This window comes from Hirundo rustica, chromosome 1 (assembly GCF_015227805.2).
Source record: "Hirundo rustica isolate bHirRus1 chromosome 1, bHirRus1.pri.v3, whole genome shotgun sequence".
Lineage (NCBI taxonomy): Eukaryota > Metazoa > Chordata > Aves > Passeriformes > Hirundinidae > Hirundo > Hirundo rustica.
The window spans coordinates 131,168,739-131,290,634 of record NC_053450.1 but is presented as its reverse complement, the minus strand read 5'-3'; the positions used below and the strand labels follow the sequence as shown (position 1 = coordinate 131,290,634).

General features: G+C 38.7%; 1 protein-coding gene across 3 annotated transcripts; it reads right to left on the bottom strand.

Moving 5' to 3' along the window:
- Positions 1 to 376: 376 nt before the first annotated feature.
- On the bottom strand, positions 377 to 103,307 carry SLC25A13 (solute carrier family 25 member 13). 3 transcript variants are annotated; one of them, XM_040067702.2, is made up of 20 exons: positions 103,200 to 103,273; positions 100,973 to 100,987; positions 97,232 to 97,246; positions 78,959 to 79,012; positions 74,215 to 74,357; positions 66,443 to 66,558; positions 49,621 to 49,760; positions 42,963 to 43,109; positions 41,271 to 41,409; positions 40,352 to 40,445; positions 40,091 to 40,175; positions 37,854 to 37,938; positions 37,245 to 37,403; positions 30,516 to 30,568; positions 29,491 to 29,571; positions 17,154 to 17,294; positions 6,531 to 6,669; positions 2,642 to 2,800; positions 2,471 to 2,561; positions 377 to 1,592 (listed from the first exon to the last, which is right to left on the bottom strand). In XM_040067702.2, exons 1-20 carry the CDS (start codon positions 103,209 to 103,211, stop codon positions 1,403 to 1,405), a joined length of 2,058 nt encoding a protein of 685 aa, XP_039923636.1. In that variant the 5' UTR covers positions 103,212 to 103,273; the 3' UTR covers positions 377 to 1,402. The 3 variants fall into 3 exon arrangements, with proteins under 3 accessions (XP_039923636.1, XP_039923646.1, XP_039923654.1); XM_040067712.2 differs by lacking the exon at positions 97,232 to 97,246 and having other exon boundaries at positions 103,200 to 103,281; XM_040067720.1 differs by lacking the exons at positions 97,232 to 97,246; positions 100,973 to 100,987 and having other exon boundaries at positions 103,200 to 103,307.
- Positions 103,308 to 121,896: the final 18,589 nt, after the last annotated feature.

Below are 121,896 nucleotides of genomic sequence, written 5' to 3'. Positions count from 1 at the left end.
ACTCCAAGGAGACAAGCAAGGCCAAATTCCTCATCTTAAGAGGCATCATAGAAGACACCCAACAGGACTTTCAAGTGACTAGGTGATCAGGCTGTTCATAACCACTAACCTCTCCCCAAAAGGAAAGATCAAAATATCAAAGCTTCAGTCATGGCTTCTGACTGAGGAAAAAGTTTCTCTTTTTTCCTCAGTGACACCTCCACCAACAGATGTCTTTTCCAGGCAGGGGAATTGTAGTAATTTGTTCTCAAGCTGCGGGTGTTTTTATAGCCTACAAGTGCAAATACTAGCTTCATCTTAAGCTGACTCTGTCACCAAAGTTGAACAAGACATTTGATGTGCTGCACTATTTCCATTACAGAATACCATGTGTGCATCTATTTGAGATATTTATTTCTATCTTCATAAATACAGAATTTTCTAAACACTGTGCAAGGCACCAAAAATTAAGTAAAATCTTTTATTTTAGATTATTTTAATCTCTTTTGACTCAATGAAGTAAATAAGAATCTGAAACCACCTATTTGCCAATTACAAGCCAGCAGTTAAGGCAGGTACCATTGATACAGTGCATGAATTTTCTATTGCAGTTATTTAAACAAGCAGCGTTTTACTATAGAAGTGCATATACAAACTGAATTCCAAACACCAGCAACCCAAGATAGGCACCTAGTTATGAAATTTCCTTGTATGTGTAGTAGAATGCCAGAAGTTCTGCCATAAAGTGCAAAGACTATGGACAATAACACTTTCTTTTGAGCATTTTGATACCAGTAACATAATACAACGGCTAAACATTTATAAATGTGGTTTCCATTACAAAAACATGTTCCACATAAAAGCTCCATAATACAATCCAGAAACACAACTTGTGCGTGTACAGATTTCAAAAGTTGAAGCTGTACTGGCATACTTAGGTACCGAGTATATATTTGCTGACCTCTACAGACACGCACCAAGTTTAAAACCAATTTACATGCACAGTCCAAATCATTCTGCTTTGAGCACCGTGATATCCACTGAGTTTTCCATTTGAGTGACGATGTTTGACATCTGCCCTGGTAATCTGCGACTGAGCATTGCCTGTAAAATGATCTGGTTCACAGCTCTCACCCAGCCCTCCCCAATACATGGAACCTAAAATTAGTGTCTTCCCAACACAAGCACATGTCAGATGTGGACAAATACATTCATGGTCCCAAACTTAAAACAACTGGTAAGAATTTCACAGTGATCTGGTTACGGAAGCACAAAGACAAATGATTCCATTTAAGATCAAAATTACCTTAAAACTCAAATGAAGCTAATCTTTTATATGATGAGAAGCTAAAGGAACAAAGTATTAACCAATTAGAAAAGTGGCTCTTTCCCAACTAATAACAAAAACCCTACAGCAATAAACTTAGGGTCCTACTGCTGCAGCAGCCTTTGAGGTAGGTGGCGATGGCTTAAATCGAGGTAGGTAAAGTCCAAACTTGTTTTCAATCCCTGCAAAAGTGGCAACTGCCAATTTATAACCACCAACATGATCAGGGTTAGGAGCAGGGAGCGTGATCCTAGATTTAGGAACTGTCTCTGATCCAGCTGGTTTTCTGCAAAATAATAAAAATAATAAATTAACTTCCATCAAAAAAAATCAGTATTCACAAAGATCTTCTCCATAAAGTAAATTTAATGAGACACCTGAGTGTACTTCCCTGTAAATAACTGAATTAAATGCTACAATGTAAGGAGAAATACCCCATTTTAAAACCTTCCAGAACAGTTAGGAGCCTTCATGTTGATTGAGTACGGTCAAATCCAGATAAAATTTGCAGTGTATTACTCAAAACTAGTGTGAGGTAGCAGGGGCTCATAAGTCTTTGCTACAGCAGACAACCAATCCGGGAACATAGCAGAGTTTAAGTAATTTTTGTGGTGGCTTTCAAACTGCTGTCCCCAAAGATCCATAGAGTCTGCAGCTGCTCTGGGATCAAATTAAGCAGCTACATGGACATCCACCTGTATTGTCAACAAAGGCAGGAGGCACAGCTAAAGCTCCAACAAACTGATTTTGACCTTGATGACAACTGTATACTTTGTTGGTTGTCAGATGCCCTGTCTAATCAGGGACACAGTTCCTCTACTAAATAATGAGGACTAATGCAGACTGTATCCTAACTGGCAGGCATCACATTTTTCCTGCATTTACATCCCCAGCCATTATTTAGCCTCCCACTGTCTCTGTTTACACTAACATAGGTCCCCTGCTTGAAACTGTGAGATAAAATGTGGTAATATCTTGCTATGAAACAGGTACTGGAATATCTTCCCAACCTCCACCAGTAAAGTGTGGTTGAAATAATATTTACAAAGCCTTTACAACATGTCCTAGCAAGCCCCTGGCTCTGATGTTCTGACGAGGACCAAGACCCAACAGAACCAAGGGTAACTTCAGGATCCCTGGTATATTCAGACATCACATACTTACACTCCTCCGAAGTCGACATAAAACCATCTCTGCAGGAGCTCGTAAGTCACCAGAGTTACACCAAACTGAGGAGAAGATCGAAATACGCGAGCTTGAAAGAAAAGAAGAGAGTTCCTAAGTGACAAATGTCACAATTAGAAATCACTTGGCAATCAAAGCTCTTTTACACACCTCCTGCTCCTTTCCAGAGAGCCTTCGGACCTTCTTCCCGCAGGATCTTGGCAAAACAGTCCACAACACCGCTGTAGGTGGTCTGTCCTGCTCGGGCTGCCACCTGTAGCCTTGTTTTGATCACATCTGCAGGGGTGACCAGAGAGGCTGCAGGCATACCTGCACAACACAAAAGTCATCAGGTGGATACCACTGGCTTGGCACATATACTACACACCTCGTTTATCTAGAAGGAAGCAGGTCTTCCCTCCTTACATCAGGAGAATCCAGCCGTATTTGATTTAGGCAGAACCTGGGAAGGAGAACAAGCAACAAGAGGCTGCTGTTGTGGACGTGGCTTAACCCAGAGAGAGCTTCTCCCAGAGAAACAACCATACCATGTGCTTCCTGCCAAGCTGGGAGGCACAGATTGGAGTTTCCAGTGCTGATCAGAAACTTGCCTAGTTAATAAGCACAAAGCTTTCGGGGGGAAGGTTGATATTTCCCTTTCCTTTTCATTCCTGTCTGTGGTTCCTGGCATCCTGGTGTACACAGTGCTAGAACAGGCTGTACACAGACACAAACACAGACACACAAACAGCCCTCACGCAGCAATGTCACCGAGAACCAGATAATGACATGCATGCTCAGCATCACTTGAGAGCTAAGGCTTACAAAAAGGGTCATTCTTCTCATTAGGAATGGCAGACTGCTCAGCTGCAAAGCCACAGCTGACATCCTCAGCAGAATATGTGGAGGAAGATTTAAATTTACTCTGGCAGATAAACTGAAAGTAAAAAATACCATATTACCAATGGGTGGAATTTCGAAAATCATTCCTATCCAAACTTGGGGCATGTTCAGAATTGAGGAAAAAAATGGCAAAAAAAAAGCGGCAAAGAAAAGCACCAAGACTGTACCCAGAAGACACTGTCTCTTATGGTTTTATTACTTTTCCATTCTGTATCTGTTCCAAACCAATTTGGTTAGATGTAGATGCATAAATCTCCTTTCCTTTTTTTTTTTTCCAGCTTAATAATTCTGTAACAATTTTTGTCCAAACCAACATGGTCTGGCCTCAAGCTCCAGAGCACCCTTCCTGCTGACTGCTCCAAGAGATCAAATCAGTGCATATCACCAAAAGTTTTCCTCCTACTCTCGTCTCCTCAAAGTAACTCACATACTGAGCGTGCACTCAGTGCAAACATGGGCTGTCTGGCAGGCAAGCACTAGGACCTGGTCAAGGTTTTTGAACTCCATTAACACTGAAACTCCTCTTAGTTTAGGCTTAACCACACCAGGGTATTGCTTGAGTCTTCAATTTAAAGCCTGACTTTTGTCCTTCAAAAGCCAACCAGTGTTTTCAAGAAAACCAAAGTACGAACTTAGAAACAATTCTTACTACACGTTGCCTTCCATCTCCTTATCACTCACTCCATGTTATTGAGGATATTTTGCACTTGAGATACTTAAAATCCTTTCTTTAGGAACTATGTGTACTGGACAAAAGCATTTACAGACAAATCAAAGTAACAGATTGCTGCCAAGAGAAGCTTACGATCAGTATGTGACAAATAGCCCAGCAGGAGCTGACAAGAATAAAAAAGAGCTAGGGGAGGAGAAGGAACTTCATGGAGGCAATAAGCAAATAGAGCAAATTAAGGAGAGATCCTGCAGATGATAGATATTAGAATCATCTCAGAATATGCTACGGCACAACAGGTTGAGACATCTGAAAACCAGAAGCAGATCAAGCTAGATGACACGTGTTGCCTGTGACCCCAACCGCAAAGGAAAGGACGATAATGTAAGCAGTACAAGCAACACCCACTGGCAAAGGACACGGGTGCACATCTGAGTATGGCTAGCCTGAATATCCCAGCACCATGGGCTGCGTGTGCAAAGGGGGAGTTTCCCACGTGCAGCCAGAGCTCATGCACACATCTGAAGTCTGATGACTAGGTGAGATGCCTGGCCAGAGAAGAGACATCAGCCCAGAGACTGAAGCCAGCTTTTCAGAAGTGGTAGGTGTTTTGTTTTTTCCCTTGACTTTCTTTTGACAAAACAGTGGACACATGCACCCTCATCAAGCTTTACGGGCACCCAATAAAACAAACTTGTTTTTGTAAACAGTATGATGAGTGTTGTATCTCTAACACTGTAATTTGCTCATGAGAGTTAACCTAGGATGGGATTCACAGGAAGCACTGGATAAAATTCACTTTATAGCTAGATTGGTGAGCCATATCAGCAACAATAAAGACTGCTTCTGTGCCTGAACTTCAAAGGGATGGTTATCTCAGTCTGCAATCACCTGACAATGGCTAGAAAGAGAAAAATAGGAAAATCTAAGAAATTACTTGGCTTAAAAATGCCATCTTATGTTTCAAGTCTGTAAATATGATCTAAAGTTCAAAAATTGTTTTGTTCCATTAAAATGGGTAAGAAATAAGCTGGCTGTAAAAGCTCCTGTTGGAGGGTTTGGAACCTGGCTTTTGGAATGGGGTGGGGGAGGGGAAAGGACAAGGGGGTTTTTAGCAGCAGTCATTGGAACACAGCTGGCTTTGCTAATGCCAGCTCAATCGCTTTAGACTATGAGCTACTGAATAGAGATGAATATGCTTCAACACAACAAACCAACTGATCTTGGCTGTTCTCTAAGACCAGATACTGGCTATAAAAGGGCCTTGCTCTCAGAGAGACACAGCCCTGCATATAATTTTGACCAAGAAGTTTTCTCAGGGAGAAGAAAGCTTAAAATCAAATAAGAAAATATTGCTAAACCACCTTTCTGTACTGGACTCACTCCATTCCATAATTCTACTCACCTGGCAGGCCACCAGCAGTCTGCCAGGGTCCATGCTGGAGGAGGAACTCGGCTGCAGCTTGGAGAGACCAAGCAGCCCTCGCTAAGCATGGTGGAAATAGCTGCTATTTGAGCCCTCCTGCTCGCTACACACTCCCTTAAAGGTCCTGTCGCACAAATTTGCAAGGCTATTTCTCTCATAGGGGGGAAACAAATGGACACTGCAGGAGCAGGACTCGCAGTCTGCCCCTCCAGCAGACCAAGTGGTGGTCCCCTTTCGGGGTAGAAGCTAGGTGCTGTGGAGGGACCAGCCATGCAGCAGAGGCAAGGACAAGCTGAAGCTTACAGAGCCTCTGTCTTTCCCTTAGGCTCTGGCACACTCAGGCTTAATTCATCTGTGAGAAGATAAGCATGTTTGGGCTCTTCTGTCTGCTATGCAGCAGACTAAAAGAACCAAGTGCTCAGAATCACACTCTGCACCTCTGTCATATCTGGGTATGTGAGGAATTAGCAACCTGTGGCACTGCAGCAATGTTTTCAAGACCTTCTGCTTTGTTTAATATTTCAAAAAATGATAAAGGTAAAATCCTCCAGAAGCCAAATACCTTCAATGGGATACTGAGAGTAGCAAATACTGTCATATTTTTGTCACCTGTTATATCATAGTGTTTGGAGAGCTGTACTTCTAGTGTGGCTTCTGGACCATAAATACCAAAATTCAAATTTCATTTGATCATAAAGGATTTTATGAATGCCATGGTTTTGTTTATAAATAATTTCAACAAAACATTACCTGCCAGTGAGACACAGCCAAAACTCGAACAATAATTTCACAAGGAATGATGATAAATGATAAAAGAACATTAACAAAAAAACTTTCTTTTCCATTTCTTTTGCTTCCTGAATATTATTATTATACCAGGAACTTATACTATCTTCAACTCACTCTACAGCATACTATCTTTGTTGTTTCTGCATAAGGCTGCAAAATACAATATTATTGCACATAGTCCTTTTGAGCATTTTTTGTTATCATTGTCACTGCCATAACTATTTTCTGACAGAGCAGCATAGAGCCATGAAGAAAGAAATCCGGGCACTTACCAGCTATTGATCCAGCCAAGAGTAGATTTCCAGGGCTAACCCTCCCATCTTCATTTGTAAATGAAGCTTTCAAATGAGCATAACAGGGGAAGTAAATGGCAGAGAAGGGGATGTCACGCAAAAAACATGCCTTAGCACCCTGTTTGAAAAAGAGAACAAGTTTTGAGAAGGAGCAGATTTACCATGATGGACCATGACTATCAGAGAACAGAGCAACGCTGTATTTTTTTCATTTTTGCTGCAAAGGGCTTATAGAAAAAGCAGTATCTCCCTCAAAATTTTGAGAGATTAATGTATTTCATCCTGCTGAGGAGTGTCTGTGTTGTTTCTTGGTTCAGTATTTTTTGTCAACATATATATCTTGTCTACTGGTTCTCCCTCACTCTGAGGTACTGTAGTTATGTGCTGGTAATGGAGAAAAAAACATGTGTTTGTGTAAACTCTGAAAATACCTTTGGAGGACTTTAAATAGTTGACCTTGTAGCCATGAACCTGTAAGAGGAGTTTAAGAAGATATTAAGCTTGAAACAGAGCTACAGGATAGGTCTGTCACCTCTCACTCTCACCCAATACTCCAGGGGTAACAGTGCCCATAAACAGTCCATACCTCTATACAGGCACTACAATTGATAATGCAACATATATTGAGGGACTAGGGGCATAACAGCAAGTCTTTTGCAGAACAGTAACAGCACGATTTACTTGTGAATTTTAAAGTTATCTGGGATACAGTTTGTTTCAATAACTTCCATCTTGTACTGTTAAATTTGCCTTGCTATCAATTTTTGGAAGTAGCACAATCAGCCAATGAAGCTACCAGCAATACAGCTGGTTTCAAATCTAGGAGGGAAACAAACAGGAAAGAAATTTTTTGGGGTAGTGGCAATCAATCAAATGTTTTTTAAGCAGTGGGAGAAGCAAAAAGGCCGCTAGGGAAGGTCAATCAAAATAAAATATCAAATAGTATCCATGCTCCAACAGCAAAAGGAATTTGCAGTCTGCTTTTCCTCAGAATGGAGATCCAGAGGACACCAGAGCCTGCCATGCCCAAGACCAGAAGGAAAGTACAAACAAGAGATGGCTTGGGAAAATGGGTAAAATCTTTCAAGCTTGAGAAAGAAATGGTTCATGGATAAGTCTAAGCCTCTTCTCTTTGAAGCAAGGGTGGAGACCTGGTGAAACTGCTTGAGGTTCATCCACAAACCCTCGGGGGGTGCCCTTGTTACTGTACTTCTCTTGTTCACAGACTACCAGCACATGGCTCAGTACCAAACATTTCACAGGGGACGTGTTAATATCCACATAATTTAATTAAATCTAATGATATGCCTGGACACATCTGTATGTAAGCATAGCTTGTACTATAACACCAGTTAAAATATAGCACTTATCCAAGTTGGATGCCGGTTATCAAAGACAAGAGAGCTGCAAGGTGTCATAAAAACCATAAAGTTGCCTTTCCACAGGGCAAGGCAGAGGAAGGCAGCAGGATGTGTGAAGAGATAACCAGGACCTGCAAGGTACTTCTCAGGAGACTCTAATAAGTGCGCTTTGCAGTCAGAGTATGCCTCTGAGAAAATAAAGATTTATCTAAAAAAGCCATTAGATCTTGTAGTCAGGCTTTTCTCTGTGTCACAGGCTCCGAACACAGGGAGCACAATAGTTTTTGCTCCAGGTCTCAGTGCTTCCCACCACACTTTCTCAGCTTATTTCTTGATATTTTCATACTGAGTACTGACCACTTCCCCTGAGACTCCCTTTGGAGGTTAATGACTTCTGCTGTTCAGACCCTCTGGCTTCTCACCCAGTTGGATGTCTGATTTACTCTGCCCATCACTGGTTCTTGTTATGCCTTTCTAGAGACACTAAGCAAAATGCCATAAAGGAACTCAAAAAGCACGAGTGCTGGTGCTGCTCTGCCCCTTATGCTCTACCTTGAGGACACAGAGAAGGTGAATATTTCGTATTCAACAGAGACAAAGATTCTGGACTCTCATGCACAACGGAAGCCTGTTTAACAATTTACCTTTAATCTTCAAATAGACAAGACTAGGGTTTTACCAACTTCTGCATGAAAAAACCCAACATTTTAAGGATCAAATGTCTGCACTGTATTTACTTCACGGAATAATTATGAAACTCACTCCTGAAACATTCACAGATTGACACGGTTTCTTCAAAGATTTATTTTTAGAACATGCTTTTCCTCAGAGCAAATCTCTTCACTGCCTTTGCCCTCAGGGCACATTACTTTTATTTTCTTTGCAATGTTGTCATTAAACACTGCACACATTTCTTCCTCTGCATTTTTCGCATACCCTGAAATATCCTGATATAGTTAAAATAACTTACAGAAATCAATAAAGTCCAAATGCAAGCAACTCCCCGTTCAACCTGAGCCGCTAATATTCCTCTCCTTTCATTAAAAGGCTCTTTTTCACGGGGCAGAAGCGCCATATCGTTAATATCACTAATAATATACATTCAGGTATGCAGAGAGGGAGGGATGTCCATCAATTTAGCTGGCTCAGTGTAAACAAAACCCGGATCAAAACTTGGATCCACTTTAATAATAACCAAGCTTGGCTCTGGTCCAGCATTGCAACAGTCTAAAGTTTCCCCCCATCGTTCCGTTTAAAGTCTGGGAAAGCACGCTTAAAAGCAGGCCTCATTTAACGTCAAGTTAATCACCCGCAACCAGCCCAGGCCAATTAGGAAGGCTTAGGGAGATTGGCCACAGTATCTTGAAAAGCAAAAGAAACATTTATTTTACTTCTCGCACCTTTTTGATGTGGACAACGTGCTGAAAGCCAAAGGGAGTTTTAATGAATCCCCGGCAAGCACTAAGGAGCATCCGCCCGAGTTTATTCTGGCAGCCAAGGTGCAGACCTGCCAGGCATGAAATTGTTGGGAGATCCTACGCACCAGGACATGCGCCTTCCTCGCACAACAGCCAGTAGGCTCCCATCTTCAATCTCTTTAATAACCTTAAAGCTCTTAATCTTGGATAGTATCTCACTGAAAAAACCAACGGAGGGAAAACAAAACAAAACAAAACAAAACAAAAAAAAACCTGCTTGTCAAAGATTTGGATAAATAAACCCAAGTCAGTGCTGGGGCAGGTTCTTTAGCATGCTAATTCCTGCTTATACCAGCTCTACCTGCAAATAAGGCTCTAAACAAACTATTTCTACTACAAGGGGAGGGTAATTATACTGACAAAGGCACCTCTGTGTCGGGTTGGGCAGAAGGAGCCGGCAGGTCTGGGAGACGCAGGCTTAGCCTAGTCTCCTGCAGTGAATGCACATTGTCTAGTGCAGGGGGAAAAATGCCAGACTGGGGGAACCTAGCAGCATTCAAGACAACAGTGGTGCACCTTGTCTGCGAGAGTTATTTAATGCTTCTGGCACCTGTACTTACAGCCACCCCCTCTTTTTCTCTTTTACAGGTTTAGAATTTATTTGGCATGTATAATTGTTATTTTGATCCTATAGCTACAAACAATAGGCAGCATGTCATTTCTTGATCATTTTGCATTCTTCTTGGGTTTTACTACAGACTTAACCCTTTGGAATCGAAGCCCTAACAGCACCTAACAGGTTTTGTAACAGTCAGTCAAATATTACTGGTATTTGCTTTCAAGGGCTGCTTTTGTTTCCCCGCCCCCCCCCTCTAAAATGACATTGCCTTAAAAGCTACTATAGGTTTTTATTTATACAAACCAAAATATGAAACTGAAACATCACGTTAGAGGAATAAAATGCCGATTTCAAATGCTCTACCAGCAATTTAAATTCAGTTTGAATTGAAAAAATAAGAAAAAAAATACAGCTGTTTTAGTTGGAACGGCATTTTATTTTTGTTAATTTCAAAGGAAATTTCTGAAAAGCAGGTTCTCACATATGAGAACAGTCACAAATAGGCACGGTGGAAGCAAAATGTAACTCAAAAGTTTTACTACTGTCTTTCATATGTTTATCATCCTGCTGTAAACCCTCAGCTTCATGACATGAAATAGTTCAGCTGTTATCAAAGGAACCAGGTGAGAGCTTGGTACACATCCTGTCACTTGAGATTACACTTTCCAGGTCAACACACCAGAAGCTTGTTTATGAAGCATTTGGGGGGAAGGGAAAGGAGGGGGAAAAGGAGACTTTTGGAAGCTTTTCTGACTAGTTTTGGAAATGAAAATGGTGTTGGCAATATCAGCCAAAGCACAAATTTGAGCTAAATGCCTCGTAGTAATTATAAAAATAAGCATTACCACAACCAATGTATCCCTTTCCTTGGAGAATCATTTGCCACTCTATTATTTTTACTGTCTTCTTGGGATACAGAATAACTTTGTTGTGCAAAATTACGGAGTGGTATTGTCTGTTATGCTGTAAAGCACTATTCAGAGTGATTATGTATAAGAGGAGTAACGTTTTATTAAACATTTTATGGCAGATATTATATGGATATGAGTTTCTGTGATGTATGAAATAAGTAGGTATACTCACAGTGTTTATTTACACGGACACTTTAAAGATGTCTTTCAAAACCACCAGAATTTAATTAAACTGACTTTAACGGGACTTTATTCATATTAAGGTGTAAGACAGGCAGAAGACAGAAAAATGTATTATCTAATCTTGGATAATTACTTCAGTGTGACTAGAAATTCAATAAAATCTATTAAAAATATTGAAAACCAGAAAAATATCCCTTCCCATTTCTGCCAACACAAATGACATTTTGCATTAGTTTAAGTGATATTTTCCCTGACTGTGATATATTGTCTCTATATTTTTAAGAATAGCTGTCATCTATAGAGCATCTGTAGCTAAAGAATTTACTAGTCACAAGCTTCCATACCCTGGTGCTTTCACACTAACTATTACTGGGACAAAGAACACAAATAGAGGAAATAAATTCCCTTTGCAAAAATGCTGTCATGTGCCTCCCCAAAGCAGCATCTGGATTTTGAGAAGTACAATGTTTTAAAGTACTTATTTACACAAGTAGTTCAGAATTTTAGACAAAGACAGAAAAAAATGTTTGCTTTCTAGCTGTAAAGAACTACAGGGGTTCAACCCAACAGTCAGCTTAACAAGCTGTGTGTGTTAAATACTTTTATTGCTGGAATTAACATGCATTTTATTTCTAAGCTGCCTATCATTACAGAATGGGTAATATCTGACCACCCAGTGAAGGCACAGGAGTCTAGGAGGAAGCACTGACTGTAAATTGTTGCACTTATTATGATCCCCGACCTACAGTTCTTTAGTTCTTTGGTGAGGAAGGAAGAGAAGGGGATACCAATTATATGACCCAGACCTCTATGTGCTCTGATAAGAATTTCCTCCCAAATAAAAACTTTTAAAGTTAAAAAAGTCCACCAAGGACAGTCTCCTCAAAGCATTAGGAAGGTTTATTCCCTGTGCAGAAGGTTGAGCAACCAAGTCAGATGACCAGCACAGGTGAACTCAGGATTGAGCTCAAATGCAGAAAATGAAAGGGAAGCAGAGTTGAGTTTGGGCTCCCCAGGACATACAGAACCACTGCTTGGGTGTGCAGCGATTGAGGCAGAAAAGCCAAGGATCATCTGGTAATCAAACTAGTAATGCATGTGAAGAGGGAGTAAAAAAGGTTTCTGTAAGCACATCAGCAGCAAAAGGGCAACTAAATAAATTGTGAAGCTGTTGCACAATGGGGGCAGGAAACCTAGTGACAAAGCACATGGAAAAAACAGAGAAATTACTTTTTTCTTAACTTTTTACTAGTAAAATCTGCCCCCAGGCCTCTCAGCTCCACAAGCTTACCAGAAAACTCTACATTATGGGCAGATAGAGCAAATGGAGCCATCTGTACGTGCACAATCCTGAGACAGAACAGATACCTCCAGTGGCACTGATACAGCAGCTGCCTGACGACATGGTGAGGTTGTTATTACCTTGAAAAGGTCAAGTCAGACAAGGAGGTTCTGGTAACTAGAACAAACATCACACCCATCTTGAAGAATAAGAAGGAAGATCTGGGAAACTACAAGACATCTGGGCACACCTCTGTTCCTGGGAGATTTATGGAGCAAATGTCCCTGGAAGCCAATTCCAAGCATATGAAGAAAGAGATACTGGGAACAACCAATTCAGATTTACAAATCACAGCTGACCAACCAGTTTGCCAGACCTGTGGATAAGAGGACAGCAATGGATGTTGTACACCTTGACTAAAAGCCTGGCTTTTGAGATGGTCTGTCATCATATCCCAGAGCTAAACCAGTAGAACATGAGCTGCACTCTCAGCAGATGATGCTGAATTAGGGAAATAGTGTGCTATAGTGAGAGGCTGCTGTTCAGAGACACCTGCATAGGATAGAGAGACAGGCTGAAAGCATCTTTGGACAAAAAATCTGGAGGATTCTGTGCCCAAATTGAGTATGGGTCAGCAATGCCTCTCTGAAGTGAAGTCAGCCAGCCACACACTGGGCCATAGGAACAAGAGCACAAGGGAGGTGATTCCTGTCCCAGTGCTGGTCCTCTCAGCACTACTGAGACCATATCTGGAGCCCTGTGTCCAGTTCTGGTCTCTCCCATACAAGAAAGATGTTTTCATGCTGGAGTGAGTCCAGTGCGGGGCCATCAAGCCAGCTGAGTAATCCATGGCATATGAAAGAGGAACTCACTGTGCTCAACTCTGACAAGAGCAGGCTAGGGAGAGACCTTACTGCTCATGTAAAGGAGAGTGCAGGGCAAGAAAACTGCTCTTGGAGGTGCACAGTAGAAGGATCAGAAGCTTGGACATGGCCAGCTCAATTAGGCGTAAGAAAAGAGGTCTGGGATTTTTTTCTTTTCTATGTTTGCTTTTAAACCATGAAGGTGGTCAAATACTTGGTCAGGTTGTCCAGGTAACCTGCAGGACTGGCTCTCAACAAAAATTATTCTCACATCGAGTAGAGAAAGCACAAAGCAGAAATCTCAGCACAGTACTACTGTGAATTGTTTCTGTCTGAAACACAGTAAAGTGTCACATTAACATGCCAATGAATAACCCAAAAGAATATTATTCTCACTTATACAGAGGGGCACCAAAACTATGCAATCCAGCTTCTCAGTGATCCTCAAAGGATATTCATTTGGACTAGAATGCGGGGATAATTATGATCATAATCAATACAAGCTGGATGCAAAAAGGGTTTACATAGCATTTCCTTTGTTAATTTGTTGACATGAGACATAAGATTTATCTGTCTGTGCCTTGGTTTTCTCTGTTAATGCAAGACAGGAGCACTGAAATTACCTATATCAGGGGAGTGTGGGCATTTTATTTTAAAATCCCCAAGAATTTCTTCATAGGTAGAAAATAATACAAAATATAAGAATTCAAGTAATAAGCAGTACATCTTGTTAAGACATGAAGGAATTTGCTTCATGAAGCTAAGGCTAACTCTTCACATCTTCTGGCTGCACTTGTAATTAATACATTCTTCCTTGCTGACTACTGTATGGGACTCTTACAGATTTTCACCTGAATTTCAGCATAAATGACTCATGGGAACTAAGCAGAACATGCCAGATGGATCGCTAGTGTAAGAACAGCTTTCAGGGATGACTTTTCTCTGAACTAGGAAAGGAGAATTTCCACTGCAATCCTTGCCATGTGGTAAATAAAACTTAAACCAAAAAAAGACATCAATTTATTTCAAATTAAAATACCTGAAATTAAAAGTCTAAAATTCTGCTTTCAATACTTGCAGAAGAAAGTCAATCAGTTAAGTCATGACTAAGACTGACAAATGTTTAAACAGCTGGAATACTTACATGAAGGCCCATTAAGCCTACAAAGAAACTTCAAGTTTCCCAAATAAAACTATTTTCTAGAATAACTATCTATTCTTGTTCTTCCACAGCAGTATGTATGGAGTCATAACTAGATCTTCTAAAATAAGTACATTAAGGGCTTGAGATACAAGTCTTGTGTCTTGAGACACGAAAGACAAAGCAAAAGCAAAGGCTTCAGATGCAAATGAGAGAGTTGTTAGAGTGAACACGAGAAGGGCTGAGACAGTCATAAAATCCTCATTCCTGTTTCATAGTTAAAGCTAATTTGACTTATTAAGAGTATGAACATTCCAAACATATCAAGCTATTTCAGTTCTCATTAGATTCATTATTATTTGATTCCACTTGGTCATTACTCACTAAATTAATTTAGAAACGCCACCAAAGAAGGCCGCACCTACCAAATCTAGTCTCAACTGAAATTCATTTAAAACCATTGATGTCTCTGGGTAACATTTACTGGGGCTGGTGACTGATGCAATGAGTTATGAAGATCTGCCTGGCCTCACAAACACTGCCGGTTCCAGCAGTAGCATTCAGGAGAGGGCTGCTTTTGCCTCCACCACTGCTGTTCCACAGGCACCTCAAGGCAGTTTAAACTTTTCCGGGACAGACTGGCTCCCCGTGCCACAGCCTCTCCTCCCTTCAACTGGGTACAACCATCCTGAAAAGCGACAGAGTGAGCTGGGCTGGCTTCAAAACAAACGAAGCCCTAAGGAGGAGGAGGAGGCTTTAAGGACCTTCTTGTCCCAGGTCGTTATGTGGCTGCACCAATGCTCTGAGTGGCACAAAGGAAAGGGGGCAGACAGGATTGCCATTTTCTTTTGGCTGCAGGGCCAAGTGTTTGGTAGAAAACAGCACAAACCTGCCCAATTACAGACCTAGCTGTGACTAAGGGTGCCACTGGACACAAGCCTTCTGACATGGTCTGTGCTCAGTGGGTGCCTGTCACTGCCAGGTTAAATTCTCTAGTTTTGTCAAATCAGTTTTTGTAGGCAATGAATCCTAATACAAAAGGACGTGAACACAGGAAGTGGGCTGGAGGGGTTGAGAGAGACAGAAACAGAGACAACAGCTGAGCAAAAACAAACCCAAACCCTCCTGTGGCTTTTTTTTTAATTCTTTTTTTTTTTAATTTTTTTTTCCGGAGGTAAATGGACTCAATAAACGAAGCACTGAAACTGTGTGTCTTGTGATTAAATAATTGTCCGTTTCAATGCAACACAGTGCTGTAATTAGCTCGTGTTCATGTGTAGTCCTGACTAATAACTTACTCTAGTGGATAGAAATAATTCATGATACAACCCAAAACATTAATGTCATTAAAAATGGAAAATTGTAGCAAATTCTGCTCAAACACCAAGAGCAGGTATTGAGGGAGGAAAAAAAAAAAAAAAAAAAAAAAAAAAAAGCTAGTTCATCACTGGTTCTCATTTTGTGTTTTCTTTTTGCTAGTCCAAGTAAAAGTCAGTAGCTGACCCCCATTCCCGCACAGCCTCAGGGAAGCAGACTCTTTACAAAATCCCTGTTTTCAGTTGCAAATGTTAATCTGATCAACACCTTAATGCCATTTACTAGGAGTTTACACAATAGCCTCAACTTCAGTAAAACACCTCAAAAATTAGCAAGTCAATTTAAAGGGAAAAACAACTCCTCATTAAATCCTATTCAGACCTGCAACTTCTCTCCAGGCCAAGACATACAGACACTCCCTCGTTGTAATGTTAACAGAACAATTTAGAAAGACTGGATGCTTAAAAAAAGCAGATGGGATTTAAATACTGGGCAGAAGGGCGGCTCATGTGGTGTCTTTTGGAGCATCTTCAATTTATGGTTGCACCGCTGTAAATGAGTAACAGAGGAATATTGCCTGCTTCACTGGAAATCCTGGGACAAATTAGAAGCATGCAAGTTTTCTCCAAGTTGTAGGCTGCAGAGTTTGAAGAAACATCACACGGTGCTCTGCAGTATATGGTATTCATTGCAGCTTTTATTTCAATACTTGAGTGTACTAGCTATCTCAAAATACTTCATGACCTTTCATATCCACCCATATCTAATCTCCTTCACCTAAAGGTAGAAGACATCATAATAGTATGTTAATCCTCTAAATTATTTGTAGCCTATATCCTATTAGATTCAACATTCAGAAGATGTTTTTATTCCTGCTGCCATCTTTAAACCTAACTTTATTTCTATGTATTTATGTATCTATGTGAAGACAGTAATATAGCAAGCAGAACTGTAGAGTCCGTAGCATATGCTCACAAAGGCAGCTTTTTGTGGTATTATTTGCAGAAATATTCTTCTAAAGAAGCAAGGGGAAGCTTGCTTTAGGAGTTTATTTTTATGCTGTGCTCCCACTGTCTCTATTTCTTCACTATTATTGTACTGCAATTAATTCCCATCGCCAAATGAATGATGACATCTGGGAAAGTTGCTGAATCAAACATAGAAGAGCAAAAGCAAAGTTCCAAAACTGTAAGCTCTGTATCATGTAGCAGATGAAAATAAGCTTATTTTTACAGCAGGCAGGATACCAGGAATCACAAACTAATACTCAATGAACCCTAAACCTGCTGAAGTGAGAAAAGCAATCTCAGTAAGATTTACAAAAACCATATGCTCAATAACATGAGACAGTTTCTTCCCTTAATCAAAAATGAAAAATCAAGATATAATATCACATAATAATTTTTCTTTTAAAAAGTAAAATTGTGTCCACCTATGAAAGTTTGTGAGAACAATGAAATTATATGTTCATTTGAGGCTTATTTTTAATATTTTTAAAAAAACATACCTTGTAAAGACCAAAGAAACCTAAGTCCCTTAATACACTGAGGGCACTAACTCGTGGACCAGTAGTAATTTCTCCAGCCACCTGCAATCGAATCTTGACAATTTCCAGTGGATTGGTAAAGATTACTTGAGAACCTCCAGCCTGAAATTAAAAGCAGAAATCAATATATTAACCTGCTACATTATTTGCAATGTTCATCATGTTACATTCAAGAGAAGACATTTTCAATCTTGCTGCATTCAGTTAAGCTATTAGTTGTCAAGAGTTTTAGTATTAGTGCACCTCACAAGGTAAGAAACCTACTCCCCCTTGAGATGAGTCGTCAGGAAAAACAGAGAGGAAGCAGGTCAGCCACTGCAGGACACTGCAGTACATCAGACAGACACCAACTCAATTCTTTTTGCAAGAACATGTTCAACAACGCCAAGTTATGCAATACGGACAAACCAAGAACACTATAACACAAGGAATGAAGGAAAAGGAAAAAATTAGTAACTAGTAAAGCGGCTGTGATGTGCAGTATATAGAAAGTGAAAACACATCGTTGAAGAGTAGAAATCTGGCAGAAACTTTTTCCAATTTTGACATGAGTTCATATAAAAAAGAACACATGGTTTCCAATAAACAGAATTGCAAGTTGATTGTGCTTTTTAAAATAACCCTCTGAACTACCAGTTTCAGTGCCATTAAATGCTGTCTGACCCAAGAGTCTGAGCTTTACATCATTACTTAGGTACCAGGTATTAAAGAAAAGAAAGTCTACAGACTGAAGGATTCAATTAATCAAGAACCGCTAAATGTTTTCAATGTGTCAGTCTCCATTTGTTGGGAAGACACCACTCAATCCATTTTGAAAGTCTGCTTTAAAACACAATGGTGGCAAGCATTTTGGACTCCCTCTGGTTCTCGTAAAGTTCATCTCATTCATCATATGAAACTGAGGGCATAACCCTTCTGCTACACTGACAGATCCTGAGCTAAAAATCTGCAATGAGAAAAAAAGGTAACGTGAAGGTTACCTAAGTGTATTAAAAAAATACTCATTCAAACTCCTTCTGGCTCAAATTCAACTGAAATGTCAACTCTAACTTCTGATAAGTATGTACTTCCATGGCTTGACAGCTGTGCTCTTCTCTATGTTCTGAAATCACATGAACTGTGCAAAGGGCAACCCTCGCCCTCCCTACAACAAAACAACTATTTTGATCTAGAAGGTAATGACTAAAATAAAATAAGCATTTAAAAGCACTTGCAGGTAGTGATGTCTAGTATGTAAACACCATGTGCACATATTTTTTAAATTATCCCAGTGTTAAAAGAATTAATTGTAGCTCAGATTAACTATCATTCAAAATAAAAAATATGCACAGTAATGTGGTTCAAATAATGTGCTGAAGAAATGGCAAATCACACGAACTACTCTTGTCTACCACTTGGAGTGAGCATACACAATGTGGTCAGAAATTAAAGTCTTTACATAACCCCCAAAATATCCCAAGTGTTTCCTATTTTGACCAGGAAAAGAATACTCTTGTGTAACTCAACTGGATTTGACTTTCAAATTGGCAAAATTTAATTTAACTGCTTTTACCAAACCAGAATCCTGGTTTTATATATACCTATTTATATATACCTATTCTTGTTGCCATCAAAAATTAAACTGATAAATTATTTGGTACATATACTGATTTAAGTTTTGCACTTAAACTGAAACATGTTAAATAAGTAATTCAAAACAATTTTTTTTTTCCTTGTCTACTCATCTTGCAAAGTCAAATAAAAAGAATCCTGGAAAGGTTCTTTGATGAATTGTATATTCCTATATTAAAAAAAGAAAAAAAAAAATAGTGTAGGTATTACAATTATTAGGCATTCCCACATGCCAACATACATATTTTCTTCCTAAAAATTATAAAATCTGAATTGCAGGTGATCATGTTAATTTGCAAGTTTGTTATACAACAGCCATTCTCTATTTTTCTCTCCATTACTTAAAAACTCGTATCAACTGATCTATTAGCAGAATTAAACTACATTCCCTCAGTATGACATTCCCGCAGTTCATTGTGCCATGACTCCATGAGAAATGGTCCTTTAATTTTCACTACAGGAAAACAGTATTAAATTTTATAAGATCACAGCAGAACTACGTATTAGTACAAAATTCGCATTATTATTACTATTAATGCGCCAAAGCATGGAACAATTTAAAAATCTATAAAAATGTTTATGAGTGAATGCCATTATAAAGAAAGGAAGCAGAAAGATATCCCTGATTTTAAAGGAGAATAAAGGCGAATGATTTCAATACAAATAGATGGGAAGCAGTTCAGGTGCTAGCACACATAAAAATCTATTTTTGCATGTCCAACCTGGCTGTATCGACACTTCCAGCATTAGATGTTTGCTGCTCTGGCTAAATCACATACGACTTCCTCTGCTTCAGCTTGCTATTTAAAAACATGGATGCTATTATTTACCCACTTCATACAACCAAGCTCGCTACATTTCAAGTTTTAAAAACACTGAGACTTGCACACACCGGACAGTACTAAAAGGACTATCAATGCTGCTGCCCACACAGCAGGTTTGAAGAGAGACACTGGTCATTTCCAGTGAAGTGTTTCCAGACATTCAGACACTAGCCCGGAACACCCTGAACAACCTGCGTCATGCTCTGAATTGGATCAAAGATATTCTCCAAAAATCAAACGGTGAATAACTGAAAGCGATGAGCCAGACAATACCTGACAGAGGTCTCAGTAGGAGAGTTTCTACCACCTGCCTGCCTTGTGATGCAGAGGAAGGCTGGTTTATCAGCCTGTGCAGAGGCAGTGCCAGCGGTAACAAGCACAGTCGCCTGGCGGGGAGCGTTGATCGTTCTGTCATTCGAGCATCTGCGCTGGAACTGCGGCTCCTTGCTCTCAAAATGGGGGGGGGGAGCAAACCGGAGATGGCTACTGTACTCTTTAATGAAATGATTTCTTGCTTATCTAGTACTGGTAACTCCTATTGTGTTATTCATCATCACAGTAATGCAAGCGTCTCATAAATATTAATTCACTTCCTCCCAGAGCTTCTGTGAGGGAAGTACAATGAATCTGGTTTTACAAGAAGGGGTTTCGAGGCAGACAGTTTAATTGTATGACCAGAGTGTGCATATTCCCCCTGCTCAAACATTCACAACTTGTGTCTCCAGATATCCTCATCTCCAAATCAGTAGCTTGTATCACAATAGCATGGCTTCTGTCTTCTTTCTCAATTTTTGCATAGTGAATGCAATGAAACAAATGTCATCAATCCGTTTTTTTCCAGTCTTTTCAAGGTACTGGTATAAACTGGTATGGGGGAAAAAAAACCCCAAAAACAGACAAAACGTCCTCTGCACATTGTATCACCCTGTTCATTCATTTTGTTTGGCCAGAAGTTGAAGAATACTGCCTTCTGGTTTGCTAGTTTTTGCAGTCAAAAATGTATTTAATTATAAAATTTTGAAATAAGCTCCCAAACGGAAGAATTTGATTTTTTTTTTTTTCTTTTTGTCCCGAATAAACACCATTTAAGCTCAGGTTGCTCAAGATTAATGATTTTTCCACTAAGTGTCAGAAAAATCAAATACATCAACTGCTTAATACAGACGGTTCCCAGTAACACAAATTTTGCTGTACTGAAGGTACATACTTGAATATCCTCAACTCTCAGTTCCTTATCACATCTTCCAATCGTTTTTTAAACAAATGACCTGACTGTGTAAGTATATCTATTACTTTTCAGTTATTATCATGTGGTTAAAGTAAAAACTACAATTTAGAGTTATTTATAGGTGTAGATAACCAGAGGTACTGCATAGATAATTATCTCCAAGGGCCCACAAAAGGCCCATATTATTCTGAAAGAATTTAACATTTGACCTAATCACAAGCACTTACGGTCTTGCTTGATTTAGAGCAAGAAAATAAAAGGGAAATATCATTGTCATCCAAGAACAATTCATACATGCATAACTAGAAACCAGCATGCCTTTAAATGTGCTTCAACAATGTCAGCTAGCTATGCACCCATGCACATGTGAATTTTTAAAAATAAGCTGGGTTTTTTCCCATTTTTGCAGTTCTTCAACTCTGCTCTGGGTATGATATCACCCAACACCTCTCGATGGCAGTATAGACTTGCACAGTAATACAGTTCTGTCTATCCTGCTACTTTCCTACTTTACTGAACAGAAGGAAGAAGTAGAAATAGTTGAAGATTGGTGAGGTTTTTTTGTCCATGTAGAAATAAACTCCACTCCGTAATTAAAAAAAATCGGCATAGTAACAACCACTTAACAATACTTCAGTTTAAGGAGTCAAAATGTTTTCTTTTTCTTCATGTGTTCAAATCACTCTGCAATAAACTTACTGGAAAATAAACACATTTCCACCCCCCTCGTTACACTGAGAGAAGAAATTCCTGTTCTTTTTAATATAACTGCTTTTTGTGCCCTTATGAGATTAACTAAGAAATGAGCACACCAGACACAACTCTCCTCGGGCTTTCACATCTCCATTTGAAAGCTTTGGTGTATGTTCTGAAGAGAATACAGCTTGCAATTAAAAAAGGAAATTTTCTGTTCTCCATTCCAGAAGAAAGTACTAGATTCTTTTCCTTTCAGTGCTACTGACCATCAAATGTTCTTGTTCCTCTAATTAGCCTTATTACCTATTTCAAATTGTAGCCCCTTTCCTGCTCTCAGGACAGCTTTTAGGGTCAGCCTAGATCTTTCTTCTGCATCCCATCCAACTCATCATACATTCCCTTTTATGGTTTCATGGATGAAGAAAGGACTACTACTGCTATTAGAGTGTTAATGTTTTTCAACAATATCACCCAGGGATAGCAATTATAGCAATTAATGGCAATCATAAAAATACATAAGCAATATATTATACAATTACCAAAAATCAACCCCTGCAAAAGAAATTATCTACAATGTCTTGGTTGCTTTTTTAATCTACAGAAGACAAGCAGATGCAAATTCCAAGATTTTTATTCATTTTATCATATTCAGTCCTAGTGCATACCATACTGTCCCAAGCCCTTGCTCCTTGTCAGTTGCTAGACACAGCTTGTTTTCCTGTGCATTTCCTAGCATCCATTAATCCTAATTAAAGTCAAGGTTCCTAAAGTACAGACACGAAATAAAGATTGCTCTTTCTCATTAAAAAATTAAATTAAAAATGTACCAATGATTTCAAGAATGGAAGAATTACCATCCTCACTGTATAATAAAGGGCAACTAAGGCACAGAACCGTTCAATGATTTACCACAAAATCACATACCAACTCTACAAGAGAACAAGGCTTAGAGGCCAGATTTACGGGGTGCCACTGCAGTGCTTCGAACTACCTCTCAAAGTCTTGGTGTTTGTATGGCAGCAGGTCCCAAGAGCATCAGATGAATTATGCCAAAATGCTGCAGAGGGGATTTCACTATGGACTCTCCTGTTACCAGAAAAAGCTCCCAAGTAACAGACAGCAGACCAAACTCACCGTTTTTCTTACAGATCTCAAAGGTGGCAACCTTAATTTTGTGGTATTGTATGTCACGAGAAAAGCATGCTGGGTTCTCAAAAGCTTGGTTCTACGGTACCTTTTCATTCCATCAAGTCAGGCCTCAAAAATCCAGACAAGCCATCTCATGCTATTTTGTGTTCTCTCCTCTGTGGTCCTAACTACACAGCATTCTGATAATGCTCTTTAGCAATGGGAGTTCATCTAGTAAATACCTTTCCTTCAGATCACGAGATTTCCTGAGCCCTCAATAATCTGCTCTTCACTACCCTGATCAGCCTATCACAGAAACAGCTTTCATGCTGCTCAGGCAGAACTCTGTTTTTCTCTAGCTAATCTTTCTTGTCTTCTGAGGACAGCCTTCCCTTGGTCTGGTTTTACTTTGCGCAGCTCAAACAGCGAACGCTGCTAGTCTTGGTAATGTCCAAATGTACCTAAAATGTAAAGCAAGCTCTGTCAAATCCTCACATAAAAATGCTCATAAATAGAATTGCAATTAGTCTGAACAGAAGTACATTCCTGCTACTGCATCAGATTTCCAAGATTAAGATACAAGTTGTGAGGACTGTCCTGCAATAGAATATTAACGACCCGTCTAAACAGAAACAAACAGGAGTACGGTTTGTTTATAAGCACTGACCAAGTCCGCAATGGGAAAGAAATCAAAATTTGTTTGGATATTTTCCACATTACAGGTAATTCACTTCTCAGAAGCCTAGCCAAAAAATCAAAGTGGAGCCTACTTGATTGGCATTATAAAAGCAATTAACTTACAGACCTGTCAAATCTGTTAACATTTGGTTCTGTCTGCTCTACTTGTCTATTTTGACTAGCTGTAGAATCATTTAATGATTTACAGACCTTTCAAGTCCTAAGGCATGGTAGCTGTATTAAAACTGTGACCCATTATTTCTTGGTCACATAATAAATTACTGTGACATCATAAATATCTTCCTTTTTCTCACAGAAAGCTAGATTTGAATTCCTGATTGCAGTTGGAGCCTTTGTTTTTGGATTTGGGGTTGTTTTGAACCTTCACTAGTAAACACTGGAATACTTTACTGCCAGTAAAAGAAGAAGTAAAAGGAGAAAGGGATATGTAATAAAAGATAATTGTCAAAACAAATCCATGTTTTAAACTGCAGCATGCATTTATGTAAAACTTTACAGTTATTATTTCTATATATATTTCATATATAAAAGGAAAAAAAGTAAGATTCAAATTGAATTAATATTAAGTAACTTTGTCAGAAAAAAATTAACTTTTAAAGCATTCAGAATTGTTTGGTTCTGGAATCAGAAAACCATCAACCTAAACCTAAGCATCCCACCTTGTTTTGAATTTGAAAATTTGAAAAATTTTCTCTCTTTTTTTTTTCAGGGGGAGAGGAAATGAAAAGAAAGAGGAGAGGGAAAGCAGAATGGGAAAGTATTTCTAATTCGTTATGGAAAAATTCTTTTTTGAAAAAAGAAAGTTAAAATTAGATTAACTAATGCAAAAGGAATATTCAAAATGAAGTGAAATCAAGTTCTGCAAAATTCATTACTGATTTGGTGAAAGACCAGTTTAAGTAGGCATGACTGGGTGAAAATTTCAGCAAATTGTTATTTTAAAAACATCCAAACCTGCAAAGAAATATGGGGTGAGGTCCAAGAGAAGCAGGAATTTTACACCAGTAACTTTCCCATCCTTTGGTACAACCTCTTGGACAGGGCTATCAAGTTACTGTACACTGCCTTCCCAAACCTCATCATAAGGCTTAAATGTAAAATTAGATAAAAATTTATCAGAGACAATTAAAACACAGTAGTATTGAAATACAGTGAGTTTGCAAATGTGAAGTAAAATTTAAGTACAGATCTAGTTGGGGTTTTTTAACCAAAAATTTAGAATTAGTTTAAATTATTTTCAGCACGTTGAAAATAACTACAATTACAGTAGTTCAGAGAACAACACTACACTTTAAAAATACCTAATTAATTATAGTATATTCAGTTACATTATATTCATTATGTTAAACAGAATTTAAATCTAATTAATTTATTGAACAACATCAATTTTATACACAAAAAAATAGCTTTAAATTTAGTCAAGGGGAAAAAGCATGTATTAGGAGATTCTGAAGTTTCCCTTAAAGCAGATGTGAAAGTTGGGCATACACGAGCAGGTAAAACTCCCCTCAAAAGTAATGGAATCCCAAGCACAGGGAGAACAGACCTCTGAGAATAAATCTCCTAAGCATTGAAGAAACGTGTGCCATTTGCTGTCAAAGCTCATAAGAGCAATCACCAAGCTGACCATCTTCATTTAACTATCTCAATAAACTAGACCAAAACTTTTCTGTGTGACAGTAGTTGTTTGCCTTTTGTTTGTTTGTTTGTTTTTTCCTCCCAGATATACATGCAGCTATTTTTCTTTCCCCTGGCATATATAATGTTCAGCTTTACAGTTCAATGTTACCCATAGCTCAGCTCCCCTTGCCAAATATAGTAGAATGTTAACATATTTAGGTTTCATTATAATGAAAGCAAGAGTGGCACCTTCAGTCTCCTTTAGTCCACAACTTCCAAACGTCTGAATTTTTGCAAGTAAGAGATCTAAATGTGGGAATTGCAGTTTATACACCCTATGTCTCCACTGCAATACTGTGAAGAAAATGTAGCTCAGATGTGGACTTATCTTTATTACTCTGTGAAACGTAAAATAAATGTTTTAAGTAGCTGAATAAAACTATTTTCACTGGATCTGTTATTTGGCACAATTCATGTGAAATTTCATATCATATTCCTGTATAAAAATTAATTCTGGGCAGGATTTTGCACTCCATCTTAACTGTATCTAATTTTTATATTCCATAGCAGAGTTGAGGCTGCCCAAGCAGGTCCAATACATTTTAACTTTATTACGATTCCTATAAGTCTCTCGAAATATGCTTATAATTGCCTTGACAATTTAAACAAAAGCAGATCTGTATGGGACCTGTAATTGTACCGTGCTACATGATTTAAGCTGGCTAATAGTGAGCACACACTGAGCAGCTGGGAAGGAAAAGAGTGTGTGCTCAGAAGGAGAAGGGAGAGCAGAAGGAAAGGTTAATACAGCAAACCGCAGTTCTCTTTTCTTGCTGAAAATTATACCTCCTACTTACCGATATCATTGCATTAATATATGCAGACAAGGCAACGTACATTATCTAGCAATTTCTTTTTAGTCATGCTATTATCCTCCTTCTGTTTTTCTTAGTATTCTTTTGTGGTTTATATCACTCTTTATTTTGCATATTTGCATCTCCTTCCCAGTTACACAAACATAAATTTTTCATTAAACGTTGAATTGCTTTATGTAAGGTACTAAGCAAAATTACTGTCTCACCTAAAAAGTTAGTATTAAAGGTAGTATCAAACCCCCAAATGCAGTATTTATGACATTTTTACAAAGAGAGTTTTCCATGTGTTAATATAACTAAAAAAAAAAAATAATATATAATGCTATATTAAAAAAAGCACAACAGGTTACTTTCAACAGATGCTGTAAGTAAATTAAGATTAAAAAAGCAAGCAGCTAAACTTGGTATGACTCAAAATTATTTTTTATTTAAAATACAAAATCAAGTAAAAGACCATGAAATAAAGCTTCCAGAAATTTCAAGATTATTGCCACTGTAAAAAAGATATTTCAAGTTGTACTTACAGTTTACACATCCTTTTATTAAGGAACTCCAAAGGTAAATTATAGTATTAGCAGAAATCAAACCTAGCATATCTGTGCCCATTTTAATTCAATAAAGTTACGTCAGCTTTGTGGTTTAGAAGTTCAGCAGATCTTAGCTCTACAGCATCATTACACCGTGCCTTGAAACTGAAGCTTTTCACAAGCCTCATAATGATAAGGGCTATATAGGATTTGCATGAGTGATGAGAGTCCAAAATGCCCAGCAGAGATCAGAGTTTGTGGTGGGTGTCAGGTATTGTGCAAATCTGAAAGCTAACAAATACTAGAGTCATTAGGAAAATTTCTTACAAACAAAGGAGATGGAAATCTTGTGTTAGTAATTTACATAACAGCCTTCCTTAAGTATAAAGGTTATACTTTTAAGTATATTCTTGGGGGTCTCAAAAAAAAAAAAAATTCTCAACCAACCTATCGCTTTCATCTTCATGTAATAAAAAGCCATGAAACAGGCTGTTAACTGAATTAAGTGTCACAAGGTCATGAAATAAAAGATCTATTTTCTTCTATTCTTTTTTTTTTTTAGTAGAGAAAACAGTTTACAAAACAGAAAAAGACTTGTTCAATGAAACAATCAGCTTTAGTTACAAGTGCAAAAGTCAGCCATGTGTACTAATTCACAGTAATTATGATGCAAAGTGAACTCCTTGGAGACCTAAAAGTCAACGCCTGGCAATGGTTGGGCAAACAGCAGAGTGGAGCTACTCAGGTGATACTGACCCCTCCAAAGCCCTTTGTGTTACTGAACAACCCAAACTATCTCAGTATCTGCTTGTCCTCCCTTTCTTAGGTATTATTACTCTATGGTATTCACAGGACTGCTGTTTAAAACATTAGGAACTAGCATGCATCCCAGCACTAAGCTCTTGCATAAGCAATGGATACACTCCAAGGAAACAGAAGCACTGAAGAAGAAAAATTTAAATCTGTGTTTGCAACACAATCCCAGCAGAGAATTAGACGTGGAAAGTGGAAAGGTGATAGAGCAGGTGTCTTAGAAAATTCATCTTGTTGGCTTCCCCTTTTTAGACTTTAGCACATGATGCCCTCCTGCCTTCTTGCCTCCCACATAAGCGATTACTACGTTGTGAAATGAGGTAAAAATCCAAGACTGACAATTTTCAAGCATTCAACACTGTCCGTGCTGCTCCCACGGTGAAATCACAGGTTTCACGATGGCTTAAACAGGGACAAAAAGTTAGGCCAATACAATGCTGAAAAGCTAGAGGAAAAAGCATGTCTTTGGCATCTCATATTTAACACATATATTTACACCATAGAGAAAAATTCACCCCAAAAAACCTAGGCAATGAGAGTCTGTTGCTAGTCTGAATTGGGTTTAAAATTACAAAAGAACCCAAAGACCACCTGCAGAAGAGACAAGTTGCAACCTATCTACCTGGCATCAATCTATGCCCTTAAGTGGAGCACTACAGTTAAAAGAAAACTCAAGAGCATTCTGCCACTGCACGTCTACTTCTACAACTTCAAGCAGTATCTCAATGTTAATATAAGTTTAGGACAAGTCAACATTTACAGCACATTTAAAATACATCTAAAACCACCTAGCTCTTAAAGCAGATCCTTAGTTTACAATGAACTGCTGGCAAAAAGCTTGCTGCGGCATTCTCATGAATGACAGGTCTCTGTAAAGAGTGCTTTTTGTACTGCATTAAAAAATTCACAGCAGTCTGTAAAATAAAAACTCTAGATCAAATGACATTTTAAATGAAAATTTTGCTGAATTCTCTATGGCTGCTATGTTCATGAGACTTTTTATTAGTGTAAGGGGCAAACACTTCTTACTCTGCAAGCGCTTTATTGCATTTTTCCTTCATTTACAGCATGCTTTTTATTTAGGGCTTTAGAGAACCACATTCTTCTCTCCCTCCCTTTCTTTTTTTTCTTCCCTGAATGCTCCTAAAGTTACAGAACAAGGGGATCCTACCTGGCAGTCTACACCAGGTCAGTGATCAAACAGAAGGAGCAGTGAGACAGCAGCCAAACCCTGCCCCATCTCCTGAGAATTACAGAAAGCCAGGGCTTCTCAGCCTGCAATGCAACCGAGCCACTGCACCCTGAGGCTGATAATTGTAGTTCACTTTCTGCAAGCACATACAGCACAAATCTCTGCTCCTACTGAGGTTAAGACGCAAGCTTTTTTTTTTTTAATGTTGCTGTAGTTTTCAACACAGGTAGAAGCTGCTTGAAAATGTGACCTCATCTGTCTTATGACAGCAGAAACAAAGACAGATTAAAAATACACCAACATTGCTCTGCCCCAGTGATCAAAGCTGTTTTAAATAAATAGTGCTCTTTATCTGTAAAATGCACCGGTCTTTGAACCACTATTCATTTTACCTAAAGTATTTACATTTGCTTGAACAAATCAATACATCAGATACAGTAAGCTGTAATGTGAGCAGACAGAACTAGACCAAGTAGTGAAGTATTATCATTTATCCAGTAATATGCCAGTTGTTCATTAAGATACTACTTTGTGCAAGGAAAACACTCTTAAAATCTTAGTGGGTTTTAAATACAGCCTACATTCAGGAATGCATTATGCACTGAGTTAACATTACACAGCCTACGTCTGCTGTGAACTCAAAGAAGCATGAGCAGTCTTTGCCATTTCAAAAAGCCAGTATCACTGCAAAAAGTGAAAATTAGTGGGTGCAATAACACATCAGGAAAGCGGTGACGTGGTAGAGTGGGTGCCACAAAGTAGTAACTAATTATTAACTCCTGGAAAGGTTAGCATGAATCCTCTTTAGGCCATAAGCTACAGCCAACATGAATAAAGACACATTCTTTATCAAGGAAACAAACTCTAAACTGTGAGAATTACAGAGCGCAGTTAAAAGGCACGATGCACAGAAACATTTACCCTTTCATCAAGAACGGCTGGCCTATCTAGGAAAGAGCTGAGATGCTCTAGGAGAGTCTGCTCTTGAAGCCAATCTGTGGTTAAACAGAAGCCTTAGTCCAAACAATTTATCTTAGAAACTGCACTTTCATGAATGTCATATGAAGGAAATTAAAGATACTTACACAGCCACCAGCAAGAATTTCTGCAGCCAGTGGGACAGATCCATCTTTAGTCCTAAACTTATCTCTCACAAAATCATTAACCTTAAAAGACAAACATTTATGAAAGCTGATAAATTAAAAGGTCAGAGAAAACAGTCATCAGCTGCAAATTCTCTGCAAATGAAAATGCAAATACATCCACTAAGCTACTGAACTACAAGATATCAAAGAAATTAAAGTCTTAGATTTTTTATTAAATATTCTAAAGCTATGTTCTTCCTTCTAACAAGAATTTGCGGCATAATTTGAATACTTATTACTCAAAAATAAGTCATAACTAATAATGTAATTTTTAAAATCAGAAAATTATATAATACATTAATATTTTAGAAGTGCTCACTATATTAAACATTTAAATAAAATGTCAAATTAATATCAGAATGTTCAATATTAAGCTTTAACACAATGGCAATTCAATTACTAGCATTATGTGCCTTTTTTTTTAATGCATACTAATAGCTTTGATGAATACTACCTTTTCAGTAAATAAACAAAACATTATGATTGGATTAGAATAAATTCTTAAGTGCCTTACAAATACTTAAGAAATAACAAAATTACAGAAGTAAAACATTTAGGAAAAAACATCATGCAAACAAGTTTCTTTTTTACCAACAATTCACTACATGCTCACATTATCTATCTGCTTTTGCACTAGAATCATGCATACCGGAACCCAGTGGAAATACAAAACCAAAAGCTCTCCAATAAGTAACTATTCTGATTTGCTAAGAAGAGAAACCGAAGGCCTGTGCTACTTACAAACAAGCAGATGAGCTGAACAAGTTGAATGAGCTTGTTGTATTTTGGAGTGAGTCCAAAATTAAGTTTTCAGTAAGATTCTTAAAATGTACATGTACACCTCTGGATGAGCCTTGTATGCCACTTGTACTGCTCACAAGTCAGATATTGACAATTGCTAATTGTAATTTGATGCATTTTATAATGTGGAGAAATGTGAAAAAAAAAACTATTTACAAACTTACAGTAAGTTTTATAGCCTTCTCAGGTGCTACTCCTAATAGCTGTGGTAACAGACCTGTAGCATGGAAATAGAGAATTCAAGACATTGAGTAACTTGGTATTAAATAAGCAAATCAACAAATGTATATAGAGACTGGCACCTAGAAACAGGCGATTTTTACAGCAATTTCGTGTTATTACATATAATGAGAGTACTTAAACATTCAATCTTGAGAACAAACTTTGTGCTACCACTTCAAGTGCTACCACTGTCTATACATAATTGTTTCTTTTTAATTCATACTAGCTCATTTTATGTTTAAACACTAGATTTGCTAAATATGTTTTAGTACTTGTCCTAAACTTTTATTTTCTGCATCTTCACCCAAAAATCAAGACTCTCTAAATAATTTTTGTGAGATACACAATGCATCCACTTCAAAAGTCCAAACTTCAGTCAAAACTTTTTCAAGCAAAAACAACAGCATTAGATGGCAGGACCGAAGGGGACAGGAATCAAAATGCAAACCATTCAAACACGTATGACTGCATTCTTAAGCCCTTTGCCCAGCTAAATCATCAGTTCTTAAGACAAAGGAAGTTACTCCCTTTGTACCCAGGTATGGAATTTTCTATTTTATTTTGTTAGAAGTGATGCGCTACAGAACTGTAAGTGTGAATTTCTGACTCCCAGCTTCACTTGTTTGAAGCGATTGGTCGATATTTTGTAAACATTTGAATGACACAGCCTAAAAATAGGCAAAGCTTACCAACAAAGCCTGAAGCTAGAATGTTGTTGCAAGCATGCATCAGCATAATGAAATTAAGACACCATTCAAAAATGTGAGAAAATCACCCCAGCTAGAGCTCCTGGTGCAGAGCCCTTTGTTTTAGCAGCTCAGGCAGCACATTTGGGTACTTTCTACAAAGCCTGACATTCTCACCTCTCCATGGCTTTGTTTTGTTGAAAAAAACCCCAAATAATTAAGTTTCCACCTCTAAAACTTAACCTGCTGAAAAGCATTTTCTTAAAGAACTAAACGTCAGAATAGCATAGAGGAAAATGCATATGCTATGCTCTGGTTTAGTACATTCTTCGATCCTGCTACCATGCATCAGCTTTACTGGTCCCTACTGATGCTCTTAATAAGGAATTGACATTGAAGAAAAGCAGCATTTGGTTTGTAGTAGCACGAGACCCAACCATATTTATATACTGATGTCTTTATATAGCTGATGTACATATAGATATAACATTTACCCAAGATAACTATGCTGCATTATGATCATATGACTGAATATTCAAATAAAAAATACAGTAGTACTAAATTAATATACAGCTGCTCAAAACCAAAAGAGATTCTGCAGAGTAAGTTAAATTTCAGAATCTGAGTTTCTTAAGTTTTACTTGTACTGGTGACTTGAAACTAGACCTCAATGAAAAGCCATTAAGCTGTTCAGAATTATGTAAATAATTATTACACTATCTGCACCACGGTGAGGGAAACACAATAATATAAAATTAACAGGATTTTTTTCATTACAAAATTATCTTTGTAATTGCGATAATATTTACAACTTGCTATAGGACATGTGTGGCTTTATATAAACATTATGACAAATTACTTTTTATCTTCAGAGATTAAAAAAATGTTCCATACACTTTAAAACCACACTACCTAATCTTAACTGAATCCAGTAAAATTAAGGAGGTCTGATATAGCAGATACAATTCCAAACACAAAGGTCATTAAATTTAAAATCACATATATATATATATATATATATATATTATTACACCCAAGCTATATATACTATGACTTTCAAGTCAAATTTTATCAAATACATTACAGAAAAAGACATTCTAAAATATCAAGATATGAAAATTATAAAAGTAGTCCAGTTGATGATCTGCATAAACCTCCAATCTTAGAAACAACATTATCAGGACAAATCAAATGCATTTTCATGGAACTGATGGCCTTTTAACCATTTTTCAGCTCCCAAAACTTTGCATTTGTAAAAACACTTGTAAAGTCGTAAGAAAAAGAGGTTTATCTTGGCAGAAGTTATTTTTTTTTCCATCTGGTTCATTCCTTTTGTACTCAAATCTGAATGGGACTGTTACGACTCAAAGCTTTTCATAAAACTTCAAGGCAGAGAAGAGAAAGATTAAATAGAATAGGAAGAAGTTAAAAAAAACCCCAACAGCAGAAAAACCCAAGTAAACAATCAAAACCTAGAACATTTTTCTCTTTTCCGGCCTCTACTTCACCCATGATTTTATAGTATAAAAGTGCTTTGTAAATTTAATTACAGACAGCACTGCATGTGTCTACTGCAAAATAGCGAGAGGGACCCCTCATTTGATCTCATACCTATCTCTAAGCGGTACCTGTACATTCTATATGCTATGACCATCAAAATTTAAATTTTATTTTCTTTATGGTTTTGATAGGAGCCCTGAAACGCTGTCAAAAAATTTCCAAACATGAAAAGATGCTAAATTTTGAAATAAAGAAAGCACATCAATGGCCCCACATGAAAATGTCATGTTTCTATTTGGGTTATCTTGACATGGTGGGAATTTCTCAGTGTTACTATGCATTAGCAGATGAGCAATATGACATATACACAGATGGAGAACAGGCTTCGAAATGTCTGACAGTGCCTGAAAAACGCACGCCTTTTATAACATCAGAGCATAATATCTTGCACATAGGCAGCCTGCTAGTATAGTACATAGCAAACACATTATTCAATGCCTTTTTTTTATATCCAAGGCTTTTTAGCAGCAATTACAGTGTACCACTTTGTATCTGACACACTGTCACAGTGGGACTCAGGGAAGGGGAAGGTGGGTGCAAGACAGAGCACCAAAAGCTGCAGTCAGTTTGCGACACCCTGCAAGTTATTTTCTGAAAGCAGTCTAAATACATTGTGAATACAACACACACAACAGCTAGTCCAGCCCAGCTGCAATGATGGCCCTGCGAAACGAAAATCTTACTTGGCCAAAGTATTTTTTCAGATGTCTATCAGGGAAGCTTCAGTTTCACACTGTGTAACAGATGTGATTTTCCCTTTGTATTAGGAAAAAATAGTGACTGAAGGTTTTGTTGCTCGGTCTAGATAAAGTATTTGAAACCATTAGGGCATCTTATAGGAAGGCAGTAACGGAATATTGCCACATTTTTCCATTACGGGATTCACACAATAAACTAGACAATTAACCACCAGTTGCCATTCAATATAGCTCCCTCAGACTGGAAATGGGGTATTTCCTGAAAATTTTGTGCTTTGATAGAAGTTGGGGTACAAGCAGGCTTGTAGTTCCAGTCTATATAAATGGTATTGCATTGCATAATTTGGAAGGAAAGCTTCTGCCACAGTCTTTTTGCATCATTAGATGGGAGTCCATCAGTAATAATGAAGCTGGATGATGAACAAATCATTAAAATCTAAATTAGATGGCATTTGGAGTCACTGCAGGGCTAGAAGCACCATCAACATAAATAAAACTAACAAACAAGCTCCTGAAAAGTTAATGACCACAAATGACAGTGTCTTCAACAGGATTCCCTGTCTTTTCCATCCTCTAGGCAGTGGCATTAACAGCATGGTTACCAAACATTTTCCTAAACTATATTTTATCTCTGGTACTTAAATTTCCCATGAAATTTCTATCAAGTATGGGTGAGATAATCTCTACTGGATGCACTGCTTTAGTTTGCGAAGCATTCTGTGACTCATCAGATGGACTTCTGATTAAAATTCTATTCTGACACATAGGTGACCTCATCACTTGGAAGAGACCTTGACAAATCACAGCTTTCAAAATTTTCTTAAATTTGCATGTACAAAAATACCTGTGAGTTTCTAAATATGAATTTCAGGTATAAACATAGACAGAACAGTAAATTACAGGTATAAAAGATGAGCATTCTTTTCAGCCATGCTGAGAGACAGATATAAAGTCTTTCAAAAAATGCTAACACCACAGCATTCATATAATGCATATTATAAAGACTCTACAGAGGTTTATATCACGTTTGTTTGGTTTTTTGTTTTTATTTTTAATCCAAGTGTCTTCTCAGTGGAAACGCTGATTATACTTAGACCCGAACCGACATCAAACCAAATTTAGTGCTCTCTATATATCCACAAGATGGTGTAATTTATCCTTATCTGAGATGGTCGTTTAAAACATGGTTTCCAAGTTTGGAAAAAAATAGTGATACAAAAACCAAAAATCAGTTCACTTTGTTGGATGGAAATACGAGCCTTTTATTAAAAATATCATTTGAAATGACTGAGTTCAGAGCGGGGCTTATAATTTCTGCTTTCCTTCTTGAAGTGCAGCATGACAAAGAGACCACTGCTCTGAATGTTTCTAGTACAATTTTTAAAAAGCTTTTGCATCTATTCAGCTAAGTAATAGTCTACCAATGATTACTCTCTTCTTCAGTGGGGACAAAACCACCCACATTGACTTAACCCTGAACAAATCAATTCAAGAAAGAATTGCAGTGACCAATGAGTAGCAAAAAGTAATGTGCTCTGTAGTGTGTCCTACCTCGCGTAGGATTCAAGACTAAAATAAGATGATCCTTGCTAAATGTTTACTGCATTACATTGGGTAATTACACTAATCCATAATATGTTCTTTTTAAATCTTGTCCTCTCAAGCTTAACCAGAAACTTCCTTCTGCACCCAGCTCCTTAACTTTCTTCAACATCTCCTTAGAAAGTAAACAACAGTCTGAATTCACAGAACTGCACCGAGGGAGCTCGATTTTTAAGCAGTTTTCTCTATTTGCCTCTTTAAAAAGAGCTAAGTCAGGCTGCTCTTTAAGGAGAGAATTTGTAGAAGTGCAGGTCTCAATTTGCCTATAAAATTATGGTGTTCTACTATATAATCCAGAAATTAGATTATTGGCCTGGTCTTAGAAGTTCAGCTCCACCAAACTGTCTGAGATTTCACTATTCAGTATTCCTTGGAAAACTGAAAAGTAGTAAAGATGATGGGGAATGGAAGGACAAGCTATACTGACGAAGTTTCCTAAGGTTTCCTAAACCTGACAATGAAAAAAATCATTCCAAACTCAGGACAAGCAAACAGAGTTAAGAAAATGCATTTATGAAATTTCTGACTTTTCCTCTGGGTTTATTTTTTGTTGTTTGTTTTGGGGGTTTTTTGGGTGGTCTTTTTTTGTTTGTGGGGTTTGTTGTTGTTGTTGTTGTTGTTGTTTGTTTGTTTGTTTGTGTTTATTTTGTTTTTGTTTTCCAGGTGAAAAAAATCACTGTCCTTCAAAATTTCAATAAGACAGAAGGAGGCAATAGTAGAATTCTGCGTATTTATTCTTTCAGCATGCTGAAAGAAGCAGACAAAAATTGCAAGCAATACATTTGGTTCTTTAAGTAATAATTGGGAATTTTGAAAGATTTTGATTGCTATAAATCCTTACAAAATAGAGACCATGTCAGTACTCTTTATTAAATTATTGTGTCTACTCCAAAAATGGCCTCAAACTCAGTCAGTAATAAGAGAGCCTTCCCATCTCCAATTGTGCTGAAATAATTACAGAGTCTGTATTTTGCAGAGGAGCTACTTAGCCAACCCCCAGTAACTCAGATCATGTGTTACAGTGTGCACACCTATCATACCACCTAGTTTAAATGTTGTTTCCCACACTGTTTTATGAACTGTTACTTTTTTTAAGGTGCATATAGCTTTGCCTGTTCATGACAATATGTTACCAAAATTCTCTGTTCTTCATTCCTTACTCAACTGCTTCTAACAATTAATTTCTTTCATTACAATATTCTTATTTTTACAAGTGAAAAGAAGTTTCTAAGCAAGGTGTCTAAAAATGAAGTCAGTAATGCAAGTTTCAAATTCTCCCCTGTGAGTATGTCAGAGGGGGATACGAAATCTCAATGACTCTGACACCAGAAATATAATTTACTTTAGCTTGGTGACAGAGAAGAACTGGATTCTCATGCCGAGGTTCCTGATTCTTTATGACTCCTGAGTTACCTGAACTGACACCATTGATGCCACAACTGGGACAAGGATAAAACAAAAGTAAAGCCACATTTTAACTTCAGGCACTCATCTAAGATATCCAAAGTGAGGAGGATTTACATCCTGAACAGGGTCGGTAGATTTTGGAGCTTTTTTCCATTGACTACAAAGGCAGTTTGGAATGGACAACTTCATAACTTGGGTGTATGGTTTACGTATATAAAGCTAAGCGGGCTGCAACCCAGTGAATCACTCTGGCTGACTCCCCAGTGACAACCTAAGAAAAGGATACATAAAACTTGATAGAGATGACTATTTGCAGTGATTACTGAAGCAAATGCAACCGGTTCACAGAGACCTTTTTGTCTCAAAAGAAACATAACGAGAAGTACTCCAAAGAAAAACCCCCAGATGATCTAACTTAGTAACAAACAGGACAAAACACTCTTGGCATTATGTCCTGCTAAGGAAAAGAGACTTTACTAACAATATATTTTTGCTGTAAGAAATTGCTAATGTTCCCCTATGGCAGATGAGGAGGGAAAGGACAGAGAGGTCCTACAGAAATGTTCTCATTACAGCAAAGTTATAATTATCAAGAAGTTCTCAAATCCTCCTATAGCACAGAGAAGAAGCAAAACTGAACTAAAAAGTCTTAAAAATCCAGTCACACAAAACTCTTAACAGTATCTTATCATTAGTATATAACACCTTTTAAACTTACCTCGATAAAGCCCAAAGAAACCTTCATAACGTAGCACCTTCTTGAAGCAATCAAAGCTGTTTTTATACATAAGTTCTCCCACAAAAGACCCTGTAGAACGCTGGTTTTGCATTCGAGTTTTCACTAAATCAATTGGGTAGACTGCAGTGGCTCCAACGGCTGCAGATAAAATTCAAGATATAAGAAAACATGATTTTGCATTTGCACTGTTGAACTACAACTGTCATCTTTCACATTTACATCTACTATATCAGTTATATATTTTTTTTCATTATATATTCTGCATTTAACTACCTCCCGCAGTTTTAACCAAATGGACTTCCCAGTCCTACCATATTATTCTTATTTTCCTGAAATTTGTTTGGGGACAAATCAGATAGCAACACCACCTGGAAACCTGAACAACTCATAATTCCAAAAGTCTTGTAGACCAGATCATCCTTTTCCCTTAAATCTTACAGTCATCTCATCCCTTAGACACAGCTCCAAGGGAAAGTCTGAGAAGCCCTCCACACTTAAATGAGAGGGAAAAGGAGAAGAAGGGCAAAAGAAAAGAAGAAAATACTCAAACAGTGAAGATGAATATTCTTTTGCTCAGCCATGACTAACCTCCAGCAACTGAACCAAGGGCAAACCTGTACGCTGATTCTGCAATCTGGATGAGAACAGGTCGAGACACATCGCCTGAAGCTTTCTGTCAAGGCAGGATTTAAAACAAAAAGAAAGACAAGAAAAATAATCAAAACATTTCATTTCCCAAGTGAACATTTCATGATCACACAGATATAAGGATACAGACACCTGGAAAAAATGCCACAATACACTAGAGATTTTGTTCTCAGTTGTTACTTCTTTTCCACTGATTTCTAAGCCATATAAGGCAGCCTCTTCAGATTGGAATAGCAAAGAAAATAGACTGATACTACAACAAAATTATACAACTCTAAAATCAATGGTCTAAAAGTGGTCTAAATGAGGGCTTACATATTGCCTCTTAAGTCATTAATTTTCTACAGCTAAAAGCAAATCCAGCTTGGAATTTCTTTCTACTGATGCCAAAACCAGGTACACCTATTACTTCCCAGGCTACCAAAACAAGTATGCAAGCATTCACACAGATTAGCTCAAGGAAAATAAGGGTCCATAAAGCACCTCCACAATTTCATTTTGCTCATAGTCTATGAGTGCTAGACTCAATCCAATGAAAAATAATTTTCAGAAGTGTTCCAGATTTAAAATTGCTATCTGATGAAAGAAAATAATAAAGAAAACAAAAGTTCTGCAGGGGCATTAAGTCTTTCATACTTACTAGCACTTTTTGCAATATGCTCCTTTTAGGATACTACAAGTAAAGCAACAAAACAAAAATATGGATACATTTTCCTGTGTTTACATTTTAGTTGATTTCAGTATAGGTGGAGTTGATCAGAAATAAACTGAAGATATCAATGTAGCTGAAAATCTTTTCAGCTGACATTAAAAAGGAATTGGGTGGAAAAAAATGAAAAGGTAGGACGCATACACAGAAGAAATTATAAGATTTAAGCAGGTTCATATGTCCTCGCCTCTTAGAACAACGTAAATCATGGTAGCAGAGACAATGGCCCCAAAGCAAAAAGTGAACAAGTTGCTACTTTCATCACACATTTTTGTCTACCTTTTACTGCCACCGATTATAACTTACGTTACTTGATACTCAGCCCAATGCAAATGCTTTTAACTCCTTTAGGAGTCTTCTAGGAATAGATGGTGAGCTTTTGGGAGCCAACTCATTTCAATTCATCGCAGCATCATCACCATTTAGTCACTGCTCAAACAAACAGAAAACCACCACCCCAGATACTGTCTTGGAGTGGTGGTGGGGGTGTTCACATGTAGGGGAGGCAGGAGAAGAAAAAAGAGAAGCAAAAGAGACGCATGTGTACACACACACACACAGAGGCCTGGCTTCTGGCCTGGTAGTCCTAAAAATGTAGCCTAGATCAACTCATTGTGGTCAAACTGGCGTCTCCGCACAGACCCAGAGCAGGAAAAAAGAAAACCAACAAAAAACCCTTAGTCTCACAAGACACAAAGTTAAGACTGCCTTAAAATAGAGAGAAAGAGAAACAGAAGCATTAGTTTAAACAGAAGCATTAGTTTTAAATCTATCTGTATAGAAACTTGTGTCAATGAAAGTACAAAATAATAGGAAAACTAAAAGATAACAGGTTTGACATTTAAAGAACTTATTTCGTTTTGCCTCAAAACCAAAAAAAAGTCCATTTGTGGTTATACCATTGAATGTAAATATCCTTTAGGTTTTGGACATGCAAAGAATATTAATACTTTTTCTGATACTTTGATGTTAGTCTGTACATAAGCTCTCCTATTTTGATATTCAGCAGAGCATAAAGCAAAACAGAGAACACTGTGAAGCCAGAAATATGCATATGTGTTCAGAACAAGGGCTGCCACTCCATAGGCTATATGCCGAATTTGAAGTAGGAAGTCTCTTTTCCTCGTTAAAAAAACACAACAGCAACAGAATCACAAAACATAAACACCTTAATTAGGCATGCATCTAATATTTACTGAATGGCTGGATGACACTCCTATACATTTTATCTGTCCAAAGTAAATTACACTGACCTGTCAAAGTGGAGCCCAAGAGGAAGGGGCACAAAGAAGAGATGAAGAGAACATGACACAGGTTAAAAAATAAATTCTAACAAGATGATACTCCTCACAGTTATTACAAAACACAAGAGAAAAGCAACTTAGATGACAACAACAGGAATAGGTTTGTGGTCTATTTACCTGGCACTGGAAACAAATAATAGCATCGTGCCGCCTTCTGCTCTTACCTGCCTCTGAGCCTCAGCCAGGTTATAGGGCAACGTCCCTTCCTCCAGGGGAGCGATTCTTTCAATATCAGCTAACGTCATGCGCCTGAGGAAATTAATTCACATTAGTGTTTGCTTAGAGGTTGGTTTTCAGATCACTACAAGTTACCTGCACGTGGCCACTACACTGCACTCTCCTGTTCCCCAATACCACCTCCCACTCCTTTCAAGAAGTAAAGAAGAGAAGAGGAAAGAGAGGAGGATAGATAATTCTCTACTTACCCCCGTGGCTCGTAAAGATCTGCTAACTGAAACAAGATGTCAACTTCCATGGGTGTAACCTGACCAAATTTCTGGGCTGCCAGAACAAACTCCTCTGCAACAGAATAAAAATACAGAAAATTAAATGAAATCAAACCAGAAGAAATAATCCAGAGCACCCCAAAGCTGCATTATATTTTAATATAAAGTAGAAGAAGCTGGTTGGGGAGGGTGAAAGGGGAGTAAGTTACCCAACACAGAAGTGTTCCTGTCAGTACATAAATGTGTGCTTTAAATGGTCTGTCCTTCATACAAGTAAGAACAACTCTCCGGTCTTAAAGCTTAGTGCTACCAGCAGGATTTAGGATATTTGACATACGGTATCAATCAGCTGCAGGTCAGAGGGAAAAATATAAAATAAAAAGCAAACAAAGAAAAACCCCCAAAACAGGAGTCAAGAGATGTGGAACTTTTCATGCATAGTCCCAGGAGGCCACATTAATGAAACTCTGGTGTTGCACAGGGAATTCTCTATAAAAGTGGTTAGATATAGCAGATAACATCTTGTTCCAAGCTTGTAGATCAGCTTTCTGTGCCGCCAATACAAGTTTATGGAATTCTTCAACTACCCTTGAAGGTCACTTTAATAGGCTGCCAATTTGGCAGGAGTCCTAGGAAGTTTTTTAACTTTTAAATATCTTTACATACTTTCCTCACCCTGCCCCCACCACCAGTTTACTAGGACCTTTTTCTGATTGAAACAAAATGAAAAAGCTGGAGGGTGGACTCCAACAGGACTGTACAAAACTGAGTGGCAAACCAAGGAATGGTAACGAGGCAGGCTTCCCCCCCACCAACTGATTTAAGAGCATACAGATGAAGTCTTCCCCTCCATTCAAATACCCAAGGAAACTTCCAGACTGCAAATATTTCTACCAACCCTTAGTGACTTCCACATCTTTTCTATTTCCAGCCAGAGTACTGTAGATCTTTCTAATGAGCTCCATGTTGTTAAGGAGAGAATTAAATCCATTAAAATAGGAAAAGCTGACTTGATGGGAAGTGGTTCCTCCAGCAGCCTACAGTACAGACAGTAAAAGAGGAAAAGAGAAAGGAGATTGTTACAAGACTAAAAAATCCTTGAAATGAAAGTTTTCAAACAATGTTCTTTACAAGAGTGACAGCAGCACAGGCTTGCTTTTTAAAAAAACCTGAAGGTTAAGCTATGAAGGACTCTTATGTTACTGAAACTAATCATGACCAGAATATAAAACTCTCCCCACACTACAAACCTAAACAAATACATATGCAGGATTATAACAACATAACCAGTAGTAATTTACAAAGTTCAAGTTTCAGTACTGCTTCAGTTGGAAATGTTTCATAAGTTGGCTTATTTCTAGTAATGAGGAAATCTCCTTCTACATGTAAAGCATATTACTATATAGAAGATTTCAACAAAACCAAAACATATTCTGAAAAAGGTCAACCAAAACCTTTAAATTCACAGGCATTTCAAATCATGGAAAACCAGCAGTAAGCTCTCAGGCTTTTACCAAACAATCAAACATAATGGGTACAATAAGGTTCGAACAGTTACTCATTTTCAAATGAGAACCGAGCCTCAACCTTTGTTTTAAAGTGGTGTAGGGTCTGCACAGAGAAAAATTATTGGATCAATTCACTATTTAATTTATAAGATCAATGATCAAGCAAATTTCTGAAAAAGATATGCACAAGCTTGCCAAAATTTAACTGACCTTGAAGGACAATCAAAAATCATATCTGATGTTTTATGGAAGAGCATATGACCCAGGAAGGCTGGTAACAAGATTGTGAGGGAACCATGGAAGAATGTACCAGATCTCACTCTCAGTCCCTATGCCCTCTGGCTATGCTTTTTGCTGCATGCATCTTCTAATATTCTGGTCAGAATCTGCACCCCTCATCACTTCACACATCTCCCTCCCTTGCAAGTCAAAGCAGAACAGACCTTTAAGCAGATCTTCAAACCTGAATATGGCCAAGCTTTGGGTTACTTGGAATGTGCTGCTACAAGTTCCCAAAATTATAAACTGTGGTCAAAACCCAATGTACCTCTTTTCTTTCTTCAGTGAAATTGCAGGATTGCCGTAGTTAATTCAATTTATGCAAACCAAACTGAGACAAAATATACAGTGTAACAACTATCAGTCAAGATACAGTGAGTGTCCTTGGTTGATGTTCCAGTTTATATATTGTTCCAGGTACTTGGAAATCACACTCAGGAGCTTAGAATTTACATTACAAAGCAAGTTCTTTGAGGATGATGTTCTAAGTGGGATGTAATGGCATTCAAAAGTATTTGACACTGTCTGCTATGATGGAATGGCTAGAAAAAGGCAAGCTCTACATTTGTAGGCCATTACTAAGGTCCACATACATTCTTTGTCTTTTGTCTCTGGAAACCAAGAACATTGAGGATATAAATTTAGCAATCAGGGTTAATTTTAATATGTGTAGATAATAACTGCTAAGCTTCAAAACATGCATCCTTCAAGCTGGATTACACATGTAATGGTCAAAGTACATAAGAAAAGGAATCCCACATTTGTACCCCAGGTCTGCCAGCTGGGATACCAGAACTACTCACAGCTACTAGACATTCTTCTACAAATGGTGTCAGCATGTGCGGCCGGATAGTGACCATAATGTCCCTGAAGTCCATGGCTGTGACTCTTCCAGACTGAGCATTGTCTCTCTGCACAAAGGCTTGTTTTGCATGTTCTAATTGTATCTCCTGAAAACATATGGGGGAAAAAAAGCAGTTAGGTTCAAAATAAACACCTTAACAGTTACATTTAATATAAGTAATGCAATCCTACAAGACTCTCATACCTAACAAAACACTACTACACGTAATCTAATTTTAATCGGTTGTTGTATGTATATTTGATGTAAATTTCACCCTTTCCTATTCAGCCTTTCCTATGGTCTCTATCGCTGACCTCAGCACCTAGGACAACATCATGATTTCTTTGCTGTCTGGACATTATCTCATGCAATTCATTTAACTGAGAAATGGAGAACACACACCAACACACCAGTGCAAGTAATCGCCCGCTCATGAACATTAAAGTTTTCCATGATGTGCATTATCCAGTTTATTGCATGTGTCACAGCAGGTCAAAATACTTTCTGTAAAAGCACTCACTACTCTCTAAAGGAGGACAATGAAATCATCAGAGATTTCCATGTAAACACCTACTAATCTGGAAAGGTTCCATCAAAGAGCATCCTCAGTTAAAACATAAAGTTGTTTGTCTACAGAAGACAACAGCAGTTTAATTTAGAACTCCTTGTATCATGACTGAATAAAGATCAGTTCTCAGTATTTCAGTAGCAGTAACAAGCATAAACATTATCTGATACAACCACCTGATAACCCCATTTTGTGATTCCAATGTACTACTGAGAAAAAAGAGGAGTAAAAAGGTATATAATCTCTTGAAGTTGTATCTTTTCCTACTGTGACCTTCACCCTTTCTTCTTAAATTACTGTTAGACTACTTTCTCTTTTTTGGCATTTAAAAGGAACAATCCTGCACACATAGTAACTGGGTATCACATACGAATTTTTGTTCAGTTCTACAGGTTTGTAAAAAAAAAAAAAAATAGCTTTGGTGATGTAGTTAGACTTCCCAACCTGTATTTTTTAGCTGAATGGAGGAACACAAATCATTGCCATGTATTCCCTTTAAGTTTCAAGGATTACAAGAACGTCTTCACTGGAAAAACAGTGCTTATTCTGAATACATATTCATAGTTATTAAGAAAATGGAATCAGAGCAAAACTATGTCAGCAATACTAAAAAGTCTTGCAGTGGACCATGACACTATCCAATTATTTCCATTATATTTGGAAATATGTGCCTTAAAATACATACTAATCCAAGACTTGAGTTAGTCAAGAATCACCATCAAGAAGTATTCACAGTAAATATGATCTCCTGTAAACTGATACTTGTCTCACTGCAGCGTTCAAGAAGAGTGAAAGGCAAAAGTCAAATTCAGATGGAGTAGGATCAGACCTGCCAGAGGCCTGCAGATGCCATCCCTCCCTCCTTCTATTCACTCAGTTCATGCTGCCACTCAAACCATGCTTGTCTTTTTATTTCAGCCTTCTGACTTGGCCGATTTTGGTCTTAATTTCTAATTACAGCACTGTACTCTGGATGACGAAAACCTCCTAATATATTAGGCAGAGGGAGGAAAAGGGGGGGGGGGGGGGGGGGGGGGGAAGGCTGATCAATGTTTTACTCCAGAATTAATCTGAAATTTCTTCTTTTGATGGGAAACGCTAGTGGGGGTTATAATTTGAAGTGGTACAATTTCAGTTCAGCCACAGTTTCTTTACATCACAGACCCCCATGTTGAAGCATTACAATTCAGCAATAATACTCACACTGGCTGGATGCAGCCATGCAAGTTCTTACTTCACTCCAACTGAGACTATAATTTCAACAGAAATTTGGAAGGAAGCAATTTTGGAAGGTTTATGGTGAGATGAGCACAAAAACATAAAAAGACTTCATCAGCTTGAGGCATAGAGTTCTGCAGAGGAGTTAAGTATAATCAAGCTTGTATCCTAAATACTCATCACCTAGCAGGTAGAAACATATGAACAAATGAACAAATGAACAAAAATGTTTGTCATTAAATGGAAGCACAAGGAAAGAAAACGTAAATTGTAGGAAGGACTACATGAAACAGTGAATGTTGCTTTCTTCTCCTTCCCTCATTACTAACTACTTCTTCCCTCACCTTTACTACTGAAACTGCTGGCAGTGTTTCAATGGCAGAATCCAGCACTAAAATGAAGTAAAAAAACGTGGACACCACTGGTAGAAGTCCAGTCTGCTCCTGTCTGTGTACACCCATCAGTGTGTCTGGAGGTAGTAGAACACGGGTGTGACCTTGGCTGACAGTGACATCTTAGCCACAGAATAAAGCAGGGCTCATGCTCTGAAGAGGTGCACCAAATGCATGTTTCTTGAAATCACCCAGCTTACTTCAAAAAGGCTGCTACTACTATAGTTGAGAACAAGCTAAAACACCCCATCCTCTCCTTGCTAACGTGATTCTCTCCAATTTTCTTGGTAAACTGGAACCCTCTGGAAAGAATTATCCCACTTGGTTAAACACATTATCAAGGTCTTGGTGCTGCCATTTACCCATCTTGCTGTCAACCAGAAAAGAGCCATTTAGCTGTAGACAGACAGCAAGACAAAATTGTCAATGGGATGATGTCAGTCTTCTGAAACTCCCTATTCTCACCTCCTCCTTAGTTCAGAAACTAAGCTCCAGTTCAAAATGGTTTATGCATACTGCACCATAGATAAAGAAGACTGACCTCAGAAAGGTAGAGACGTTTTAGGCTATGGTTATTTTGAGCAGCGATACGCAATTTCCAGTTACACCAAGAAGAAAGAAGCGCAAGGATCTTCAGCCACCTGACATTCCATGGATGGCAGCAGTATGGCACACAAGAACATGCAGACAATCACATGGTAACAATCAATCTCAGAACCAAATTCCAGACAGACCTATAAAGTCTGTCACAAACAAACCAGACATATGTCACTTTTCTAATCACTGCACAGTGCATATCGATGCAATAAACTCCTTATTTTTTATGTTTATGTTTACCTCAGAAGAAAAGAAATCCATTCCCTAAGCCTCCATGCCTGAAAGCTGAGACAACCCACAGCATAACTGTTTCAAAATGAGTTCAGTAGCTACTGGCAATTTATCAGGAAATTCTTTATGAGATGTTTGTAACATACGTTGTGTATATCCAGCTAATATTAAAAATATCACTTAAAAATAAACTGAAAAACAATAAAGCAAAGCTGTAGTCTTCAGAGATGTCAGCTGACTTGTAATAATTTTATTATTTTATTTATATTTATGAATTTTATTTCACCCCCATATTATTTTACCTAGACAGACTAAGGTTTCAAGAATTACAATCCTCGTTACTTTGCAATACAAATCACAGATCCTAAAGAACCTTTTCCAACGAGACTTTCTGCAGACTTAGATACACATAGCAAGCATCTTCCTTAATGCTGGAAGTCCAGAATTCCCCCAGGTAGCATAAGACTCTGTGAAAAATTAATTTGCACATCATGGGAGGCATGCTGGCACCAGAATTCTAATGAAATTATTTCCTATCTAGAGATTTTACCCTAGCTTTCACTTACAGCTCATTAAAAGCTTCTTTACCTTGCACTTAGACAGAAATTTATGTTTGCATTCCATCCCAATGGATCTACAAGTCATCAGATACAACACAATATTTGCCACTGGAGTAGATCCCAAGGTTCAATTATGGAGAGCACTACTTCATCAGCTAATATTCGGGGCATAAATAAATTCCCAGACAATGCAGAAATGGTTTTACCAGGCCCATATATAAGCATATGTTAAAATTCATTGTGTGGAATAGGTTTTAAATGCTGAGAAAGGGACTGATGTTGCCCTTCATGAGGCAGACTTGCCACTTAAGTGATGATGTAACATGACCATACCCAAACAGAAAAATATGATGGAATGGATATACAGCATAGATAGATGAGCTAATTTTAAGCTAGCAAATGAGCAGGGTAAAACAACACACCTTGAGCTCTAGGTTGATGCAAATAAATTGTTAACTGTACTAGAGCCAAGGAGTTTGGAGGCTATACTTTCAGGCATTTCTGTTATTGCAGACAGAAGAAGTGCTGGCAGAGTATAAATATTCAGAATCCTATATAAACACTTAATATTTAAAGCCACAAGAGATCCATCTTGTGCATGGATAAAACGTACTAATGTTATTTTCCAGCTACCTTGAGCTTTGTCAGAAGTGATGATTAGGCCAAATGCTGCAACAGATAACGATCATGGAACAAGTTTATGTGACATAATAGGACTCAATGCAAAGGAATTTGAATCTAGCTAGATTATTCCATTAGAAGTTGCAAATTGCATTGTACTTCCAAAGCAGTACCTGGAGTGCCTTACAGAACCATCTGGTCCATGTTAAGTGCAATGTAAAGTGCATTCACACATCAGGAATGCAGCAAGGTAATTTGGTATCCACTGTGGTATCCTGCTGTCTAAGGTCCAAGGTCTAGACACCAGACCAAAAAGACTGACTCATACACAGGCAGAATGTCAGAAGGAAAGGCTGAGTACCAAAGGTTACAGAGCTTAAAGGAACATTTTCATGCCTGTGAACAGTAACTCTCTGCTTTGTGCCGAGAGCCATTTCTATGCCCAAATTTCAGCATCTGTAATACAATGCTGCAAGGCAAGAATCAGCAGGGAAACTTAAGTGATTCAAAGATTTACAGTTCTAGAAAGTGGGTAAACAGATGTACCCAGTTACTGTGACCGACTGAGCATCCTAATAGACTATAATGATAACAGGCAGCTTCAGCAGTCTTAGGACAATTCATTTATTTGAAAATCCTTGCTGCCTGCACCAATGCTGAGAGCATTTTCATTAGCAGCATTAGAACTTTTCTGGAGACACCCAGAATTGTCATCCTTATTCTCCTGGTTTATGCTCTTCCTCCCATGCTTCTGACCCATATGGATCATGACCAAAAGGGCCAGCTGGTCCATTAGGACCACTGACATCTTCCAACACAACCAATTATCCCCACAGTATCATCCCATCCAAGAAAAGTCCTTTCAGATAAGAGGAACATCCTTCCACAAGATGAGAAAGCCTAATAGTTAGGACTAATCTCCAAAGTTAGAAAACTGCCTCAGAGCTTGCTTTCAGTAATTCAAGTTAAAAACACAAAAGAACCCAAAGAAAGGACTCAAATATTCCAAATATCCAGTCTTAACATTACAAGCTCTTTTAGGTCCATGACTCTAACTTCTCTTAACCTCTCTCAACAATCCTTACACACACACTTTTTTTTTTTTTTTTTTAAATGGTGAAAAAGTATCGTATTTTTATTTTGAGTTTTTCTACATGTTTTCCTCAGATCTCTAAGCAAATAGACAGATGAGGCAAACAGGACTGGTACTTTGTTAAATCTGTGACTTTAAACCGCCAAAATCAGGATATATTTCTGAGGCTTACTCTGTAGTTGGAAGGAGATACCAGAACACATTGCCAGAGGCATTTTTTCCTAATCAACTAGCACATTTGCTTTTTCATTCAAAAGAGCTTCTGATTCCTATTTCTGTCACAAAACTGGTTTATGTCTTAGCTACTTAGGAGTTACAATAGTCAATACAAAGCCTAAGGGAATACGATTTAATCATGTGATACCTGACGTCCTCTTCATACAAAGTTAATTAGGCTCTGTTCTACAAAGTCAATTTGAAACATTTGTCTCAATAGCATTATCTTAATTATTCCTCATCAAAATGATACCACCTCCTACTGTGAACTAACATACTTGTGTAAACAAGAAAAAAAGAAACCTTGCAGTCTGGAAGCAGGTTCCCATTTTAAAACTCTCTAGTGTAAATACTAATACAGGCATTAAGTATTCAGGAGGAATACAAATAAGAAACTCACGTGTTTCACTTCTTTTCCTACTGAAGACTATTTTTAACAGTACTGATGAAATACAGATAATCGGTTTATTTTTTTATTAGCATAAAATTTTACTTCCTGTAACAAAGTATTTAAAAGTATGAACAGCCAAGAATTCCTTGCAAAAAGTAGTATTTTATTCTTTATATGCTACAAGAAAATTTTCCCTCTCTAAGATAAGCTTAATTCAAAAAAGATCAAAACTAAAGTGTGTGGAAATGGCTTGTAACAAATATTACTGGGTATCAGATCTGAATTAAATATATGTTTGGCAAACATGTTGTTTACGGATCGAATACTTCAATACGAGTCTGGCAAGTTGAGTCCAAAATGCTCAATACTGTCATTTAACATTCTTTGACTTGTAGATTTAAAAATACAGGAGATTCTCAGACATCAAAGTCTAGGTTTTTAATTTCATGTCTATGTCTACACAACAGCGTAGAAAAAAAGTCACCTTGTGCATACAGGTGCAAAAACAAAGGAAAAAGAAAAAAACCCCAGCTAGCCTGAATCAGCAGTTTTACCAACAGCATATCCTATTTATCAATATACTCTACAAGTCCAGCACTCTGAGTGTAAAAGTCTACACTTGGAATGTATTTCAACTTTGCTACCAGCATGGTATTTGGCAAGTTTGCAAATACTTTGATTCTTGCATCTTTCTTATTACTCTTAATGAACCATACTGTATTAGACCCACCAGTAAAAACTGAGTGAACTCCGCATATGTTAGGTGTCTTTTTCTATCCTTTCCAAAATGCAGCTGTACGAACTCTGAATTCCAGTTAAAAGGAATGTGCTGATGAATCGTGGTCTGGCCAAAAACTTGTTTAGCATCCTCTGGGAAGAAAAGAAAAATGTTCATTTAGTAATAAAATAAAATAACAATAGAGACAAACATATAAACAAATATGATATTTTATAACTGGAAAGCAATACTGTTCATATAAATTAGTAACATATTGTAAAGCAAACCTAATGTTTTTTCTTCACCCAAATCATCATCTTCACAAATAGTTTCTGAAAAATACTTTTATTTGTCAAGTTTTATATGCACAGCATTTAATTAAAAGAAACTCAGATATTTCAAATTTCAAATTCAAACATGGGAAGATTAAAAGACAATTTATAAAAAGATAACTAAAGCTAACTGATTTTCAGCGTAATCTTTTCAAATTGCTAACAATGAAAGTTTTGTGTCACTATAATTCATGCTTTTGAATTTTTCCCAGAATTCTCCACATTCAAAAAAATCAACTACAGAAATACCATTATTCCAAGATCCACTTTTCTGGAGTTACTTATGGAGCACTGACAAGCAGAACAGGGAATGGGGGGGAGACATGGCAGGCAGGAATAAAAACCTATCACCAGCACTATGCAGATTTTAAACCTAAATCTCTTCTACAAGGAGGGAGGCAGTGTGACAAGTATGAGCACACTTAAAAGCTTCATATTTAGTAGTTTCAACTGGGCAACAGTTTACTACACACTTGGCAGGCTGGTAATACACAGCAGTTTCCATGAAGAAGCAACTACTTTATACACAATCGTTAGTAAGGACCATACGTTTCTGCAACTAGAGAGCATATACTGTAAGTAATGAAAACAGCAACGAGTACTTGTCTCAAGGACAGAGCCCATTTCAATGTGACAGTTTTGTCTCAGCCAAAAAAATAGGGCAAAGATATCCTCTGAAGACAAGCTCAAGGCCAGAGGTTCCCAGCTGCCATATGCCTTCCTAATTGCTGTATGACTCTCCCAGCAACTCAAGCCAAGAGTCAGTTCTTGTCTCCTGCGAGTTCCTGTGAGCGTGGAGAGATGGTTCCCAGGAGTCACTCCCTACCCACAGGCTGGGCCAGGAGCTGGTCTGCTCCCTTCACGCTTTGTGGAAGAAAGACCAGGAGTCGAAACCACGAGCTCCTGTCTGTCTCTGCGAGAAGCAGAGCTGTAAGCTAGTTCCCAAGGATGGCTGGTGCCTGGGGTTGAGGAAATCAGCACAGCTCAGTGCTTGCCTGTGTTCAGAACAAGCTGGGAGTCACCCGACTGGAGCCAGCCTCTGCCTGCCAGGCAGGACTGGGAGCCACCTTCCAGCTCATTCCAGTGCCACAAGCAAAGGTGGGAGCTGGCTCCTTGGGGCAATGAAGTCGTGTCTCCTGTGCATGTTGAGCTCCAGCCTCTGGTTCAGCTCATGCCAGGCTGGCACAGCAGCTGTTGGCTTGGGAAAATCCAACCAGAGTGGAATCCCCTCTTTAGGCAAGGAATCAGGAAAAAAGTGAGAGTGATGTGGCATAGCTGAGAGACAGGATGTCAGAAAGTAAATGAAGAATAAAGACCTAGAAAAAAACAGCCACAGAGATGAAAGGGGCAGGTGTTCTGCTGCACTGACCCAAAAGCCCTGCATATGGTATTACCCACAAGAATAGCTTGTTCTAAAGCAAGAAAGCTTCACAGGGAGAGCAGAAATGAAACTGCAGATCTCTTCCCATCTCACAACTCAATTGGTAGTTTCAGCTTTAAAAACACAGCACCCACGGATCCCAGGAAATCAGTGGTGAAAGAGCAAGTTTGATTTAACTTACAAACAGAAAGACTAACCCCAGTTAACCTCAAATTCATAAAATTCATAACTCGAAGTCCTAATGTCCTTTGAGAATGTTCTCCAAGCAAAGTCAATGCCCCCAGGAAAGCCCCATTGTTCATTCATGTCTTAAGTTCCGTCACAGCCAGCTTGGATCTTGTCTGCCAGCATTCTCCAGGAGCAAAATTCTGCTCTCAAGGCAGTGGGAGAGAAAGTCTATTGGCTCAGGGTGAGGTCCTATCCCTCTACTTGAAGTCTTTCATTTAGAGTGCTTCCCTACTGACACAGCTCAAGGCACCTTGCCACATGTCACTGGAGATCACATTCATAAAGTTCATACTTTCTGCCAGACTTTCTTCAAAGAAGGCAACTGGCATGAAAAAGACAGCCTGTCTTGCCTGCATGCAAGAAGAAATAAAGGTTGTCTCTTTCTGGCAGTGACCACTGCTTTTCCAGAGAAATAAAGATATTCACAGAGAAATCAGATGTTCATCTGCTTCCTCTTCCCCTCTCATCCCACATCCTGCATATTCGCAGAGCAAGCTGCTGATACTGTGTGGATGAGATTAGGAACAAATCATCATTTACCAAAGGCTATGTTTAGCTGGACTCCAGACTTGCCTTTGTCAGAGAAAAAAGGTGCATTCTTACCTGATGCAAGGTAAGCGATAGCAGAAACTTAGCGAGCATAAAATGAGTTTCAAATTAGTTTTGATGGGGCAAAGCTCCGCACAATTCTTACTCCAAATTGTTAATATATGAAAGCTGCAGAGTCTCCTCTGACTATGCCCCTGCAATTTTATTTTAATTTATCATACATTAGCCACCTTGAAGGAACACTGTAACCTGCTCGCCCAGCTCCGTGTCCTATAAACCCTCCTTGGCTGGAGCCCAAAGCTAAAATTCCACCTCTAGAAAATGAAACTTACAATCACAGAATTGTTTGGGTTGAAAGAGACCTTAAAGATCATCTACCTTCAACTGCCCTGCCACGGGCAGGGACACTCTTCACTAGACCATGTTTCTCAAAGCCTCATCCAAACTTGAACAAATCCAGGGATGAGGCATCCGCAACTTCTCTGGGCAACCTGTTACAGTGTCTCACCACCACACAGTAAAGAATTTCTTCCATATATCTAACGTAAACCTTCTTTCTTTCCGTTTAAAACCACTCCCCCTTGTCCTATCTTGTAGGCTCCCCATAGGTACTGGGAGGCTGCAAAAAGGTCACCCCAAAGCCTTCTCTTCTTCAGGCTGAACAATCCAAATTCTCTCCACTTTTCATCATAGGAGAGGCGCTCCATCCTTTTATCGTGGGTTTCCTCCTCTGGACTTGCTCCAACAGGTCCATGTCCTTCCTGTGCTGGGGACCCCAGAGCTGGATGCAGTGTTCCTGGTGGGGGTCTCAGCAGAACACAGTAGAGGGGCGGAATCCCCTCCCTCACCCTGGTGGCCATGCTGCTTTTGATGCAGCCCAGGACATGTTTGGCTTTCTGAGCTGCAAGGGCACATCACCAAGACATGTCCAAACAGTCAAGAAGTGAAAAGAATGGTAACTTCAGACTAAATACAATGTTTAATTATTGGCATTACAACAGGCAAAGGAACGCACAGCAATCAAAGTGAAAACCTCATCAAGCCAATTAGGAATATAATAAGGTCTCTGTCCAGACCATTTGCATGCCCTTGTCTGTTTTAGAGATTAAAGGCCACAAGCATGTCTCAGAAGCTCATGTAAGTACAAGCATCACTCTAAACAGCCCGAGTTAAAGATGTGCACTTAGTTTTTCCTATGACCTGGAAAACACAGACTACCATATTAGTGTAGAAATGGTAAGAGAACCCACACAACTTGACCCTTTCACAATCATATTGTATATTGATGTCACTAAGAGTTGGCAACTACTACCAGATGCTTTTCTGACAGAATGCATGTTGGATTATACAGCACAGGCAGCTGACTGGAAGATTGCCTACTGAGCTTCTGATTCTTTGATGGCATGAGACGTGGTATCCACTTTGCCACTGCCTTTTTACACATACCCCACACTTCCTTTTTGCAACCATTTATGGTGCACAAACTCCTATGGCTAGTGAACAGTCTTCTTCCTCCTCCTTCACTAGGTCTCATTATCCATTCATCTACCACATCACTGACTCAAGTCACATCTGTAGGCAGACTGCCCAATTCAGACATTAAAAACCATTCCCACTACACAAAAAAAAGTGAAGTGTTTTAGTTTGTGATTTAACCATCAAAAGGTATCCAATTATGTACCAGAACTCACTCCAAGTTATTTTTCAGTTCTTACAGTGTCATCTTTTAATAATCTAAGTCCATATTAAAATAAAAAATGGACAATGAAAAAATGTAGTTTTGCATTAAACCCGCAGTTGGAAGTTCCACAGCTACCCACAAAGTCACCTAGCTAAACACAGAGAAGCTGAGGTGTGCTTCAGTAGCCAGGAGTTGTTATGTCTGTTTAGACTCTTTTTTTCAAAGGAACCTGTTTCAGATCTACAGAATAATTTGTAATGGAAAGGACATCTGGATTTCATGGAGTCCAGTCACCAGTCAAAGAAAGTCCAACCAGAAAAGGTTGCTCAAGGCCATGGCCAGATGATGTTCAAATGCCCCCTCATGAATTTCTGATTCAGGATGTCAGGGTAACGGAATTTTGAAATCTCAGAGTGTCATAATCAGTGGCACAGGGTCTAGCTGGAGACCTGTCACTAGTGGTGTTTCCCAGGGTTCAATACTGGGCCCAGTTTTAGTCAGGAAGTTCCACCTGAACATGAGGAAGAACTTTATTGTGAGTGTATCTGCACTGAAGCAGATAGCCCAGACAGGCTGTGGAGCCTCCCTTATGGAAGATACTTAAAAAACATCTGGACACAATCCTGCGCTGTCTGGTCTGGGATGACCCTGCTTGAGCAGGAAGGTTGGACCAGATGACCCCCTGTGGTCCCTTCTAACCAGACCCAATCGGTGATTCCGCGAATATCTCCAACAACAGAGATTCCACAACCTCTCTGGACAAATGTGCTTTGATCCTAAACAAGTATTTTATCAAAATGTGTGATAAATGGAAGCTTTAAAATCCAGTTCAGAACACTGTTTCATTGCTTTAGTTTTAAAAAGGCAAAATGTTAATGCTTCAACGTCAAGAGCTGTAACAGCACAAAACCAATCTAAAGCTAGCAAAAGATACAACCATTTATGTGTTTGCATTGTTCAAATCAGAGCTGTTAGAAAGCAAAACAAACAACAGGTTGAGGATTTTAAACACTCATTTTCAGAAATCCATGCTGTCACTTTTATCAATCTTTCAAAAAATTCAGCTTTGCAACTCAATTTTAAAATAAATTGCAAGGTTCTAAAACAAATAATTGTTTGTCCCTCCACGGTCTCTAACTAAAAAAATAGCTACCTTGCCATTCGTTTCTGATCACTGCATGAAAGAGTTGTTTTATTTTCCCTCCAGGTGATCTGCCTGCTGATTTACAGTGGGCGTTTTTGGTCCTTTAAGTCCTGGGGACCTTCTTCTCTGCAGTGTTCTGATGTGTATGTTTATATGCTTATTGCACAGACAAGCATGCTGCATTCACATTTTCATTCCTGTGATCCCATTCCATTTTCATTCCTATGACATTCCACTTCCTGTGATTAAGAAGTAAAATAGAAATAAAGCATGCTTTGGCATAACTACAGACACTCTTGATAAAACAAGGACCACCAATATTCTCCAACTGAAATTTGGATTTATAAATTTTAGATTTTAAAAGGAAAACTCTGAAAGTCATTATTCCACAGTATTTTTGTATCTAAGGAAAGTCACTTAACAGAACACGGGTATAGTCTATAAGTATCTGAGATATTAAATCTGAAATTCTTTCAAACTATTTATTTTGCAAGTATATTTTTTCACACGCTGTCATCATTAAGCCCAGTAAAGTTAACAGTCTCAACAGAATCTCAAAAATGTCATGATCATCTACAAAAATCCACTGATCTTACAGAATAGTCATAACATTTTTGCAGAAAACCTGTCATCCTCAGCTCAATTTTATATAAAATCCATACATTTTATACATCTTATTCCTTTACACAATTAAATTATTTGAACATAGTATAGAAAACATGTATCAAAGCCCTGGGCCTTGAGAAAAAAATGGTATTACCCTGATGATATTTGTACTAGCAACTTCTGTAAAGAACATGAACTACCTACCTACCTCCTGAAAAGAAGAAGAGAGTTTTGTTTAGATAAGAGTAGCTGTTTCAATATCATGACTAGGAAACTCCAACACCTTACCAACCACCTGACCTCAAGTTCAGAGGAGATGAGGACAGAATGAGTTCCACAGGCCTTCATTCTCACTGACCACTTGAAACATTTCCACATTTTCCATAAGCTTCATGATCCTGAGTACATCACCAGGTTCTGCAACTTTGTCCCCATGAGAACCTCTTCCTTATGCACAAGCATGAGGTATATGGTCCAGGCATAACACTGCAGGAGGAAGAGCTGGAAGAAGCCTTGTCTCAGGTCTTCATCTCTCTTGATGAGGTTTGCTGTAGGGATGCCTACACTTCAGTGACCCCAATCCCCTGATTAAACTTCCCAGCCTTTTCTTGGGCCTGCCTCATCCCTATGGACATGTCTGGCTGACCGTGGTCACTGTCACCAGACCTCCTTTTCTGTCTGTGCTCAGGTAGCATGGGACTGCATCCCTTGTCAGTGAGCCCAGGAACCAGCCTCTTGGCACCTTCATTCACATCAGGGTTGTCAGTCTGGTGGAGCAGCCAGCTCCTGCTGCTCCTGGACACAGCAAAATCACAGAATAGTAGAATATCCTGAGTTGGATGGGACTCACAACCATCACTGAAGTCCAGCTCCTCTCCCTGCACAGAGCAACCCCAAGAATTACACCACAAGCCTGAGAACATTGTTCAAACACTTCTGGAGCTCTGTCAGGCTTAGTGTATGACCACTTCCCTGCGCCTGATCCAGTGCCCAACCACCCTCTGGGTGAAGAACCTTTTTCTATTATCTAACCTAAATCTCTCCTAAAACAGTTTCATACCATCCCCTCTGGTCCTATGGTTCTCCAGCTCAGGGCACTGTGACCCCCTTAGCCCATCATCCATGTTGAAGACAACAGCAAAGAAACTGTTAAATATCTCTGCTGCATCTATGTCCCTATTTGTGAGATGCCCATTCTCATCATGTAATGAGAAAATGTTATTTCTGGACTGTGTTTTGCTACTAGCATATTTTAAAAAATTTTTTTTTTTTTGGTCCTCCACATTTTTGGCCAGCTTCAACTCCAGTTCAGCGTGGGCCACATGAATTTTCTCTCTAGAATGGACTGGACATACATCTTTTTTTGCCTTAGCTCCAAAGTAGATCCTTGCTCTGCCAAACTGGCCTTCTGCCAGGCTTGCTTTACTTATGATACTTTGGAAGAACAATAAACTCCCATAAAAGCATACAGAGACAGGTGCATACATATATATTTATCTATATATATGCATGTCAGAAATAATCATGTAATAATTCTATGTATTGTTTTACTGGAATTGTTGGGATTTATCCAAGATTTGGGTTGGTTTATTTTATTTTGGGTTTTTGGTTTTTGGTTTTTTGGTGTTGTGGCCTTTTTCTGGTTTTGTTTTTGGTTTGTTTTTTGTTTTTTTGTTTGGTTTTTTTTTGGGGGGGGAGTTGTTTGTTTTTGTTTTGTTGGATTTTTATTTACTGTTCTGAACTTCAAATTCACAGCTAGTTAGAATTTATTTCCATCCTTGATAATGATGACTTTTATTCTGGAAAAGTATGTCAACATCACATCTGTTCAGATAAGATGTGGAACGATAAGTAGTCCAAGTACTTGTCTGGGTTTTCCATTTATCCCTATTTATGTAGAAGAGGAACAACACTCTGGAAGTACAAGCATTACAATCACCTTCTTCATCTCCCAGCTGCTTTGTTAAGGAAATAGCTGAAATAGTTTTATGGTTGGCCATGCAGTAAAATGAATAACACGTTGGAATAGTTTCATTACTAAGGACAGCAAGGGAAAGGTACTCACTCCTCCAACTTCCCCCAATAAAGCATTAAGAGCAGGAAGGGTTGTCACAGCCACCTTTTTCCACAGGTTAGAAGCCCTGAAATAATAAACTAATGCTGTATTTTCATTTCCATTTAGTTCCTCGCAAAACATGGACCACAACCTTATTTGCAACTGTGAATTTAAAAAAAACCCAGAAATTAAATTAGGTTACCTTTTCTTAAAAATATTACAAAGAAAGTAATAGAACACTCAAAGTGAAGAGCAGAAATGGAGCACACCATTTGAAGAAAATGGGAGTGTACAACACAACTCAGAAAGGGGGAAGTGGTTTGAAAAAAGCAGCTCAGGTCAGCACAATTTATCTGTTCTCTATCATGCGGTATCACTACCATTCTAGAAATGATTCATTCAAAAGAGTGCAAAACCCTGCCTTATTGCACCTGATCCATTTTAGACTAAGATCAGTTTCACCTGCACCTGACAAGTGTGGCTGCACATCTATACTCACATACAAACACCTGCAAACCCTGAGAATTCACTTATTTTGATAACTTTGTGTGTTTACTTTTTCACAGGACTAGTTCCTTCAAATCCAGAGAAAATTCCCGAAGACAAAATTTACCTCAAAAAATAAAAAATGTAATATCAAGCAATCTAATTATTTTGAGCTATTCCAGCTGTAAACCAGTGCTGAATTTTGCTGTTTAACATAAGCCATTGTTGCTTGTGTCCAACCAAAGCTGAATATCAAATTCAATGTCCCATGTGGGCAAACAAAATCATCGTTTGGACTCATTTCTGTCATCCCTATCGTGGAGATGTAAAAACACAGGACTCCAGAATCCAGACTGAATCAACACCTTTTTTTGTTACACTGGCAGGGGCTAATTTCACTGTAGATGTCCAGCAATAAAAAATTTTCTTCATAATTCACATCTTTGTTTCCTATAGCAATTTAATATACCAACCAAAGTTATAAAGGCAAACTTCTGGCTCAAAGAAATAATCCTGAACTTTATACAATGCTTTCCAGCATAGATTTGAGAGCTCTATGTCTTTAAAAGCTATTTTGCTTAGATTATATTAAAAAAAAAATCACTTTCTTGCAAAGCATTAACATACATTTTCCCTCACTTAAATACTTCAATTTCAAATACACCACAAAATGTACTCCCACAACAGTACTGTATTAGTATAAAACTATTTTAGTTCAATTAAAATGTCTAATTATCTACCCTCAAACCTATCTAAACTGTAATTTTCACTTTGAGCACTTCCAACATATTCTCAGTTTTGTTTTCTTTTATCAGCTTCTAAAATCAGGTCCTGAATTCCAAATGTTAGGAAAAAATAGTCATTAACTGCTAGGTAACAGCAGATTTTCCAATTTAGAAAGCGAAATTACATACACCACAAAAATGTGTGTATTTTGCTATCTGAAATTTCATATTAAAATCTGCAATAACAAAACACTTTTCTGGCTCTTAGAACCTGATGATGAAATTTCTACTTTCTAATCTGCAACTCCAGGCCAGTTTGAAAATGGGATGAGGAAAAATCTTAATTAAAAACAAGCTTAAAGTGATATACTGCTCCTGACACGGTTTTAAAAGTATGTTCTGGTATGGAAGCTTTGGGGGCCTCCCCAGGTGCTGCCTAGTAATCATGTTGGGCTTTTTTCTCCAATGGGATACACAGACAGCTGACCCTCAGCTTACCAAAGAGTTACTCCATTAATCAAAGAGCAACCTCATACAGTTGAAATTGACTCCTAAACTGGCGTGCTGCCATCTTTTCCACATATGTTGTTTCTTTTTAAGTAGCATGAAGTAGCAGCAGAAAGCATAATATTTTAGCCATCTGAGCATGTAGTATTCTTGAACTATCCCACCAATTGGAAGTGCCCTCTGTTACCCCTGTCTTTTAAAACTGGATCCATTATAGTCAACTGCGCAAATCTGTAGTTGGTCTTCTGTAAAAAGACTGTCCCACTGAACTTCTGTCCCACTGAACTGGAACATCTTCCAAGCAGTTCTTCAGATCTCTGACAGGATACCATACAACACACACATGCCAATCTGATATCTACAATCAGTTGTTCAGAAAACACTCATATGTCACTTCAAGAGTTCCAAAAATCAGCGTAGTTCTTTTTGCAATAAAAGTTCATTAAAGAAGTGCAATAAAGGTCCAAATATTAAAAAAAATGGATGTCCTTACAATGTTTTTTTCATCTTCAGATAACATACCAACGTCTGGAGCCCATCAGTGAGAAGCAAAAGCTTACAATACTTGTTGAGCTGCTCTTAGAAGATGCATTGGTTAACTCAACAAACTCTCGGGCATTAAAAAAAGACTGTATACTGTGAAGGTCCCAATGGAGTGTCAGCCTCCTCAGAGACAGCCACAGCAGGGTGGAGAAGCAGGAGGCTGGAGTCTCCCACTACAACTGGTCACTTCTGTTCAGATGTGAACCACAACCATTTTGTGGCTGGAACAATCAACAAAGGCTGTACATCATCTGTAGTACTCAGAGGTGAGATGAAGACCAGTACTGGTAAATAAATGTCTATCAAACATTTTAAGTAGACTTTAAAAAAGACAACAACCAAACAGATCCCCCAAAATGCCTGCAGAAAACCATCAAGTCCGGTACCAGTCCCAGTTCAGCATGCACTCTCTTTCAGGAGAGAGGCACTAGCTACTGAACATAATCCATTGCCCTAGCCAAACTTTTCAACAAGGACAGAGCAGTTTTACAGATTAAATTCACATTAATGAAAAGATTATCACACAGAACATGCTTGCACCTTCATGATTCTTCCCAATCAAAAAGATCCATGATAACGTTCAACTTCACAAATCTGCTGAAATTGTTGTCTTTTTTATCCTCCTACCTTCCCCCTGCTCTGGTTGTGCTGTTGTCACTTCTGAAAACTACTAATTCACTCTCTCATGACATATCCATACAGCATCCTGTTCAAATTGGCCCTAATTTTTGACTGAAATACTTGTGTACTCTGTGCTAAATACGGCAAATACCCCAAGAAAGAAAGAAAGAAAGAAAGGAAAAAAAAAAAAAAAAAAAAAGCAGAGTACCATCCCTCACCCTCAGCAAGTAAGACTCTGGACTCAAACTTGTCTGCTTCCTCTGTTGCAGCTGTATGTAAGGGGGAATAACATGAATTTACACATGGAATATTACATAATTTGCTTACTTTAAACTTTTTCAGAAATTTTTTCAGAATACAATTTCTTAAAAATATTTCTACTTGAACTGTGGCTATCCATAATTTCAGTTCACTGGCAAAAGCCTTACATTTTTTTATTACCTTTCCTGGCCTCATTATAAGTTAGCAACAAAGTGCCAGCACCTAAGACCTCAAGTTTGAAAAGCACTAGGCCCCCTGTGGGCATAAAAAGAAATTTACTCCTCTTGCCCTGAGTAATAAAAATCATCATCATCATCATCATCATCCAAAAAAACACCCCAGATCATCTTCACCAAGGTCAGCAGCACAGCCTGTTAACAAAAACAAAGTATCACTTCTATTTTCTCTATACAAGGCAGCTGGGGGATGATGCATGTGACATGCATAGAAAGGCTGATGGAATGGGGTTTTCTTAGCCTGGAGATGGGAGATCTAAAGGAGGAGCTCACTGCTCTCTACAGCTACCGAACACGTGAAGGGAAGACAGAGACACACAGTGGAAGGACAACAGGCAATGGATGCAAGCTTGACCACTGGCAATCCCAACCAAGCCTCAGGGATTTAGTTGTCCACTATAGCAGTGATCAAACACTGGGAGATGCTTGCTCATAGAGGCTGTAGAGTCTCCAGCCTCAGAGATTATTTAAAACATTGATTTGACATTTCCCCTCAAGCAGCTGGCCTTGATGGTGGCACTGCAAGGGTTTGAACCATACGGCTGCCATACAGTTCCTTCCAATCGGAATTGTTTGACGATTCTCTTACCATCCCCAACAAAACAACAGAGCAAAACCAACAACAAGGAACAAACTGAAACTGAATTTCAGTTCTGAATGATTTAGAAAAGTCAATTGCATTTTCTAGACCAAATGAAAGCAAACAGTGTACTAGGACAAAGCTTCTCCTAATACTGAGAATGACAGATTCACTTTGTATCCAAATAGGCTCTCTTTTACTTAAGATGCTTGCATCCAAGTCTGCCTGGTTACATAACATTTTAGTTATAAGAGAAAAACAAAACAAAAACTTGCCAAGTTGACATATGTCTAGAAATGAAATGCTCAAAAAATAGTCTGAGAAAATTTCAGAAAAATTTTTGAAGAAAATAAATATGCAAACAAGTATACATTATATCCTGTTGTAATTAAAACTGTCAATTATTTGTGCAAAATACAATATTGTACAAATAACAAAAAACATCCGAGACTAAGGAGATTTTGCATCTGTAATTTTGCCACTGGATCCATCATATCTAGGCAGCTGACATTTATAAATCAGCAAATGTTTCACTGTATAGGTGAAGCTATGATGTGTAAGCTAGCTACAACTGGTTTCAAGGCAATTTGAACCAGCAATGGCAGTATCACTGATAAATACTAAATACTGCAGTTTCTCAAGAGATCAAAGCTTGCAGCCACAGCAATTTATTTTGTTGGTTCAGATTTAGCTTTTCATTGCTCTACATGGTATTCAGTGCACTAGGCTGGGCATCACTAAGCCAGGTGCTGTGCAAGAGAGAAAAAGAGTTACAGATTCCATAAGAAGAACCAAGTCATTCCAGCGATCGCAGTGCAAAGCATAAAACAAACAATCCTCAGTAACACAAACAAAAGCTACGTCACACAATCAGAAGATAATTCTTTGGTCATAAAAGCAACTATGAAACTCCTGTAAATATTTTTTGCGTATTAAAAAAATATCAGAGCATTATCATAAAGGAAAAAGGTTTGAAGCTCATCACAATAGCTGTGGAGCTATTTAAACCCCTCTTAAGAGCTAAGTCCTTTTAGAAAGTTTACAAACAAATATTCAGGCAATTCAAGAATCAGGTATCAGCAAACAGGAGCACTTAGTAATACGTAACCTTAATTAATGTGTTTATCTAAGAAACGCACTGATATAATTAATAACAGAAGCAGAGACCCACAATAGCTGCTGTCTGCATGCCAATAAAGTCTTGACAAAAGCAAAATACAATGCTCAAGTCTGCAGCTGCTACATTTAACAAACAAAAATTTGGGGGTTGGATTCCCAATTTCCTTCATGTTTTTGGTGGCTTTGGGGGGAGGTTGTTGTATGTTGGGTTTTTGGGTTTTTTTTAATTAAAGGACCGACATTTTACAGCATACTCGTATTTCTCAAAGCAACACAACACAGCATCCATTTTGAAACAGCTTCAGATTGAATTAGAGAACCTTTAAAAAAGAAAACCAAAACCATAAAACCACACACTATACCACAGCTCCATTTCATTAAGTACAAGAGCAAGAATTTCTGTCTGGTGGCTAATTCTACTCTAATACAAATCAGAATGAAAACGTTTAAAGCAAGCTCAATAATGGTTGGCAGCACAGACTCAGGCAATCATAGCTCTTACTGTGTCTTTCCTTATTCTCTTAGCAAAATCAACATGGACAACACTTATTTTGCCCTTCACAAGGGCTTTTGAGAACTGGTATCAGGAAAGGAAAGTTCCAGTGTCTGGGTTTCACTGCTGTGTTATTCACAGCTCAGAACTGTTAGGTACCATCACTTATTTTACCCATCCAAAATTAAAGATGAAGGTTACAGTGACTTAGTTTTTAAACACTTTTTTACCCAGCCATCTCACCATTTTTAAATGCCATCTAGTAAAGAATTTCAAAGGGCTCTGCTTCTTTAATGAGGCATTAAAATACAGTCATACGACAAAAAAGCAACTCTACTAAGTCTCTTAAACCCCTGGACTTACATTATCAGCTTTTATGTGCCTGTCAACACTCAACAGTAAGAAGCAATGGTTTGCTCTTTGCCTCGAATTTAAAAGCCAGCTAAACTTCCTCTCACTTTCCTGCTGAGAGCTTTAACTCCTTACAAACTGTCAAAGCTTTGACACTTCAGCAGAAAGTAAATCTACAACATGATGCAATGGCCAGGTGTAGTCTCAATCAGCCACTAGCCACTAATTTACTAGTGGCCATTTAATTCACCTCAAAAAGCAATAAACTAGAAATACCTCCCACCCCCCTCCATGTACCCACACTGCTTGCACATCAGCCCTTTTAAATAGGTATTAACTATGTCAAAGATCCAGGTATAGTTAACTTGCAACTTGAAAGAAATGAAATATTTAAAACTGTAGAGATATGCCAACATACGGATAAAACGCAAATCCATTTCCAACCCAGAAGCTAAAGTAAAGTGCAGCATTTTTCAAGAAAAGTAAGTCCAAAGTGTTAAATTGGAACTTCTTCACCCAGAACATTTCTCTGAATACCCACAGCCTGGATCTCACATTCACTGTAAAAGTTCACTGGCATAAAGCTCCTTATTAATTCATTTAACAAAGATGCCAAGCCAAGTGCACCTGTGAAAGAGTTGGACGAATTTGCATGGTACAAAATGTGAAATTCACTGCTGCTAACTATTCTGCTTATTTATATTATCATTTTAGTGTACAGAAAAACAATGACTGCACAGCTAAGCCATGCTGTTTCTATACAACAATAAAATGAGATACAGACTTAAAATGAGAAACTACACCTAACAGCAGTATACTGAAAAATTATCCTTTCCTCATTCTTCTGTTCCTTTCACACTGTAATTCCACAGTATACAAAACCCCTATTTAAGTCTCCTAACCTTGATAAGGACTTGATATCACTCTCATTCAAGTGAATGGAAAAAGATCTCATCATTAGTCTCAAAGATGCATGACTGAGGCATTGAGTGGCAAAGTTGCAGAATAGTATTTTAATAATGTATTTATGAAAACACATTAGGTTTTTTAGGGTTTTTTTAATATTTGCAGGAAAATAAAACTCTTTTTTCTCCTTGTGATAGAAAATGAGAAACTAGCCCTTTTCTAAAGGTCAACCACTTCTGCTGAGAGTGCACAACATTGAGACAGCTCTTCCATCCTCCCCAGTCCAGGCATTTGCTGGGGTGGTAGCCACAAGGTACTATACAGAAGTTACAAATACATCTACAGTTTCAAAAGAGGAGATGAAGGAATTAAACAAAAGCTATCTGAGGTTCTGCCAGTGTTGGCATGTCTCCTCTTTCAAATACCTTAAATGCAGTCTGCCATGGGATTTTCTCTCATCACTAGAAGGACTTCAATGGACTTCAAATGCCAAACAAATCCTTTGACTCACTGTGTCAAACCCCAAGGGAAGCATTTGACAGCAGGAAAAATAGGAACAAGAATGCCAAGAGTTAAAAAGTTAAGTTGGACTGATTCAGCATTCAGATCAAACGAATACAGTTCTTCCTAGATTATTAATGAGTGCTCCAAGCAACTGGGGGCTCTGACGCAGACAAGAAACTGCACATCACAGGCATTCCAGGAACTCTAGTCTGCCTTCACTGGAACAAAACCCTAGTAAAATATGCATTCCCTCCTGTTTCAAAAGCATGGCATCTCTCACTCTTCTCTGTCCATATACATACACAAAAATACTTCCTTCATCAAGGTTATGATCTGCAGATTTTTTTTTCTGAAAATCTTTTAGCATCTGTATTGACTTCTGAAGTATTGCACACAAAAAGCACATCTGTCACACCCTCAACACATTACAAAATAATAAAAAACCAAAATAGACACAAGAAGAGACAGCAACTCTTCTCAGCAGCCTCAGCTTATAATACAGACTTTTGGAGATGGTAGAAAGGATACAATAATGCTTCAAGCAGTGGTTACAAAATCTTGTTTGTTCAAATGGAAAGAGAAGGGCTTTTTTAACTGAGCATAAGACGTGTGGGAAATACCAGTAAAAAAGCAACGGATGCGTGAAACATATATTTTGGAAAGACAAAGAGTCAATGTCATCAAATTTTTTATTTACTTAGAATTGTTTAACAGCCAAACAAACTTGATATATGGGAATAATCATGTCCAAATGTAGCAGATTAGAAACAGCAGTTTTATCCAGTGTAGGTACTCAGTGAAAAAATTCCCCATATTTTTTCATGTGCTAGCTCAATATCAGAAATTAGTGCAAACTGCTAAATTCTGAATCCTTCTTTCAGACTGAATGGCCCTTATCATTAGGCAGGTGGGAGATAGCCCTGCAGATATCAAAAGCTATCTTTAGGATATCTAGAAATAAACAGCCCTCTTAATCAGGTTTTAAACTGGCCTGAGTGTATCTCATTACCAGTGCAAATATCACACTTCCAATGTACAGCTGAATTTTAAAGGGGGACAGAATGGCAGAGGGCATGTAATAATGAATTCATTACTGTAAAATCTCACAGAATACAGTTTTAAGCTTTAAAAGTCATCCAGCTTGAAATATAGCCAATTTAAACAAAAAAATAATTCAGGGTAACAATTTCAAACCCAGCATTCACCCAGTTCTTCTGGCAACCCCCTCACAGTTTTACAATCTTTTCCCATAGTCGCCTATCACTGCTGGTCTGGACCTGCACAAGCATGTTGGGGAAGAGAAAAAGAGAAGTGACCGGTCCTCCAGGGAAAACTATGATGATGACAATTATCTTGGCTTCATACTGTGCACACATAAACAATTAAAAAAGTACAGACATAAAGTTGCTTGGCATTAGTGTAGTTCTGCTACCAATCACTGTCTCCTAAAGTAACAGTAGGTGAAACAGAGTTTGGTGTAGGTAGGAATTTTTACATTAAGAATGCACATTTAAGAATGCCTTACCAAAAGTAACTTCTCCTTTGCCAGTCTTGTCAAACAGCTGAAAGGCTACTATGAACAATGCATCTGGAGCACACAGGACTGATTCAAATGCCACAAACTCTTGAAAGGATATCAACCTGAGGGATGAAAGAAAAAAAAATAGCTATGAAACCAACTTGCTTGCAAAAAACTGAAATACAAAATAATATTGATTATACAAAAGAAATAAGACCATAACCAAAATGCGTTCAAAATATATTCAGCAAGGATCAAAATGTATCCTAAAATGCCCTATCCCCAGTGCTGTCAGGAAGTCTTTATATCATTAAACGGAAATGTCTGTTGAACAAGGCATTATTCCTCTCGGCAAGTCACAACAGAACATAAAATAAGCAAAACACTCAGCATGGCTACTCACCTCAGCTTTAATGTCTAACTGAACTGCCCTCTGGGGGAGCCTCCCTCCACTGGCAAGACAGAGCCAATAAAGACATGAGTAACTTCCCTCAAGACTCGGTACTTAGCGCTTTTGGAAAGTAAATCCATTCAAGACCTACATGCTGCCACTCACTTCAGAAGGAACCCATCAGAATGTGTTATCCCTTTGCTAGCAATCTCTTAGTCATCCATCACAGCCCTCTAGTCCTGCATGTTGAGTCACAAATTTCAATCAGTAGTCTGCATGTTCTTCCTCAGCCCAAGAGCAGTTTATTCAAATTCATCATTACAGCCAGGTTCCTAATGTGCTAGCACAGTAGTAGGGCATAGATAAAAGCAGAATTGTCCTTCCAGAAGTTAGTTCATAAGCACAAATACATAATTAGACAACTTGGCATTGTTTCCAGCAGTAGGTTTGATACAGCAAAGATCTTGAACTTTCTAATTTCTCTGCGTCACACCCAAGAGTTCAAATGGAGATCAAACTCCTATTCTTAAAGAGGCGAAGGCCAACTATTCTTCTGTTTTGCTGCTTCTTTAATGTCTAGGCTGTAGGAGTTTAAAATCATCTTCAAATATGTGGTGGCAGGGCCTGCTAGCAGTCTGGGACACTGAAGATTGCTGCCTCTCAGGCTGCTTTATGTCAGTGTAGCAGGCTCCTAGCTTTAATGGGTTCATGTAGCAGCAGCTGGGGAACAAGGATTATTTCTGAAAAGCACAAAATTCAGTGTATCCAATGTCAAGAAACACACATAAACCCAGGGAAACAAACTATATCCTTAGCACTTTGATACGAAGTGACACTGCAGCCAGTTCAATGAAAACTTCTACTCAGAATGCAGTAACTGTGAAGAACTAAGAGTTTGCATTAAGTCGGAAAAGATATTTTTTTCCATCAACTTATGGTGACCCATGACTATACAGCAATTTCCAGTCATGTGTTTTATGGGAATTCAGAGAATATGCTAAGCCGGAAAGGGCCCATCAGGATCATGGAGTCCAACTCCTGGCCCTGCACAGGACCATCCCCAAGAGGCACACCATGCACCTGAGAGAATTGTCCTTCCTGAACTCAGACAGGCTTGGTGCTGTGACCACTTCCCTGGGAAGCCTGTTCCAGTACCCAACCACATTCTGAGTGAAAAACCTTTTCTTAATATCTAACCTAAATCTCCCTGAAGTCAGCTTCATGCTGTTGCTTGAATTCTGACACTTGTCACGAGAGTGAAGGGTTTAGTATTTGACCCTCCTCTTCCCCTTGTGAGGAAGCTGAAATCACAATGAGGTCTCCTCAGTCTCTTCCAGGCTGAATAGACAAGTGACCTCAGATACTCCTTATACAGCTTCCCCTCAAGGCCCTTCACCATCTTTGTTCCCCTCCTTTGGACACTCTCTATCAGTTTAATGTCTTTTATATATTGCAGCACCCAAAGCTGCACACAATATTCAAGGCGAGGTCGCCCCAGTGCAGAGCAGAGCGGGACAATCTCCTCCCTTGCCCGGCTGGCCATGCTGTGCCTGGTGCCCACCAGGACAGGGTTGGCCCTCCTGGCTGCCAGGGCACTGCTGGTTCACATTTAACTTTCTGTCAACCAGGACCCCCAGGTCCCTTTCCACAGTGCTGCTTTCCAGCATCTCATTCCCCAGTCTGTCTGTACATCCAAGGTTGCCCCACCCCAGGTGCAGAATCTGCATTTTCCCTTGTTAAATTTCATACAGCTGGTGATTGCCCAGCTCCCTAGTTTGTTGTCTCTGCAGGGCCTCCCTGCCCTTGAGGATGTCAGCAGTTGGCACACTTACTGGGTGTCCCTATGAGTCCTGCATCAAGGTCACTTATGAAGATGTTGAAGAGCACAGGGCTGAGGATGGAGCCCTGCACAACCCCCGTAGTGACAGGCTGCCAGCCTGATGTCACCCCATTCACAGTAACCCTTTGTGCCTGACCTGTGAGCCAGTCACTCACCCATCGTGTAGCAGGGCTATTCAGCGCTGTCCTGGACATTTTGTCCAGAAGGACACTATGAGAGACTGTATCATAAGCTTTGCTGAAGTCCAAAAAGATTACATCTACTGGCTTTCCTAGATCAACACTTGAACTGTGTTTGCTGCACATCAGCAGCCAAACATCCCCAGGACAGCAAGCTGACTTCCATGAGGAACATAAAAACACGAGAAGATGAATAAAAAAGGACATTTTTTAAAAAAAAGCACATCACAGAGAAAGCCTAAAAGCTGTTCTACGTTACCTCCCTCAATATACATGCAATAAATAAAAGAAATGTAGAGTATGAAATGGTCTAACAGATAATTAACTCTGGGAGCTTGCCACCATAAATTATAACATAGTGCAAGAAGTAAATAAAAAGAAACCTCCTCAGGTATTACCAAGATTAAACTCACAATTAATGATGTCAGCAAACATATAAGAGTGCCTTAAGCTTTACTGGCAAAGAAGTCTCTGCCTTGTTACATATGCACATGTTAGCACACGAACAATCCATCAGTCCTTTAAACTCCTTGGGAGCTCTCGGTACTCCCCACTGTTAGACTACACAGATACTCAGTCTTTCAACGGAAGAAAACTTCCATTCCTTCTAAGCCAAAAGAAATTTTTTCACAAGTAACATTTCCTTCAATTTTAAACCAGTATGTCACAACCTATTCAGTTTTGTATCCATGCATATTTACTGTTACAGCGTGACTTACTGGCTACAAAGGGCCATTATTATTTATTATTATTGGCTACATACCTAACAGAACAGTAAACAGATCCAAAGCACTGAGTTCTGTCCCAAAGATTACAATACATGCATACAGAAAAAACAAAAAGAGACAGCAGGTGGCAAGACTATAGAACAGGATTGTTTGGAATTACAAATGTAAAATCTCTGCCAACATCATTTTGGTAAAGCTGCTTTTTGTGCGAAACAACCTGCACATGTCCTTATCAACAGATCACAATACAGTGATGACAGCACAGAAAAGAAATACAGCACCTATCCCAGCAGAATCACAGCACCACCTTAAGAACATATTCTATGTTACTAGGCCTGGGTTTGACTAAAACTTCATGTACTAACACTGCTACAGGATTTTATACTGGTAGAAGCATTTTTTTTTTCAGTACTTGGAAGCAATAACCCCCCTAGAAAGTCACAGATAAATGCTTAAAATAACCCCATATGCATTTTTAAGAACAATTACTCACAGAATTAGAAAGACTAAAAGTGTACGAATTGTGTGGTTCTAGTCAGACTGTTAAAGAAGAGACATTAATATCTGCTGTGCCAGCTGAATTCAAATTAACCCAATTTTTACATGTTAATTAAACCAGCTATTTTCTTCTTATTGTATTTTTGCTCCTTAAGTAGACTAGCCTGCTAGTGATTCCCAACAGATCTATTCTAACAACGACGTATTCATTTACTTCTATTATGACCATACAATACAGTAACTGAGCAGTAATTTTTCAGTCAATTACACGTGTGATTCTTAATGCTTAAAGAAGCTGAAAAAATGTGTACTACATAGCCATATGCTCACTTCTCTATACTGCACAAGGGTAGTTGCCTGGGTAACACGTTTTCTCTCTGGTTTAGCATCACCCTTTTGCGTTTAGCATAACCCTTCAGTGAATATCATTAGGTGTCATTAAACAGCACATGTTAACATGGACTTCAATATACTACTTAAGAGTTATTTCATATACCTAAACAAGTAGCCATTTATGTTACAAAAGCAAAGAAAAACCTAGTGATTTTAACAGCACAAGGAGAGGAAGCTGAAATATTTACAAAATTTTATTTCAGTTTTAAAGATATTCCACCCAAAAAAGTCAAAGTTTTCCTTCACCTTCACATCCTCATTCCCAGTGCCAGTACTGCACAATTTATTCAAGAAGGCTTAAATCTTAATATTTTAAAAGCATCCACATACAAGAGCACCAGTCTAAAGAGAACAATTGGGTATGGTGCAGAAAAAACACTATTTACTACTCTCTCCTTTCTTCCATGATCACACCCATGGTAACTGGACACCCCATAGACACAACATATTCCCACCAGAGAAAGTCTGTACGTAGCCACACAAAGAAAAAAGCCATTGCCTGCTGTAATAATACATACAAATGCAATGATAAAGAGGTTTTCTTCAGAAATCAATGCCGATGTTTTTACTGTATCAGCAATTTAAACACGGTAACATAATGGGACACAAATTGAAGCGACATCTATAATTTTTCACTGCAAGTTAGGTAAACCAAGTATAGTGTAAATTGGTGCATTAGAGGATACATTTATATCTAATAATAATGTAAAATAGTGGCATTTCCAAGTGTTATTTTTGAATACTTTGTCCTTTCAAAAAATGAAGCATATAGTATTTCTCAGTAAAGTGTTAGTTACTACAGTCCAAACAGAGACGTGCAGTAAATACTTATTTTGTTAGGGAGATGTTTAAAAGTACAACAAAGATCTGAAAAATGGTATTACAGTGGAAAATGCCTGGCCTGTTGCTGATAAGCCTTTAGAAAGCTACTGTATTTTGGGGAAATTTCTGATCCAGCTAAGGCCAAACAAAGCCCTTTTTTTTTTTTTTTAACTAAGATTAGGAGTGAGAAGCTTAAGGCCAGGAACCAGGCTCTTCAATTTGTTTCGTACAAACAACAACCACAAAATATAACACTTATTAAAATCTATGTTATTACTTTGAAAGGTTTGTCTGGCCATTAGCAAGGAACGAATTTCCTTTTCTTAGAGGAAACCTTAAAAACATGCCTCCATAAGAGAACAGCAGGAAAGCCCACCATCAAATAAACCTCTGCCCTGGCTTAAGATGGAGGCAAAACTTGCTCCCATGGCAACGGATATTCATTGAACAACAGAGTATGCCTTAAGAGGTCTCGTACCTTTGTCACAACAACAGTAGCTCATGCAGATCCTCAAATCCTTAATCTCTGGCAATGCAGGAATTGGGCTAGATTTACATGACATTTTGTCTACAGTAACTACTGTGAGACTGTATCTAAGAGCTACAGTTCTTTTCATTTCACACTCAGAACTTCTTCAGTTCTTGGGGAAAAAATTCTTTGGCCATCCACATGCCCTCTCACGAGTCACATTCTTTGCTGTCTGCCTTTCACCTGTACTTATCCAGTTAAGTATTTAATACTGATTACACTTTGTACATATAGATAACTTATTATCAAAATCAGAAAGAATCAAAAAGCATTCTAAAAAGTGCTAGGATCATCCCTGGGAGAGGCTCAGACCTTTTTAGTGACAAGTGGTCATGCTCACCAGTCATGAACAACAGTTTCTTCTTCAGAGCAAAAGAGGGATCCAAGACAGCGGATAAATGCTTCTGGGAATATCCTAGCAGTATTTTCAGGACTGCACTACTTTAAGTCACTGTAACAAAATTAACTTGTCATTGCTCTTGGCAAGATACCTTCTATTTTATAATCGAAATAATGCTAAATTACTGAACAGACTCTCATGACCTTAAACACATATAAGTCTCTAAACACTGACAAGCCTATTAAAAATGAACACTAACAAAAGCTGGTTTTACTCCACTGTAAAACTTGGAGCTCTGGACTGCCAAGTTGGCAGTATTCAATAGGAGAAGACCAACAGTCCTGTTGCTGTCTTTAGGAGATTTCATGACAGGAACCAAAAAGCAGGTGACCCTTACCTCAGATGATTTCTCTGCAAATTACTTTAAACGTCATGAGAACAAGGTACAAACACTGAGCCACGTGACAAAAAATGCTACAATGCCATGTTAGAGAGATGGATGCTGATCATGCTCCAAACTTTCTCCATTCTTTTACGTATTAGCTAAACAGGAAGACAGCCTGAGTACCAGAAGAGACTCTCCAAAGACACGTTACGAACTGTCACTGCACAGTGTGGGTTACAGAAACAATCCTTACCCACGGCAGAAAGCAACAATTAGAAGCCTCAATACTACACCGCAAAACTCTTACAAGATCACGCCAAGTTATGAAATCCCAACTTGTCAACAAGTTCACATAGGCTACAGTTTTACATTTTGTTCTTCCTGACACCAGCTTCTGTTTGTGAGGGAGATCCGAATCACAAGGTATGGATTATGTTCTCAATCTTCTTATTACAAAACGGATTTGAAGCCATGTAATTTGGAAAATGCTGTTTTTGCAGGCATCAAACCAAGGGAAGAAATCTGAGAAATGCTTAACGTTTTCAGCCAAACACTATCTGAAGCCATGGCTTTTTTTGATGCCATCAATGTTACCAACACAAGTCTTTACAGAATTCTTTTACCAGGGCAGTAATCATCACATTAAGTCATCTGCAAGGTTAAAGGTACCCAGCTGCCAAATACGTGAGACTGGCTGAGCAGAAAAGAGAGCATGGCAAGGACTGCAAAACTTCTGAGTTATGCCTGCATCTGTTCCCTAGGAAGACTGCATTCTCTAGTCATGCTTTGTTTCTCTCATATTTTACTCTCTGCAACCGCTGATATGAGTCATGCCTCAAGTCTTCTGGTTTCTAAAAATGCCACAACTACACACTTCAAGTCCATAGCTAATTATTCTTAAGTTTCTCTAAAGATACTTTAAAGGGAGGGTTCAACAATTCATATGGGTAGAGACAGCTTGCCTGGGCAAGTACCAAAAGCAAAAGCTGGGATTTCATTAAAGTAGGGGGAAGGAAGATGGAAGGGTAGCTAATCTTGCCTATTGGCAAAGTCGGCTTTTCAAATGCAAACCATGTGCAACCAACTTCACTGCTGCCTTCCCAAGATTGCAGAGTGGCTCCCTAAATACCTTAGGTGCTCCTCCTCCTTCTTGAAGGAAAAACACAGTGGCAAAAAAACCTTTAACAGTGCCATGGCAAAATAAAGCAGGGGAACTTTTTTCTAGGATCTCTTCCTACACCATCTAAACTTATTTTGGATTTCTATTTGAATGTGTTTGTGACAGATATATAAAGTAAACAGAGACAGAAAGACTCAGGGAAGGAAAGAAAAGCAGGAGTTAGGGGAGCCAGCCAACAAACATGAAAGGTTCCATGAATTAAAAATACATAGTAGACAGAAAATGGTTTGTACCACTAAATGGTACTCCAGTTGAAAACAACTTTTCAACTCTTTTCACTTAAAAGATACTGTATTCCTTTATGGATCTGCAGGGTAAAACAAAACACACACCCACCCCCCCCCCCCCCCACTCTTCAAGGATCAGACTGTTTGAAAAATTGGCTTCGTTTTTTTAAAGGAGCAACAGAGAAAAAATAAACCAATCAAGTACAAATCCGCCCCCCCCGCCACCTCCCCATCCCAAAACCAAAACCACAAAAAAAACCACTTACCCATCTTTTGTCTGATCCACCACACCTGCAAGGAGCTGTACAGTGCTTGCATTAGGCAAACCATCTCCAATTATCTTCAGGTACCGTGTGACAAAGTCATTAGGAGACATGAAAAATTCTCCATTCTTCTCCACACTTGCATACTGTTAAACGAATACAATATTTAGTGCCTCAACACATCCATTTATTACTACCACTCATAGCTTCCAATCATGAGCAGGCCTCTGTTACAACAGATGACAGTTCTGCTCCAGTGAATCTACAGCCTAGACCCAAACAGGAAAGAGTAAGAGGGGAGTAATCAAGCGGCTGAAGGCTCGTTTTCCCAGATAACAAATGGCAGACATAGACTTTTTGGATTATCATGTCAACCATTCCTCCACAGTAGTCTAGAAATGCTCCATACCGAATATGTTTTTGAAGTAGAAAAAGAAGCACAAGCACATTTGCAAGCACGCATGTCAAACTTCGACAGCAGTAGGGCACTGCAGCGTATCTTATTTATCCAAAATGACTCCTTCGTTTAGCCATTCTGCTCCGGGATGAGAAGGCAGGGTTGGTGACACCCGCAAAACGCCCGCGGAGCAAATGATCCCGCAGGAATGTCCACCTGGGGGCGCTGTTTTGAAGAACGCCACTGCATCACCTCCAGCTATGGCTGGTCCTTAGGGGAAGGAGAACCTACAGACACTCCTTGGCCGAAGTGCTGAAAGGAGGCCAAAGAACAGCTTTTGCTGTTCTTGTAACAGCAAAATGTAACAGCGAAACACGAACGTTGACAGTACAGCACACTGCAGAAATAAGAAAAGAGTTCTGACACCTGCCATACATTATCCCTGCTTTACATACAGTTACTACCATACTGCTCCAGAAAACAGCTATTGACAGACCTCAGCATCTTTGCTCCCATGGGAATCCTCCATACTACTAATAAAAGTAGTAGTAACTTTTTTGAAGACAATATCTAAATAAATAAATAAAACTCCCTTTGTTACCACCTCTACCCTCATTGCTAGGTTATCCCTCGAATTTTAAAGTCCTCATTTTCTGAAGAAGGTCAAATTTTAAATCAACCCAAAAGAATGTATTTTAAGAAAACGGATAAGGGCAATTATTAAGAGGAAAAGAGATCCCAGGCAAAATTTGCAGAACCATCTGTTAGCTTAAAGGGAAACAGGTCTATCTTGGGATAACAAATGTGCACTGAGAACAGGAAAGAAACTGCTAAATTTTTTTTTTTTTTTTTTTTTTTTTTAAGGCAAGGTAGAATGATAAACTATCATTGCAGCCCCCCACAGAGCATTATCCACACTAAAGTAATAAAAAAATTAGATGCCTATTGCTATTTTGTAGTGTATTTCAAACACACACTTTCTTTCACATTACTGTGGCTCTGCTAAGGGACAAAAACTGCCAGTTTTCATTTCATACTGGTGCCTGCAGCGTACCGTTATACCTGCTGTAGGCATATAACTCTCAGAGGGATGCCAAAGTGTTACAGTAAGTAGATTATTTTCTTCTAGTGCTATATAAATACCATTTTCAGGTACAGCAATATCATCAAGAAACAAGGCTTCAGAGAAGCAAGCCCAAACAAAACATAACTCACTTTGGCATCTATATATTGGTTAGTGCTAAAGGATTCCTGTTTCAATAGACACTGCAACACATGCTTTCTAGCTGCTACACTGCAAGGAATTTTGAATTGTATACTTTTATAAGAACTAACAGATCAATTGAATTCAATGTAATCATTTGCAGAAAGACAGCATCCTTCAGAATCCCAGCCTCAGAAACTTTTAACACAGCCGCTATTGAGAAACAAATCAAATAAGTCAGACAGCCTATGCTTCTGTATTTCTTTTTTTTTTTTCATCCAGGCTTACCCCCTGCTAGGGCACTCAATAACAGAAAACAGCACAAGGTTTCAGTGTCCCCCTGTTTCTTGTCATTGTGATTTACTCAAGTGTATTTGAAATCCAATCACGTACTCTACACTACATATAGAAAATGACCTTGAAAAATGTCAGCTTGATCACTTTGACTAAAATCTAATCTCTTAGGGGTTATGTTAGAAGACTTAGAAGTACTCTTGGAAATTATCATAACAAAAAGAAAAAAACATCAATTCTATTCGTTTTGGAGGAGCAACATTTAAAAATTGGTTCTTTACAATTTTATTTCCCCCCACTCTGACAATTATACCCACAGAGAATTTGATATTATACAATAGTACTTAATGGCTTTTTGGTAATTTACATACATTTTAGATAGTCAAGTAATAACAAGTTTAACCCCATTTTAAGTAAGATTTGCAAACATTCTACTGGGGATTTGACATACTAAATATGCTAAAAGTTGACTGCAATCCACTGCATTTAAACTGATAGCTTCCCATTTATTTCTACACTGTGAGTACCATCTCTACATGGAAATAATATTTTTTAATTCTTAATTGAAGTAGGAAAGAATGGCTGTCAAATTATTTTGTAAGTGAACATTCCACAACCTGAAGAAGCAACTGTATTGGCTTCACCATTTAAAATAATCTGGAGAAGCTTAATTAACACTCTGGCTATTACTCATCTGTAGACCATGGAACAAGGTAACTCATTTATTCATCATTTTTCCTTCTTAGGAGTAAGCAGCATGATAGTTCTGCATTACACTGAGCAAAACATTTAGCTCATATTTCATGACTTCACTTGACTGGGATCCCTTCTTTTGAGTGGAAGGGAAAGCAAAAGAGGAAGAAAAAGAAGTCAGAGGGGGCATTTAGTGTGCTCAACTACAATCCATTCTGTCCAAATCAAAAGGCTGAGGGAGCTACAGTCTGCAGAAATGCAAGAAAGATAAATAACCACAGGCAGAGAAGAAACAATTTTCACACTCTTCTCAGCAAACCAACTAAACAACCTCCCCACTCTCCAACTGAGGACCACCTCATAGTTCAGAAGGGACCAGGCTTCACTCTAGTGTGTTTATTTCCTTCCTCAATGCTACTGTCTTCTCAGGTCAGTGGTCTATCACGTTTGCCTTTTCTGCTGCTGTGCTCCTGCTCTTCAAATATGTTCCTCTGTAAACCACGGAACACCTTCTTTTGCAAGACTCTTTTTGCTCTCCTGACAGATACAAGTTCCAGGACTTAAGAAGTTAAATCCTAGCTTTCTCAACTGAAAATATGATTTCAGAGCTATAAATACTGACAGTATATAATAAAACTATAAATACTAGCAATATACATTGTGACACCTACACATATTGTTAATAATAGCTCGCAAGGGACAATGGAAAAAATACCAAGAACTACATGGAGAGTGAGGCATGATGCTGGAGAGCAAAGATGGAGAGAAGAAACTGGGAAGGTATGAGCTCTCATAGGCCCTCAACACCTCCACAGAAATAATTCAGATACAACAGCTCTCTAATAGCACTGTGGCATCTACCTCATTCTTCAGAACCACAACCATCCTTCAGAACTTTTGTACTTTTTTTTTTTTTTTTTTTTTTTTAAATACCAGAGAATCAAACTTACCCAGACACTGGACTGATAAATCTGAGGAAGGCTAGAAATATTTATTTAAATTTAGGAAATGGGTCAAAGTAAACCAGTTCCACAAAATCACAGAATAGTTTGGGTTGGAAAGGACTTTAAAGATCACCTAGTTCCAACCTCCCTGCCACAGGCACATACATGTTCCATTAGATCAGGTTACTCAAAGTCCCATCCAATCTGGCCTTGAAAACTTCCAGGGATGGGACATTCACAACTTCTCTGGGCAAGCTATTCAGGGGATTTACCACCCTCACAGTAAGAGTTTCTTCCTTACTTCCTTAACCTAAACCTACTCTCTTTCAGTTTAAAGTAATTCCCCCTTGTCCTATCACTACATGTTCCTATAAAACGTCCATATACTGTAAAATGTCCCTCTCCAGATTATTTGTAGGCTCCCTTGAACTACAGAAAGGGAGATCTCCCTGAAGCCATCTCTTCTCTAGGCTTAAGAGTCCCAATTCTCAGTCTGTTTTCATAGCAAAGGTGCTCCAGCACTCCGATCATCTTTGGGACCCTCCTCTGGACTAGCTCCAAGAGGTTCACATCCTTCTTATGTTTGGAGCCCCAAAGTTGGATGCAGCACTCCAGGTGGGGTCCCACAAGAACAGAGTAGGGCTGAAGAATCACCTCCCAATTTTCAACAAAACACTAAAGCACACTTCTCTCAAGTATACAAGCAAGTACATGAGTCATTTCTTTACTTGCACGCTTTCCACAGCAGGCCAACAGAGAAGGAATTTCAGTTAAATAATAAATATGGCTATCACTTCACAAGGTGATCTTCCAACACTTCTACAAATAACAGAAGCAGAGGTAACTCTAAGGAAGGAATGATGGCAAGGATGGAAGAAAAAATTTACCAAATCACCTAACAGTAAGGTGTCTACACAAACGTTTTACCACGTATAGGAACAATAGTGAAACTCCTACCACATTCTCTGAACAATGTGGGTTTTTTCTAAGATAGCAATACTTCTTCTGAGTCAATACAATAATCACTCAGGAACATATCTGACTTCTTGGTGAGCATTGTTCAATTCTGATACTGGTATTTATGTCTAACATGGTAATAATACAGTGAATGATTAATGGTTGGAAAAAAACTATCAAGAGTTGTATGCTGCAATAGTGGAGCAAAAGACATGAAAAATTTAAGCAGAGAGAGTAAAATATTTACTTTACACATACCTTCAAAAATATTGCTTTCAACTCAGCTGGATCAGCTCTTTTGGTTAGAGCCACCTACAAGTAAATACAATTACATTAATATGCATAACTTACACAAAAGGTGTCAAAGTGTCATTTAAAAAAAAGAACACAAACAACAGAATGAGTGATGAAAATAAATGTTCACCTTAGAAAAATTAGCTACTGCTTTAGTTAGCCATGCTCATTTTATCCATTTCACACTTACATAACGTTATTCAACATTTTTGTTCTGCTTTCCTTATGCAACCCTGCAACTCTTAAACAAGCACACATTAACAAGTCAAAAAGACATTCAAGAATCAAATCTCTACAGCCTACCTCTCTGCTGGGATTCACCATTATACCATCTTTACCATAGAAATTTACAGTTCCAGCACCTTCCACCTAAAGATTTCAGAGTACCATACGCAGTCCACAAGTGATAAATGAAGAATGAAATACTCCAACTTCAAACTTCTTCAAGAAAGCAGCTCCATAAAAAACCTGAATTTCAATGTAACTATTTGGTTTATTATTTACACCACTTTAAACTTACAGTGTAGATCTTTTTAATGAGATTAATTCAGAAAGTAGAGTATCTAGACTTTTCTGCAGATTAAGTTAACAAGTTCAAACTAAAATCTAAGTTACATTTATCACCACAAGGCCAAGTAATTAGACTTTTTTTCAAAACACGAATCAAAAAATATTCAACCCACTATGGAGTAAGTCCATCAGTATTATCCTGGCTGATATACCATACAATCCTTTTGCTGCTTTTGGCAGTAAATGGATGTGTCCCTCTCAGTCTGTGTCTACTATAGTTTCCCTTTCCTTCTTCAGGATGCTTTGATAAAATCTTGCTTGTTAATGTAATAACCCTCATCTGACAAGTCAATTCAGAACATCAATCTATTCCAAATTAAACAAAAAAACAAACTTTGCACTCAAATCTGGATTTTCAAACGACTTGTGAAAACATCTCTGTAATGGGGAATAAACAGCCAAAGGACAAGACATACAATCTTACCCTTACTTAAGAACTAAACATCAGAAATGTTATCAATAAAACACTGCTTTTCTTCCTTAACTCTTTATAGCAATGGTAGACTGTAAAGGCAAATGTGACTCCAAGTGCACTTCTAGAAGCATTCTGGCCTACTGCAGAAAATGGAAGGAGTCTGTGTAAGTCTGTACATCAGCAATATATCCTCACGTGTACACTTAATAACAAATCTTCAGTAAGTTTTCCTCACCCTAAATGGGTCATTTAAAAACTAAAAAAGTCAACAGAAAAACCCAGAAAAACATAAAAAAAAAAAAAAAACACAAAAAAAAACCCAAACAAACAAACAAAAAACCCCCCACCACACACACACACACACACACACACAAAAAAAAAAAAAAAAAAAAAAAAAAAGAGTATTTTAAGAAAAGTGAATGATTAAGTTTTCCTATAAAATTCTACAAGTTTTTGTTTGCTTGTTTGTTTGTTTTAATGGAAAAAAAAAACCACTTATGCTAGGACTCAACTGACAAAGTCCACAGCTGGAATCCCAGTTCTGTGTCTGCACAGAAATCTGTGTGAAAACAGTCGCAAAAAATCAAAGTGTAATTGTGAAGCGAAGAATTCAAAAATGTGTGTTTTCTAAAATGTGAGCTGTCCTAAATATAATCACTGTGAACAAAGATTCAACGCTGTTTGTAAAAATCTGAGAGTCTAGAGCACTTGGAACTTTGTGGAAAGAAAAAACCCAATATTTCTATGCTGCTTCAACCCACTTGAACCATCCCACTATACAGGCAAAGGAAAGACACTTCAAACACCTTTAGCCAGCAAATACAAATCAGTATCACACTTTACCTGTCTTAAAGTTTAAATTTTATACTGTCACAGAAAGCTAAGCCTAAAGAAACCTAGGGAGGAAAAAAAGGAAAAGATACATGAACTTACACTAATTTTCCTTTAGTTTCACTGATATTAACAATTTTGAGAAATTTGGGAGATGTGCTTACAGGCCAGCTGCCATTTTTCAGCTCCCTTTTGATTATGGGGGAATTTGAGAGGTGGTTTTTGCTGTCAATTTCTTCAAACCATATACTGAAAGACAGGTTGAAGTTGATTTAAGTCGATGAATGCACAGAAGAACTGCAGACTGGCAGCCCAAGCAGTGGCTGCATACCACAGCTTTTCTCCATTTCCCATGGTCTACTTTACATTCTTCCGTTTTCCAGCAAACAGGAGAGGAAAGCCATGGCTAACGCTGTGTTAATTGGTGCATCCATGTGACATCTACCAATGTCCATTCTGAAATGTGCATCTCATGACCATTAAAGAAAAGAGCCTCTACTACATTACATGAGAACTTCAGGAAGACTGATGATAATGCAGTCACAGCAGCGCTAAAAGAAGTATTTAATTCAGTGTTTCATCCATACCCAGCTACGGGCAAAGCTGAAGCTGCACACACAGCCACAAAAACTGATCCTGATGACAGGTGTTACTAGATGATTCCCATTCTAGAAAAGGTCAAAATATCACTTTCCATACCATTCTGTAAATTGTTATGTCAGCAGTTGAAGGGCTAAGTAACCTGATGCCAACAAGACCACAAGCTGACAGGTAGCATGCTTGATGAAAAGTGACCCACAGATGAAAGCTGCTTCTCCTCTGTCAGCTCAGGTGATTATTTACTGACTCTCACATAACTGTGTTTAGGTGATGTGTTTTGTTACTGGAAAGAGTTCTCCATTTTACTTGCATCTTTTCCCCATAAAGATAAAACCAGCTATGAGCTGGCAGGCCTAACACCTCTCTAATGGCGTGAGAAGGCATTTGATAAAGGAGATCTGAGGGAAATAATGTTATTATTGCCTTCACAAAGAAATACTGTGTAACAGACACCAACACTTAAAATAGAACAGCAACTCCTATTGATTAAGGTTCAGTGAAGAAAGCCCTCCAATAAACATTTATCATTTAAAAAAAACAGAAGACAACAAGAATACTGCAGCTGAAGTGCAGGATTATAATCAAGTTGGAACACTCTACAGGAAAGACCGAATAAAAGTATAAAAAATATCTGCAGGGATTTTCATTCCTAAGGTAGACACCTGAAAGTCTTTAGCAACATACTACATGTAGATGTGTGTTATAATATATATGAAAAATGAGACAGAACAGGCAATGTAAGAACTACAGTTAAAAATGTTGAGTCCCACCCACTAGCAATAACATTCAACAAAGGGTGCACAGAGAAAGAGAAAGCTCTGTAAGAGACAGTAATAGATTGATTTGGATGCTGGAGCTCATCATATCTTTACACTCCTTTGCACCTTGACCTTAATTACAGCCCATTTTCTCCAGCTGACCTCTTTTCTCCTCACTGACTTATGCTCAGCTTACAGAGACATGCATTTTCAGTCTCACTTTCAAGAGACATGCATTTTCAGTCTCATTTCCATACTCAAAATTAAATGCAGAGTCTTTCCAGAAAAATGTAACTGTACAACACAAGAAAACAGAAACTACTGAGAATCAAAGAAAATCATATTACATTTCCAACCAACTCTATTAATATAGTCATCATACATGAAGTAGAAGACACAGGTTATCAAGGAATGTACAGTATCAAAAGACACAAAAAGACTAATAACACAGTGAGTGTGCTCCATCAAGTAAAGAACAACATGGGTGGGCAAGAAAGAAAAAGAGCAATAGGAAAATCAGAATTAATGTCGAAATAGCATTAATCTAATGGCAAAAATATCTGATCTTCTCACCTTTAAAATCACTTTAGTAGCCACAGTCTGAATGAAGTAGAAAGGTGATTGTGGTCCAGTAATACTTGGGACTTGCTACAATATTCCAGAAAGTTTATTGCAACAACAGTAAGTTCTAACCAAAGATAGAGAAATAAACATCTCATATGCTTTCTCTCTTTGACAGAGGTAAGGTTACCCCCATACACCTCAATATCCTTAAAACCTCCTGACACCGAGCAGGTAAGATGCTGAACACGAGTCCTGCCCCAAGTAGAGAGCCAGAGCTGTGGCAGGGCTGACAGTGGTGATCTCAGTCTGTTTAGTTCTAGAGAACATCATCTACAGACACATACAGAGAAAAGATGTTTGATGAAAGGCTCAACAAGTGATCACAAGCTCTTGTAACTTGTGTTGAAATAAAGAAGTTCATCCATTCTTAAACACAACTAAAGAATGCAATGTATTTCATACCACTAAAAGACCTCAAATTAAAATTGAAACCTTATGTCTTTTAGGGATATTCTTTAGTTTCATCACAAGTTATTGAGTCCACCTGTAAGACTCAATCACATGTGGCCCAGTTTATGTAAGAGGTCAGATTAGATCATTGTAATGTTTCCTTCTGGCTAAAAGTATACATATACACTTCAAATGTGCAACTCCAAAGGAGATCAAACTGGGGTCTGACCTTACATTCTTGTTTAAATGAGTGACTGGAATATGGGAAACCAGTTAAAGCACAGTTACTGGCCAAGTTTGAATTCAGACCAGAAACCTATTAATACTGTTTAAGTATTAGGCTAAAACAACACACCAGGTTTTTTATTTTAATACAACTAACCTGTTTATGTAGATGAGAATCATCTTTCTTCCATATTTAGACTAATACTAACATAAACTTTTATAATCATTCTTCTAACCTACCAACTCTCCTTGGTTACTTTCCAACATCATACCCATATCCTAAGTTACAAGTGTTCTGCATCAGCATCTGTGCAGGGCTGTCTCCTGCACAGATGAAACCGTCCTCTGTTTCAGCTGCCTCAATAATCATTTTCTGCTAGCCCAACATGCATACTCTCACCTCAATAAAAGAACTCCCATTCCTTCCGAAGTAAAAGAACTTGACTGTGATCTACAATGGAAAGTGAACTATGCAGAACTTGACATTACAAGAAAGACTTCAAGCAAGATGCGGAACAGCTCACCAGAGAATCAGATAGCTGCAAGGAGAGCTGGCACTGAATGCAGATCAAAAACCTTCTCAACTAGAAAATACAGTTCAGGTGGCATTTGGGGGCCTCTGCCTAAAGGTTTGGGGTAAGAAGAACTGCAAGAGAAGTTGATAACTACCAAGCAGGTAGGTAAATCCAGTCTCATCAGTCTGAGCACAATCAGCCTTGAGACAAAAAACCTTTCTTTCCCAAAACCAGTTCTGATCTTCACAGTCAAACATTACAACTACACTTCGTAAAAGCCTACCCCTACACTAAGCAGCAGTTACTGCATTCCTTTGTCTAATAACACCTAGCGAAGCTAAGATAAATGAATACTATTAACAATAATCAACAATCTTCTGTAGGATCTTTCCATATCCTACAGACTGATTCAGCATGAAGAGATACAGAATAATCACTATTAAACTAGACAGCTGTGCTGAGTCTATCCCACACACTGGTGAAGCAAAAGGAATTTGTTAGCTAACAAAGACAGCATATCTCAGGCAAAACTATTCACACCCATCTTCACTCCATGATAATTATAAATCTCTGGGCAATTCCTAGTCTTCTGCACTAAGGGAGGTGGAAGCCTCACTTCCTCCAAGTGCATCAAAGCTAACAAACCTACTTTATTGTGCAATTACCTTCTAGCTTTGATCCTACTTTCAAAGTTCCAGAACAAACGCAGATGGCTTGTTCATAAGATGGCTGTCACCAAGGAGATTCCCAATGAGCCACAGTATTTCTGCACACAAACTGACTGGGGACCAACACACAGTTGTTAATTATATACATACAGGAAAATCCTTGCCCAGTTTGTCCAATACTTCCAAGTAGGTACAGAAACCAAGGTGGTAGTACTACATATTTTAAGAAGAAGAGCTACAAAAATTTCAAAGGTTAGCTAATTGATGCTATGTAAAAATACATTTAGACTGTGTACTTCTACAATTTTCTGTACTTAAAGACCTGGAAAATAGAAGGACAATAAAACTACCCCACTACAAAGGTAAAAATAGCTAGGCATTGCCATTGCTCAGCAAAATCATTTAACTAAAGGAAAAAGCACCATACTGTGGCCAACACAAACCACTCCAAACTTTAGGAGAAAATTATTTATCAGAAAATGGGGTTGGGAACAAACAGGACTAATTGTAGTCAGCCTCCAGACTACGACAAGGATACAATTGCTGTCATTCCTGCAACAAAAATTGATGCACTACACCACTGTAAGAAACTGAACCTGAAGTTTGTTAAAAACAGAAATTTCTTTCTTGTCATGTTACTATCAGAAAAAGCCCTGTTCTTCAATCACTCTACCTATCCATCACAGAGTACTACCATAATGTGACTGTAACTTCTCCCTCAAAGTAATATTCACTATTGTCTCACAGCTCTTCTACAACACATTTTTATTCAGATGAACTTCAGGACAGTGATCCAAAGATGCACATGCAAGCTACGTTGTGATGGCCATTATGCAACATTAATATGGTCCTGTGTATCTCAGCAAACCAGAGCTCACTAGCCGCTCGAAAAATGTAGTAATTCTCCTTAAGATATATAAAGGTGCCTTCAATAAAAAAGTTTCTTTTCAAAGGAGCTGTTGAGAATGGTCAAGTGACATTTTCATCCAGTCATGGATATTTTTCAAAAATACCCATTCCCACTCATCCTAGATGGATGTGATTACAGATGTTAATGCTACTACTTTGCTCTCTGCTTTGCTTCCTTACACCTCTCAGAAACAGAGGCATATCTAAGAATTACGAACCCAATAAAACATATTTGGTGGCTACCTCAGCCCAGATTACAGGCTTTCCCTTTTGATTCTCCTAGGGCATGTTTTGTTACAACAATGCTACTGTACAACCAATGCACTGACCATATGCTCAAGACATCAACTGCCTCATGTTCATCTTTCCAAAGCAGTTACCCCAGTTCCAGTAAGTTGTCTTCTAGAGGCTTACATCTAGCAGAAAAACATTATCTCACCCAAAGAAGCAAAGGATAGGAAAGTTCTCCAGTGTAACAACTGCAGGATTCAAAGCAGTTTCTGAAGAAAGCAGACAGTGAAGATGTGGATGCTGAATGCATGAGATCAGGCAGCAGCAGCACAGTGTCTTTGTGAAACTGAGCCACATAACTTTCTCACACTGGCCTGAGAAACTGTGGCCTGAGACATTGTGAGGAGGAATTCAAACAGTCCTTGGAGAAGGAAAACAACCTTTGCAGGTGTTGTTTGTCTCCCTGTTGTTCACTTGCAAGAAACGGTCAAGGGGTGTTGCTCCTAACTGTCCAATGATGGTGATGTATTGGTTTGCTGACCAATGAAATTTTATTTTCTCTGAACTGTCTATAAAAGAGGATTTTGAATAATAAAGATCGCTCTCATTTTGCTTCTAAACTGGAGAGTCCTGTGTCATTATTACTGCTGTCCCTAATACAATAGCAACATGAAGATACTGAATGATGCTGTTATCATTCAAAAATTATAAAGGAGAATTGGCAGACTATTAGGGCAGCATGAACCTTACCTGACACTTAATCTTATTAGCATAAAATATGTATTTAAACCAGGACAAAGCAATGAGTAGGTGACATGAAAAAGGCCGTTTAACACCACGGTTCTCAGGAGGTGGCACCTTCAGGAAGCATCGTCTCACAGCTGTGCAGAGCAACAGAGAGATCCATCTCTGAATACAACATACAAGTCAGTAACAGGAGTTAGCCTCTCCAAGGTACCCATGCTCGCGGGGCTCAAGGTTCCCAACAGTTCACAGCTTAATGGAAACAATCACTCCAGGTTTCACCTGGCTTCAAGCTTCAGACCCCAACCACCACCCAAACACTTTACCCTGCCTTAGCACAAAGCAGCTTTAACAGCCTAAAGAGGTGCTTCCACCAAGAAAAGTCACAATTCAAAGATTCAAAACAATAGTATGATACTGCACTCCCAGGGAACTTCTTCAGAGCCCTCAACTCCACCTGACATCATATAGTACACAGAGCGACCCAAAAAGAGGCAATCCATGCTTTATCTGACACCTTCATGAATTACAGAACCAACAATAGAAAGGACACCCTGAAAAATGTTAAAAAACATTTCTGCATAATTTTCTCTCCCAGATGTCAACATGAGGTCCCAGTGAGTGAACAAGATCATTTGCAGCAATAAACAAAAGCCTGCTGCCTTTTGAAGAAAGCAGACCTGTAGCAGGGTCATATAGGGGTATCATAACCAAAATGACCTGATCTTAAATAACTACTAATTTATAGTAAAAAAAAAATTTATCATTTAGTTATGTGCAATCAGTCCCCACAAACTTGGGCAAAGTTTATAGGCAGTATCTTAGGTTGTTGCTAGAGAAATTTGTAATTTGTGATTTCACGCTTGTAAATGAGCAAGTAAAGGAAATGTGCTGAAGAAAAGTTCCTATATGGTACATTTCTTGACAGAATTGCATGACAGGAATTATGTAGGAATAACTGACAGGTAAATGTGTTTTGTTTCAGTGTTGTGTTTTCTTCTTCGAAGACAGAAGTTTGCTTTTCAAGATCCTATTTATAATCAATTCCATCTATTCATCTCTATTCAAAATGCTACACCTCAGCAGCTCAGAGAACTGGGAAGGGTGTGGGAGTGGGCATGAATCCTTATGCATGTATGGATCCGATCCACAACCTTAAAAAGAATAAATGACACCTGCACAAGGGAAACAACATTACACACACCAATTATTAGAAGTCTATATAAATTATTATAAGGCTATAAATGGTGAGACTCAAAGAAAAGATAGTCCTGTGGTCAGGAACCCTTCCCCATAGCTAGCAAAAATAACAGGAGCATTCCAGCACGTACTTGGGCAGATGGTGACACTTTCCTACTTGAAACAAAAAAAAGTATGTTATTTCTCTTTTTTCTATCCCTACAGCACTCAACACTGGCATACTGGGTCATGAGAAGCATGGCCATGGTCTGAGAAAGTTGAGTCACAGTAACTATCCACCCTTCCCACATTAACAATGCTAAGCAGCCTCTGACTGTGGAAAACCAGGACTCTCACATACTCTCAACAAAGTATCTCTCTCCCTTACCTGTCATCTCAAAGTACATATGCCAAACCGTGCGTTTGCAAACACACTCTCTTTTGCCTGGAAACAAGGGTATCACTGTTTGTTCAACTGGTACCATATGGGTTTTCGTTTAAACTTATTACATAATCTCCCTGAAGACAGGGAGTACAAAGTAAAGGCAGTTGAACATTTTATTTCACAATTTCTACCTTCAATATTAACAACAAACAACTGCTTGACGTTTAAATATTAGCAGATTACACAGTTGCCACAGGACACTGCGGTCGTGTGACCTTCATTCTTGCTAAAGATCTGAACTGAAAGGTGAAGCTATCAAAGAGGGTACTTGGAAATAATTTACAGTTTCATGTGGGAAAATAAAATAATCCAGTGAAGACCTATATTGTTTATGCAATGCTGTCACAGTAATCCTAGGGGTTTATCTGCCATTGACTTGCCACACTTCAGTCAAAATTGTTAGAGTTCACAATAACTCTCCGTAATTTGTCTAAGTTGGAAGATACCTCACAACAATAATTAAAATCTTCTCAACTCCTTAGGAAACTGCGGAAACATTTTCAGCATTTTAATTAAAAACTATTCTGATTTTAGCTTGAATGATTTTGGCTTCTCATCTGTGAGTCTATTTTATCAGAGATATTTGCATAAAGCAATAACTGTTTCATTAAAACATCAAATTTACTTCTGCTGCATTGCCCTCCGAATGTTTTTGTGAGATCACTTAGTTGCAAGGGAAATGATGCTGATGATGCCAAACTGAACATTTTGATTTAAAGACAGGAATTTAAAGATAAAATCCTTAAAATTACTTTCAAGAAAGTGTTTTTAGCAGAGGGCAAAACAGCACTGAACCATTTTTTTTTCCAAGAAAGGCATTTCCATTTGATTTGAGGGCTTTGCAGTCAAACTCTAAAAATACCAGATTAACAAATATAGAGCAATTTAAGACACTAGAAAAAACCTACACTTTTCTTTTAACGTCTCAGTAACCAGAAGCTCTTCCACTTCTTGCACACTTCGGTTGATGTCAGCACCCTGACACCACCAAATGAATTCAGAACAGCATGTCCGCCATCCCATAGTATCCTTTTTAGCCCCAGCTGTCAGAACTGTAGCAGAATTCCAAAAAAACTCTTTCTGACCAGTTGATCCAGCACTTTGAAATACAAAATATTAATGCTTTACTTCCAAAAAAAAATGCTGGGTGATCAATCAGTGATTACAGAGTTTTCACAATCTGCACTACCCCAGAAAGTCTGCAGTGAACAGAAAAGCTGGGAGATCTCACACTAGTTTTCATTACCTTTGTTTGATCAAATTGTGGGTCATATACACCACAAAGCCCCAGGTTTTCAAAGCTACAAAAGAATTGTAGGCACACATTCTGTATAAAATTCCTAAAAACACTGGAGGACAACAAGTCTATTTGGCAGTCTTTCTCTGCATATTTTACTAAGGTATTTCTATCATTTTCAAGATGTCAGTGCTCTCTTCAGTTCCTTCTCCCTGCACATATCCATAGGAAAAGGGAAAAAGCTGATTTATTATCTTTAACTTGTGAAAGGCATACAGAATAAGGAACTATTAGATGCTATTTCAATTACACAGGATTTGAATGCCCGTACACTTGAGAATTAAGGATTCTGATTTGGGTTATTCTTGTACCTGAGATACTAAATCTATAGGTTAAGTGTAATCAAAAACTAAAAGCAAATTGCAAGAGCTTTACGGTCATTAAGAGTTTTACACCACTTTTTTCTTTATGGAGATAAAAGAGGCTCAAAACTTCTGTAATATAACCTTCACAATGCAGAAAAGACTGAACCTGCTGCTTCACATCAGTTAATCTTGACAGAAAAGATTCAGACCAAGTGACTGATCTAGGTCTGTGAACAGAGTAAAAGCAATTGTAGAAAGTTTGTTGTTGCCATGTTTTTCTTCCTTTTGAACAGCATCAACATGGGACTAATTAATGATCTTTAGAAAGTACTTTCCAGTTAGACTGACACACAATGGCAAGCAGTCTTAGACAGGTGAAGTGACAGGAAGGAGGAAGGCTGACTTGATGTCAGTGACAAAAACTATTTTAATGGAAATGTGAAATTATTCAAAAATTTCTTCTCCTAAACACGTGAAGATTTCTCTAGTCAGATTCAGACTGCACAATGGGCTGAGAGAAGGAATCAGGCAGATGCAGTATTTTAACATACCATGTTTTTCTAATGGCTTTTCATACTCACTGCCTCACTTAAAGGTTTCTTCTGTCAAAGATCTGTTAAATCAATGATGTTTCATCAAACAGTAGTTGTCAAACATGATAAATAATAATAATAAACTACGTGACCAAGAGGCTTTAGTAGCCAAGGATCCAGGGAAGATTGGAAATAGGTTGTATTTCCAACACGCAAAAGAAATTACAACAGTAATGAAGTCCGCTGTTTGTATTCAGCAATACTAATTTTCAGACCTCTTCTATCCTAAAATAATACCTACATATCAGGTCATGCAATGGACAGATATGACAGGAAAGTCACATAATAAAGAACAGATGATAATGCTTAACTGCTATTGCAGAACATATCCTTCAATTAAGTATTTTAAGTAGGGAGACTCCTGCCCTGCTACTGATACAAGGCAACATCCCAGTCTCTCTCCCACACTAAGAGCACACACCAGACCCCAGACTTGACTAAGCAGATGTAGAGGGCACCTGACATAAAAGCACTGGAAAAAAAACAAAACAAACAAACAAACAAACAGAAGCCACACCATAAACGCACACCACTAAGAGGCATTTAGACAAGTTTTATTTCTCAGTATAGATAACCATGTGTCTACACATTTGAACACAGATGTTTAAACCAGAGTTGCAAGTACAGACATAGAATCTTTGTGTCATGATCCTGTTGATGGCCTTTCATGTTTTGGAGATCTTACCTGCATTTTGATTAACATCCATCAACCTTTGAAAAAAGATGTAGTCAGATGCTGTTCAAGCTACTCCAACACTGAATAATTTGTTCTAATTTATTCCTTCAAAATGGCTCTAATTTACTGCTTTATTTGATGAAGTAGACACTTTTGATAACTTCCCAGAATTAAATATCCATTGGTTGAGGCAAAAACCCCAAACCCCCTCAAAATGATGATTATACTGGCTTAGAGAGTTCAGGGAAGTTGGGATAAGAAACAGCAACCGGAATATAAAGACAATTAGAACTTCCTCCTCCTGCTAGCTGGATGATTGGCATTTGGTTTAGGATCATCCTTGTGAAAGCAACCTCCCCTGTTGACTAAGTGCATTTTTAAGCAGCGGGCCAACATCATCAGGAGCAAGGTAGAAAAATGTGTGCCCTTCCATATTCTGAAATATACAGGCATTTTTCCCTGTACACAATGTCAGAATGAAAAACAAAGCACAGCAAGTGCTAGTTAATTTTTTCTCCTCATCTCCTTGCAAAGCCAGGTCTAAATAAAGAGACTCCAACCTGCCATGGAACCTTCTTTGAACCTTCCATTTCCTATTAAGCTTAAACTCATCTTCTCAGATAGAAATTAAGCTTGGCTCCAGGAAAGAATACTTTTACATCCTCAGGAAATAAAGATCAGGTAGTATTCACCTACAGAAACTGAAAAATGTGAAAAGGTAAATACAAAACAGTGCATGGAGCCTGAAAAATCTCTGGTCAATGGCCTTTTACATAACAATCTGAATCCCAGCAAATCAATTTCAATTACAAAGGAAGTACCAACAAGATCACAGGGTCACAAGGAGAGAAAGAGTAAACTCTAATTCAAGTATATCAAATATCTGTTCTCATCCTTTTCTTAAAGTTTTCTGTCTAAGAAATTTGTTCAACTATATAGGAGATACTCAGACTTCGATTCCCCACACTTCCTTCCCTGTGGAGTTACACAACTGCTCAGGAATATCTTCTAGATTTGCTCAACAGCTGTTTAGCTCAACAGCCATGGTTTTGATACTTCAGAATTACACAAAAACATCTGAATTACAGAATCACTGAATATGCTGAGTTGGAAGGGACTCATAAGGACCTTTAAGTCCAGTCCCTGTTCCTGCACAGAAACATCACCAAGAGACATATCCTGTGCCTGAGAGCTTTGTCCAAACACTTCTTGAGTTCTGTCAGGCTCGGTGCTGTGACACTTCCCTGGAGAGCCTGTTCCAGTGCCCAACCACCCTCTGGGTGAAGAACCTTTTCCTAATATCCAACTTAAACCACCCCTGACACAACTTCAGTCCTTCCACAGGGTCCTGTCACTGGTCACCAGAGTAAAGAGATCAGTGTCTGCCCTCCTCTTCCCCTCAGGAGGAATTTGAGGACTTCGATGAGGTCTCCCCTCAGTCTCCTCTTCTGAAGGAGGAGGGAAAACAAAGTCTGCTTCTACGTATTTATACAACTGGCTAATAACCATGGTCATCTAGCTACACATCTTCCGTATTCTAGCTTTTAAATTAAGTTTACTCTTTGCAATCCTTCAATTATCCTAATCATCAAGGCTGTAACAATCACAGTTGTAAAAAGCACATGTATTATTCTTCTGATAGGTCCCCATAATTGCAAAAATAACCCTTAAAAGTCTTGGAATTTTTAAATCGATGGATTTTTTTTTACAAAAACTAGACAATAAGAGCCATAGGGTACATTATCTTCACATGGGATTGATTCACAGTGGGACCTGAAGACTGGAAAATAATTTAACGACTGCACCCTTTCAGTGTAATGTTAATACCCTTCAAGTAAAACTATTCTTTGATACTTCTGTTTTGAAAAGAGGACACAATCAAGTTCCAGCTATATAATTTGTGGCTAATCTCAATATAATCTAACAATAGTTCTACAGATATCTACAACTCTAGGGCTATTACTGCCAGCTCACCAAAACTTGGACCTTAGCAGGTGAATTTGATTCTGTATTCTGGCAGCTTCTAGCAGATAATTTATGCTGGTCAAAAAGCATTTAATGAGCTTTTAAATGCTCAGTTTCTAAATGATTCTTCTTCAAATTACAACATATAATTAACTATTTGCCTCCCTGATCAGTCTGCTTTGCTGCCAGACAATTCTGTCCCAGATAACCAAAAGAGGTGCTGGAGTACATTCTCTATTAGCTTTCTGCAAAGCACTGAACTTCACAAAAAGGTTATCTTACAGGTCTGAATTAATATATGACTGTGTTTCTCTCCAATTACATCAAATTTAATTAATCCAGTCGTATGTGATAAGATGCGGTGTTAACATCTTTTTCCATTATTTGTGCCTGGTTTCATCAAAGAGAACTATCAATAATGCAAACAGCACTAATAGGGCTTGAAGTAGTCACCTGCCATAAGGACAGTTTGTGGAGCAAGAATTAGCAGTCTCAGGAGAAGTTACCTGTTCTATTCATTGCAATCACGGCCACCTAAAATATTAACAGTATGAATGCCAAAAATGTGAATATACTACTGAGATGTGCAGAGTAAAGAAAATTTGTCACTTAAGAATGGAAACATATTTTAGAGTAATGAAAACAATCACAAGTTAAGGTAGTACTATTTATTACAATAAACTTAGATTGCCTAAGTTTTCCAAATATGATATCTGCGTGAAAAAACCCAAAACAAACAAAAAAACATATTAGGGGAAAGGAAAAAAAAAAAAAAAAAAAAAAAAAAAAAAAAAAAACCCCACACCCACGCAATACATAGACAAATCCCCAAAAAAGTCTCAGGTGCCTGTTCCCAGAGTACCTCGCTCCAGCTCTGGTCCAGAACCTTTGAGATTAGGTCTTCTGCTGAAGGGATAAACCAATATTATTGATGTTAGCGTGGACTGGCTGGTGGTGAGCAAGACCAAGGGCATGTGGAGGTCAGAAGTCATAAAGGCAACAGTAACCTACACCACAAATAACTGAAACCTCCCCGTAGCTTCATTTTTTATTTTGACCTTTATACATTTTAATATGGATAATTCATAAAATGACAGAATGCTTAACAATTCACATGTGTATCAATCACTCAAAAACTACCAATCAAAGGAAAATAAAACACAGATTATTGTGTGGCACTCAATGTTCCTTCATCTTCAGCATCAGTCATCAAAGTCATCCTTTAATTTCCAAAATTTCTGGAGAGTTACAATTTCATTTCTTAGACTTCGAATTTCATCAGCTGCCTGACTCCTACAGACTAAGGCTGCAGTCATCTTCTGTGTGTGGTGTTGAGCTAAGGCTGATCAGCACTGTTAGAAAAACATGCAGCGACCAGCCAGGTAAAACCGACCACAAACTTGCCTAAAGCAAGTGGCAGCTACTCCTTCTATAGCAAAATCAGGTCACTTTTGAATACATAAATAAGCCAATCAGAGGCACATCTTTAAAAAAAAAAAAAAAAAAAAAAAAAACCAAAAAAAACAAAAACCAAAAGCAACACAACAGTAGAAACCATTCGCAAGGGAAGTCTGACTTTTTACTTCTGCTTACTCAGAAAACTCCTTTTAAAAACATTCCTATCAGTCCAGGTATTAGGCTATACAGAGAAAACGGGAGAAAATACTTTAAAAGAGCTGAATATTTAAAAGAAAAAGCATGACAAAGCTTTCTTTGTGTTTCAACTCCATTTTTTACTTTCTTTTGTTCAATTTAAATTTTTGCCCACTGGCATGTAAATAACTAGTGGGTAATTAGTTGACAAATTAGTTCTATGACAATCTCACAATTTTGCCTATGCAATATTACAGTTATATCCGCATGGCTACATTCTTGCACCATGCCTCCTACCTTTAGGGAAAAATCCCTACAACCTCTATGGCTATCCCAGCATGAACCACAGCTGACAACAGACAAACCACTTACCAAAAGTAAAAAACCCTGCTTTTCTCATTTCTCTGCTGAGCAGTGGAAAACGCAAAAGTATCTATAAATGTATGGCAGTAAATAGTCCTATAGTGGTCACACCAAACAACCCTTTGCAGGTTTCCAGCTTAAGGTATCTCTATGCTCAGTGCCATCCACATAACTCTTTAAACTGCTTTGCAGTGAAACTGCTTTGCAGTGAAACTGCTTTGCAACTGCTCTGATGCAAACAAAACCAATTTATATACACTAAAAAAGAAGGGGGAAAAAAAGTCACTTTTTCCCCAGTCAGTTATCCACTCCAATTCAACCCCGCACATTACACTACCCTAGTATTGACTAAATCCTTATTTAGTGAAATCACAACTGCACAGCTACCACCAGCTTTTAAAAACCGTATTGACGTGGCAGTTCAGGAAACAAACAGGTACCTCTCCACACGAACCCAACCAACAGAAAGAACAGCTACAGGAAATTCAGCCCTGGCATCAGAGCAGAGAGACAATCAGCCCAGTATCAGGAAGGCAGAGAACCAGCCCCAGAGGTCAGGTCTAGCCTAGCCTTGGCTTTCAAAAAAGAATCACTAAGATCCTAAAACTATGGACGCAGTAATGATACTAAGATTTTAGACATATTTTTAAAAGATCTGGTTGTGGGCACAAGTCTGCACATCTCAGTGCACTCTCTACAAATAAAATGTGGGTTTGTGTATTTGCAAACTCCACTTTGCTCAGCTCTGAGGCTCTGATCCATTAGCACGCTCCACTACCTCTAATCACAGCACGATGCAAAAACCATTCAATTTCTACAAGCAGAAAGTCACATGCAATTTAAGGTTTTAGGATTCCAGAAGTTTCACCAAGGTGCACACCCAAAACTGCTGCAGCCCTGATTTGAGGATGTATAGACATTTCAGATGCGCTGACCGGGCACCCAGCAACCACACATGCAACATGTCTAATGCACACTGGCAGTGAGCACCAGGCAGCAACCCTCTGAAACTGTGGCAGCTGGAGGCATCCTACATGCAAAATGCAGCAACACTGCTGGCAACAGAGAATCCAAATCTCTCCTCCCAGATGGGTACCCTAATTGCTAGAAACTGAATCCGGTTCTGGCCCACACCTCTTGCCCCCAGCCCTCGTGTTGCATTACAACAGCACACTGCAATGGCCTGAAACAGAGGTGCAAACCTTGGTGTTTAAAGATCCTCCAGGGACTTTCCTCTCCTTCATCCCTATTCTTTCATTTCCCACTGGCTGCCTGAGATGCTCCCTAGTCAGCATACTGGCTGTTTTGGTACCAATCCCTGACAGCTCTGGTAGGTTTCTTAATTCTAAGTCAAGTGGGTAAAAAAGGTAGGCATGAAGATTCCAATTTAAAGAACACCAAAAAATCATCTTTTTCTAAATTGGTTTTCACATGGCCAGAGTGTAAGGCAGATTTCCAATGAGACTTGAGAGTGATCATATTGGTCAGCACAAAAACACTTCTTGCAGGCTGCCTAAGCATGCAAGACATCATAAATATATGAATCCAGCAGCTGATGTTTAGGGATCTCACAAGTACCCCAAAAGATAGTGATTAGTCCTGTGATAAGCTGTATCTCTTCTGTTTCTTCTCTAAATGCACATAGTTTGGTGTACATGCAGTCACTTTGCCACTCTCTCTCTCAAATGTTTCTTTTTTTCCTCTTCAGAGGAAAAGAAAAATGCCAACAACCCATTCTTTGAGAGCAATTCCATCCTTTAACACACTGGATTTTGTTCAGGTCAAGTAACATTTTTGGTAAAGAATATAATTGCAATTGTCTGTTTCTAAGATCTTGTAAATAGCATGACATTATTTTAAAAACTTATGAAAAATGCATTTACAGTGTTCCTTTAAGTGTTTTAACACAGCTTCAGCTGAAATTGCTTTATTCCAAAGCAATTGAATACAGAGTATTTTTATAAGGACCTCTTTGTCTCTCTGCAAATGACTGAGATACAGATACTCTCCAGAAAGAGAATGCACTGGAAAATATGCAACCTTATATTTTACTACCCATAGTTATCTAGCACCATAAAACATCAGTTGCTCTGTTCCTGAAGATTATGTTGTAGCTAAAGCAAAACACAGCATGATTCAAGTTAAGGCAGCAGAGTCGAGTAGTGCCTAGGAGCCTTATGCAAGTTTAGGTTTGGCACCATACAAACACAAAGGCTCTAGTCAGTATGGCAAAGCCATTCTACAGCCCAAGCTGAAGCAATTCCATAGATCAAAAGCAAAAATGAAGCTAAAATTCAGCAGCACATTCATGCCATCTTCCAGGAAATAGAGTATCACATACCTCCTTGTCATATTCCTTGGACAACATAGACAAATAAAATAGATATTGGCCTAAACAAGCTGGTCAGAAGACACATTGTTATCACTCAGGGCTGTAAGCTTGTCTACATTACAGCTCCAGGAGGAGCCTTTAATATGTGCTTTGAGGCACACTTGGAAGAGCTTCTCTAACCTCCTGGGACACAAAGCTGCATAGAAAGAGCAAATTATTTCCCGATGTGATAAAATCCAGATAACTTAAAATACTTTTCAGCAGGCATCACAAAAGACAAGGTGTACACATAACTGCTGGGTCCAGAAGCCTCCTCCTAGGCTATACATGAAGCAAAGTCACCCTGCAATTCCTCTTACAGCAATACCATAATGGAAAGAAACAAGTCTCAAAAACTTGCCAAAACCACTGGCAAGTGACACTGCAACATGCAATGCCATCAGTACCTAACATATTGAAGACATAAAGCAACCTCTTCCACCATCTCAACTTGCCCCCACCTTGCTCTGGTAAGAAAAGCTGGGGTCAGAGAGGAAGTGGTAGTACAAAGACACAAGTAAACTGAGACAAACCCCCCACTGTAATAAAGCTTCTCTTCAGGGTAACTCAGCGTCCACTGCAGAAGAGAGCTGTATGGACTTTTTCCACAGCAGAGTTGCTCCATGAGTATCTTTCCTGGGATTATTCTTGCCCATGGTCCCTGTAGCATGCTGTGAGTCTTGTGAGACTAGGACTCAACCAGTTCTCCTGAGGGTACACATCATAAGCAAAGATTTATGCAGTAAGAGAAACCAAATGAACTAAACACATAAACGATGACAGGCAGGACAGCAGAGTAAATGACTTGGCTTCTCCTCTGTTTCGGCTGCAGTCATCAGTCACACTACTTTGTACTTAGAAAAGGTTTGAAGTTATCAGCATCCATACAAATTCAATGTCCCTCTAGCAGGCAAATTCTGGTCTCTTAAGAAATCAAGATGCAGTAGTAAGTCATAAGCAACATAAATACATGGGGTTTTTTTCTGAGGGGAAAGTGGAAAGAAGAGTCTTAAGATACATACAGTGTTTAACAATTTACATATTTCTGCACATATCCAAAATATAATTATGCATGACCATGCACTGCTGGACCGGTACAGTCTAGCAACAGGACTTTCCACATGGATATTACATAGTGCTATCACATCCAAAAAATTACCATGGTACTATTAAGTGCCATAACACTATTAAATCTATAGCAGATAAACTCAGTGGCGCTCTATTGCTCTCTCCTTACTCACCAACCACTCTCCTCTCCAAAACTGATCTCACTGAGTGGCTGGAGCCTGTCCACAATGGACTCCACTCCTTTCATGGACACAGGAGTCCATCATGATGACAGAACCTCTCACCTAGGTGCCCAACAAATCCATGTCCAAATGCAATGCAATTCTTCTCTTCCATTTTGCAGAAGGAAGGGAAGAATGGCATGATTGAGGGTAAGAAGAGTGAATTTAATCTGTTCTCAGGAACACTCCATGTTACTGCTAGCATAGGAGAGATGAGCACAGGAGAAGGAGCTGAGCAAAGAGGCAAAATGGAGCTGTATGATGCACAAAGAAACACACTGGGTGTGCACGGCAGCAAAATAATCAAAGTGGCATAGCTGTGTCAGCATCTAACAATTTTGGTGTTCTTTGTAATCTCATTTATTTAGGATTGCATTGCCGTTGTGCCTGCATTTCAACCACTGCTTACCCAAACCTCACTAATTCACATCATCCAGGGCAGGCACCAGATCACTTCTGCAGACAAAAAGGTTTGTAGAGGCAGGGCCCGTGGTACCAATCCCTCAAAGAGCTCCAGTTAACTCCATCACAGCTGAGGTGATGCATCTTGCAGGACTGGAGTGTTCACTGTGAGATGACTGACTATAGTAATACCGAGACAGCCAAGGAGCCTGTGACTGGGGACTAACTACTTTTGATGTGACAAGGTTTAGGATTTTAAAGGTAGATGTGGCAGTAACCAGAAACAACATTTAACTCCACTGATACAGCTTCCATAATAAAGAGTTTCAGAAAAACACAAGAGAAAAAAGAATTTTAAAAAAAGTTAAATAAATGAAAACTGCATAACAAATTTTCTTTACCTTGCATTAGAACTATCTCAAATATTGTCACATAAGTCAGCAACAAATCTCATTTTGTTACATTATTGATGTGATTCTGACAGTCAGGCATTTGTTCTTCAAAAGACTTACACATGCACTTAAAATTAAGCATGCAAGCAGTCCCATTGGGTACTGATGTAAGGTTCATGCCTTCACTTGAACAGTCATTTTACAATTAGCTTTTTCATCATGCAATGTTTGTGTTCACTTTGTTCATAAGACAATAATTTAAAAATAACTTAAACATTCCAGGTAGTACGGGCAACCAGTATGTGTCCAATGGATAAATATTCACACACGACACACAAAAAACAATTACATTAGAAACAGAGATATTCCACAGTATTTAAAAATCAACTCCTGTATCATTATTACATAGTTCATACAATTACTGAAGCTTATTCACATACTATCCACGGCAGAGATAAAGTTTAATGGTGTTCAAGTGCTTCCATGCTAAGCCACTGTTTTTACAATTTTCTAGGATTTGATTTATCTACCAAAATTATTTGAGTTTGGAATTTTCATTAATGCAATTTTTAACTGTTTTGAATGTACCTTAGTGGTTATGAGATATAAAGTTCAAAAATTTTATATATACTAGCTCCCATTAGAAATACCAATTTCTGACCTTAAGTTGAACAAAGTAGCATAGTAGCAAAGGCAAAATCAACTAAAGAAAGAAGTCTCATTGAGACATATCTTAGAACCTCCCACTGAAAATATGTTTATATTTTACCAAGCAGTAGAACTTTAAAAAGACAGCAAGTCACACTTTGCACATGCATGAGACAACAGCTATGCCCAGAACTTGTAGCAGAATAGGGATCAAGGGTAACTGACATTCACTCAACACAAACATTTAATTTTGCTGTAAAATACACACCAGGTGAACAGCAAGGGGCATTAGCTAGACTGCGTAAATTCTCTTTAGAACTATCTGGCTAAAGGGCAGAAAAACAACATTGTGATTACATTGTTAAACACTCAAAATGAAGAAATAAGCAGGACACCCTACGTAAAACATTAGTGCTTTGTACCTGCATTACCATAAAGATGTTCCACACAGCCTCTTTTTTTGCACAATGCAGAAAAAGAAGCCAGTACCTAGGATGGTAATTTAGTTACCAATGAGGTAAAAATCTACTGGGAAATCTCACCTCTGGTTTACTGGAAATTTGTGTGAATATAATTTACAGCAGAGTTTTCCCAAAACAGTTTCAGAAAGTGTTTCCAAAGTTTAAGAAAAGACACTGATGTGTAACATACATTGTTTAAAATGTTATATAAGCTGCAAACATTGAGCTATATACAACGGAGGAAATTAAATAGGGCTGTAGTGCCCATTTCTTGATACCTGAGTGCTTAACTATGCACCTTTAACAGCATCCCATCTGGGTTTTCCTTTTGAGAGACTGAATTCCTAGAGTCTGCTTAAAATGTCAACATTTGAAATCTTGCAAGCAAAGACCAATTACATTCAACCCCAAAGACTCATATGCCTAAAAGGGTGTAATTAAAAAATTAAAGGAAGCGGTCATGCAGATACTGGCAAGGAAAACATACTAAAGAAATTTTAGAAAAAGCATTTAACTCACCAGTCCATTGTTTGGCTGAGGTGAAAAAGGCAAACATTACTGAGATGCACCAGTGAGGAAGTTAGAACACAAATCAAGGCCCGTGCCTGCAAGCACATGTGAATAACTTCAGGCCCAGAAGCTCTTTCCGTGGCAAAGTTATTCATATGTGTGTTTGCAGAACCTAAGCTCAGATGTTGCCCTCAAAGTACAAAATGCTACTTACATTTTGGTACTGACTTCAATATAAACAGAAATTCACCTGTGTTTAACTATTTCAGCCGAAGCAGACAAAAAACCCCTTGAAGTCTCACAAGGTAATGTAATTAATCAATTCTAGCTGCTCACAGTTCTAGTTTGTTTGTTTGTTTTTAATGTAAGTCTTTCAGAACCTGTTTAGGCTTACAAACCAGAAGCCCTCCTTGGAAGCTATGTAAAGACCATACACCTTCGGGTACAAAGAGCCGTACCTCTGCCTTGCAATAAACCAAGAATGCTTTTGACATGACAATTAAGCCATTATTCTTTTTAGTAGGTATCTCTCCGCCAAGCCTGATGTAACCTGACATACGCAATATCCAATTAAGTGTCTCAAAGTGCTGAGTCTTTCTAACATATCCTTGTGTATATTTTGGAGATCTGAACTGTGTAAGAAATCTAGCTTAAGGAAAAAGGACACCACGCTAATATGTAGCATGGAGCACACATGTCTACCCACTTAGATAAACACTAACTACACATACAGTATTTTTAAGTGTATGTGACTAACATAGGTTCAAATGGATTGCAGATTACAAACCACTGCTTGGAGAAGAGAAAATAAGTAAAAGGTTCAAAAAGCCAGAGAATAGAAGACTTTTAAGTCTTTATAACACCAATAGTTTATTAAGGTGTAATTGACGTGTGCATGGACCAGTGGGCAACCAAAAATTTTTCAAAAGGCTAGACAGGTCAGCTGAGATTCACAAATAGTGAACACAAGATTTGGGGATGACTGTTATATATATGCTAGCAACGAGGATTCAAGTATTGCTCAATCAGCAATGCAGTTCAGATAACCTAAGTTCTTTTTGAGAAAGGTGCTGACCAAAGCAGCTGTCATACTCTATCTGAAATAAAGGAGCACACAACTCCAGCCACACTGAGCCATGTGCTGCTTTGAGTTGTTTGGGGAAGCTTTGTTTCCTGATGTTTCCTCAATATAAGTTCCATCACTGACTTCAGTAAAAGAAGGACATGGAGTAATTTCTTTTTGAAGTGTCAGTATTCAAATATGAAACCTAATAAATTTAGTAAATTTTGAAACAACCAACACTACATCTAATTTTATCTTCCTTTATATAGGGCCTTGATCCAGCTAACAGCTATTTTTTTTTTTTTTTCTGGGATGGGAGTATATTATTAGGCAATTAAATAAAGTATTTCAATTTGTTTATCCTTCTGAGCAGCAAAAAAGCCTAAACAGCTTTTAGGTATCCACCTGACAGGAGAGCACTGAGAATTAAAAACTGTTGGAAACGATAATCAGATTTGAAAACAGAAGGTAAAAAAGGGTACATGGAGAAAATGGGAGAAAAAGCAAAAAGGGACTATAGCGCTAAGGCCTGCAAGCAGGGCAGGGCCAACATCTGTGCCCACTCCGGGACCTGCCAGCCGCCGTCCCAAGAACCCGCTGCACGCTCTCGTCCGAACAGGTGCGTGTGTCCGCATGTATAACATGTGTGTACGTGTATCTTAATGCATCTATACATTGTGTAAGAAGGTGCACGGCAAGCTCTCATGGAGGCACTACTGGGCCCAAAAGCGCTTGGCGGAGCCGCGGCAGGGCCAGGGCACCGGTGCCCGGAGGGGCAGTGCGGGGCCTCGCCGGGGAGAGCGATGCCTACGCCGGCGCCGGCACCGACACCGGCACCGGCATCGGCACGGCGGCACCGGCCGCGGGAGGCGCGGTGCAGTGTCATTCACGCCGATGATGCATCGCAGGGGGAGCGCAGGCCCGCTGCTCCCGGCGCGGGCAGCTGCGGATCCTCGCCGCGCTGGCACCCAGCCCCACCGGCCGGGGGGCCGCCCGCCGCCCACCTCCCGCTCCCCCGGGGCCGGCGGCGAGCGGCCGCCGAGCCGCGAGGAGGAAGAGGAGGCGCCACCGTCGGGTTTCGTCAAGGGCAGGCCCGAGGTCAAACCCGGCAACCGCCCCGCCGCGGCCCCTTCCCCGCGGCCGCCCGCCCGCCCGCCGCCGGCGGTGCCTTACCTTGGCAGCCATGCTGTGCCCGGCGCGGCCACCCCTTCCCGTCCCTTCCCTTCCTCCGCTCCCCTCCCTTCCGACCGCGGCACGCAGCTTCCCCGCCTGCGCACCAGCCCGCCAGCGCCGGCCGTCACCGCTCGCTCTCACAGGCAAGGACGGGGCGCCGCCCCCGCCCGGCCCCGCCGCGGCCCCGTGATCGCCCGGCACGGTCCGGGCCGGCCCCGCGGGCTCCGCGCTGGGCGCCGGGCGAGGCGGCGGGAGGTGCGGCCTCGGGCCCCGGCGGAACGCCGGCGTTGAGGGGCGAGCTCCGCCTCATCCCTGTGAAGGGCCCAGTCGCCCTCCTGGTTCCTCCACGGTTACGGCTGGTGGCCCAGCGGGCGCCCGGAGACTCGGAGCTCTTGGGAGCTCGGCAGCCTCTCCGCCCGCTGGAGACCGTGACCATGTCACCAGCGGGTGACTCGCGCTTCTGACCCCGGGGAGCGTCCCCGGCGTGTTTGGAGGACACCGGGGCGAGCGGCAGAAGGATGCCAACACTTTCACATCAAGCCCTGCTGTCCTGCCCAGTGCTGTTTTCTTCCCCTCAAGACAGGCTGTTCAAGGGATGTTTCATCCGGTTGCAGCATCCCCAGCCATCGTGGTGAGATGTCCCAAGAATAAGCCGTGCCTTCAACCAAATTCTGTCAATGCTGTGCTAGTTTCTAAGCATGCACGAACGCGAGACACGAGCAGCCCCGCTGCAGTGCCGGGCCGTACCCGCGATGACCGCAAGTGTGGCACGCTCAGCCTCGGGCGGCTCGCACGCTGCCCGGGACAGCCGGCCCGGACACGCTCGGCCGTGCGCCATTTGGGGATGCGGGCCTGTGCCTGCCTCCGGGACGAGCGCCAGGCTGCCAGTGCCCGCTCCGGCTCGTCCCGCGGCTTCTGAGGGGATTTTAGGATAGACTGGGATTGGTAGTGGAGGCAGGGAGCTTGCCACGTGCGTGTAACTGAAAGGTTGCTTACAAGAACAGCTCCAGGGCGAGTTTTCGAGTTAATAATGATGTATCAAGTTAGTCATAGCTTTGAGGTAGATATTTCAGCGCTTTCTCTTAAGCTGAGTTTTATAAAGATGCTAAAAAGGCAAAGGATCTCAGAGGCACCTACTACATTATAAACCAAAAACAATTAACTCTTTATTTGCTATTAGTTATCGTAGAGAGAGATGGTAGAGGAATCTTAAGGATTCCTAAATGCATCTTCACAGCAGAGAAATTGTAAGGGTTCATAGATGTATCTGTACTTGCCCATTATAAATGTATGAAGAATATCTCTTTTTATGTTTTCAGTCCAATGAGTTAACTGCTTCCAGTGTCTGTGCAAATTGTAGTCTCCCCTGTGCCCCTTGGAAGTTTCTTCCATCACCTGTGAGACCCAGCAGCAGGTATACCCCCTTGTCAGCAGTGTCCCAGTCTCAGCTTCTTGTAGAAACTTCCCACTTGTTGGATCTTCTTCCTTTTCAACTTGCTCCACATATGTGTGCCCATTGCATGGGCTCAGCTGTTTTGTGAGTCAGCACAACCTTTCTCTTCTTGCTGCATCTCCCTGACCTAGAAAATAGCAGTTAGATCAAAGCAGACTTGGAGCCTTCCTCCAACCCCACTTTTTCAAATAAACACAAAAACCAGACTATATAGTGCTTATCTGCAAACTAGATAAGTAAATACTGTCACCTTGTCATAAATGTATGGATAATAGCAGTCCATTTATAAACAACAGAAAACAATCTTCGATTATTTTAATGATACCACTAAGAAGAGGAAAACTTATGTAGAGAAAATAGCATAACAATTGTCTTAGAATACAAATGCTACATTCTGTGTATATTCATACATCAGGATATTTAGATGGGAGCCTGAAAATCAGTCCTATTGAGCTTTATTTTGTGAGGCTTCAGTGGGATTATTTTTCAATTTATGATTGCTAAGAAAATTACTAGAATTCTCATGTTTTACTGACACATGGTCTTGAGCTAACTTCCAAGGAAAAACACAAGTCAAAAAACTGTCTGTGTTTCAAGTAGATTGGTGGTGAAATTTAGAGACTTGAGTGAAAAAGCATAATCCTGGAAAGCCTTATTCAACTGCTCCATAAATGCAGCAAGCACCTGACCTCTTTTAACACTTAGAATCATAGAATCATGGAATGGTTTGCTTTGGAAGGGATTTCTGAGGGCCATCTAGTCCCAGCCCTTTGCAATGAATTGGGATATCTTCAACCAGACCAGTTTATTCAGTTTATTCAAGATCAGGCTGGATGGGTAGATTTCCCATTCAGCCTGGTCTTGAATATTTCCAGGGATGGGGGCACATCTACCACCTCTCTGGGCCACCTGTTCCAGTGTTTCAAAAAAAGTCCGTTCCCTTATCTAGTCTAAATCCGCTTCTTTTGCCATCCTTCAAGAGCTCCAGGCACCTCAAGATCTGAGCATGCCTTTAGCACTGCCTCGGTGCTGACAAGACTGGAGGTCACTGCCTTGCAGGAGAACTTGAGTTTGGCCCCACAGGTCTCTGATCATGACCCATATAACATGCACATGCAGACCCAAGTTCCTTATCTTCGTAGAAAAGGCAGTGAAGACTAATAATGTACACATTTTAGATTGCAAGCAATATGACTGTAGTGGACTACAGCACTCTCCTTGGCTACATAATCAACTTGTTTGTCCACTGTTGACTGAGGTTAGGGTCAAGCCCATGTGTCATACTCATTTCAGTACGTGTTAGCCACAAAGCCTTAGACTGCTCTGGGAAAGAGAGGAGGAACATTTTTCATTCTTTCTAGTGAAGACATGTCATTGTTGAGAGGAGAATCCAAGACTGGATTCTGGACTGGAGAGAAACATGACTCTTTTATACAGTAGAATGCAATAAGATGAGGGTGAAGTTGTGAGTCAGTTTCTATTACAAAACATACAAGTATTATTTAGAGAAGTCAGGACATTGTGTGTCTCCAGCCAATGGGGGTTTTTTCTGTATTTTACATGTAATACAAAACAGAGCACACAGTGATTTCAAGGCTCCCTTCTACAATAAGAAACAGCCTAGAGTTATCTCCTGGTGCTCTCTTCTGATACGGCATCTTGAATTTGTTTTTACACATGGGGATAGATTTTGCGGGAAGATCTGTAGCTTGTTTCCAAAAGATGGTACAACCAAGTATCTGGACACTGTCCTTGAGGTGAAAAGGAAAATTAGGCTTTGATAGTTTTCATGTAGAAGACAGAATGAGGGCTGATTGACGAGTTGATGTTTTAACTGTGAGGGTATTGTACAGCAGGGCAGCATATCTCAATAGACGCATATGATCTTTGCTGAGCTTATTAACAATTACCCTGGAGAGACCAACAGCCTGGGGTTCATGATTTTTTTAGACTTGCTAAACGACCAATAAAGGTTTAACATTTACCTATTGACAGTGTAAGGCAGAGCTCAGTGTGCTGGCTATTTTGGATCTTATTCATTACTATTACTTTCTATTACTACATTGATCACAGTTTCTATGATTTCTCTTACAATGTTCTGGATTTTGTATGGACAGACAGACGCCTAAAATGTAGGCATTGCAGTATGTAGATTAAAGGCAAATAAATATCTTCTTGGATCTAGAAATGTCTGAGAGCATCTGGGGAGGTCTGGAGAGGACTGGATCTGGAAAAATCAGACTGGACAGATCTGGATTACTGTCTTGGTAAAAGGCTGAGATAAAGCAAAGTCTGACCCAAGACCCTCAAGATCTGTGCTGTTATCCAAGTTACTGAGCTGTTTTCCTCAGTATACCTTATCTCTGCTTCACAACATAGAAAGTATCTTCCAGATGGTTCCTTCTGTGTTATATTTTATGTTCAACAACTTGGATATTTTCCTGTGTGCTAACTTACCACAAAACTGGCACCAAGTACATCTTCCTGCAAGTACAGCTGATAGTAAAAATAAAAACAAAACCAAAACAACAACCCAAGAGGCCTCAATCCTAGTGGGAAAGAGTTGGATGTTAAAAAGAAATGGGCACAAAGTTTTCCTGAGCAGATCTTGTTTCTTAAAACTCTTTATTGACCTCTCTCCTTCAGTGAAGTCTTAAGGAAAGGCACAAAGCAATATCGCTTTTCTCAGGTCAAGGGTTTGATGTGGATTTTTTGATCTTTCTGTGGGTATTTTAAATTTTGTTTTGTCCTTAATAAAGGATGTTTGGCTGATGTGAGTTAGCACATCAGTTTTTATGACTTTTTTGCCAAGAATTTGTGCTTGCACAGTAGGCCTAACCCTGAGAATTTCTCTAATAAAATATGACTCACTTTAAATGAATCATTCACAATTCTTCTGTTTGAAGGATATTCACTGCAGATCACGATTTCCTCAATTATATTTGCTGTTTTTCTGGTTATTTTATAACATTGTCTAATGATTGTCAATATTTCTTTTTTTGCTGTTGTACTTTTAAGTCACATATATTCTTAATTTAAACCCTGTTGTTTATTTGTGATTTTTGAGAAGGTCAGCCAAACACGACCTTATTCCCTTTCTTAATACAAGATTTTCAAGTACTTTTACATGCCTGTCTAGAATTCATTGTCTATCAGTGTTTCTGCTGATGAAAAAGCAAACTGGTCATTTAAATAGTTCAAGGAAAAATGAGTATAAAAGCAGCATGTTGAAGTATGAATAATTTATTTTAAAAATCCATACAAATGGTAGTATATTTTCACAGCTTTCCCATCTCAAAATGCAACACCAGCTTCCAGTGTGTGTATTACGTCTACCAGGAAAGTGGAATTCACAAAGTTGGAAGCAGACAGCTATGATTCTGTCTTACAACTGATAATGGCATTTACACATTGCTGTAAAAATGAAACAGCTGAAAATGCTTTACCAAAGCTATGGTTTAGAAATGCATCTGAAATAACTAAAGAAACATTGCTGCTGATGATGAGTAGGGGGTTAATTCTTCTGTTGGTGTAAATCAGTGTAGGTGGTAGATTTGTGCTGATTTACATTGGTAAAGCCCAAAAGATAGAGGGGATACAGGACAAATGAAAGATGTATTTATTTTGTAAGTGAAAAATACTTCATAACTCAGGCACATCATTGGCATGAATAAGTTATGAAAAATCTTCACAGCCAAAAGAACATAATCATCCTTCATGTATAACAGATTTGTTTATTCTGTAAAGATTCATTTCAGTTGATTAATTATCAGTATCTGCTGATGGTGGAGGTAACAAGCCATCTCTGATGAGAGAATCATTTTAGGACATGCTCAGAATATTTTATCACCTAGTGCAAGTTGTATATGCTTAGAATATTTGTCGTACCATTTACTAATAGTATCACATTTTATAAGCTAAGTACTGAATGTAAATTATATTACAGATCTAGGAGTTATCTATATTTTTCTTGGTTGTTTGTGGGGTTGGTTTTTTGTTGGTGGTGTTTTTTGGTTTGGGGTTTTTTTTGTTTTTGTTTTTGTTTTTGATTTTGGTTTTGGTTTTTGGTTTTGGTTTTGGGTTTGTGGGGGGTTTTTTGGTTTTTTTTTTTTTGGTGGTTTTTGTTGTTGTTGTTGTTGTTGTTGTTGTTGTTGTTGTTTTAGGAGGAATTAAAAAAAATAAAGCCCAGTAAGAGTTGTGCTTGCGTGTTTGCGTGTCGAGTGCTGAAGTGTTCTGCTGCATTAAATCATTGTTATTCTGGACCAGTAAAAATTTGCATAAGTGCAGATAACAGCTCCTAACAAGACCATCAGAATTATTTCACATACACCAAATCCAACCAGTACCAGGCACATTGCACACTCACTCGCCATTATTCACAGATGGAAGCTAACAAGATGGAGGTTTATCAAGAGGTAAATTACCTTATTTTTTCTGCAGTTTTATTTATTACATAAAATAAATTGCAACTCCAAGCTAAAATACCAAAAGAGGGATTAGATCATCTCAATACTGAAGTATTTATGAAGAGGGAAAAAATTATAATAAATCTGTCAATCACTGCAAAATAAAAAGCAAAAGTAGATCATATTTTTAATACATTATATTAATTTGCTATTTGTGAAGTTAACCTTAGTCACCAAACTACCTAGAATATAAAGTATTATCCCTAACAAGATAGATTGAAATCTGCTACTAAATCCATTGAATAGACACACTACTTCAATCAGAGTTTACTCACAGAATAGGCTAGGCATCATTTAACAACATTTGTAGGTCTTTAAAGTGTACATACAAATGTCTGCATATGCTGAACTTGCATTTTGTGCAAGAGGACAGCTGGATTTTGATTAGCCAAGACTTAACAGAAACTAATAGAACCTCTGCAGAGTTTTGTACAAAGTACTGAGTTTCTCTTAGCTTCAACAAACTTACATGTTTGAAAATATAAACATTTGCTCATCTTGGAACTCAATGTTTTCTCTCATTCTCCAGCCAAAACCCATAATTTTTTATTTTCCATGGAGATAAAACATTTATTAAGTATTAATACATGTTTCCAAGGGACCCGCTGTGAGCTAGTCTTTTTCCACAAGATGAAGAAAGATGATCTGGCTCAAAGTCCTTTAAAGCCAAGTGGAGCTTTTCTGTTATTTCAGTGCTTTGCTTAAACTCAATGACTATCACCTACCATGGTATTTACAGCTCTCTCTTATCAGTGTATGCCAGCTTTTGGTATTTGTTTTGTTAAAATAAGATGGATTGAGGCAAAAGTTCAAAAGGTTTTTAATTACTTACAAGATTGGAACCACCGATAGCAAGTCTGTTTACCTAGGGAAGATGGTAACTTCTAATTATTTGGAGAACTTGTTTTTAATTTCATTACCAAGAAATGCAGGCCACACTGCTTTTGTATGCACCTGGTCAAAAGTCAGCTGGCATCCAGTTTCAACCAGGCCTGAGAAAAAAGTAGCACTCTCAGAGGAATTATATTCCTCCACATTTTGTAAAAAACCAGCAGCCTGAGAAAGAATAAAGGCTTCTTATTGCTTCCATTGAAGAAGTGACTGCACAGTAGGTTCATCTCTTGATTTTAAAGAATCCCTATCTAAAGAGGCACTAGGAAAGCCTAACTACAGGAGAAGACATCAGCTCAGCTACTTATCTCTTTAAGTTCCAGAAGAACCCACAGGAGATCTAGATTTTCTCTTGCCCACATGTGATCTCTGCTCACATATCTGCTTGTTTGTTAGAACTGTTTCTCTCCTCTTTTCTCTTTTGCTTTTGTTTGCTGTTGTTTTCAGTTTGGCTGGAACCAGCCTTGGTGAGGTGGAAAGAAACCACCTGGATCCGCGGTTTTATGAAGTAGGCAAGGTATTTCTCAGGATGAGTTGTATGATCAGTGGTAACTCAGTAAAAATGAGTTGTGCAGCTTTTGTGGTTTTGTGTCTCAGAGCTTTTCTAGCCAGATGTCCACAATTTTTATATCAGAAGGAGATTTTCAGGGCTTTCAAGTAAGTTCCTAAAAGTTTAACTGAGACAGATGTTCTAGTTGTTTAGTCCACTATTTCTGTAGTTAGCAAGACTTAAACAATAGATACAGAAAATGCTATGCTTGCTGAGATCGGTAGGAAAATTCCCATCTGGGATTATGATTTATCCTCTATTGGTTTTTGTGGGGAGATAGAAGTATGAGGCAGAAAAAGATTCTTTTTTTTTCTCCTTTCCACTGCTTCTACTACAGCAACAGAGCTAGTCACATGTGAGTCAGCAAAGTGTCCTTTTCCAGGGAGAGAAAGGAAAACTTACAAAGGGGAAAAAAATGTTCATCTCTGCTGTGGTGAGAAGAAACACTTTGTCATGTACTGCTTTCTTGTTTATATTAATACAGAGTAACTTGAGGTGCACATCACTGAAATGTTCATCACCTGGTGAGGGAATCCATTACCCTAGCCTTCTCCAGGAGCATCAGAGAAATAGTCATAAAATGCACTCAAGGCCTGCGTGTTTTCCTCTTTTTCTAGAATACCCCTGTCAGTGCAGAGCATATGCAATCACTGTGAGACTCATTACTAGATTCAGCCAGATAACTCAAATAAGTAGGATGTATTTATTGAGAGAGTACATGCACCTTTTGCCCCAAGATTTGATTACCCTTCTTGAATCCTCAGCCACTAATCTGATGCTAAGGTGATAACTAGCACTGAATATGGACAGATTGGTTGTTCTATTAGGGACTGGCACATTTTTTATTGAGAATCCACTCACTTTCCTTTTGCCTGTTTGAAACTGGGTTTTATGATGCCCACACAGAAAATGACTCTAAAAAGCATTTGGAACTTCAGAAAGAGGTGACTACATAATATTATGGCTTACTGGGGGAATTGTGTCTAAGAGATACCTAAAGGAGCCCATTAGTATTGTTATATTTCTTTTGGAAATTGATGTAGAATAGCATTTTGCAGCAGCAGCTCTTAGAGTGGATGAGACACATCTGTCAGACTTCTTGACTCTGGGCGATTGTGAAATGCAATACTTACCTCCCACTCTGTCAGTCTTGTATTGGTTCCCAAATATGTCCCTATATAGTGGAGATTTTGGTCTTGGTTTATTTGCTCTTAAAAGCTAAGCAAACTAACAGTCTTCTCTGTATTTTCTTGTTGTACTTGATACCAAGTAGGAGATCCATATCCTGCAAAACTTGGGCATGAGTAGAAATGACTTTCAGCTCTAGAGCATGTTTCCTTTTAATTCTGGAAGGCCTTAGCTTGCTGACCTGCAGTGCCTGTTGCAGAGCCTGTTGTTAAGTGCATTTTTGGGCAAGAGCTGAGGAGATGAGTTCTGGTTAGTTTTTTGTGGAAGTCTCTATCTAACTTTGCATTGACACATTTTAAGTGAAACTTAGTGAATCCTACCTTTTGAGAGTCTTGTTAGTCCCAGTCAGAGCTTTTTCTCTGGAGGAAAGAAAATATTCCATTGATGCTTATGTAGAAACAAGCACAGCCTAAGCATCTAAGATGCCGCTTTCTGTTTCAGGGAGGAACTTTAGATGCTCAGGTCAAGTATCACAATAGCTGGGCTTTCAGATTCCTTTCAGGCAGATCTTCTACATTCTTGCTACTAAAATCAAAGATACTCAGTTTGGTGCCAGGGAGTTTGAAATGCTTGTGTAAATCATTAACACGAACCATTTATTCTGACCACAGCTACATGGTCTAAAGTTGATATATGGAATCTGTTAATCATTACTTGTCAACTGCTTGCTGCATATCAGAAGGTGATTCCAAAAGCTCCTGCCAACTTTTCAGAGGTCAGTACCTTGGGTTCTCTTTGCTTAACTAAACTGCATCTAGCTTTTGTATGTGATTCTGAAATGCCTAGTCAGGTGTTTTTTGTAACCTGTGATACTTGAAGAGAAATCCTAACTTCTCTGTGTCAGATATATGAAAAGATGGTGAAACAGTTGGGAATGTTATTCCAAAGCTGGTTTTTTTGTTTGGTTTTTTTTCTCACAATAGAGTCAGGAGGTACTACAACCCTAGAGAAGCCACCATGTGGGGTTCTGCAAGTCTCAGGGCCAGGAATTTGCATTCCTTAGAGGACTTGATCCAGCAGGGACTTTGGAAACTGAACAAATTTTCATACAGTGTGGCTTGCAGTTGGGTACATGACAGACAGTGCAAGCATCAGAAAGATCTGCAGGAATGCTGGTGTACTCAGTTGCTTGATGTCTGCTGATTTTATTTATTCCTAACTCATTGTGTTAGGAATAAATAAATAAATAAATAAACCTCAAATGTTTCTGCTGTGGTGCAGAAAATATCCTGGTCTTTCCCCAACAGCTACTCCTCATAAAGCTCCTTATCTGGCCAATTGCCTTTCTCTTCATGGTCCCCATTTCATTCTTTCTGTCACCGAGCAGCCTTGCTCAGTCTGACTTTTTTCTAATCTGGGTAGTTGCAACCTCATCCTTCTTCAGTTCACCAGTTTTCCTTTCCTAGCCCAGTGCTTGAAGTCCTTTGCCATTCTAAGCTAAGACTTTTCAATGGCACCTCTTCCTCTGCTTCAGTTTTTTTACCTCAAACTCTGCTTCTGTAACCCAGCACATCAGTTCTGACTTGCTTCTCCTATGCCTTAATTGAGCCATTTTATCCTCTCTTGTGCAGTGAGGCAGAAAAGAAATTCCCTAATTGTTATTTGCATCTAAAATGTTGCATTATTCAACAACATCAAAGAGTAGCCTTTCTGTGGAAATGTGGGGAGCCAACATCCTTCAGTTGCTGACTCAATGTAGAACAAATATTTAAAGAATTTCAGTAGCAGCCCTGAGCAAACCATTATTGTGAATCTGCAGACTTTTCCAAATTTTCCAAAGTTTTCATCTTGTCCAAATTAGTTCATTTTACCGGCATGCAGTAATAAAAAAGCACATCCCTAATACAAGTATTAGCTCTCCATTAGTTTTCATCCATCTGTTCCAGAGTAGGCTGAATGCCACAGCTAACTATCTGAAAAGACATTTAGCATTGAAAAGACATTCTTTGCATCTTGCTCTTCAGGATGACTGAATCGGTTTTGCTCAGACTTTCAAAAAAAGTCACTGTGAGCCAGCCAGCTCCGTGGAATATTATGGTTCAGTGTGATGGGTTAATCTGTAGGCAATTGAAAAATCTTATAATAGAAAGTGCTGAAAAAACTTTATATTTTCTCTCCAATTGTATGATGAATAAATTGTGTTATGTCATTTTTTTTCTTTATTGCATTCTTTTCTTTTTTGAGACATAGAATGTAAGTAGGTACAATTAGAAATAGTAGAACAGCAGAAAAATAACTGTGATTGCTTGTTCTGTTGAAGTACTAGATGAGAGATTCCACTTGTTTTGAAGAAAAGGGCAGGTTAGATAGAACAGTTCAGATTAAATGCACTATTTTTTGTCAGAATTAAAATGCTTTGTATGTTCAGTCTTCTAGAAAGGTAAATGACTGCACAGAATGTATATAGAAAGTCTTGACATTCCTTGAAACAATCATTGATCAGACACTGTAAAGCCTCAAACAGAGGTATGCTGGTCCTTAGAGAATGACAGAAAATTACAACAGATTAAGAATATTTACTTTGGCAAGACAGAACTAAAATTTCTGGAGGAAAATGCTTTTTGACACTGTTGTAGAAATAATCATGTAACAGTAGAAAGCATTCCAACTAGAAATGGGATTTATGCAAACCACTGATTTCTTTGTTGTCTTTTGCTTCACCTAGTACCCATTTTTATTCCTGTAACAACTATTTTTAATTTGGAACTAATTGCAGATGTAGGGTGAAAACAGGTTACAAATTTATATTTGCAAATGCAAAAAAAATATCAATCCTACACTACTGGAGGAAATAAAGACATTTACTTGAATACAACTTTTGATGTGAAATTAGGATTCCCAGCTTTAAAAAGAAAATCTTACAAATTGCAGATATTACTTCAACACTCATGATTTGTCAGTGTTCTGTAAAAATACATTGTTTCCTAATAATTTTCTCAGGGATTTCATGCCTCATGATGATCAGTACCCTTAATCATAATGTTTTATGGAAGAATGTGGTGCACTCCTGAATTTAGAAGTTAGTTTTAATAAAGATCACAGATCCCACCTTTAGGATTGCACAGTTCTTTTGCTGATTAAATAAAAAATAATAGATTGCATTGACTATATGCACCATTCATTTTTAGTGGAAAGTGGAGTTTTAATGTGCTGCAGTGTATTCTTACACTCCTTGAGAGTGGAAGTTACATACATATGATTGCTTTCATCTGATGCCTGGAAGAAATTCTGACTTGAGGCTACAGTAGTCATGCTGGGTTAGCTGAAAGTTGAGGGAAAACATTTTTAATAGATGCACAATAAAAAAATGGTTAAAGGCTACTGCTGTTGAAGAACAAAGTTAGGCTAAGAATAAACCAAAGGCTGAACTGAAAGGTTTGCTTTCTAAATTATAGATTAATTAATTCTAAATTCTTAATGTTCACTACTTCTCAAAAAACAAACCATATTATTCTAAAGTCATCATTAACTGTAAATTCTATTTCTCATTGAAGCAAAGCAAATACAAAAAGTAATCTTCCATTATACAGAGATGTATTGGTAGTTCTGAGAAAATCGGTTTATCTTCAATGTATCCGAATTTGTAAAGGAACACTTTTCAAACTGAAGAATATTCCTGAAAACTTGTCATCTTCTTCTTAATGTTTTTGCAATCCCTTCTCCACTGCTATGACATTTTTAAGCTGCAGATCTTCAGTGTTGTTTTCCAAGGGAAGTTATTTTCATTGCCTGAGCAAGTGAACTGTGCAAAACAGGCCACAAAGCAGGAAAAGGAGAACGAGTGTCTGAAGGAAAACAACCACAACTATGAGCAACAATTGCAATGAATGAACCAGGGGAGTCTGAGGTTTTGCAGCTCTCTCAAACTAGCCTTTACAAAGCAAGAGTAGATTCAGGTCACAAACATGTTTACTCATTGGGACAGTTTTGTGATGTGTATTTTCCTTAAGGGCCCAGGCAGGCAATTTCTGCCAAGTAGTGTATGGCAGCATAAGCCATGGCTTAGAATTCAGATTTCAGCTAAGGAAACCCAGGGCAAGACTTAGTTAAAAACACTAATCACATTCTCCAGAGTAGATCTAATGGCCTTGAATCACATGAATGAAAATCCTTCTGAGGTCAACAACATTATGTGCTGTAGCGAGTGAAGACTCAAGAAATAATGATCCATTGATCCAAACTCTGGATATAGTCTATAGCTTTAGGTAAAGCTGATATTTGCCCACATTGTATGTTCTGGCAGTTATAGCAGTTGACCAGTGTCTATGGAATGCAGTCACAGAGGTGTCCTCTTCTTCATTTATGTTTGTAGTCATTGCCCCATAGTCATAGCTGATTCAGGAAGCAATTTATAAAAAGTTGTCTCCTCAATTGAATAACCATGAACTCTAGCATCTCTCTGATTATTTGCTGTGAGACAAATCCACATTCATACATAGGATCACGTCTGCTTGTCTAAAAACTCTCTTCTGTAAATCCTAGAATGTGAGCATAGCAAAGGGTATTTAAGCCATTTTCACCCTGCTCAATTTCTAATAGTCCAGCTAGAATGGATTTAGTTGATACAAATGTCAACATTTTGCCTTGGAAACTGTTAATTTGTGCATACATGAAATGGTGAAGAAATCCCTTCAGAAGTTTATGTACTTGACTCTTAGTGTCTGCAGGACAAAGTAGTGAGAGTTAGCAGGAGGAGTGTATTTCAAAGTGCTGGTACTTCCACTCTCTCCATACAGGCTCACACACTGTGTCATCTTAAAAGAAAAGCACTAAATCTTTGTGAAAGGGTACCTGCTCCTTTTAGCCCATACCACTCACGCAGTCTTTAAACTGCTTTTGGTATATCAGTCACCAGGGAGAAAACAGAAAGCAGGAGCAAACAGCATGGTATGTTATTAAGAATAAAAGCAGCTCATAGTCCTTATGTAATGGAATTATAGCAGTAAACAACGATGGCATTTCTGACACAGTTGCATTTAGTAGGTATCTGACGGTGGATATCATATTTGATTTCCATCAAGTTAATCTCAAAACACTGATCAAGCAAAAGCAAGTAAAATTAAAGGACTGAAGAGCAGAAAGCAGAAGAATCTGAGGGGACACTGAAAAAAACTGAAGCTATTTGCTTCATGAAGAAGATGGTATTTATGTTGCAAGAAAAGGATTGCTCCAGAAAAAAAAAAAAAAAAAGAGCTTAGTAGTCTTGACTCTTTCAAAAATTCAAGAGCAGACTGACTTTCAAAGAAATTGAAAGGCAATAAGTCTAAAACTACAAAAAGAAATGCCCTTTTCCACTGCTCATAATTACATTTTTGAAGACACCACTACAAAATGCTGCTGCATTAAGGTACTCAAGACCAAACAGATTATTATTTTTTGTTATGAATACTAAGAATCCCATTCTATTACGTTTACTAGGATAAAACTGTATCGAGTCCACAAATTGTGTTTGAATTTTAGAAAATGCTGCTGAAGCCAAGAAAAGATAACTTCGTTGATTTTTCTTTCAAAGTTTTAGGGGTTTTATAACTTAGAATTGTGTTCTGTGGGTAATTTTTATTATGTTTTGACAGAATGGCCACTTTTGAGTAATAAGAATGCTGTATTGCCTGAGATGGAAAGACTATTGCTGTGCCTACACCCTGAAATAAGAAGCTTCCTTTTTACACTGCTTCATCATTATCCCCTCCTTTTGGATGCTTTGTTCATCAGATACTTACCTCTTTAGTTTTGAATTTGCTTACAAACCTTTGTATTACTTCAAAAGAGATTTTAACTTTCTGTTCTCTTTGGTTCCACTTTTATCCTAAAGCCCATGGGTTTCTAGCATTTGGTACTCCAGTCCAGGTCTTCAGCCATTCTTTGTTATTGGTGTTATGTAAAATTTATTCATTTTATAGTAGAATCAGTGACTCCAGCAGAGATTGGCTATGTTAAATGGGTTATAGTCCATCAGTAGGATTTAAAACTTGTATTTATTTGTTTCTATAGATGGCAAAATTACAAATTTAATTTATAAATTAAAATTTTGACCTTGCAAAAAAATACTAGAGATCTGCTTATTGTTTTCTTTGTCTTTGAAAATCACTCCAAAATAATTTCTGTGGAGTGTCTGGCCCTTTGGTCACAGTCTTTAGTCAATCCATGTTGAGTTTGGCCATGCTGATGAGACTGGGATGTTGTACTGCTACAGCCTCAGCATTGGAAAATATGGTTGTATTTCTTCTGATGTCAGAGCTGGCTTGTTCAAAACAAGCACGGAACTCTCTACTGTCTACGAATAACCTTTGCAGTGACGCAAAACAGACTTAATTCCATGAAATTATAAATAGGTGGCTAATAGCTGTGTTCAGTAATGAGGAACTGTTGTGATATGCCCTTTTCAGGCACACTTTGGCCCTTCTGTCATCACAGCAGGTGATCACCTGTAGCCATAGGTCTGTGCAGCCTCAGTTTGGCTCATTGCCTCCTTGGCCTCAAGAAGCCTCAGCTTCTTTTTTCTGTTTATAAGGAGCACTCAGTTTTCAAAGGTTCTCAGCTCTGTGAAATGTCAGACTGATATTACAGCCTGGTCCAGCTAGCCAAACCCAGAAAATTCTTTTCTTACAGCAAATCTTGAAGGCAGTGGCAAAATCGTCTCCACTGTAGCCAGAAGAACCCATGGATGTAGTGCACTGAGGTCACAGGGGTCATTCAGGATCGGATCTCTATGTGGAAAGGACAGAGCTTTTTATAAACTTCAAAAGAAAGAATGAAGGTTTCCACAAAAGCACAGAAGCCACTTTCACTGGAAACTAACAAAAGGTATATTATATAGCTGTCATCTCAATGGGCTTACTATTTTGGACATGAGGATGAAAATTATGCAGTTCTTCCATTTTCCCTTTTTCTAGGCTTGCATTGGTTACACTGTGGTAACCAGCAAACCAGAGCCTTTTCTGTGTAAAGTGGTGAACATTCAAAGACCTACCACATGAAGTCCCAGTCCTGCAATCAGACACAGAGAGAGCTTCCCATGCATCCAGAGGCCCACTACCAGCCAACAGAAACATCAAAGGTCATTTTTGAAGGTGTAAGCTCAGAAACCGAGACAGATTTACTTTGATATTTTTCTCCCAGGGAAATGCAGACATATTTTATATTTCCTTTTTTATTAAGCTCTTTAATTGTTAATATTATTAATTATCTAAAATACACAAAAGCTCCTAAAGGATAACATAGGAGAAGTTATATGAAAATGCGTTTTAATTCCTAATATAGAGAATTATAATTATGTGATTCTGTGATTTTTTTTTTCCTTCCCTGATGTTTTCCAGAATGTGCTATAAAAATAAAATCTTACCACTGTCTCCTGGCATGTGGTAACATGGTACTGGCTTTCTTTATTTTTCTTTTCCGGCCAATTCAAAGTCACTATTTTGAAAAATCAAAGTCTTTTTATTTATCTTCCTCTGGATCACTTTGTCCAGAATAAGTGTCCAATATCAACAAAGAAGAAACTTAGTAGTAGCTTAGCGTGTCCCTTTGTTCCCTCTGTGAAAAACAGCAGTGCTCCCACTGCCTGCATGGCTCTCAGACATCAGCATTTTGGGAGTAACTTTCTCAAACGCAGTTTGTATTTATACAGACTAATTAATGTGTAACAGAGGATTCTTCTGGGAAAGCAAGCAGAGCTCCTGAAGAAACCAGCATCTCCCTTCCTTCAGAAAGCTGGAAACTGGAGCTAGTGGAGACCCTTTTTATCAGTGTTAGCTTATAGAAAACAACATAAAATTTAATCCAACTGCTTGTTTTTATTGATATCTTCCTGCTGGCCAGGTGCAGAAAATCCTGTCATTTCAGAACTAGGTAATTTCAGACAGTTAGAAAATACTCATATATTATGATAAATAACTTCAAAAAATAGAAGCTATGCTATGACCAATAAAGGAAGGATGATGTGGTATAAATGTCATACCTTGCCATGTATGTTACAGGAAGTTGTTATACACTGTGGGGCCCCTTATAAAATTAGACATTTTTCTTCATCTCAAGTGCCTGAGAGGTCTAATCATGTTCCTAATGGCTGCTCACATTACTGAGATACCCTCAGTCCAGAATTTTGGGGGGGCTAGCGAGATGTGGTACATGTGCTCTTTCTCAGATATAGGTGCCTGCCCCAAAGAACTTCCAGTTTCCAAAGGTCTTTATTTGCTGTCATGGAGAGGACTTGAAATTCAAACACTTGATTAAATCATTAGCAATTATACAGTAAGAGGTTTAGTAGTAACAGTAACAAACAAATAAGCTTTTAGGCTTTAAGTATAGGTTGTTTTTATTATACTGTAACTAGTTTACCATTATGTTTCCTTGTGACAGATTGTTTTCTTCCCTGTGGGACACAGCCATTGCTAGTATTTCCATTATGCTAATATTCTAAGCCCCAATTATCGATATTGACAACTTTTTTGAAAATATTGATATCACAACCTTTTTGGAAAAAAGTACCATTCATGAGTCCCTGCCGTTCATTTTCCTAGAATGAGTTAATTTTTTTTTTTTTTTACCATTAGCATGCCAATTACTTGAGTCTCCATAGATTACCCAGTTCCTGTGGATACTGCTGTCTGTCATTGCCGCTGAACACTGATTGCTATTCAAGAGCCTGTCATACCAGAGAATATTTTTGTAAAACCAAACTGGTTCTCTCCAGACACACAAGACCTAGGAATTCAGATGGCCAACCCCAGTCTCCAAGAACTAAACAAACCACACAGCTGAGCTCAGATATGGAAAACCCTGCAAACCAAACATCGAACTCAGTGTACACAGCAAGCCAAAAAGTCTCCCAGATACAGAGCCAGGACTGCCAGCTGAGAGTGGCTACTGCTAAACAGGAGAACATGCAGGCAGGAGTTGCTTAAGTGAGCAAAAATTAGGCAAGAATATTTAAGCTGAAGCAGGGTTTAGCACAGCAGTGATGTAATCTGAATGACTGGCTCCGCAAAGGATTGCATATTGTCAAGACAATGCTTCTTTTCCCTCAGTGGCAGTGGAGCAGGAGCTCTGCAGAAGGTGTGCAAAGAAGTTGAGGTGAGGGCAGCAAGAAGTCCCAGGTGGAGACCTCCCGAGGTGTATGGCTGCATGCTCACAAAGAGCTTCTCTTGCTTGCGGCACTAACAACTCACAGGGACAAGTTAAGTTGACCGGTGTCCTCCCCTGCCTGGCCTGAAGCTGAACTCCAGTATCCTCTCAGAGGGTTTTCTGGTATCGATGGTCACCTAGGGCTGGAAATCCTGGGCAGCAAATGAAGAATGAGATGTGTGAGTGGTTGCAGAGGAAGGAGGGGAGAAAGCTGTTTTAATCGCTGCTTGCTGCCTTGAAAAGCCTTTGAAGGGAATGGTTGCAAGGATTAAAAGCTAATGTGATTATTTTAACAAATTACATTTTTGAAAAGAATAACGGGAGTAAGTTTCAAGCAGAAATATCTATGAGACTGTGAAACAATTTCCAAAGAAAAATGGTTCCCCAAACTTCCTTGTTAAGAGTTATTTTAAACTAAATTGGACAAGTAAACAGGGAAGAAATTATGCATAAAATAATGAAAGTATTTTCTTACTTAGTAAAAAAACTACCTAGAAAACAAAACAAACCTGACTTAAGTACATAGGAGTGGAAAGAAATATTCTTGTTCTAAGAACTTGTTTGTGTCAGAGATCAGTATCTCTTTACATAAGGCAGATATGTGCAGCATTTAGATTACCATTCTTTCTGCAGGTTCTGCAGACCAGCAATGAGACATTTTGCAAAATATAATAATTTCTTAGAAACTATGACATGCATCATTCCTTGTGACCAGCACATAACTTTGCACAAATAACTGCCATGTAGCATAAAAAATCTTGTCAGATGTTGGGAGAATCTTGAGGAGCTTTTTTTTTTTTTTACATATATCAAGTTTGCTCTACTTTTTTCACAATTTTGTTTTAATCGCTTAAGAGAAAAGGCAATAGTAATGTCCAAATTCCTTTAGAATTTCACAGAAAGAACAGAATTTTAAGGTTTGTGTTTTATGGCAATTCCAGCACCTTGCATTGTGTAATTTTAATTCCTAACACATCCTGGGGCTATTCTGCATTTGAAATTATTTCTAATGTAACATAAAATTAA

Bases quoted from the DNA above. Each gene is read 5' to 3' on its own strand.
- SLC25A13 (XM_040067702.2), bottom strand. The intron at 40,176-40,351 runs GTAAGTAGAGAA...TAATTTCCTCAG, and splicing joins GATCTTTACGAGCCACGGGG to GCGCATGACGTTAGCTGATA. The intron at 2,801-6,530 runs GTAAGTGCCCGG...TGTGTTGTGCAG, and splicing joins CTTGGCTGGATCAATAGCTG to GTATGCCTGCAGCCTCTCTG.